Here is a 144,179-nt window from a genome sequence, read left to right as displayed (position 1 = left end):
TAACGACTGGTTTTTATACTTTGCTGACTCTTCTGCCGAACTCATTTCAGCAGAAAGATTGCATAAGAATGACGTGTTTTTACTAAAATCGGTACAGCCGTTTAGGAGGAGTTCAGTTATTATGCTTGTGTAGATTATGAAGAAGTAAAGTTTGGGCTGTCGACAAAAAAAAATATTTTAAAAGGAATCAGTATTTGAAGATACCGCACAACGCAGAGGTCAGCTATTCATTTATTAATTCATTATTTTAAAACTCACTGACATAATTATAACAATATGAAATAAAGAAAAATAAACATAATATATTTTAATCTCTTCAATGAAAACCAGTTAAATATACCTAATTCATTCCACAGCGGCATTCAAGTTATTACTTAACACAAAGACAAAAAAAAATGCCTATCGCAACAAAAACCTTGACTTTTTCTCCTTTTGTAATACAATGTCGGTTTCGTTTACAAGTGTAAGTAGAAATGTGATATGACGATGATACCGCGCCTCGCGTGATACGATGCATACTAATAGGCCGTGTCAATATGCGTTATTAGATTTTGTCTTTTTTTTCACCATAGGCAGTAATTTCTATGCCACGTTTTGCAATCTTGTATGTTTTCACTCTTCCAATTTAGAGTTGGCCAATTTTGTAGAGTCGTCAAGGATTAAAAAAAACTACACAGAGTCATTAATATCTGTGGCACGATTTGCTATCTTGTTTTTTTTTTAACTTGGTATATCTATACTTTTTTTAAACTTGTTTGGAATTTAAATGAGAATGAGTGTTCCATTTTTAATTTTGACATGCGTTTGTCTGTAATAACATTCTTTGCACGGTATATTCTATTCTTGAAGATTTAAGTCGTAAAATGTGTTGAAATCGTCTTGTGTAGGCACAAGTTTCCTTATTAATTTAAAAGCCTCTCAATTTCAACTAAATTTATAAAAGAAGATTTTTTTCTAGTAACAAATAATAATAACATTCCTCATTTTGAACACAAAAGGTTTTCAAAACACTGTGTTACAATAATTACACCAGTAACCGAATATGTGCTTTAATTTTTAACTTTATCATGAATTTAATAAGATTTCTCAACGATATTTAAACAAATGAATGTCGTTATCACGTTTCATAATTTCAAATGTCGCAAATCTCATATTGCCATTATTGTTACCGTTTGACATTTTGTAATAAAACGTACGTCGAACGAAACCCACGTCTGCTAATTACGATGCTTTATCTTTATTTATATCGAGTGCTTTTAATTGTAGATAATGAATAAAACATTCTATGGCACTAATTGGCTTGGTTCGACCCCCGAGCGAACCAAAGACCACCGTCACCCTTTATGATGGTATTACAGAATTATGCATTTACATTTCACGCTTCGTAATTCTTGGTACAACAAGAATAAGTGCATTTAAATTATCTTTATTATACTGAGTTTTAAATTATTTACGGAATCTTTTTGGTATGTTTCACTAACATTAATATCAGTATGACGTGATCAAATTATGATCCTTCTATATTCGAGTTTGATTTAAAAAAAATGTAATTTAGTTCGGTGGTAACATCTGTAGTAAAAATGACGGTAAGCCATGTTTTTTTTTTTACGAAATATAAATATTTACAACATTTACCTATATTGAGACTGTTCTGTTATTTTATTGTATGTCAATTTGCATCGGACAGTGGACGAATTTTCCAACAATTCGAAAGGAAATATTTCCTTAAAAGGGCAATCTCATTTCTTATCAAAGCATTGAAACGAAAGCGTACTTAACATTTTCATATTATTAGCTTAAATTATTTCGGAGTCTTCCAAATAAGATCCCTTAAGCGATGCAGCGATATTGCTCTAATGATATTACCATTTTTCTCCTACTTCCGGTCTTCTGAATACTCGAACCGGCAGCCGGTTGATGACACAGCACTTTATATTCATCATCAAAATTTTTATTCAATCTTTACACATATTGTTTATGGTCAAAGGAAGAAGGTGAATAAAAAAGTTTTGAATACCTATCAATTTATTCATTCATCACCTCTCAATAGGGGACTACTGGTTATAAATCTATTTTATTATACGTCAAAATTTTGCTTTGGTAATCTTATTTATTTACAATAACTTTAATTTATTCATTCATACATATTTATGTGAAACTTTTTATTACATTATCCGTTATTCTTAAATGTAGAGTCTAGTTATTAAACTTACCGTAATAATGGAAATAACAGCACCGTTTCAATAATCTAGGCTCAGTTTAATTCATAAAACTGCGCTGATATCGAAACGAGTCCAAGTATAGTTCGATTTTCACTAGAAAACCGATTTGTCCTAATTCATACACTTAATCCAACACTAAGTTTAGTTGTCCTTGCACAATCTGTTTTCACGTGTCAAGCATACAGTTTCACTTTCTATAAAGCGTCCGTGATCTGTCACGAGCTGAGAAAGGCCGCAGCCGATGCAATATGAGAACACGATCTCCGCAAAACTTCTAGCGAAGTGAGTACAGACGTATCGAGTGCGCAGACCGCCCGCAACGAACCGCGCCGTCCGACCGCCGAACAGCGACTGTGATAACGACACTTCCTCCGAATGAACCTGCGAACCTCTCCATGGAGTGTAAGCTCGCCTCTCTCTCGCCGCCCGGCGGTACTTAGCGCGGCCCGCGACACCCGATCTCGACTCTCCTATACTAACAACAAGAAACAAATTCCAACTATAAACGCAGCCACGAACGCGTCTCGTTCGAAACGCGTAACGAGTTTACGGTACGTAAATCGTACTGGATTTGTTTTGCGGCCCGGCCATAGTAATCCGGATCTTCGTCATGGAGCTCACAGAGCGCTTTTTTCCGAATCAGTTCCCGTTAAATAGAGCCTTCTTTTTGTACAACCTGCAGCCTGGCAGTCTATGTAGGGAACGCGGAATAACCGCTATGGACAAGATGCCAACTTTCTAAACTAAACCTATAAGACCGCTCTATTCGGATGGTAAATTACGTTATTTTTATTGGAAGTCGGGACTATAATAATAAAGCATTGAGTAGATTGGATATACCGGCCGGCGATTGTCGCGGCGGCGGCGGCGGCGTGCTGGACCTGGTACGTGTCGTAATTTCGCAGGTGGTTTTTGCGCCATGCGGTTGTCGTCTAGGTTACGTTTTACGATTTATAAGTTGCGGTTATACTTTCGGTGTCAATTACGCGAGCTGCGGTCGAAGCCCCACAATAACGTGGCGGCAAATTGGATACCAGCCCTGTGAACCAGATTAGACTACCTTGTGAAGGCTGTCGCTTGTTACGCAAGGCTACAACTAATCTTGCAGTTAAAAATAGGTCGCGAACATCAATTGCGTTGTTTACCTCATAGATGTCTGCGTAACTTGAGACGAAGTGCATTATATAAGACGTCTTAAGTGCGCGGATATGTAGAGGCTTCCAAATATTGAAACCGTAAACCCTTTGGAGTGATCCCGCGACGATCCACAACTGGGTCAGTGACGCCCCTTACGTTAGGATGAATACACGTGACAAACTATTTGGATTTTATTGTTAGCCAGAAATAAAATATATTATTTTAAAAATAATTCCCGTACATTCAGTTATTGATATTTTATCGGGATTTAATTTAGAATGTTAATTTGGGTTTAATTAACACCTTTATAAATAAAATAAAAACCTTTATAAATAAGATATTTTTTTTACTTGGACTCAAATCTTAGTACTCTATCTATTTTTGCAATAGGTACTGATTACTACGTCATCACTGAATGGTTAAAAAAAGCAACACCTTCCTATTTTTTAGTCAAACAAACAAAACTCTTTTCGTTTCTATTTGCATGTGGCCTAAGGAAACAAGTACAGCGCTGCCTACAGAGACTTCCCGACATCCGACCTCTATGCGATTTGTGACTCTAAGATGAGTGACGGTAATACTACAAGAGTTCGAACGTTCGAGAAAAACCAATAAAATTCCTACAAGTACCATTACACTGTATGAACGAACCACTGAACTGATAACTTGTAATGAAACGTGAATTGAATGTAGTATTATAAACATCCCTTCTATTGTAATAGAACTTGTTAAGTCATCAATTGTTTCTATTTGTTCGAACGATTGAATCATTTTTTTCATTGCCCTATTGTTGCATAAAGGAAATAAATATTCAATAAAACATTTGATGCATCTTTTTCTCTCGTGACTTGACTCTACATTAAAACAATTGACAGTTCTTAAATTATATTTTCTACATAAGGTGCATGTCAGTATTTTGTTAGTGGAATCGAAATTTGAATTGGGATTATTAAAAAGCCATTGATTGGTTATTTCACTCATCTGAATTCCTTGCACTTACAGTAAAATCGAAACCTCATTTAGGCTGCTTTTCCGACAAAGATGTCTAGTTGTGGTGTCAAATTGCGCATAAATGTGCCGTTCTTTAGACATCTACTTCCAAAACTCGTTATAACTGAAAAACAAACACATTCCTCGCTTTCTTGTATGCGCAAAAATCTAGCTCCGCTGAGCTGTTTCCACCAGAGCTGTGTTGCTCAAGGCGTGGTAAATTCTTTACAAACACATCCCTCGCTACGCATAATCGCACATTTCTGGTAAAAACGCTACCGAAACCACAAGTTACAAAAGCCAAGCAATAAAACAGAAGCTAAGCTTAAAAAACATTTGAAACTCACAGAAATACCAAACAAAGAAACAAAACATCAGATTTAATAACCCAATCTCACTACACCCTTCTAAAAATAAGACACAAAATCAATAGTTATCCTGATATATTTGTCTGATTATACGAGCGCCCGGCCGGGGAGGCATGCCGCTTTTATGTGCCTGTTATTTTTTATGTGATCAGCACTTTGTACAGCGCGAACACGATTTACAAGACAGTTTAATAAGGCTCCGATTCAGCGTCAATTTACGGCAACAGTGTTATTAGAAGGGAATAATCCTGAGGATGAAATATTATTCGTAATGCGCGCTCAGTTGCGCTTTGATTTGAACGAAGTGGAAAATATGGTGGTGTCGTGTTTGGGATTTTATCTGAGAAGGTTGTTGATCTTTAAATCATCGGAATATCAGTTTGTTGATTACCGCTGCTTCAGATATCTTGATACGATGGTATTTGATATCGCTGGCTGGCTACCATTTGATGGCTGAAAATAAATGAGAAATAATTTAAATTTGGACAAAATGTTAATTACTTATTTTGAGTTACCTTTATTTTAAAATTTGATTTATGACCCTGATACTATGTGTCGATCTGGACTCTAATCGGATATTTTAGGTAGATTGTAAAACACTCTACTCTTTTTATTAAAAGCCTGTAGGTACATAGTTTAAAATTCTGGTATAACCAGGTATATAGTTCCATATCAATTTATCAATACAAGATCTTGAGGGATCCGATATCCGTCCCTTATTATCGTATCCTGTGGACCAGTTACCAGATTTTCGACCCACTAACTTCGGAGTTTTCGGCCTGATTTCAGACGACATTCAAAGGTACCTTATATTTTCCGAGCCAATGGACTTAGATTTGATATAAAAAAACACATTTATTTCCTTAATTTTAACAAGTTGACTGACAAACAACTTGATTTTATCATTATTTGTTGTTATAATGGCATCATAAATTTGTGAAAAAAGCAACAGTCCATCTATCACGGTTCATGTTATACAGCATGGTGATGGACGGACGAAGGGACAAACAGCAGTGCCTAAATGATCAGATTCCATTTTCTTTAGGTGAGGAACCCTAAAACTAAAAGCAAAATGTAAGAAATAAAAGTTAAAATACATTTAAAATACCTCCAGATTCTCACTCAAATTAAAATTCAATTAAATAAAACACATGCGTTTGAGAGCACCGTAAAGTAACATTCCTACGCAAACACAAACATGTCGATACCAGGGTTGGCGGCTTTTGTAAAAAAACATCTGAAACTGAAGCTGTAATCTGTTGCCGACGTATTTATTTGCACGATAATATTAAAATTGATAAAACTCGTTTATTTAATCTTTGAATGCATTTCAATTAATTGGTAGATACAGAAAAACGTAGTACATTAAAGTTGTGTACAGTTTTATAGCTGACAACCCTGGAAAGAGAACATAAGTGAAGTCATTATTAGTTCTAGAGCATTCTTAATGAGACCATCGCTACATTCGCAAGATTGCTAGTGTGAGTGAATCAAACTAAAACTGTAGTATTATCTGACAAATAATACGTAATTAAATTTAAATGAGGTTTAAATTGTTTAGAAATTAGATAACTACTTACTTTTAGGTATTTTTTTTTATTAAGGAGACTTTGTACTAAGGGTTACCTCATACATAAAAATAGGTATGGGGAAAATAGATCTGCAAAAATGTTCGCCTATATAATTTATAACCGTAACAGTCATTGCTTAACCTCGATTTTCATTTTACTATTTTTTGTTATAAACGAAACAGAAATATTTCGTCTGAAAATTAAAACTGCCTAATTTTCACGGTTCATGAGATACGACTTGGTGAAACATGGAAATACAGGGACCCTAAAAATGCCATTTGTATGGAATACAACTTCGTCTCGTATAAACTTGTAAAAGCCATACGCTCCCTCCAAACTGTCTTAACATGTTACCAGGCGCGTGCTAACTTATGATCATATTTATCACAAAAACACCAAACTTTCTGACGTTTAGAAGTGAGACACATCAAAAGTGCGTAGAACTTAGCAAGTTAATTAATCACGCCACCTTAAGACTGAGATATATGCGGATATAATAATATCTAAAGCTACCCTTATAACGATGGGATGATCTTTTAGCGCATCCTGTTTCCCGATCACTAAATGGATGACAATTGACAATGATCTTCTTTTTCTGCTTATCATTTTTGTACTGAAAATTGAACCGAATCATCTTTACAAAAAAGACAATATATATCAAAATCTTAACCTGCCGGTAAAAAACCGAGCATTCACTGCGAGTTTTAAGTTCCCGAAAAAAATCGATTAACAACGAATTTATCGATTTTACCCTCTAGTTTATCATTTTATACGAAAGTTTAAAGCGAATAATTCTCACAAACGGAACTACAGGATGTAGTAACTTGGTCGGGCATGTCAACTTTCCTTCGTTAAACGTTAAATAGGAATATAACTTGGAACTCCCTGTTTCTGGACGTACGATCGGAAATTTCCGGTTTAGCGGGAAATCGAGACCGCAAACGGGAAACCTACGTAAGCTCTCATGAATCCTGATACCACACGGATTAAATCGCAAATAAATATAGATATGTACTAAGGCAACGATTACGGCCGGATAAATGCTGGGTTTTTGATGTTCTTATGAAGTCATTGGACCAATATACCTAGTTATTTATTTTGAGAAATCGATATACTGTGACTTACTGATACGTAACATAACACAAAAAAAGATTTATTTTAAAGAAATCCAAGTCATCTTGTAATTTTTTATAATAACTATCGTGAAACTGATTCAATATTAAATGATGCAACGGTTTACTCGCGCGTATTTATCGGCGGTGCCTGGCTAGTTTCGGACCCAACCATCCTTAGTCATGAGCTGACGGGGTGGGATCGCGAGTCGAACTGGTGTTCATTTAATAATCTTGTAAAATAACAGTCATCCTTGAGGAATTTCTGAGATTCCTTTTCGAAGATTGCAATAACATGACTAAAGGCGAGCGTATCTACTAAATAGATGTAATTACAACCGACATCGTATCCAGTAAATGCAATAACAGTAGTTCCAACAAATACAAACAAAACTTAAACTCGAAGTTCTTGCTACTCCGTCTCAGTGGACCCATTTCAAATGTTCCCAAAGAGAAAATCATAACAGTTGTACCGAAACAATTTCTATTCGTTTCACCGCAAATGTCTTGTTTCCAAACAATATTATCGGGATAAGCTGGCTTTCCTTGAACCAAAAACTTGGGAGTCCGAAAATTATACAGGGTGAGAGAAAAAAAGTAGGAAACACGTGTTCATGATAAAATAACGATGTTATCTACGTAATAATCTTGGTCAACAACCAATGCAAGGCTGACAGATAATAATAATAAATAACACCAACCTGTAGCTGTCGTATTGCAGAGCAAACAGTAAAGGGTCAGATAAAAAATAATATTTATGTTCTTTCTTTTGCCAGCCTGCATACACAATAGGATAAAAAAGGTTTGATCTCAATCCGTAATTAGTAGCTTACCTTTTTTTTTTTTTTTTTGTCCAGTGGAAATCCTCATGGACATCCTTCGCCCTGGGGAAGGCGAAGGGGTGTGCCGGACTCCTACCGGCTAAAACCACTGGAATGCTTCCCGCTTCCTTTAGTCGGGGGCCAAGCGGGAACGCTTTCGCAGTCTACCGCGAACCCCGACATGGGAGCTTCTAAAAGAGCTGCATCATCATTGAGAGGAAGAGCAGTGTCTTCCTCATCGCTTTAAGAGGAATTAGTAGCTTACCTACTCGTACCTATAGACATTATATGTATTGTTATGGAGATATAAGTCGGGGGTTTTTATTTATTTACCTCACCCGTTTTTGTAAGATTTTTAAAAACTGTTTTATAACCTTTTTCAATGAAGGGGCTATCAGACACTGAAATGTTTTTTCAAATCGAATCCGTAGATCCTGAAGTTAACAAAGAGACAACGTAAAGCTCGTACCACAGTTAACGAAGTGACATTCAAATATTGTACACTATATTTTTCACAAAAGACAGTATGGCTGATAATTAAATACTTTATTCTATGAAAAATTAAAAACAATTTGATTCTTGAAAGAAAATTCAATTCTAAATGTTACATTAAGGTCATTTTCCAGTACAAAATTTACAGAAGGGTTTATTAGAATTGAAAACTTAATTTGGATTCCGTCAGCGTTTTATCTATTGTGTCTTAATGTTTTACTCGATTACAAATTGGGAGACGACTTTTAGGAACAATTTGTGATAATTGATGTAGTTAGAGATACTATTCAGCTAAACGTCTCGATTCCTTAACAAATGGGATATCTATAAAAGGAATAGAATATCGTAAAATATCTCTGTGTATAATTCTCGAGGAGCTCATGACTTAACTGGAACTGCACAAGTGGATCGATCACAGGTTAAGCTACGCTTGATACGTTCGGTCTTTCGATGAGTGACCAGTGAACCAGTTCCTCCGTGTTTCGGAAGATACCTGCGTGAAATTGTTGGTCCCGGCTGTTAATAACACAACTTTGACAGTCGTTACGTGTAGTCAGAAGCTAGAAAGTCAGACAGCCGATCTAAGGGGTATTGCCCAGATAACTGGGTTGAGGAGGTAAAATTGACAGTTCGCTCCTTGTAAAACAATGGTACTTAGCTGCATCCGGATCGACTGGAAGCCCGCCCGACATGTTTGGGAAAAGGCTAGATGATCTTTCTATATAAATCTGGTATACTGATCGTCACTTGTTTAAAGTTCAGTGCTTTATGATAACAACAAAATCTTCGATTCAAAACGTGTTTAATGTTTAAGAGCAGCTGAACATATGTAGTTGATTTAATTCATTGTCTTCAAAAACAAATGCCACAACCATGCCTTTCAACTCGGTAGGGACATTGACTTACAAGATAAATCCAAACTAAAGGCTAGAATTTATTTCAATTGCAATAAAATAGTCTTAAGCAAAACGCACCCAGTTCTACGTTAAGTTAAGCATTCAGTATCACATGGATATTGGCCAATGACTCATTGTAAGACCTTGAGTACCTACTCGCAAACCTGCGGCAAATCCGGTCTGACTCTTAGATATAAAACAAGCAATTGCTATATAAATATTGCCTTTATGAAGGCATTCTTATCTTCATCTTGTGCCATTAACTATCATCGATCAAAAATTCAAGGGCAGCCGTCTAGCATCCATTAAGATCCTGCTTAATGGATGCAAGAAGGCTGGATAAGAAAGAAGTAGGACTTATGAAAAACCTATATCCATCGATGAATTTTTGTTTATATTCAACCAATAGTGAAATCGATAAGGAATTTTTGACATTACCTCATCAAAAAGATGGAATCTCGTCTGCCCGTCTGTCCGTCCGTCTATCACCGGATACTACTTGAAAATACATAATTATATCCTGTAACCACATGTACACGACATACTAAAAAAAGATCGAGGTTAAGTAACGTTTCTTGCGGTCATAATTTTGCTAGGTGATAGATCTCATAAAGCTCTTCCCATTTTTATTATATATTTTAGAAAGAATACTAATTAAAATGGTTTTGTACCACATCTAGTGTACGTATATAATATGATTGAGCAGTCGTGACCCAGGTAAAACGAAAACAAGTCACGAGCACCGCCCATATAATTTAATTAAATCAAAACTAAACCAGACATAATAAACAAATCTAATATAAATAAATTCAACATTACTATTCAAGTAACCACACCGGTATAATTTGTTTACCGAAATAAATGTAAACATTGCAATAACATTTTACGTAAAATATACAATGTGAAGGTGATTTTATAATTGAGTTTTACAATCGTGTAATTTCTAGAATTGTTAACCTCACAATCATTATTATCATTTCAGTCTATCTTCAAGTAAAAATAACAAAACGTTTGAAAACATTTTTTGATTGGCGTTTATGCCCAACTGTGGGAAATAATACTGTTTCAGATGCTTTTTCTGTAAACCAGGTGGGTGTGCTCATCAGTGGCGTAGCCACATCACCTAGTAATGATACTCTGGATCCGGTAAAAAAACTGGCCTATAACAATAACATTGAGGACAAAATAGGTAGAAATATATTTAGCACTTTATAAGAACACGGATAAGAAGAGGGACAAAATCAATTAAAAAAATTGTAGGCATCAAGGGTCGCCTAGCAGGTGTGAAACATCGAAAGCTAGGTCGTTTACTTACGTATCAGCGCTGAACCTACGACGCTTAATATCGTACTGACGACGTATCACGAGTTCGTTCCCCGCGTAGCACAAGCGTTTGTGTGATCCACGAACGCTTGTTCTGAGTCTGGGTGCCTTTGACTTGAATGTTTACAGTAGGATTACCTACAGCCGTGAGTCGTTGTTAAAAATATATATATGTATTTACCGTGGCGATGCAACAAAACCGCCTTCGTCGCCCTCCAATAATCAGGTTTTCTCTAGCCTTTAACTATTACCATCAAAAATTTAATGCCACTCTCGTAGCTTGCACATACACATTCTAACCAACATCTAATGAACAGGACATTTCCTATAAGTCCGGAATACCATCAATCAAATGATATCTGCAACCTGCTCCGCTTCCACTGAAGCACGCATCATTGCGATATAATGATGTTGTGTTCGTCTTTGTGACGTGAACTTGCAAATCACTGCACCGCTATTGAGAGGATTTTAGAAAATTCATTATATTTTCGAGTGAGGGGAAATGGATCGCAGCTTTGCGTATATGAGAATTTTATTTTAATTTACTTTTATCACAATATGTTTAGCCGTAGGTTGGTATTACAATAGGGATGATGACTGGGTATAAAAGAAAAGATTTATTCACCTTTTCCTGAACAACAAAAATGTACAAATATAAAATGCAAGTTTAGAAGAGGGGGCTTGTAACGTAACGATTTCGTAAAATGAATGCACATTCGTGACGTCACGTATTAGCTTCATTCACAATAATTTATTCAATTTATGTTTGCGAGATAAAATAAATTTATTATCCACTATTATGCATTAAACACCAAGACAGATACTGAAAATTATCATCATTTTCATTCCAAAGCGTTATCAAATATAATGAAGCTTAAAATTAAACCTCTCCAGAATACTTTTACTTATCTCAATAACGCTTTTAAAGCTAAATAGCAAAAGCCCTAAGGGATATAAAAACACAGTCTACCTATCGAACGTAACTAACTTATCTAGAACTCTTACTGAAAACACGTTTTTCTAAATAGAAAACTATAAGATAAAGCTGTTTTAAATCTAAGAGTATGCTAACACTTCGATATGTATGCATACGTTCGCTCAGTATTGCAAATGTCTGAGATATCGCGTATACAATAAACCTATACATATATACATAGGTATAAGTTTGTATATATATACACAATCCAACAAAAGGCAACGAACTGGAAACAGGAGTTGTTTACCTTTGCGATATTATTATGGTAACTGAAAACTGTTTAGAAATGAATTAAAGAGAAGGTCTAGTTACATGTTTTGGATAATTAGACTGCTATAAGGTATGGATAAAATGGTTATGAAAACAACTAAAAAACGAAAAATAATTCTACATTTTAGGAGTCTTTACATAAAATGGTAATAACTGAATCCTATTGCCAGGGGTCCTCTATCTGTCCGTGAGTCATCTCCATCCGTCCATCAAAATCAAAATCAAAAAGTTTTTATTTCAAATAGGCCGTTTCTCAGGCACTTGTAAAACGTTACATTACTGACTCTAGTTGCACGGTTCCAAAGTGTCATTCTTATGGAGAAGAACCATTTTTGATTTTGATTTTGTCACCCAATCATTTATTTTGTACTTAGCCTATATATGAGGAACCCCCGTGTCCGGAGCCCGTCTCACGCTTAAAGATTTTTGGTATGGGGTTGTAAAGCGTCTCGCTTTAGGGGTTCATGTAGTTGTGTATCTGATCGCGTCAGAGAGGCGGCCAACAGGAAAAGTAGCAGGAGACCGTGAGAAGAACCAATAATATGGACGACTCACTATAACCACGACTACTCTGACAATTCTAACAAATAAGAAGACAGTCATTGTGCACGAGTAATACTAGTACTACGCTTACAGTCCTGCTTTATGAGTTAATGCTACCACATGAAAAAAAATGGATGTACTGAAATAGGGATATAAATTCAGGTAACGAACGCTAACTTCTGTGTTGGTATGTAGTAGTATTTTCAATTCTATGAACTTTTAAGATAGGAAAACTATTTACGTTCAGTTCATCTTGTTTTTCTTTTGAAGTACCTTTATAACATAAGGCTTTTGTTAGAACTTTCGTTATGTTTTCAAATAAATACAAACAGTACCATGGAGACGGAGATTAAATCGTAATCCAATCCCCTTTTTTCCTGAAACTTTATTAAACGTACAACAATCACCTACTTACGTGTATTCATGCGTAAAACCTTCTTTGTTACATATGTATTCAGTTTTACGTTCAAAGTACTGCAATGTATAAAAGAATAAATACCTACACAAATATATTCCCCAAATGTAGAGCGCTCTGGTATACAGCGAACGGATAAAATGAGTCTCCCTTTTAATCTTCGACTCAAAAAACTTGCTCAACAAGGCATTATCCGTTAATTTTAATTCAGCTAATCCTTTCGGAGCTAATCTAATTATGTAACTAGAATTCGCTCACAGGGGCGTTGCCATAGCAACCGTCACTTTCACGAGGATTTTCTCATTCACGTGAATTTTTTTAAGAAGGGTTTCCTCCATTAGTTCCTAAACAAATGTAGGAGGAAGGTAATCGTAAATTCTTTTGTTGATAATAACGCGAGCGGTGCATCGGGCAATCTCCCCGCGAACAAAGACGTTCTGGGAGGGCAGAAGTTCCCCTTCTTTTATGCAATTGTTATTTTTATACCGTCAGCATGGAAGTAAGTCGGCGACACCACAGATCGATGTCAAACACCAGACAAAACGCTGTGTTGTCGTTATGAGGGAAAATACACAACGCGCCGGGAAGTGCGTTTATTTGACGTCCTAAGATCGTTACGTCAGTTATTGTCAGACATTGTGTCCAATTACAGTGCAATTCCAACTTGTTTCAACGTCCTTTAGCAGTTTCTCTCATCCTTCCATATCGCATTATTAAAGGATATTAAAACAAGGAAACCGGAATTTCAAGATTAATTTGAAATTACGAGCGTCTATTTATTTACGGAACATTTCACAATACAAAGCTTTCAGCATTCCAGTCTAGCTTTACATTAGTAGTATGCGAACGCAAATCGTTGCAAATGAGCAAATAAGCCTTTTACGAAGTGAAACAGACATCACATTATGTTCAGGAACTATGAAAACGTTTGAGCAAACACATTGTTTGAAGTAATAAATCGCAGGAGCGTTTTAAACTCGGGTACGGAATATGGGTCATTTGCCACCGCGAATGGACTTCACCGTTTCAAACCACATAATGTTCTGTTACCTAAATATACTAAATGAGCTCGAATTGTGCTCATTAAACAAGATTTAAATGCAGTCGAGGGCAACATACCTACTAAATAGAGACGTGAACAATGTCGGCTGTTGTTGAGTTAAGACTGACTTTATTTGTTAGTCAGGGGAAATAATTAAGTAGTTGTCTATCTGCTGTTTTGCTATTACGTCGTAGGCTTTCGATATCTACTATCATACAAGTATTTTATACAAGTTATTTTACTTCAAACACTACCGGAAACCATTTAATCAAATATTTCCCAACTTTCACTCACACTACGACATCTAGTCTTAAACTAAGCAAAATTGTGTTATTAGTACTAGACAACTGACCTGCTGTTGATTTGTCTTTGGTGAGAATCAAACCACGACCTCCAAACTAGGAGGCCGAAGAATATTCGTTGAAAAAGAGAAGTGTTACTCTAAATATATTTAAACCTTTTATTTCACTTTCTCTCATTTTAATTATCTTTTATCAATTTCGGAATCAAAAATAACACTACTTACTACCCAAAAATCGTATAGTGGAAATCATGGCGGGAGTGAAACTTATCTCAAAACATATTCCCAAAAGACGTGACCCACTCACGAAAAACATCCTCTCGTGACTATCCGCAGGGACAAGCGGTAAAATTAAAAAAGCAAATAATTATAAAAGCTCGAACTGGGTCGGATCCATTAAAGGTAGAAACAAAAATCAAAACTTCCGCAATCACCTGTGAATTTAACAAACGGGACAGTAAACGACATTGTTAAAATTCTCGGCAAAACGCTTCTAATATTTTTCAGGTTAAGTCCGACAGTCGGCATTGTTATGATATTTTACGATTGTTTTACATACGAAAAGAGAGTAATTAAGTTAAACATTTTTACTTACTTACCGTTTTTTGTCCGTTTTAGGAAGATCATATTTCTGAGACAAAATAGCACTCATATTTGGGTTTTTACATTATATTTTTGGGATGACGTTGAAAAATCCACACGATGACGAGAAATGTTAATCGTATACATACTAATCTTAAAGACATTAAAAACATGCACTTTGTGGAAAAATAATTTATAATTCTGAAGCAAGTAGCTACTTACTCTTATAACTAGTAGCAAACATCTAGGACGGTAGATAAACGAAACAAGCAACCGATGTTAAATAAAAAAAGTTTTAATTTCATGGGAGCTATTAATAATGTAAAAGGGATTAAATAAATCAGTTCATCCAGACAAAAGTTCTGAAGTAAAAATAAATAAGAGAAAAACAAAATACAGACGAAATGAGAACCACCTCCTTTTGAAGTCGGTTGTAAAAAATATAGACTAAATCATCGATAACAGTTTTCGAACTTTCACTAAAGATAATCAAAATAAGATTTTTTATATTCCCAAGACAGTACTAGCTCCCTTAAGTAGCGTCTAGACATAAAAAAGCTATAAACAGTTAAATACTGAAATTATCGAACAAATTAATAAAACACAATCAGGCTTAAAACTCGAACATACAGTCGACAAACATACGGAACTAAGAGAACAACCAAGCAACGATTAAATAAATTAAAAACAAAACACATTACCGGGTCCGGGATTAACCCTCAATCCTACTTTTCGAAGGAATAGTCCCGGACATAGTAAATACGTGAAACAGAGAAAGTTAATGTTCCGCATAATATTACTACAAAACAGAAGCCTTATATTACCATCCTATTAATGAAATAACGTATACGTGTACGTTTTACGGTTAGAACGTAAGTTTAGATGGTATTACATGTTTAAAACTAGTCGTAATGAGTTGTACTATAAGTATTGTTCTATTACGTCACTATTCTACTTCAGAAATGCTATTGTTTTTTTTTTCATAAAATTTAGGATACGTGTAATTTGCAACGTGCAATGTCGTGGTTCCCTTGCGGTGTTATGCATGGATTTGTAACTACAAGGTACAGATTCGATCCCAATGCAAGTGAAGTATCAAGGTGACTTTTTCGACATAAATAAATGTCGATAACGTCACATACATTGTCCTGAACCCAAAGTAAGTTGCTGAAGCACTTGTGTTATAGAATTCGGATACAACGAAGGTACCACAAACACCCAGACCCGAGACGATGTAGAAAATGTGAATTTTTACATTGACCCGACCGGGGATCGAACCCGGGACCTCAGCGCTAGCGACACCTTGAAACCGGTGCGTACGCCACTCGACCACGGAGGTCGAGTATATATCTACTTTCTTAATCATTGTAAAACGACGTTCTAATGCACAGTATTTGACTATTTATATTAAATTCTACAAAAAAGACATAGCAGTTATTTTTGTACCTAACCGTGAGTTTATTAGATATAGATAAGCCTATATATAGATAAGAGCTATGCCTTAAATTATGTCAGACCACTTAATCATTTGAATGTACACATTAAAATGCTCAGATTTCTACATCATTCTGAATAACAAAAACTAAAATGTACAATTCATAACAGCCAACTCAAACTAACATAAAAATCGGTTGCCAATCCATTACAATGCAAAAAGCTGCTATTTGACTTCTCAAGTCTCCGTCTACATACATATCTTAGGGTTGGACGTCGAATATTCTAGAGAACAGCGAAGCCTTCATCAATTTTATTGCATTGTGTTATAAGTTAGCTTCATTCGAATAACATGAGATGAACTCTCGGACAGCCGTACTTCGTATATTCCTGAATTCGTTAACAATAGGAACGAAAGGAACTTTGAATTTCGTTCCCTAAGCAAAAATATTCTCTGAATGAAAAGCATTCTCGTATTCCTTGCGTTTTCCATTATATTACGAGCAAATCTTAGTGTATTTTCATGTATCTACATCAGTCTATGAATCTTAATTCTGAATAAACGAATAATATTTCAAATATGAGAAATTGTTTACGCTTTCATAATTTAATTTGAAATCTGTTTCTAGCAAAAGTTAATCACTTATTTATATAAGAAAACGCTATAACCTTTTCTTAAACAATCAAATACAATTAATCTAAGAACCGACTGACATTACAATTGTAGACATAATATGAGTAATCAAATAATACTTAACAGGTCATCACTGGCCAGAACAATCATCAAATCACCACGAAAATTATTTCACAATTTATCATTTCGAATTATGAACGGTTTTCGACGGAAATGGAGAAGTGAAGAGTGAATTCAACGAACATAGAGTCAACGTCAATTAATACCGCTTAAATGTATGGAAATGACATTTCGTTTCGATAAGTCACGTGACCTTGACCTGTCATCTCTATTCGCTCGAGGGTTTTCTATTGAATGTGATGTGTAGCTTGGTGAGAAGGCCTATCGGTCGAATTCCAATTTATTACTGGGCAGAGATACAACTGTTAAAACGCATAATTACAACACTTGTCGTAATAAATCTCACCGTGTATTGCACGGAAGGACAGTGTTCCTATTCTAATAATAATTACCAAGCAACAAGAGGGAAACTCCGCTTACTATCAGGGCGTTGGACGCGATTCCCTTTGGGCGAAATTCACGCCAACAACAAATTGCCTGAGTTTGCTTTGTCTCTTTATAAACTCTCGCTGTTATTATAAAAGTAAAGACTTCGTGTTTGGTTTCTTTTCGCGCATTTATGTGTAGGAAAAGCTGAGTGGTGTGATATTTTTTTTATTCGTTTATTTTTGTTTTGAAACTCCAGTCTTTGTAAGTTAGCGTTTGGTTAAAACAATTTGTTGTGGAAAGTAGAAATGGTGTTCTTTTGTTTTCATTTTCCGCAGTCTTTAGAGGTCAAGAGATTTGTAATGAGGTTAATATAAATCAAGTTGATACCTAGATACGTTATATTGTTTTTATTGCGATACTCATCAATCTTAATTATGTCAGTTTGTGATACTTAATGATTACTAATACAATTTTGTATGGAATTCTTTTAATGATAATTTCTCTTCACTATTTCGGTATTAACCGTTAACTGTTCTAAAATACTATATGTGATTCTCTATAACTATAACAAAAGCTGAGATCCTAAACACAAATATTCAGTAGTTTACGCATTCAAATTTTACAAAAGAAATATCAAATAACCTCAGACAATTCGGTACGGAATAGTAAATCCCTGGCTACCCCTAGGCCATGCAGGTGTCACAGTATACTTGGCTCCTTAATACAAGAAATCTATTTCGTCTCTGCCCGAACTACCTCTTATAGAACTATGGCGCCCTACACTGTACATAGCGTTGTCTCGCTTTATTATCAGCCAAAGTCTTGCCTTGAGGCGTTTAGTAAGTTCTGACAAAATGAGAATCTTCAATACTTCAGCCTTTTCCTGCCAGTTACAGTTTATATTATTCTTAAATACAGCCTATTTTTTAGTATGCAACTGCAAAGAGGTTTTGTTAAATTGAGGAGTATGAAAAGCACAATAATTTCTTTACTACAAACTCGGTCCTGCTCCGCTCAGGTGTACATAATTATGTTGGTATAAAGAACCTAGATTCACTTTAAGTATTAAAAAACTGAACTTCGAAGGTAAAGCTAGGATTTTCTTATGTTTGCCAAACAAAGACTTTACTTACAAAAGTCTTTTGATGTTTCGGAAATTTCTAGTCTATTATTAGATATAGAAAATATATTTATTTCATATAAAAGATATCAAATACGATATCAGAACGATAAAGATATTCGGTTCGTTTTTGGAAAAAAAAAATACTATTTCGGTTTATTAATAACCAACGACGAATGTTTAATTGTAAATTCTTTTGTAATATGTTATGTAGATTAGCGAAAATAACATAGAATTTTTGCAAGTTATGCGTACACAGTTTGCTTAAAGAAAAAAAACAAACATTTGACATTTGGTTTTATTTGACGGCCGAAGATTTTTAATTCATCTGCCTTCCACATTTTTTTTTAAATATCTAGTAAGTAAATAAGATAACAAATACATATATTACTATAACTAGACGCAGTTATTTGATCTTCGAACCCGGAGCTTGATTTGTGTGTCTACAGTCTGACATTAAGCAGGATAACGCGAAAGCAGTTTTATTAAAAACATAACTTGTTTCAGAATATCTTAGGGATTTAAATATGTAAACACAAAGAGCAAGAGTTATTAAGTTATACCCGGTAATAAGAATAGTTTCTTATTCAAACCTCTTTGGTAAATGTTTATGCTGTGTTTAGAGTTCCGTAATCAAAGGATAAAAACGAAACCCTATTATTCAGGCTTCATAATATAATAAAACCAGCCTATTTTCATCTCACTGGTGGCTAGGCCTCTTTCTGTAAAAGGAAGGGTTACTATTTGCAATCCAGGTTTCTTCACGATGTTTTCCTTCATCTTTTATCAATGGTGCCTTAGAATAATAAAAAAAATAAAATTGAAAAGGTGACATTGGTGCTTTGTCTGCGTTGGGATCACACCTGCAGTTCATGCCGACTTTATAATAATCAGCAAATATGTTTGTTACATTGTCTTAGCTAGAAACAACAGTTATCAACTGTAGTTACTAAATACGCTTTCAGGGTTGAATACGGTCACATTACTACTATTCACGAGAACGTTTTAGACAACGTACAGATGCGTGCAATACGATAGTTAAACCGAGTGGTTCCGCAGATAATTTGCCATCTGTGCCGGACATCACTACTGCTTAATGAGCTGCCAAGTTGCCTTTGGCTTTATGTATAATCGCGAAAGGATGATGTTTTGATATTTAAATGTATATTCAATAGCTTTCAAATTTGAATGGCTTTTAGAACTTTGTATTTGAGTATTTATACTATTAACGCCATTTTGAATTTGCCTTCTAATATTGTAAAGAGGTTTTAATATGCTAATGATTAAAACAAAAGTCTAAAGATGTTTCGTTATGTAACGAAAATGAATAGAGCAATTGATGCTTATATCCGCGTTTCTATTTAATAATGTAATTTGTTGCAGCGGTTAGTACGGTCATGAATTTGATGGGTTATAAATTTGTCTTTGCCACTTTGTCTTCTTTAGCCTATTACGTAACTCTCAGATTCGCTAGTCAGACTCGCATTAAGCCACTTATTTCCTAGGGACAGTGACAAAAATCACAACAATATGAAAGTTGATTCTTGTATCTTCGTAATAGGAAGTAGGTACTACAGATGAGAGCATTAAAGTGACAAGACATAAAGCACACTTGGCCCAGAAATACAAAAGCCAGTCTCTACGCTAATCAGGTCTTAAAAAGACTTTATGTTTGTGTAATTTATGCACCAACGACCCTACCACTGACTCTTAACAGTAAGACTTTTACAGTAGTTTAAGAGAGACAGCGCTCTACTTGAATAGCTTCGTCTCGCTCACAGAAGAGCGACCGTTTTATTTAGTGATTTGGTGGTAGACTCCATGGCTATAACCTCAAACAAAGCTTTCGCGTGCCGCCAATAAACGAGAGGCTGTAAAAGTTATGTAAAGGGGTTAAAGGCCTATAAATGCCTCTGTTACAATCGGTACCAAAGATATAGGACAAGAAACAGACTGCTGTAATCCCTATTCAATATTAACATCAGTATAAAGAACGAAGTAAATTTAGAAAATGTAAATAAATATAATCGTTAAGTTTTAGTTTCTTTGGAATTTTGTTAGGTTAAGGGTAGGTTTTATCGGTTCTAGACCAGTGAAGCTATAAGCCAGATGTTCTTTTAAGATATTAACCATTATCGTGTATTTTTAAGAGTTTTTTTCGGTAATCTTCAGGATTTCTTTTTATCGCTCAGTTTTATAATACCTACACATTGTTTATTGTTGCAGCAATCATATACCTAGGTTGATGTTATGTCAAGGTTCACATCTGCATCATGTTGCTCAGTTAAAACTTGTAGGCGCTATATACAATAAAACCAGTCAAGTATCAGTAGGAATCGCCGCACGGTCTGTTCCTTGCTAGGCTAAAGATATATTAATTTGCATTATATTCGACACTCATCATATTTATAACTGTACCAATCGTTGCTTAACCTTGACGTTTATTTTCATTATTAGATGTTATAGGGTTGTGTCAAACAGACGGGCAGATAGCGAAGATTTTGTTATTTGATTCCGTTTTCCTCTTCGCTACGGAACTCTAAAAACAACGAAACGTATTAGCGTACAAATATTTAACAAGGACAAAAGCTTAATATCTGTTACAATGCAATTGTTATAACTGTCAAACTTTATTCAGATATATTAATATTTACTTACTGTAAACGAGAATGTTGATATTGCTATTATTAAATGAGTTCCATTATGCAAACAAATCATTTGTTGTCTGCACAATAAAATGATAATACTAGAACCGAAATTTACAAAGGCTAAAACATGCATCCAATTTATTTGGAACCACATAGGAATACAGTAACGGATAACGAATAATTACCTTAGTAATTATTACAACGGATAGATGTACCGACCATTCCCAGTTGGGACTTTTCACTGCCCTTGTTGATTTTAATTAAAATCGTGGCCTATTCACTAATACCCAATGAATTTGGTATACTGGCTGATTAGAAACCAAGTTAGATGAGGTCCGTGAGGTTTCGTAAAAAAAAGTATTAGGCGATCGCTCGAAATTTGAAAGGGACACTCTTAGAAAGATTTTTAAATTTAGACATAATTTACATCACGAAAAAAGCTTTTTGAAAATGATTGTGTTCTATTCCACATTGCCAGTATTTTTCCTTGATTAGAGAGAACACTTGGTTAACTCTGACTGAAGAAATAAATTAATTTTATGATATGCACATGTGGACAATTAATGCCAGTGCTATCTATGAAATTTTACATAAAATAAAATAGAAAAATACCATCGTTGCATATTTTTCTACACGTGTCTAGCGATATTATATGATTAAAATCGTTTTTTTTATAGGATTCACCTTGATATTATATTAATCACCTTTACAGGCGAAAGTATGAGATTGCATAATAATATGTAAGTTGCCTATTCATGGTCAAAATGACGGTCCAAATTTGGTAAATGTGGTACAGAGGCTGCTAATACTGCATTAATTTACTTAAAATAATTATAATTAAATAAAGAATATGCTCCTTTTTAATAAGTGATCCTTTTTCACGATGACCTTAAATACTTTATAGATTGATGCTAACGGGATGTTTATAATGGAGCGATTGATCAATTGCTACTTGGCTAAATAATTACGTCTTTTGATGAAGGAAATAAAACAATTAATTGATGCTAAAATTCAACCCAACAACGAAGCTACAAGATGGACTGTCCGTAGTCCGTTACAAAAAAGTTTAAAGAGAAATTTGATTAACAAAAAAATGGGTTCGAACTTCCTGCCCAATAAAGCACCCAAGAATAAAACTTTTTAATCAATAATTTTGTTAGACCCTTACCCTACCGATATAAATACTGTTATTAGGTACTCAAGAGGCATTTATAATCGACGAAAAGACAATAACATTTCAATGTACCGTCAAAACCGAGATACCAAACGTATTTAAACAGGAATTTAAAAAGTATATTAAAAAGTACAAGGATCATACCCGGTGTTCTTGAGTGGGTCTCAAATGTCTAACAAAAGAATAACGTTTATTTCATAGTACAAATATGGTAAATAAGTATGAATGTTACCTTTATAGTGGTTCACAATAATAGCCGGCATATAATTTTAAATTCTCATTCCTTTTATTGAGTAGTCGATGCCGAAACCGTTGAAATGTGGGCAATTCTTGTGGAAATTCATTACAATAGAGAAGACCGCCCGTTCCATGTTGCGCGCCTGCCGGTGGTCAAAGCGAATGCCCTCTGACCTCCAGTGCCGGAGACCTGGCAAAATAGGTCTCACTATCCGCTGATAAAGGCTACGCATAAAATATTTTATCAAGTTAAAGACAAGAAAAAAATACATTCACTGAGAAGCAATTGCCACATATTTAGATATGAGTTATTCATCGCGCCTAAAGTGTTTGTTAAAACAAATTGTAAGTAGACCATAAAATACCACACGAAAGTTATTATAAAAAAGCTAAGCTTTTCTTAAAATCGAAAATATAATTGTATTTTTTTTCTTTAAAGGATAACTTCCGCAGTATGGAATTTAATTAATTGTGCCGCGGGGTGTTTCAAAAAACATATAAATCACATGCACAATGACACCCAAACTCAGAACAAGCATTCGCACACAAATGCTTGTCCTACGTGGGGATCGTACCCGCGACACGACGCGCAGTGTGGGATTGGCTTGGTGACTCAACCACTCGGCAATCAGTGCAGTTAAATATTAAATTCTATAAAAGAGTTCTGATGGCTATAATCATTATTCAATTGTAATCAAAATTACATCTAATAGTAGGTGTGTGACCGCTTTGGTGAGTAACACGAATAATGCACGGCACACGCTATAAAATCGTTAAATTATTTTGAATCCTTGACAGCTAATATTCAAGGAACCCAGCTGCAACTCACATAATGATATACAATTAAATTAAAAACAATAGTTGATTTCTGCATATCGCAAAATACGATAACGAAATAACTTTGTGTGAAGTGCGTTAACATTCATTCACTCACACTGATTACTGCGCATTGTGAATCGGATATATTGACATACTTTGCAGCGCTGCGAGCAGTAGCGAAACGTTCGTTGTTCCAACAACAGTGTGGCACGTTTACAAGATACAGAAAAGCAAAGAAACCATGTGTACGTTACTTACGACTTTTGTTTACCTCGTGTACGCAATCATACCAATAATTGCTGAACCACACTACTCACTATCCGACGAATTTATCGATAAGATTAATGCCAAACAAAAACTTTGGACAGCCGGAAGAAACTTCCATCCGAACACGCCATATGAACACATAAAAATACTAGCGGGCACCTTCCCAAACTTGAAATTAAGATCAGAAGCGCCGACTGTGAAGCATGATCCAGCTCTAATTGCAAGTCTTCCGGACAGCTTTGATTCTCGAGATAAATGGCCTAATTGCCCAACCTTAAATGAAATCAGAGATCAAGGATCGTGCGGTAGTTGCTACGCGGTTGGTTCCGCAGCCACCATGACAGACCGGTACTGCATACACGCTAACGGGACAAAACACTTCCATTTTTCAGCTCAAGATATTATGGCGTGCTGTCCTGAATGTGGCTTGTCTTGCATGGGAGGTAACAATGAAGGGTGTTGGAACCATTACAATACAGGTGGATTTGTATCAGGAGGCAGCTATGGCTCGAAACAGGGATGCATGCCGTACGTGGTTCCCCCGTGCGAGCATAACGTTACGGGCAGCCGCCCGCCGTGTGGCCGATACCTGGACCCGATGAAGTGCGTTAAGTCCTGTGAGGCAAACTACAAAGTAAGTTACGAGAATGACAAACGTTTCGGAAAACCAAAATACACTTTGCCGAATGATGAGGATCACATCAGAGCAGAGTTATACCAAAACGGACCAGTGACAACATCCATTGTATTGTACGAAGATTTTATGACTTATAAATCCGGTGTATATGTACACACGGAGGGAAAAGCAATCGGGCATCATACTATGAAGCTAATGGGTTGGGGAGTCGAAAATGGCAACAAATACTGGCTTATCGCAAACTCTTTCAACTCTGACTGGGGTGACAATGGATTTTTGAAGCTTCTGAGAGGGAAAAACCACTGCGGTGTTGAGGAGGGTGTTATGACGTCAATACCTATTATACCATAAATTAAGATCTTACACATTTATGAATAAACGGTTATAATTAAAACTATGTTTTGGATTGGTTAAACAATAAAACTCTGCATCAATAATCGTCTTATTTGTAAAAATATTTTTTAATTATTTATTCCTCTTTTCAAATTGTTTCATCGTAAAACCACATTGGAATGATCATAATAATGATAAATATAGTCATCGCCATATTAGTCATAAAGTAGTGAGTCGGGCACGGTAATTTGTTAAATGCGCAGTGTTCATCGTACATTGCAGTGTATTGCAATGCCCAGTAGATCCCAAGTCCAAGTAGATAATAATTGACATGGAAATGGGTGTTAACTACCATCCTGGAGAGTAAAACATTATCAAAATACGTAACTTACTGTATACGGTGACTTAAACAGAAAATGCAAGGCTTACTAAAAAAATACTAGCATGGGAACAGAAATAGCGTTGTAGTACACATATATAAAGGTACATACAGTATTAAGAGCACTCTCGCTCACTTATCGTACAAAACATACCGTATTTGAGTATTGTTTCCTGTTATATATGTAATTATAAGGAAAATAATTCATATCGCACTTTATAATACTGCCCTCGGTCTAAAACAAGGAGAATATCAAATATTATTGTATTAGGTTTGACTATTTCATTTAGTCATAAATGCAGACGATTCCATAAAACACAAACGAAACATAAGTATTGCTGTCTGTTTCATTAGTACGTAATTAGAGTAGGACAAACAAATTTCATTCCTCTTAAATCAAACTCTTTATGACTATACCCATAGAAAAAAAAATGTTGATATTTACTTATACATATAGATAGTATCAAATAATACCAAATTGGCTACTATACAAAATGAGCTAAAATGAAATTATTTTTTACTGCTTCCTTGCTTTGAAACCAAACTCGAAAATATATATATATATATATATATTTTTCGTTGTGGTATTTCGAGTTTTTAACGGAGCTACTAAAGCAATGTTAAAACTCCAGCATTAGATCAGCACTCAGCCATGTGCTATCAAAATTTCAGCTCAATCGGAAACCAGGCAGTAACCAGAAGAACGACAAAGGGACAGATGAAACCAATTTATTTGGTTACTAAATAAAAAGCTTGTAAAATTAGGCAGACAAAAAGTACTGATTCGCTTCCTAATTTTTATTTCCTGTTTCTTGATTACATATCTGAGGTTCAAAACACAAATACAGGAGAACTTTATTTTATTTTAACAAGGACTTTGACATTATAATATCATAATTAATAGAATCATAAAACATATTTCTTAGAAACTTAATGCCTCCTTTTGTGAAGGTACCTTAATTGACGACCTCCGTGGTCGAGTGGCGTACGCACCGGTTTCAAGGTGTCGCTAGCTCTGAGGTCCCGGGTTCGATCCCCGGTCGGGTCAATGTAAAAATCACATTTCTACATTGTCTCGGGTCTGGGTGTTTGTGGTACCTTCGTTGTATCTGAATTCCATAACACAAGTGCTTTGGCAACTTACTTTGGGTTCAGAACAATGTATGTGATGTTGTCCGCATTTATTTATTTAATTAAAATCCATATTAACAGATTTAAAATCAATACCTACACTATAATTGGTAGTCCTTGACAAATTACTCGTAATACTCCGATGAGAACAAACTTTGGGATTTAAAATACTTTGAGTAATTAAACTTCTAAACTAAAGATTAATAAGTATCGTAATAGTTTCTTAGTTATGTGATAGGTACTGTCTTTAACGACTTTTAAAAAATATTTTAATGGAATTTTCTTTTATAAAGAAAATAAAGAAAATTTACAATAAAATAAAAATTCACAACGCAAGAAAAAGCTCTAATCACCACATAAAAAAATATAGTCACAATTTTTTACTAAAATGATACATTTTGCCTGAAGGGCAGTATCTAAAATAAATGCACACCACACAAAGGACAAAATGGCTGCTACAACAAGTGCCCTATTTTCTATTATCACAGTTCTTCAAGTAGTACACGTACTGACACAAACTGATTGTCAACAGCACCGTAAGTAACCCACGTACTTGCCTACTAATACCAAAACATTACAATGCAATAATCATGACTGAGTTCTGTTCCAGGGATCTCACGGCTGTGAGGCTCCTGGTAGACCCATCCAATAACCTATCGAGTGTCGTAATAGCATCTGCCTACCTGCCGGGCGACGAAGTCACACCGACGGCTTCGCTGGTCGCACTAATCACCCGGTGCGAAGAAGAAGGTCTGGAACTCATCATCTCAGCGGACTGCAACGCGCACCACGTCATTTGGGGCATGGATAAGTCCAACGCGAGAGGTGAGGAACTCATGAATTACCTTTTTTCCACTAACCTTAATATCCTCAACAGGGGCTCAAAGAAGACCTTTGTAACCTCAAGAGCGCAAACAATAATCGACATCACCCTAGCCACCGAACGGATATCTCAGCACGTTTCAAACTGGCATGTGTCTGACGAGCTAACCTGTTCGGACCACAGGTGGATTCGGTACCAACTAAAAATGGCCATCGCTCCTGCAACACCAAGACGAAACCCCCGGAAGATAGACCGCAACAAGTTCAGAAGCTTAACCGCGGAAGGTCTGAGGGAGGCAGACGCCGAAATCCACCACAGCACCACTGCAGACATCGAGAAGCATGTGGAACAAGTAACGCATCTCTTGAATGACTGCTTTGAGAAAGCCTGTCCTTCAACACTACCCCAGGTCAAACCGAGGGGTGCGAACCAATGGTGGGGACCTGAGCTAGACAAACTCCGCCACAGGACAAGACAACTGTTCAACAGAGCAATGAACACCAAATACCAAGAAGACTGGGAGCTCTATAAGGAAGCCCAGCGACGTCTAAAGAAGCGTATCCGACTCAGGAAGACGGAAGCCTGGAGACGTTTCTGCGAAGATATTTCAAGCAACAACCAAGCAGTCAAGGTAAAAAAGATCCTATCATGCGAACCTGAGCGCAATATAGGATCCCTTAAAAAACCTGACGGTGAATACACCAGAACCGACGATGAAACATGCGAACTTCTACTCCAAACCCACTTCCCGGGCTGTAGGATTACCACGGAGAAAGGATGGCTGGGAACGGAGATACACGTGCCGCAGGCGTCGGACTGGAGCACCGCCCGAAGAATTGTCGACGAGGACAAAGTCAGATGGGCCATAAACACCTTCCTCCCCTTTAAAACAGCGGGCCTAGATGGGATATTCCCGGGTCTGCTGAAATGGAGCGCCGAGGGGCTGATAAAGCATCTGGTAGGTATCTACAGAGCCTGTCTGGCCTTCCGGTACACCCCGCAAAAGTGGAGAGAAGTGAAAGTAGTATTCATACCGAAACCCGGCAAGAGTGACTACACACAACCAAAGTCCTACAGACCTATCAGCCTGACATCCTTCCTTCTGAAGACGATGGAAAGGCTCTGCGACAGGGACATTAGGTCAAACGCGCTACTACAACATCCGCTTCACCCAAACCAGCACGCCTACAGCGCGGGCAAATCAACAGAATCGGCACTACACAGTGTGGTCAGCACGATCGAAAGAGACTTATCGGCAAAGCAGTCGACCCTGGGAGTCTTCATAGACATTGAGGGAGCCTTTGACAAAACCAACTTTACTAGCATTGCAAAGGCTCTAGTACGACATGGCGTTGATCCAACGGTAGCCGGATGGATAGATGACATGCTCAGGAACAGGGCCATACAACTCACCGTAAATGACACAACCAGGGCCATGGTGGCGAGAGGCTGTCCTCAAGGTGGAGTCCTTTCGCCGCTTCTGTGGAACCTGGTGGTCGACGAGCTCATCACAAGACTCAACGCACAACGCCATTTCACGGTGGGCTACGCGGACGACATCACCGTCCTAATCAGCGGACCATGTGAGAGTACTTTGTGCAATCTTATGAGCTCTGCTCTAAGGACAGTCGAAAAATGGTGCATAGACCACGAGCTTTCCGTAAATCCAACGAAGACGGAACTCATACTATTCACCAACAAACGCAAACTGCCAAGCCTAAAACTACCAAAACTATTCAACACCGAACTCTGTTTGACCAGTGACGTCAAATATCTGGGAGTGACCCTGGATAACAAACTGCTATGGAATAAACATGTAGAACAAAAACTCAACAAAGCCTGCATCACCTTTTGGCAATGTAAAAGACTAATGGGGAAAAGATGGGGCCTTTCACCCAAGATTACCCTGTGGTTGTACACAGCCGTAATAAGGCCAATCATCACATATGGAGCGGTAGTATGGTGGCCCAGGACCAAACTAACTACCGCCATGGATAAACTACAAAGCTTCCAAAGGCTAGCATGCTGTGCTGTCACAGGATGCATGAGAACAACACCAACAGCGGCTCTGGAAGTGCTGCTTGGACTGCCACCGCTGGATCTCTTCATACAACAAGAGGCAGCGGTGGCTGCTACAAGACTACAACACTCGGGACTGTGGCGCGCACAATCTAGAGGTCATGGTGACATATGGCACAAAAGCCTTGAGTCCATACCAATGCTGAATGCACCATGTGACCGAATACCTAGGATGTATGTCTTCAACAAAGCATACACGATACAAACTACAGAAAACAAACAAGATTCCTCGGGAATACACGAGGTACGCGTCTACACAGATGGCTCAAAGACGGACTCAAGCACGGGCGCAGGAGTATTCTCAATGGACTTGAACATCAACATATCAATACCTCTGGGTGCAGATAACTCGATCTTCCAGTGCGAGTGTGTAGCCATCACCCAGGCGGCCAGAGCTATAGAAAGAAGAGGGATCCAGGACCAAGCCATCAGGATTCTCTCCGATAGCATGGCGGTTCTGAAGGCACTGGACAACTACATCATCACATCGTCGCTGATACAAGAGTGTCACCAAGCACTTGAGCGCATTGCTGCAAGCAACATGGTGACCCTGCAATGGATAAAAGGCCACAGCGGATCCCTAGGAAACGACGCTGCTGATCAGCTGGCAAGGAGGGGATCGGACACGCGGATCCTTGGCCCCCGGCCATACCTGCCTGTGCCCTTTGGCCAGTGCAGGTCATGGCTAAGGCGACAGACTACTAACAATCACAACGATCGCTGGGCTACAGTTAACGGCTGCAGACAGTCAAGGGAGGCGGTCCCTATCCGTTCACCGAAACTGTCTCGCGGCCTGATTGGGCTAAAGCGGGTCGACTTACGAATAGTGGTGGGCTCGCTGACCGGGCACATTCCACTCAATAAACACCTTTTCACCATCAATGTTACAGATAGTCCACTATGTAGAGGCTGTCTTCAACATGAAGAATCAGCGGCACACGTGCTCCTGGAGTGCACGGGGGTCGCGGAATGCCGGGCAGGGATCCTCGGTTCACCGAGCTCCGTCACAGAAGCCTGCGAACGTCCCAGGAGACTTCTGCGCTTCTGGAGGGAGTTGGGATGGCTGGACTGACAGCCTCCCAAAGCCACCTGACGCACAATGGGCCGACTTAGAGCCTACGTGCGGAAAAAGGAGCCCATCACCAAGTACCAAGTACCAAGTAGTACACGTACTGCCTACCAGCGGAAAGCACCACCCGTTATACGATGAATTCATCAACATGATAACTTCCAAGCAAAACTTTTGGCGAGCTGGCAGAAATTTTCATGAAGACACACCCTTATCATATATCGACAGTCTAATGGGTGTGCTAAAGGATGAAAATCCCATAAATGTACATAGGTTTGGACACGATGACGAAAGTGTGACTTCTGAACTCCCTGAACAGTTTGTTGCAAGACAAGACCACAACTCGAGTGAAGGATGTAAACCATATGAAATTCCCATGTGCGATCATCATGGTTCTGGTGGCCTACCACCCTGTACCGACAGACTACCAACACCAGCCTGCATGTAGAATTGTGTAACAAGCGATATTGACTACAAAAGGGATAAACATCGCGGCAAATCTATCTATACTGTCGAAACTAATGAAGAAAAGATAAAAGCTGAAATTTTTAATTATGGTCTGTTTATTTAGTATATACAGACTTTTACAGCTACAAAACTGGCGTTTATAAACATATTTATGGCGAACAACGCTCTAATCATGCAGTAAAGCTTCTGGGCTGGGGCATCGAGCTGGCTGGCTGCCTGCAAACTCATGGAATACTTATTGGGGTGATAATGGGTATTTTAAAATTTTGCGCGGTGAAAACCATTGCGATATAGAAGGAAATATCATCGCTGATATACCTTTGATTGAATAAACAACAAAGGTTGGAGGTCCTTTCAATATTCCAACAATTTAAAACTGAATAAAATGTCCTAAACTCAAACTTACGGAACCTGAAATAAACTGATTCAAATTATTTTATTAATTTGTATTATTTATCCACTTATTCATTTTTGCTTAACGTAAAGTAATAATAAATTAATCAGAACTAAACCACTTTTAAGTGAACTGTTTAAAAACATGGACAACCCAGTATTTTTACAAGACCCCTTTGGACATAGAACTATGTAACTCTATGTACAAAACAAGCTTTGTCCCTTTTCATTTCGCTGTCCCTCCAATTGACATAAAACATATCAGACTCCAAAACCATATTGAATTTATCATTTACTTCTGCTTTTTAACGACTCTCGAACTCAGGAATTTAAGCCTTGTGTCGCGGGGATTCAACATAAACCCAAAGTAAGTAAAGTTCATTCAAGGTATAAAACAAAAATTTGTGGATCACAAAAATGCTAGTCCCGAGATTAAACAACTGACACGTAGCGAAGTGGGTTTGGCGTGGTGATTTTGAGTTTTTTTGCTGGTGGCCAGTCGGCAGGCAGAAACCGGGTCCGTAGCTAAGCAATTAGTTCAGATCGTACCTAATACAGAATTTTTTGAATGAATTCGAAGTGTATGAAAAACTATTAGATGTTTTTTCTTAAAAACAAAATGTTACTGATGCAAATTCAAATTAAATTTGAAACCTACACCTACAGTTTTTGTCCTTCAGCATTAATTTCGAGCTTTCGATTCTTTTTTTAATTTTTGAATGCTCGTCTTCAAAAACCAAACAAAAATCCTGATTAAATTGCAATATTATTTAAAATGTAATATTCTGGATTATCTAAACAAGTACATTCCAGCATGCGATAAGCCTGTATAGACTAGCTCAATCTTTTTTGGGACCCCACAACCCGACACACAAATAACCACCAGCCACAGTATCAAAAAAGGTAGGCAAAAACTCACGCAAACAGTCACGCCGCGAGCGTTTTACAATTATTCTTTTTAATAAAATAAATATGTCAGGAACCCTTTCGATTGTATTCTGCTACCAACAAAACAGCATTCCAAATTTATCAATAAAATAAAAAAGTTAATTACCTGAAATAAAAGTAAAACATAAAGTAATACGTAATATTTTCCACATGCATTTATGCTTAGTAAGCTATGCAAAAAATTTACGAACCCGAGTATAAATATGTTACATTCACTTTGATGGTACTTGTGATAACTGTGCCTACTTCAAACAGACACAGTTCAAGAAATGGCTACACTTATTAATTCCGTGTTTGCAATTATTGCGATTTTACAGAGTATTTCTGTATACAAAACTAATGGAGAACACCACCCACTTTCCGATGAGTTTATCAATTCCATTAATTCTAAGCAGAATTCTTGGAGAGCCGGTAGAAACTTTCCTCCAAACACACCCCTCTCTCATATCAAGAGTCTAATGGGTGTGACCAAGAACAAAAATCCTATAAACCTGCCGAGGATAAAACACGACAACGAAGTCATTGCTAACCTTCCTGAGAGCTTCGACCCCAGAGATAAATGGCCTAACTGCCCTTCGCTAAGCGAAATCAGAGACCAAGGCTCATGCGGTAGTTGTTGGGCTTTGGCGGCAGTCGCAGCTATGACTGATCGATACTGTACATTCTCCAATGGAACGAAACAGTTCCATTTCTCTGCCCAAGATCTTTTATCCTGCTCACATGCTGGAGGTTGTCACGGAGGTGATCCTTATGAAGCATGGATGTCTTGGATGTTAGATGGCATCGTGTCTGGAGGCAACTATAACTCACACGAGGGATGCAGGCCGTACGAGATTCCTACGTGTGCTCACCATGGAACTAATGGTGGTGGCTTACCACCTTGTACAGACATTGTCCCCACACCAAAATGTGTCGAATCTTGTCAATCAAGTTATAATGTTGAGTATTCAAAAGATAAAAGGAGAGGCCAAAAAATACACGTTATTGAAAATGATGAAGACGACATAAAAGCGGAGCTGTACACGAATGGTCCCCTTGCAGTATCTTTCACCGTATATGCTGATTTTGTTAACTACAAAGAAGGAGTTTATAAGCATACTGAAGGCGACATAGTTGGCTATCATGCCGTTAAACTGTTGGCCTGGGGAGTCGAAAATGGTACTAAATACTGGCTTATTTCGAACTCATGGAATCCTCACTGGGGTCAAAATGGATATTTTAAAATTTTGCGTGGTGAGAACCATTGTGATATAGAATCGGAAGCAATTGGTGGTGAACCTCGCATTGTTTGAAATGTTTAGGCTTAAACATACTTATTTGATTTTGCTTGGTCAATAATTTTGTTGATTGTTGAAACTGACAAATAATAAAAATCAGAAGTATAAAATTACTATTTTATTAAATATTTATAATTTAATGATAAGTCAACATTAAATCATTATTAACAGTACGGTACGGTAGTATCCTTCTTGAGAGGAAAGGTACGGAAAAGTTTGTGATTTCAATGTTTGTAAAAAAACCCGCTACGCAACAATTAAATTTCTTAGGAATAAAGTAATTATTTAGAACAGAAATAGATAAAAGGCTTGTTGGGCTTGAACCTCTAGATAAAAAAAATGAATATAGGTATACACAGTGGATTTATTTGATCCGTCATGACAAGCAAGCTCGTCTTTGATAATGTCCTGAACTTATTACTGACAGTACGCCTTGCTCAAAAAGACAACTGCACGGATATTTGTGGTCACCACGCCAAACCTACTGTGCGCGAACGTGTCGTGGGCTCGATACACGCGTAGGACAAGTATTTGTGTGATCCACGAATGCTTCTGAGTCTGGGTATCTTGTGTTTGAGATTTGTATGTTTGTGAAACCTCCCGCGACACAAGGATTAAATTCATTACAACGGGAGTCGTTTAAAAAAAGTACAAAAAATATGGACTCCATTTTCAAGTACATACGTATACTCCTTCTTTTTCTCACATTGTAAGAGGATAACTGCCTTCTAACCAAACATATCTACAACCGTTAAGGCGGCTGCCTCACACGATGGCTGCTTCGCCCGCGAAGGATCTAAAATTTCATTTTAACTAATAACTTGACTTGACTTAGACCTGTCATCTCTATTCAATTAAGAGATTTCTATTGATGTTAACTTTTTAGGTATGTTACTTGTCTGTAACCTGTAACCTGTAACCTGGCAGTTAGAATCACTGAATCACTTCTTGTCAGATGGGCAGGCCTCATATGAAATGTTAGTGTTATCTGAATCTGCTTAGGTTGGACACTTATACTTTGTAACCTTAGAAACAGTCGAAACAAACAGCTGTTCGAGAGTTGCATTGTGCTATATTTACTCACATCCTGAGATATTACAAAGCGATGAAGGGTCGGCAGTCAATCAAGTTATATGATTTTTCTTAGAAAACCGCGACTTAGCTCTTGTAACCTACTTTCTTGAAGTAGAAGAAACTTTCTGTTCTGTGTCCTGAAGTTAAATGGGTTTTGGAAATAAATATAAAATAAAAAGTTAACGGTTGAAAACTATGAAATAATGAAAAAAATATTTATCTTTCTGCCTGAGGCTCTGTTTTATATTCTGTGAAATACAATTTGTATTAACATATATCAAGTAACTTGAGTTTAGATGGTCAAGTAGAAATTGAGACAAGACAGAGTGAGAGACCAAGAGGCATCTTCAAATGTCCCTTAGCCGACTAGTCAAGCATACGTGACCTGTATTTTTTTTGTACTATTGATATCGTTCGTCTTTCAAATTAACAACGAATAACCCTTAATTTCTCTTATTTTTGGAACTCCCGTGTATGAGAAACAAAAACTAAAAATGATTTTTTTTTAAGTATCAAACAAAACATTTATGAAATCTCAAAAATATTATATTTTTTTTATAAAAACGTATTTCCATGAATATCCATCACATAATCCAAGCCCACGTCAGCACGATGGGCAATATCAGCCTCATAAAAATGCCAAAAGAAAAAATACTACAACACAATGCATCTGACATAAAAACGAAGTAACGAAATAGTTTTAATTTTTTATTCCACATTCCTGCTTACAAACATACATTTTTGTATGTTAAGCTATGCAACAATTTTTACTGATACAAGTATAAATTCACATGACTTGGTATCGATTTATTAGTCCACTGTATTCCGTCTATAACCCGGGCATCGCTTGCACTACTGTTTTTTTTAAAGCTGGTTGTGTGACGACAAAGCTACAAAACATGGCTGTTGTACGTTACATCATATTTGCACTTATCGTGGTAACACATGGTTTCTTTGTAGACACCGCCAGTGAAAAACATCATCCTCTATCTGATGAATTTATCAATGTGATTAATTCCAAGCAGAATTCTTGGAGAGCTGGAAGAAATTTTCATCCCGGCACACCTCTTTCGTATATCAAAGGGTTAACGGGAGCTGTTGTACCTGAAATTTCGGCATTTCGACCTATAGCACGACACGATGACGAAATAATTGCAAAGCTTCCTGAACATTTTGATGCCAGAGAGAAATGGCCTAACTGTCCTTCTATGAATGAAATCAGAAATCAAGGAGCATGCGGTAGTTGCTGGATATTTGGACCCGTCGAAGCTATGACTGACCGTTACTGTACATTTTCAAATGGAACAAAACAGTTTCATTTTTCGGCTCAAGATGTTTTAAGTTGTTCTGGAAGTAAAGGAGATTGCAGGAGTGGCTCTGTTACATTTACATATGATTTCTGGTTAACAAAAGGTATTGTGTCAGGAGGTAACTACGATTCAAAAAATATTTCGGAAATGGGTTGTAGACCGTACGTAATTCCTCCGCAAATTGGCCATGAAGAAACCTTATTACGAAGTTCTGAAGCCCCAATAGCAGGTTGCATAGAATGTTGTCAGTCAAGTTACACTGTTGACTATAAGAAAGATAAACGTTATGGAAAATCGGTGAACATGCTCCCAAATGATGAAGAACAGATAAAAGCTGAATTGTTTATGAATGGACCAATTTCGGCACAATTTTGGGTTTACTCTGATTTTCTGCACTACAAAAAAGGAGTGTACAAGAAAACTCATGGCGAAATAGTCGGGGGACACGTTTTAAAAGTTCTGGGTTGGGGAGTCGAAGATGGTACCAAATACTGGCTGATGGCAAATTCTTGGGGTCCTGTTTGGGGCGATAAGGGGTTCTTAAAATTTTTACGCGGAGAAAATCACTGCAACATTGAGGATGGCGTCTATGCCGCTGTTCCTATAATAGAGTAAAATTAAGCAAAAGTATTTAATCAACTAGTTTTGGTTAGAATAAAATTATAACATCGACTTAAACATAATCTAAAAAAAAATAAACATAATTTCTCCCAAAAATAGGATAAATATACAAAAAGAAGACTTTTTGAATTTATACCAACTATTTCTAATTCTAAAATAAAACATTTAAAACTGTTAAAAGTTATTTACAAAATATAACAATTGATTTCGATTTAAATAACACTAACGTCTTCGTATTGACCCCGGTACAGTATATACGACCATTGAATTACTTATTGGACAGACATAACTGATTACTCATTGGTAGGTACTGGGTGAATCACATACGCTCGACAAACACATTACCAGGTGAGGTAAAGATACCTATATTAAAACAAAACCAGCATTTCCAGAGTTTTAATAACAATATAGGTTAAACTACGTGGTAAAGTGATATCAAACTTTCAACTTAATCGTTAAACGATCTCATGGAGTGGTTTAATATTGTGAGGAGAAAATAAAACCAAATGTGCTACTAAATGACCTGTGACCGGACATCAGTAGTTTTTCGAATTTATTTGTCATAACAATAAAATGTAAGGGTTTTTAAACTCAACAATGTGGTATTATGGCTATTTTATTGCTTTGAGTTCTATCGAGGATAGAATATAGCATTGTTGATTTGGCACCCATTTTTCGATGCCAAAATACACTGAACGCGGTGTTAAATGTTAACAACAAGATGAGCCACAAATGCAAGTAAAACCCCTATCAAGTCTTAATAGCATCCTGCTAAATCTGACACAGATACGACACGGAAACAATACAACATGGGTACGCTCCGAGCCGCAATCAATTACTTCCGACCGATACAAAGCAAATGTTTGCTAATCGTTGTAAAGCGTTCGACCATAATAATATTTGTTTGCCAAGTGCTATTGCTAGCTGTACCTACGTATAGTTAACCTTCGACACGAGCGGTCAAGCGCTGTCTCGCCCCCGTGTCGTGCGCTGCGATGCAATTACACGGCGTGCGAGCACGGGTATCAACTACACCCGCCGCGGCCGCCCGCCGCTCAGTCGTCGCGCCACATTCGCTCCGAATACACATCCATTAACCACTCAGCTGTGAAAAAGAAAATAAAGAAGCGAATAATGGCCGCATCGCGTGCAACGGTTGTTGCGCTCGTGTGCGCACTCGCGCTCGCTACTGCCGAAATACACAACCCGCTCTCTGATGCCTTCATCAATCTAATCAACTCAAAACAAAATTCTTGGAGAGCAGGTAGAAACTTCCCGCTGCTTACCCCGTTCACGCATCTAAAGAAACTAGTTGGTGTCTTACGAGATGAACACTTAGCAAAATTACCAAAAGTGACACACGACGCCGATCTCATCGCAAGTCTTCCAGAAAACTTCGATCCCAGAGACAAGTGGCCCAACTGCCCTACTTTGAACGAGATCAGAGACCAAGGTTCGTGCGGCAGCTGCTGGGCGTTCGGCGCTGTGGAGGCTATGACTGACCGATACTGCACATACTCAAATGGAACACAACATTTTCATTTCTCCGCTGAAGATCTTCTAAGTTGTTGCCCGATTTGTGGACTGGGTTGTAATGGCGGTATACCGACGCTGGCTTGGGAGTACTGGAAGCACTTTGGACTCGTGTCAGGTGGCAGCTATAACTCGAGCCAAGGCTGCAGACCGTACGAGATCGCTCCATGTGAGCATCATGTTCCCGGCGACAGAATGCCTTGCAACGGAGACTCAAAAACCCCTAAATGTCAGAAGACTTGCGAGGCGGGCTACAACGTAGACTATCATAAGGATAAGCGGTATGCAAAACACGTGTTCTCTGTATCCAGTAACGAAGATCATATAAGAGCTGAATTGTTTAAAAATGGCCCAGTTGAAGGTGCGTTCACAGTATATTCCGACTTACTTAACTACAAGAATGGTGTTTACAAGCACACCGTTGGTGATGCCCTCGGCGGTCACGCTATCAAAATTTTGGGCTGGGGAGTTGAAAATGGCAACAAGTACTGGCTGATTGCTAACTCATGGAACAGCGACTGGGGTGACAACGGATTCTTTAAAATTCTTAGAGGCGAAGACCATTGTGGAATCGAAAGTTCTATTGTTGCCGGTGAACCACTTATTGTGTAAATTAAAACTTTATCTTTAAACATGCTTGTACATATTCGCCGAAATAGGTATTGTACTAATTAGTTATTTTTTAATGAGGACAACGAAACTTAACCAAATATTTTGTACCAAAATAAATATGTATATTTACCTATTCACGTATTTTTTCTACTGTTAAAACCGATGATGTTTTCCTTATTATTATCCCCTTAACTAAGTTTATTATAATTATGATTAGAAGTCAATAACTGCTATTACAAAGGAATGTTATTGAAACCTCTTATCTCCTATCGTAAGTTCATAGTACAGTTCAATAAACATGTTTTTACATCTCGCCCTAGCTTTTGTTTATTGTCATTATGATAATTACTGTCAAACAATTAATGACAGCTTAATCAATGAATACATTTTAAAGTTTAAACATTATTGTCGTATTGTTCTACCTACAAATAGTTTTTTTTGTTTAAAATATTCTTCTAATGAACTTATTTATTTAAACAAATGTTTTTGAAACAACTTCCTACTTGTTCAAAGCATATTCCTATATGTACGATTAATGTTTTTTGAGCATTATAATTCTATTTAATTTACCTTATTTGCTCACTTCGCAGGCAAGTAGGTACCTACTTGAGGTAATAATAAAAGTATCAATTGATATGTGCTTATTCCCATTAAGTAGTCTGTATGATGTTAGGCATCATATAATTCTCATAATATAATAGCAGCCCGCCTCTGATCCCCAATTTATATTCACTATTTGAAAGCCAGGTTTGCTCACGATAAAGTCCCTCAATGTTTGCCTGTAGAATGAACTTTAACTTAAATAAGTTAATTAGGCACTGTGTCTGCTTTAGGATCGAACCTGCACCTTGTGCATACTAATACATGCATAGAACCCCGAGGCCACCACTCATAATAAACAATATTACTTTTATCCACTTTAACACTTCCTCAAATCAATAGGTAACATGATCAGGTACTTATCACCACGGTTTAAAAAGTGCAGTTGTGAAACAGAGACATCGCTATACGCGGATAGGGCTGTCTCGCTTAGACTTGTAACAGTCTGGCTGTATTAGGTAGTGGTAGGACCCAAAGCATTTAAATACAAGACCTTGTAAGTATGTACCGTTGAGAAGAAGTGTGTTTCAAATGTAGTATCCAGCAAAAATGTTTAAAAACACAACACTGAAATTAAAAATGCGAAAGAAGTTCTTACCTCTTCACGCTCAAAAGGCTGGACCGATTTCGATGACATTGAATATGGTAGTCGCTGTCACCTGGAATGAACACATAAGCCATGTTTCTCTTATAAATTTGTAGCTTCAACAAACGCCCATGCAACCGACACCGCGCGCAATAGCTAGTTTAATATACATTTACTACTATAACAAAAAAAATATTAGCATCGAAGCAGTTTGTCTCATCAGGTATCAAACTACTTACATTTGCTTAAAGATACTGAGTTATATTACGTTTGACCTAATTATAAAACAGTACCTAATGTTACATTAAATTAGTATCAAAATTATTTAGTTACTTGAATGATCATTTATTTGATAAAGCCCTTTTTGTCTTGTCAGTTAACAAGACATGAACATATACGACTATATCTCGTCATCACACTGCTTATTTCTTTGAAGACAAGTTATCCGTGCATTTTTCTCAGAAACCTTGATTCGAACCTACTTTAATTAAACTTATGGAATGCCTGATATTTTTCCTGAAACAAAGGCTTTTGCAGTAGATTAATTCCTATCTATCCAACTCAGTAATGTTTGCTGTACTTTCTAGAGCGCGTTTGCTTCTTTCGATGTTTGAAGTAATATGAACAAAAATGCATTATAATTGAGGTGGTGATATTTTTAATCCCACGAAAAAAGTGGAGTGCAATAATTTTGACATTGATCGTTTTTTAGTTTGTTTTGTATTAAAAATCGGTCAAGCTATTTAAAAGTCATGGGCGTAGATACTTAGATGGAGATTATTTTGTTAAAATTTTATCTTGCGATTCGTGTATTCTTGTTTCTTTATTCATCACATGTCATGTTCAGATGCTATTATATCAAATGAAAACATAAAAAAAGATTATGAAATGCGGTCAACGCCTTCATGCTATCAACAACAAATTAAGCATTGGACTATAATTATAATCAATTTTAGTGTATTCAGTGTTTTTATTAGAGAGATTTTGAACTTTGTCAAGTTTATAAATAAATAAATGCGGACAACATCACATACATTGTTCTGAACCCAAAGTAAGTTGCTAAAGCACTTGTGTTATGGAATTCAGATACAACGAAGGTACCACAAACACCCAGACCCGAGACAATGTAGAAATGTGAATTTTTACTTTGATCCGACCGGGGATCGAACCCGGAACCTCAGAGCTAGCGACACCTTGAAACCGGTGCGTACGCCACTCGACCACGGAGGTCGTCAAAACGCACGGCTATAACAAAGTCTAAGAACATTAACTGATTGACTAGGCTATTAAATGAAAGAACACCCTACAGTAACGTAGTATAGCGATTGGGAAACAAGGATAATGTACCTACTACTAGCTTGGTTTCCAGTCACTTTTACTTTCACAAGAACTATTGAAAGAATACCGAATTCCCAAGTTTACCTACACATCACATTAACATTTTCAGGAGTTTGTAAGTCAGCTCAGGGTGCTATACTTTAATTTATTAGTTAAAATTATAAAAGATAATAAGCACTAATAGCTAAAAAGACTTCTTGTTGAAGACTTTACGGACTTGAATTGCTAACTGACTGCTATACTGGAGGTAGTGGGTTCAATTCCCACCAAAACCTAATAGTTGGTTGTTACGCATGATAATTTGTCATGCCGGGGTATAATTTACAAATTGATAAGTATGTTATTAGAGACGTTGACTTGTTTATAAACCTTTGCTTAGTTTGAGTCTAGATGGCGTTGTTGAGAAAGTAAAAATAAGATAGCAGGTACCTACTGTAATTTTACTCTAGCAATAAATTAGATAAAATACAAAATAATCTACATCATGGTGTCTGTTAAATGTTATCAATGACACCACTCGTGACCCGATGTGAATTGAGCCGGTCATCCGCCCACAGGAAATTGATACCTTATTCAAATAGGTTTTATTGTATTGACATTGTGATATTATATAAAAAACTAAAGTATAGTACAACTAGGCTAACAGGTGGTTATAAATGGGCCAGTTTCATGTGGATAGAAAATCGTGGAAGGATTTGTGGGAAGACTTCGTCCATGAGTGGGACACGGTGATCTAAGAATTTTGCAATGGTTAAGAATATTTCTTGAATCAGATTTAATGTAAGTCAGTGACTTGGTTTCTTATTAGCTGAGAACAATGGGTATAACGTAACACATTACTAGTACTTACAACCTAATTCAAACCAAGTACGTAACGTTAACTCATCGACGTAACTGCGTAAACATCTCAACAAAGCGCAGTTAAAATTTTGAACCTTACTTTATACATATACCATACTCATTATGCATACTCATTATTACATCAAATCTCAAACTCTGTCTGTCTGATACTATTTTAAGGCGAAACCACTAAATCCATTTGGAAGCCTTTTTTTCCGCGATTGTCGACCTCCATGTGGGCGAAATCGCGAGCAAAAGTAAAGGTAGGCATCGAACACCAATTGGTATATGTAATAACGATAATGTTAATGCGGTTAGATACACAACATGCGTTATGTATGAGTATCTATTACATACAGTATGAAGGTTAGCATAAGGAATTAAATTGTTAAATTATAATTTAAGTTTCAAGCCGCTCCGCTCCGCGTCAGCCAATGATCAAGGAATCCGGTTGAGTCCGAAACTATTCGGACGATTTTAACACTTATTTTGTACAAGGTTTCAGACGAATTGTCCTGCTTAAGCTACTTTTATTTATACCATTTCTAATTTTATCAAAGTTGTTGTATTTAATTGCATTCAGAAGTACATAAAATACCATTGTGCTCTCATACTTTTGTTGCCGATTGTACGAACTGTTTGTACACAAAAGAAAAGATACATTTTTAACCAGAAAATTTATTATGCTTTATTCAACAAAACTTAATTAGGTCAAATGTAAATCATGAACCGCAGTGAACCGACTTGAACCTTAAAAAGTTTGCGTTGTTTATAATAATGATAATGGCAGTAGCCGTCGCATCTCAGGTCATAGGCCTTTTCTTATACAATAAAGTAATGAGAATTTATCAACACACTTCGTTATTTTCTTTATCCTCCATAAGGTATGTCTGTCTAAGTATTGTCTGTAACAATGCTTGGTTATATGAGAATCTTTTGGGGAGTTCTATGAATTAAGAGGTAGAGATATAACCGAAATAAAGAGATGTTTAGCTAATGTATATTTGCATCACTATTAAGATGTTATTTATGAAGCAAGAATTATTACATGATTATTAAGGAGGTAGGTAAATATTCGCTATAAAGTTTGCAAAGCATGGGGATGCATAATATACTTAGGGTAACTGGTTAAAAATAAGAAAATAATCATTTCAACACTACCAGTGTTCATGCACGATAAAAGAATACCGAGCTATAATAAATAAGGAATAATAGATACAATTCCCAAGTTTCAATAAATATAATACATTTTTTATAACAATACCGGAGTTTTTCTCCGTAATCCGGCCGTATAATGCTGTTTTTGTTACACTACGAACGTACCGGCGAGAGCTCGCACTAAATGAGATTATCTGGATGATTCGCCTTTCAAGCAATGAATAAAGTGGTAAAAGTAGGTTACATGTGATACAAATAGGTATCAACTGTACCAACGTACATAATAGGCCCTTTTTCCTAGTTGTTTTAAGTAGTTCAGTCTCATACAGATAGTCTTTAGTTCTTGTTTTTTATCGAGTGGTAATTATTATCATTATATTTCAGATCAACATTCATAAAATTACAATTGAATTTCACTTTGGTAAGTTCATCCAATCTTCAATTAGTAATCGTTTATTTAATAACAATTGATTACCTCCAGTGTTTTTTTGTTTGGATCGTTCTTTCTCGAACGTTAGGCAGGTAACTGCAATTTGTTCTTGAAACTTTGTTTTATTACCTATCTAAATAAAACCCGCATTTTGTATTTTGTACTATCTCATTCTAAACAAATTAGTTGGTAAACAACAGAACTGAGAAATTTGTAGGGACGACAAACTAAAACAACAACGCTACAATAATTTTGGTCCAAAAGTTCGCAATGCCCAAATTTAAGCGATGCTGTTGTCGGCTCACGCTTGCTATGAGTCCGAGCGGCTGTGGTTCATTAAAGGGCACCGAAGTAGCCTATTTTAAACAAGTCGTCGTGTATTCGTTACACGATTAAAGCGACTTAACCCGAGCGGCACTTAAAGTGCCTAGACCGCGCTTACCGAGTTAAAATTTTAATGAAATGCGAAAAACGAATACTTTTAATGTCTGAATCGGCTTTGTAGGGCTCAGTTCAAATTAGTACGGAAGTTCAGTGTTGCGCACGTAACTTATGGGTTATGAATGTAAATGTAGCATTTACGCTGGCGTATTTAAAAATGTGACGTAAAAGTTTGAATGTTTGTTTGACAGGAAATGTATTTGCGTTAAGGTTCTATGAGCTTAGGGTGTCTGCTCACTGCCAACTAAACAGTTTAGTCGTCGTCGGCCACCGACCAAAGACTTTTTTATTTTTTTCTCCGAACTTAGGCTTAGGCTGAACTACGGTTTCTTCATTCAAGCGGTATTTTGGTAAGTAATCGTATCATAGTTAAATGTAACATTACATGTTTTTTTTCTCTCTCTAGCCCACTGTGTCCCACTGCTGGGCAAAGGCCTCCCGCAAATCCCTCCACGACTCTCTATTCTGGGCAGTTGGCAGTGAGCGGAGGCCCTTACTCGATAATAATTAGATAGGTACTTACTTATAGATATGACGTGTTGTATTAAACACTTTCTGTTGTCCCTTAAGGTTTTCGCGCTTGAACTTGAATGACCAAAGCAACTTTTACCAATCTCAGATAATAAATTGGTCTAATACTTCCAGTTACCTATCTGTATTTACGTATTTCGCGAAAAAAAAACAACTTAGATACTAGGTTAATCCCACGAAATGTAAAAGTATTAGCATCAATTGCATCATAAACGTTACGTACGTTAACCGTTCACTGTAGGAAATTGGTTATTGGTTAGGCACTACCTACCCACTTAAACTAGGTAGGTAATGGGGTAATAGTTCATTTCCTCATAAGCGTTTCGGATTATTCACGTTTGGTAATGAGATTAGCTTTGAACTCGTTTTTGTATTCTAATTTTATAGTTGTATTTCTTATTATGGTACAGTTGACAACAGAAGCCGGTAAAGCCAATCTCTTTTTTAAAACAACAGGCCTCAAGAAATGTTATCTACACAATGAGTCACTTAATAAATTAAAAGTTTAAAAACCCCCGACCCAAATTAGAAATATGAAGACAGATGGTCAAGACAAATTAAATGAGCCCAAACTCGTTGGGTTTACTAAAAGGTACACCAGGGTTACGTCTCCTATCTACGGGCCCTAACAGCAGACCAGCTCAGTGATTCCAGAAGCCATAAGTGTTTAAAATATCAGATCCCATATACGCTCTCGTGTAACATTCCTATCACGCCTAACAAACGGCCTGAGACCTTGGAAACCTGAACCGATTTTTGCCAAACATAGCCAAGAACACTCTCGACTGACATACCTTAAAAACCAAAATCGCATCACCCGTTTGGCAGCTACGATGCCACAGGCAGACACAAACACACACACGTCAAACTTATAAAACCCCGTCGTTTTTGCGTCGGGGGTTAAAAATACAGGGGTAACAAAAGTACCTAACATTATTGAGGGTACTGAAGAGAGATGCCGCTCTACGTCATGAAAAGTGCTGAGCTGCGCCTCTGCTGCACGCTTCCTCAACCACGATAATATTGCTTAAAGACGTGGTGGACGTGGTGGTAGATAAATACCCTCTGGTAGGTAAATACTTGTGTTGATGACTGTACTTAGTAACCGAAGGTTCTGTCTAAGGTCGCCATACGAGTGGGTTCCATGTTTAAATTGGCAATTTGTATGGAGACAATGATACAATTAAGTACTAGTGATTACACATATTAATTAAAACGATTGACATCAAGTAAAAAGTATGAGACAATAGATACAATAGTTAATAATTGTTTACGAGATTATCAATAATGCTAGGGTAGGAGGAGAATGCGGAGGATGATTATCTGGAATTTTCTATCCACTTAATTATAGGAAAAACTTAGCCTTAGCCGTGGTAATCAATTAACCTCCTTTGAAATTAACCCTTGAACTGCGGTGCTAAGCTCTGACAGGCAAAGAATGAAACCAATAGAAGCCTATAACAAAAACGGAAAGTGTTCTTATCTATTTGGTATTTAGATTGCAAAACTGAATGCTTAGGCTGGGTATAGTCTATATAGTCTACAAGCATCGCGTCTTGTAGACCATGGACGCCAAAATTAGGAGGATTTCCTTATAGGCCTAGTAGGCCCGTGCCAAAGGCGACCGAATTTAGTCGTGTTTTTAGGATCCCGTACCTGTTTTTAGGTTTAAAACCCACCCTATTACTGAGCCACCGCTGCCTAGCGGTCTGACTGGCTGTCCATCCACCACCAGGCTGTATCACATGAACCGTGATCGATAGCTGAACTGTTAAAATTTACTTTAAGAATCGAAAATAACCCTAGGCGCGATTATTATTTTTTATCATCAACTAAGATAATAAGTACGAAGAAAAATTAAACAAGTGAAATCTGAAATATTCTCTTAAAAATGATAAAAACGCCGCCGCCCGCGCCCCTCACCATTGTTACAAGGCTCGGACCGCGCTCGCAACAGAACTGTGTTTCTAAAAAACTACGAATTGCATCATAATATGAATAAAAATTGCATTTAAAATTTATTCAAATCTCATAAATACCTACTTTTTTATCATGAACGTGTCCTAGTCATTGGATACATGAACTGGGCTGCTTTTGTAAGATGACTAAAAAATCACGGTGTATATGCCTAGTTAGTTATCTTTTAACATTAATAACTAAAGATTATAACAAAATAATGATCAAAACATCTGTTCTACAATGTTTTCAAATACGAATTCTTTATATTTTTTTCCTGAAAGGTCAAAAAGTGTATCAAAAAGTCACGCGATCTCATTCTGCGTAAATGGAAACGTTATGTTTATCAACAATTTATGACTAAGCTTGACGATATGACTCGCGATTATTGAGTCAACAATAACTGTGTAGCAAAGCGGTCTTTGTTATGTTTACGTACTAATTTTGGTATTTAATTTCGAAGAAATTTTAATAATTACAACTAATTAGATAGTACAAGCAATATGAAATTACAAGATATTTAATCGCTCGCATAATCAAGATTCGTTTTTTTTCAGGTATGGGCACAATGGATAAGGCAGTCATCCACCGCAGATGATTTCCTAATCTATTAATTTTTGTTTAAACGGAATCCGAGTAAAAGCAAGTACTCTCAGTCTTACTGACTAAACTCGAACAGCCGTAGAACGAATCCCGCATTTGCTCGATGCGTGGAAACGCATAGCAATTCTTCATATACCTCCTAATCTAATTAGTATCCGCCATACTTATGAGTAAGCAAAGGCCAACTTATTCAGTTTATACTCGAAAGTGTTTTTATATTTCAAATTGTGATGAAAAGCGCTTGATTACAATATATTAGTGATGTATAATGAGAGAAAATAACTTAATAATAAAAGCGTTTAGTTTGAAAATGAAAAACAAATATTTTAAATAACAGTTTATTGTAACTACAAATTAATATTACTCAATCATTGCATCAAAAGTACAACTCTGAAGACAGAAACAGCAAAACCGACGGCTGCTTAAATAGTAAATAAAATCAATTCTATAAATGTTGGAGCGTTTTTCATCGAAAAATCTCATAAAATAAATAAAAATAAATCATTGCTTCAATTGTCGAACAGATTTGTACTTAAGACGCAATATCTTTATTAAATACGTGATTAATAATTATAGACCTAATCTGATTAAATCTAATATATCACAAACCATGACTGATTACGTTAGCTCGCCTCAGTCCTAACATAGCACTAGTTCAGTTAGTTTCATAGTAAAAAATAATGAAAACTTGAACCTCTTGCACTAATTTTGCTAACGAAAAACTATAATAATTTCAATAGGAATATTTTATGGCATTCGTGTGATGTTGTGCACTAGACAGGGACAACTAAACGTATTACACGATAAGGGTAGCTAAAAATATCAAGGAACTCTCATAGACAAACAGAGGAGAGACCATAGACACAATAATTTCTGTAATTTTTGGCGGCCATTGATAATTTTTACACTTCACTTCAATATCACAGTTTTAAAGCATTCGTGCAAACTACACTAAATCATTTGCAGCCATTTAACATATTAGTCCCTTATTCCCACCCATTACGTATATAAGACATCTTAATCACAATAAACTATTAAGATTTCCTTAATAAAAATAGTGCAACAGACAAAAGTTAATCAAATTAAATTAATGAAAACAAATACAACAATAAAAATATAGAATAATCATTTCACGCGTCAGTCTGTCAGAAAAAAAATATAAATACAATATAATCAATCATTTTTTGGTACAAATATTTCAAATGACACACAAAGAGACAAGACAGACACAGAGATCACATACACTTAATTAAATATTAAATGAGAGGCCATTTCAAATAAACTACTCGGCTATTCGCTTCCTTTCAAAGATTTGACTACACTGGAAAGTTAAAGCTGACCAATCAAAAAGCCGGACGTAGAGATTTCAATATCGAGAGAGTTATTTTTTAAAAATAGTCTAGAAATTTACCAAAACAAGTCAAACAGACGAGTATGCCTAACTTTTTGTTAATGTCGCGATACAAGCCCTACTGAGAGTCTAGACAAAGTTACATCACATTGTAGTCACGTAGACGTACAGAAAACTTCAAATGTATGAGGATGACATTTCTATTCGACAGTTCAATACATTTCGCATTGTTAGCGTTGGGATGTAACTTGTATAGGCCCCCGGCCTACATGAGTTCATAAATAGCAGTGCTAGGATGATCACAAAAACAGCTAGATTTTTTTTTTATCAGAACTCAGGTTCACTACATCAGGCCAGGCCTCATACAAACGCAAAACTATTTCAAACAATTCCATGTCAGTACTATTTTCAAACATCCCTAATTTCTACAACAATCGACATAATCTATTTGAAAAAAAAATATACATTACTATTTTACATTTAATAAAAGTACTAAAATTGGAATGAATTTTAATTAAAAAATTTAGATGATAAATATATTAATACTTTTTTTTTATTTGACACAGAATCAATTTAATGGCTATCTGACCACCGACGAATGGTAAATTTAAATGAATTTCTTCACAATACCACTTTTGCCCGACAAATGGGCGATTTACCTCATGGCGGTATTTTTTATTTCTTAAGCATAGCCTTTTTTAATGAACTGATTAAAATGAATTAAATCCCACTTTTTACAATTCATTTATTTTTTGTACTGTGAGTGAATAGGCTCAAAAGAAAAAATTGTTTTATCTTGACTTACTCCTAAGTCTTATTTTACATTGAAAATTCAATTTTAACAACATTGTTAATTTTACTGCTGCTTCTTAAGAATTAAATCCAAATAGCTAATCACTGGAAAATTAAAACGATCTAAGAAGGGATTGATTTTTGATATGCAGCCATTGAAAAGTAATCACTCATTAATTTATTATCTTATGCTCTCAATGTCTTATTTGTGCTTGACAATACCTTTTAAGAACAACGAAATCATACGCAACATGGTTTCCATTATCAGGAATTAAAATATGAATTATTATGTTTAAAATTATAAGCGACTGAATTCAAACTACTGTTACAAAAAGCAACAGCGACTCAGTCGTTCGATTAAAAAACGTTCTAAGCGAAACTGAAAAGAAGCTTCCATAGAAAATTCTCGAAATTTTATAAATTATGATATGTGTTCTTAAATCGACAATTTTTTTAAATTGTATTTAATAAACTTTACATTTCTACATGGACAAAGATACGTTGCATAAAAAAAAAAAACATTTTTTTTAAAAGCGTCCCGAATTTGCTCGGCCAGTGTTACCAGTACCAATTTTCAGAAACGAGGTTGAGTATTTTTTATGAATGCTGTTGATTTCCTCATTGTTAGTCGGTGATCAAGCTAGCTATTTATGAATACAATTTACGTCATGGAGTCGTATCTAGTATTAGTGGTGAGCGGGTCCGTATCGTCCCGCTGGCGGAAATTGAACGCATTACTGAAACTGTCCCGAAGTCGCTCCGTAAACGTTTTGTAGTCGAGATGGGCTTGACCGAAGTCGAAATCGGCTACCTCGATAGTATGTCTGAAAATATAAAAAAAATAATGTAAGTTATTAGAATTGGAAATACTATTAAAATTATAAGCGCGTATGTTTGTGAGGATTCATAGATATTTGTTACTCTTTCACGCAATGAACTATCTACTGAATTCAATGTGGAATGTCGAAAACATCGACTCGATCGACATCCTCGCGGCGGAAGCTGTGGGTCAGTCATAAGTATTATAGCCTAGTTATAGACTCTCCGCAGAGAACGCAACTAACGAATCATGTGATAACAACACCAGTAAATGCAAAAATCCGAAAAGCCCTTGATGCGTGCCGGGATTTAAACATTTGTCTTAGCAGTCCGACAGTTGCACTACTAAGCCATCACTACTTAGCGGTCAAAAGTATGTCTTACGCACGCGTATGCAACACAATTTGACGGAAACATCCATGACATTAAATTATTAGTGCATAAAACAATTAAGTTTAACAACATACCACAGTCGTAAACATACATTGTAAAACGTGAATAATTTGTTCTGTAGAAAGTTACAATGTTATCAACACAATTAGTTTTTATTGCTGTGATGTTTTATTTTTGTGGTAAGAGTACTTTTATTGTGAAACAACATAAACACATGTTTTATAAGTAAGGGTGGGAATTATTGATCATTAAATTATATAAACATGAAAAATACACTTTTAAAACACTTTTCATTCCTTAAAAAAACGATACCCGGCCTAAGGACTTTAATCCTTGTGTTGCAGGGTGTTTCACAAAAACTCAAGTCACTTGCACAAAGACACGCAGACTCAGGACAAGCACGCGTGAATCACGCAAAAGTCAGTCTGACGCGGGGATCGAACCCGCGACAAGTTGTGCAGTGCAATCTGTGCAGTCATGTATCCAATCGCTGTGTCGGTCATAAAACATTAAAAAGATAACCTAATATGGGCGTTAACATCTTTCCTTGAATGTTTGTTTCAGTGCCACAAATTTATACTACTTGCGCCTCTTTTTGTTAATTTACACACGTTCGAATCACATACACAAAACCAAGAGACTAAGAAACATATAATTGTGAAACAATTAGTTGTCGAACTCAAGAATTGCATGCCGCATACAGTGTTCTTTGGCATGGTATCCGATCAGTAGAACCTTGGTATAATTTTCGAGACTACTTAAATAGTATTTAAACTTACCTAGATCGATGCTGGTAGTAAGCGATACCAAACACGACTAGGATGACAGCCACGAGACAGAAGAACACCGGTATTACTATGACCGACAACTGCGCGTGAACAATGTCTGAAAAATAAACGTATGGGATTAGAATATATAATTATTTTGGAGATAACTGTTATCTGAGAATACAATTAAATATCAGTACAACTAAACTCATGGATGGATAGATGGATGGATTAATATCGGGTTTTTTCTATGGGACTAGCCTGTCGCAAATAACCTTGCAAATACTCTTGTAAAGGAGGATGGATCACTTGAAAAGGTCGGTGTGAGCGTAAGGATTCACCTCCTTGGTACCCGCAAATAAATTAATACGAAAAAAGGTTTAATAAAGCTACCAGTACCAGTAGATACCAGTCATTCCATATTTGTTTTAATAGATACTCGTATCAGTTTACTAAAAACGCCTACTTCAATTACCCTGAGACCAAGGCATCGAATATTTCACCAAGTAACCGGATATTGTATGGACTAATAAAAACACCGTTAGTTTTTAGATTAACACGTAACGTTCAGCAATCAGTACCACCCTACAAATATCGACAGCCACGCTAAAAATTCCTAAAAATGACATAAGTATTGAGGTACACAATACAGTGCAATAAGTATATTTGTGTGTTTACTTCTTAACTACAATAATAATTCAACGAATGTACGGTTAGTCATTTTCCTGTAATTGCAGACGCGTAGGAAGTATTTCTGACGTACAGAAACATCAACGAAGAGCCATAAATAGTTGTTTGCTTTATTATATTACTAGGGATAATACAAATGTATAACTTAGTTAAAGATATGGATATATTCTTGGCTAAAAGAGGTCTTCGCCTTGCTTTGGGACATTTATAGTCTGTATTATTTAATATCTGTTTAAAGATTAACCTCTTCTTGATTGCAAGTCTTGTATTACTCAATCATTTTCAAAATAGAAAATAATCATTGCATATAAACAGGAAAATACCCAAAGCTATAAATTATAAAATTGCCGTCTTATCAATACCAAAGATTTACAAATAAATAAAAACATACCTTTATAAATATTAATAGTTTTTCTGGAAGCAATCTTCCCAATTTCATTTTGTATGATGACAACTACCGTATGTTGGTCGCTGTCTGAAAAGTAATGGACCAATGGGAACGCGTTGGCCACTGTCCTTGTTGTTCCCGAACACGTTTCGTTGCCTGTGACGTTGTAGAGGCCAATCTTGTACTGTACGCAGTAGTCGAAGGGGGGGATCCTGTGTATTTGACGTTAAGGTTCAGAAGGTCTCCGTGCTGCAGCCAGTCCGAACCTGAGATGTTCATTATGGATATCGGCTCTGGAAATGGAAAGATTTTTTTTATTGATCGGGAATATAGTTATAGTATACAGTAAGGAAGTACAAATGATTGTATTTTTTATTGAAGTGTTGCAGTGAATCAATTTTTTTTCAGCAGAAGGAAAATTAATATCTAACAACTTATTATTACTTGAGCAGTTAGAACCTTGTTGTTCTTGGATTGCTTTTCTCTATACAGTTATTTTGAGTGTATTGTTTTTTAATCACATGTGTGCATAACTACATATTTTATAAGTTGTAAAAATATTGAATTTAAATTAAAACGGCATGTATCAATAAAAGCAACATTTAAGTTATAAATAGAAACAGTATGCTGTTATCAAATACAAAGCACGGCGAACAATAATAAATGTTAACACGTCATGACTCATATGAAATCACGCTAACATTCTGTGCCTATAGAAGGTTTATACCTAATTTATTTTTACAATTAATTAAACCAAACTTATCCCTAACAAGGAAATAACCACATTATTATAATAAGTGAAATGTGTAAAATTGAATAACAGTGACAGGGAATGGGGGAAAAGTAAAAAAAGCCGTCATTTTGGGTATGGAAAAGTTTTAAATACCTATTGTGGACTTCTTATGTAAGGTGTAAGCACATTGGTAATTTTAATTGCAACTTTATTTACCAGCAGTAAGGTTCAATTTTAAAGCACATAATTACCAGTGGTACTGTACCGGATTATGTAACATCACTACACTGGTAATTCATAGCAATTTACACACACAATGTCTCATCAGGACAAAAAGCAAATTGTAAATATACTATTCTACTATAGAAAATGCGATACTAAAGACTTGGTATCTAAGAACACTAGAAACTACGGTTTACGACATAATTATTATTTGTCTCAGTCGCTTGTAATAAATGCTAATTAGATTTGCAGTAGTTAAGCAGTAAACAGTGAATGGGCAATTTAATGACGGCTTTTACATAGAGGCGGTTTCAAAATAACTTGACGTAAATTAAAGTATGTTTCAGTGTTTATTAAAGCCACTAAATTCTGGCCGCATTTATCGATTAAAATACAAATGAAAACAAATAAACTGACAAACAACAATAACAATTAACTGCCTAAAAAGGCAGTATCAAAACTTAAGAGCGCGATTCCTAAATAATATACCTATGGAGAGGACTCGGCAAGAAACGCCATAGCTTCCTTTTAATTTAAGAAGAATTTAAATATTATTTTGTAGTCCAGTTTTATCAAAAACAAAAATGAAAGACGGAATTTACTAATTTCAAAACCATTCGAAATTTGAATAATATATGGAATACAATTAACAAAACTTCAACAGTCATTTTTCGACTTGACGTCTTTTGTCATACATTTATGTACCTAACGAAGCACATTATTAAAGGCGGTGATGTAGACAATAAATGTATATGAATATGGCTTATAATAAGTAGTAAAAGTAAGTGGGTTTACCTCTAACGTTGATGGTCTGTTGATAATGTCCGAAGGTATATCCCGATCCCATAGGTATGGTGTTATTGCAAGTAAAGTCCTTCACACCTTGCACTCCTTTCATAGTAGTCCTGTTCGATATCGCCCGTTTTGCCACTTTATGCGTAGAACTCTCATTAACACTCTTCGGAGTTGTAGGTACAGTTGTTGGAACAGTTGTAGATGTTGTCGAATTAGGTGCGGCTGTTGTTGGCTTGGTTGTAGAAGTTGTAGGCTTAGGTGTAGTTGTAGTTGTAGTTGTTGTTGTGGTTGTGGTTGTAGTCGTAGTAGTCGTGATTGGTGGTAAAGGCTCGTTGTTTGCAACAACTATAGCTTCTATATCGTGACTACTCATATTATCTTCATAAGTGTAATTTAAAGCGAAGTCAGTCGTGGTGTCTATGTATACGCAGTCTATAAACCAGTAGGTGAGTATGGAGGAAGAGTTTTTCTTCAAGAATTCCAGTTCACTGTCGTGCAGTTTGACGTAATGGTTGACGGTTTTGTTCACCATTACGAAGTTGTTGGGCCTCGGTTCTTCATTTTGACTTAATATCATTTTACCGTGTAGCGTGTCTGGAAATAAAACAGCATTCGTAATTATACTTAAAAATGGACTTCATTATAATTATTATGACGCGAATATTAATTAAAACAATGGCCTAGAATATTAATCTTACATATAATAATTATATTCGTACAATCATTGTTGAGTAATAGGACAATGACCTCAAAGTTATAATTATTGAATGTTTTGTTTGGGTTTTCCCACAAAATTTAAAATAGAGGAGGTAAAAAATTATTTTGTAAATGTGTGATTTTTTATCGACTTTAGAATATTAAGGAAACTCAGATATTAGGTAGTATTACTGATGATGTTGTTAACTTTCATGCTCAGGGTTGGATTTAGGGGCCTAGAGGCCTCGGAGCAACAAAGGAGTGGAGGCCCCCTTGGACCAATTTATTTTAATTCATGAAAAAATTATGGAGCTTTTTTTAGATACATGATGCAGATGGGCACAATTATTACGACACTCTGACACAGTTACTATTATAGTGGCAATAATGTGGGCCTTTACCTTGGTATCATTAAACCACGCAATCCCGTTTTTTTTTTAATATCCTGACTGCTGGGCCCCTGGTCATAGTGGGCCCATAGGCACTGGCCTAAAGTGCATTATGAATAATACGGCACTGTTCATGCTGTATATTATTGTTACTATAAACTACCTTTTTACTTAACATAAAGGTTGAAATATTAACGTTGAATTAATAAATTGTAAGTATTATATGTTGGTATCAACCTATCGTTGAAACATCTGTACAAACACAACATTTCAGACATTGTAACAGATTCTATACGATATTTGCAAATCAAATTATACATAGTGTAAATTGACAATACAAATACATATATATAGTACAATATACGGTAATATATGTACCGATACTTAAAGTTTAAATAAAAGTAAGTACATGTAAATAAACAGTGCTGAACTGTTTAACTGTAAAATGACAATTTAGTATAATAATGTTTCGAGAAATACCAATTGCAAATAAAAGGCGTGATTTAGCAGATGTGCAAGGTAAATTGTAACATTAAAATTATGCTAGTAGATGAATAAAGGGTTTTGAACTGTTCAACTGTGAAATTGCCATTAAGTATTTTTTTAATGATAATTTAGTATATTTATTCGAGAGAAATATCAACTCAAAAGTAAAGTCGACTGAAGCAGAATTGCAAACATACGGTAACATTAAAATTATACTTTAAGAATTTATCGAATGCCCAATTCTTGAATGAAATCTTCCTCACACGGCAACATTCATTTTACAGGCTCATGAAATAAACACGACTAATAATATAATTCTGTCTTGTCCTTTTAAAGGTTATTCACGAGGAGTCGTTGACCGCACTGCGATAAGACGCCCTTCAAAACGGTTTTAATCAATAAATTCATATTAAGTGCCTGGGAATACATTAATGTGAGCGATTCAGAGTATATTTGCAGACCTTTGATAGAAAAAGGATACAGATACTGTAATATGATTCTGTGAGGTTGAAATGTAATATTAAAAACTAACAAGCTCCCAAAGGAGTGTTCAGTAATATAAATACGTACAGTCACGAGCAAAACTCTATCAAATAAGTGTTGATATCGAAATATACTGTCATAAACAATCTTCATCTGAATTTTTAAAGAATTATACGCGAATATTCTTATTTTAGCCCGAGGCTGTAATTGAATTTACTCTATCGGTAATCGTAAGTTGATTATACGAACTAGAGTTTACAATAAGAAAAAGTTGGCGGTTTAGCTCAGCCAACGCAACTAGTGAGAGTGGAGTATAAGATAAGTTACGTAACTACTCTGACTTCCGATTTCTACAAGATGTAATTTCTCCTGTCTATTTAGCCACGTAATCTTTTCAAGTAACGTGTCAAACAATGAGAAAACAATAGCATAGTAACTTGTATTTGAACGCAATGTCTTCAACGAACAGGTATATTCTGAAGCGTCAAAGCAATTTCAGTTCCGTTGATGAACAGAATCTGTTCTAGCGGACTGCAAGCTCTATGCAAACCTAAGGCCTACTGAACAGTTTCAAAGCAATATTATTGCGGTTATGGAAGTGTGACAGCGCACTACCTAGGTAGTAGGTAGAGTGGTATCTATCTCAAACATGTGCCAAAAAATTACTAAGAACCCTGATGATAGGCGCTTTGAACAGTATCCGCTGGCGTTGTCGAGTACTGCTCGGGGTATGATCACGGGATATATCATAATTATATTCAATGTGAAATTTCGTGACTAAAGTGAATATACAGCGCGGATGTCCGAGGACTCCGAAATCTGCTATGGTGGGTAAAATTTTAGTACAATTAGAAATACTACTACAGTCTGAATGCACCTTAAAGTAGCTCTATCGATCTTTCACTGGAATTGCTTGGTTCTATTCATTATAATAGGGCTTTGTAAGTTCTGAGTATTAGTTAGAATTGAGGTTTACATTACCTGTTAAGTTAAATGCTGTAAAGGCTGTTGCAACAGTCGACCACACAATATCAAAGTAGTTTATCTTAACAACCAGTGTGACACGATACTGGTTAGCTTCGTAAACACCCCTTCCATATTCAACGTTCCAATTAACAGTTTTATTTGTAGTGATGAACTGAAAAAAATATTAACATGATTATGGATGAATTTTAGTTAAGCAAATATTGTTTTATTATTTTAATGTTATGTATTAATTAATGTTATGTTATCATCTAAAATCAAAAACGATCGATTACGAAAAAAATATGGAAATGCGAATCTATTATATCGCGTTTTAATTATTTAAAATTAATGTGCTGTCTGTGTTAATTTGCGTGTATAAACGGAGAGTATTATGATAATTATAATTACTTAATTTGTAATAACTAACAAAATGGAATATTCCAGAAATATACCGTTCAGTATCCTGTAATTACTACGCAGCGGTTTGGGCAGATCATTCAATTTATAAAGTTAATAAAATAAAATCTTTTTTACTGCCCACTTCAATACTTAAAATTCAATTGCAGGAGGCACGATATAAAAAAAAATTGGTCGCGAAATTTTCTGCCTGCAAAATGTTTTAATACAGCCTTTGTACTTGAGTATATTTTCTAATAGCCCTTTAAAACAATTGCCATCGCAATATTAAGTAAGTTACGAGTATTATCATTGTATTTGAACGTTCGTTGCGAGTTGCCTCATTAAGTTGGTACTGCTACAGGAATTTCATTCCTCGCTTATCGGTTTATGTCGTCGGTCATGCATCGCGACTGTTTCAATAGCTTCGCATCGATGATATATATTTCATAACACTGTACGCAGCATTGAGGACTATTTATGTTTCTTTTTACAAGAAATTATGAGTGTCTTATATTATTTGATTCAATGCTGTGCAAGAATTATCTAAAGCAAATGATGTAAAAAATCAGCCTACACTTATATTTTACAACACAATTTACAGACTTAGGATGTACCATTGTTTTTTTACTTAAACACGTATTAATTACATGAACAGCTGATATACATATTTCAGTGTTATTTATTTATTGTTTTTTGTCGCGTTTTATTTTCAAACCGAGATTGAGATACTAAATGGAAAATTCCTATCTACCCTACTTTCTTACTATGTTAAGAAGAACTAAGCTAACTAAAACATGATATTATTTGTATCTTTCTTAAGATATTTATTCGAAAATGCAATACACAGGTACACATCTAGTGTGTTACTTAACAATCAACTTCCTTACATCAAGATGTTTACTTCCATTGTTTGTCCTCAGACATTCAAAACAAAGTGAAATATTTCAAAGGGACTGACAGACAGGTTTAAATATTTATGTATACAATTTATTTAAAAAAAATAATTGAGGCATAATTGTATATTGTCCCTTTTTAATGAGTGACTGTCGGTATTTAGCTATTTATTTATCTCTTTAATTTCCTCTTTTTGTAGATATCAGCAATGAGGTACACATGTTAGACACTCAAGGCTGTGTGTGATGTGGAGCAATAGTTCAATGACTGCAGTTTCACATAATTATAGGCATTGTATGTGTGTGTAAGTTTTCGATCTAAGACTATATCAGTAGTATCATTATTATAGTACAATAATATAATAATGTCCTTAGTATCAATTTAATTTATAATAAAATTAAACAAAGACTATACTTCTGAAGAGTCTTGCTGATTAAGGGCTGGCTAAGTATAAGTTACTGTAGATTTTTATACTCCCTTGGTATAGGTACATACCTACTAAAAAAAAAGAAAAAATCTTAACTGATAGTTTAAAAATAAAATGTGACTAAAAATAGAAATCATTTAAAAAACATTTTTTTTTTAATTTAATAAATCCTTGGTAAAAGGATATCTCAGTTCTATACCTTTTTTGTACCCAATTACTACTATTTCTATTATTAAAAATATGACTTGAATGTATTTTACCTTATGAACCAGTTCTAGTAATCAAAGACTATCAAAGATTATTTTTTAATAACGAATTAAGGCACAATTATTATTTATGATAATTTATTGAGAATAAAAGCAACAATTATTTTATGTAATATGTTGTGCATATAAATGTGAAACTTTCACATTTAGTTTTAAAATTAATAAAACATAATTTTATTTAATTATTTAAAAAGATACAGATATAATTTGTTGGAGATTACACTGCATTCAATTGTTACATGACATTATATCTAATTTTGGATTGGCTACAGGAAACCAGATAAGTAATTGTTTCAATTTATAATTGTTATGGTAAATTGAACACTTAATTTGCATTTTGGTAAACTTCAATTCCCTGTATACCTATGTATACTCAAACATGAGGGAGTTAATGCACTCTAAATAAGTTCCCTATCAGTGTTTTAATAATTACTTCATATTGAAATCCAAACAAAATTGATCATAAATAAAAATACTAGTTATCTACAATCAGCAATCAACAATCATTTTTATGAATACCTTCAGAAAATTTATGTGCTTACCTCTTGACTATGCTGTGGGTCTGCATCATCAGAAAATACAAATTTCAAATTATCTCCCCTGTAACCTGATACAATAGCAGCTGTGAATGTCACATTGGCACCGCGCACAGCAGGCCCACTATTAGTTAGAGACACCTCTAAAGCTGATACCCCTAAAATACGAAAACAACAAAGATAAATAAACGATGATAAACGTCATTCAATTTCTTATTATAAAATTAAAGTAATTTATATCTACCTGTTTCCAAGACAAACGCCACGATAAATAAAATGAAAGGGGCCATATCGAATCAAACAAACAGTCACCGAATTGTAAAAATCACACAACTACCATTTCACCGTTAATAATTCTAAACAATCTTCCTGAATCATTCGTATCGCAACAAGCGAATAATACAAGGAGGTAAAGTTGCGTAAATTCGTATCAAATTTTAATATTGAATATGTACGTCGTCACAAAAACATGAACGTTTCATTGACAATTTTGACATTGACAGCACATTACACACAGAAAAAAAACATATGGGGTCCACAGATCATATATTCATAGAAAGATTAACAATATCTAGAATAACAGCAAGCTCTCAGTGCAAAATTCCAAAATTCAATTACTATTTGATAAAATGCGCAAACGGTATGAATAAAATTATGTGTCGCAGAAAAGTAATCTATTTTCGCCAAATAACCTACTTAATCGTATAATTTAAAATATTTATTCGGAAAAAGGCTTTTCAATACCTCTCATGTTTGCAGATAGGTTTATAGTCTTTGGTTAGTTATCATTTGGTAAGAGTTTTTCACTATGGCATTTAGTGCCAGTCTTGTTTTTCAGTTTGCATAGCAATTTTTCACACACTTTCCCAAGTCAAGAAAGTTGGAGATTTTTGTGATACTTTTAAAAGCATTTACTCATAATCGGAATATGCGTTGGATGTGAAAAGTGTTCTTAAAATATAAAAAATGGCTACCGTATTCGATAGCCCTTTCATTCGACAACGTTTACATCGTCTAAGGCGTCGTGATTATGATTTCGATGAGGATCAGAGATTCGGTCGATGTGACTGCACAAGCTATACTTATTTCGTGCTTTCAATGGTGTTATTTTCTGTGGGTACTGTGATCACGGTGCTGGCATTGGGAGACGTCGATGGTTACATACTCAGCAATTTAGGACACATGTGGCTAGTAGGGCCGATTTTTATATGTTCGGGAATGATGGTTGCAGTCAAAAGTATGCTTTATTTGCGAAGAAAAAGTGTGATACAAATGCTACTTCATCAGAGAGCGATTATTAGGGTGAGTTGTATATGCGCTGCTCATTATCAAACACTTATTCAAACCATGTATTCAAATACATTCGTGTTATTTATTTCGTTTGTTTTTTTTTTGGCTACTGCCGTATCTATTCAGTTACCTTATAGATTAATTGAGTATGTATAATGTTGATGAACAACTGGTTTGAAGCTACCTACAGTTAATTAAAATTCAATTAGTATTTTTTGAATATTTTTCATGATCTAAGTAAGTTCTCTTATTCGTATATTACACACTACACTATTTTGTTACGGTTCAAATGCATTATTTACGCAGAAAGTAAAGTAAATTAAAAATACAAGTTTTTAACTTGTTTATTTTTAAAAGTAAAAGCTATCAACATTGTGTAGGATTATTTGGAATGAGTGCAGAACTATTTGTTTTTAAAATTAAGTAGGACATGGCTATCATACTGTTATGTACTTAACACTTTACTAGGTCACAATCATATGTAAGATAATACCCAGTGTAAATATAATTTTATAAAAGTAGTTTTTTTTTCTCCTTGCCAGTTTTATGAGTGAGGTGTTAATGAAGTTAGTAAGATTAATATATTTATTGGTATATAAAGTTTCATTTTATGATAAATATTATTCATACCTCACCTTGAACTAGTGACTGAACTGTTTGATAGGAGATAACGAGGTGAGGTTAATGTCTAAGATGGACCATGGACTTAATTAAATTATGAGAAAACAACTGTTAGTTTACACTTCAATCACAGAAATCTTAGCCTGATAAAAGTATGCAGTATACAATATCTTAGGTGTATGTCTTTTTTTCTAGGACATGGCAGCAGTTCAGGCCGAACAGGCTTATGGTGGTCAAGTGCCCCGCACTGCATCAAGCGCAACACTACCTCCATCTTATGATGCTTTAATTACTAATGCAGCTACAAGTAAACCTCAGCCATCAAGTTCAGAACCACCGCCCCCCACATATGATGAGGCCATGTACCTCATAGATGATGAGAAATTACGAATGGAAAACAAAACTGATGACAGTGCCAAACAAGAAACTAGCAATCAAACGCCTAGTACCAACATAGATAATAGCAAACCCTGAAACATAAGAAAACTACTTATGAGAACTTGTTTATTAATTAGTTATGTAAGAAAAAACTTAATTCTTCCTTTTGTACTTATATTTTTAGATACATAGTCACTTACTATTAATGTATAGTATTCTCAGACGTGCCTAAAATATTGGTTTGTTAGCAATATTGTTATATCGCAATGTAAAGGGTATCTGTAATTTAATATGTAGCTTAAGATAAACTTGTGAACTTGTGTCGACTGCCATTGCTGGAAGATGTCTCTGAGCTAGAGATGATATTAGATCTGTTTGTATGCAACATACATTATTGCTCATTTGGAACAGTAATACCCTAATACATAATGTAGGCACTGTTTATAGTAGTTATATTCAAAATGCAAGTGATAGTTAAAAACTGGTTACCTTATAACTAATGTTGGCCTAATAACCAGTATAGCTCTCTAACTTCATAGTAAACATTTGTAGCTAGTTAGTTACAATTCTAGTAAGACATATTTTTGCAATGTTTGCTACAACATCCTATGTTATGTAAGAACTATTACAAATATATTATTGTCACAAATGAGAAGAATAATGTCTGAATACATAGTATTATTAAATTGCAGCATTTAGGCAGTCACATATTGTTGTGTTATTCTAGTGTGACAAGGTACTTAATGTGCCGGTTCTTTCTACTCTGTAAGGTGTGTCTAATCCAAAAATGCAATTTATTTTCCTTAAAATGCTAATTTTATGAAGATCAAATGTTAGCTTACACCCAGTGTAATGAGCTAGGGAGAAAGTTATTCATGTATTTAATGACTCCACTATTTTTTGCATTGTTTGTTCTGCAATGCTAGTTGTTGATAATTGAAGACTGATGCATTTATATTAGTAAACTGGTCAGGTAACCCATCCAAATTTGATCTGATAAGTATATTGTGACCAAGAATTGAAAAAAAGATGAACAAAGTACTTACTGCCAAATTGTAAACATCCCATATAATAATAGGTCTTGTTTGATGATGACCAAGTGGGCCCGAAAATCATTTGAATTCCATTTTAAGTATTAGAAGATCCACAGTAAAACTAATTTGTTGTATAAAAAAGATGCATTTCATATTTTCTGAATAGCCATAGTTTTGACCATTTGAATTGTCAGCTGATTGCATTCAACATTAAATAAGGCCATATATACTTTTTGGTTATGGCTTTGTTGATACTAAGAAGAAGTACTTAAAAAGACTAATCTTTGTAGGTCAACATGACCTAATACTTTGTTCTATGAAGAACAAGTCATGTGCCTTTTTAACAAGTGCTCTTTGCTATCTCCTTTATAAGATAGCTCTGATATATGGAATTGAAGAAAATAAAAGGTAAATAATATTTTCAAACAAAAGATAGTGATCTAATACATCAATGTTGATAAGAAAACAAACTTATCTTGATTACCATCCAGCCCTTAGATTATATACCTATAGATGTAACCATTAAAATGACTTTCCTTGATAGAGCGAGATCGTTAATTGTCAGACTTATGCAAAGAAACAGGACACAATATATATTTTTTGTCTTTGTCAACATGGCCGGTCTTGTTGTTTGGCAAGATCTGAGTTTGACAGATTGTGACAAACAAACTTGGCGTCTTGCGGATTTTTCTGTGATTGTGCGAATTTACAGTGTTTAGTGCGTATAAAAATTGGATGATAAAGAATATTTAGTGTAAGTGCGATGGTGGGTTGCAGTGTTTTGGGCTGTAAAAGCCGGAGTGAGCGAAAAATTGAAGGAATAACATTTCACACGTAAGTAGGCGAAATTATCATTTCTTTCGTTAATACAACGCCCTACAAGGCCAGATGATCATTGATTATGATGTTTTGTAATGAATTCAGTGACGTGAGCCAAGAATATTGAGTTGTGATACGTGTTTTCAATATCACAAAATAAAATAACCTAAAACTATGAACGGTTCAGGGTTGCCATAATAGCTACTTGAATTTACCCAAATAAATCATATTTCATTTTTGTCAGTACATACGATTGTTGGGTTGGCTCAGGTACTCATCGTAGTTATGTTATAAATTCGAGGGTTTGTATTGTTGAATGTTTGTTTGTTACTCAATCACGCAATAACGTCTGGATGGATTTCAATGATATTTTGCACACGAGTAGTTTATTACCTAGATTAACACATAGGATACTTTTCACGCGGATGAAGTCGCGGGTAAAAGCTAGTAGTTTAATATTTTTATTGAGAGGAAATTAATTCTTCTGTATGTAAATTTATATTTACTTAGATTCATTTAAGTACTTTATTGTAGTTTATTTAACTTATTACTCAATAAAGGTAAACTTTCGTAGCATGTGAATAAAATGTTCTTTAAATTTCAGGTTTCCATCCAATCTTTATAAAAAGAAATGGCTGGATGCCACTGGACGAGAAAATTGGCAGCCAACAAAGTATTCAAAAATTTGTTCGATTCATTTTGATGATGATTCATTACTATATAAAAATAAACGAGTACAAGTAAAACCTCACTCAGTATGAATGACGAAAGTCTCGATGAAGATTCAATTGTTGATTTGCCCGAGGGTCATGACTATATAGGAAACTTAGAATTATCAGAATTTTCAAAGGAAGCCATAACTTATATTTCTGGATATGTAGTGCGCAATTTGAAAAAAATAATAAAATGTGATGAATGTTTAGGAGCAATATTTGCAATTGAAAAGTTTCCGAGTTTTATTGCTGTAAAGGATGTTGGCGGATTACATTATCCATCACAAGATGTTATCAAAATTTGTGTGTTTGCCGAAAAAATTCTAAGACAAACCACATCAATACACGGGAATTCCTATTTTTCACAAAAAGGCACTTTACCAAAAATGACTTGCAGTGTTTTGAAAAAATTTATTGGTACAGAAGTCTTTGCAGAAATAAAGAATCATATTAATGAACAAAGTCCTTTTGAAAATCATTTTGTATTATTAATTAAAGCTATCGCTTTTAGATATTTTGAAGTCAGGATTCATTATATAATGACGTCATTATCTCATCGAGATGAAAGAATCAGAAATATGCACACTAAGTTAATATTGTTTAAGGGTCAATAATTATGAATGTAGGTATTTCCTTATGGTTTGTAATAAATATTTTTATGATAAAGACTGGTTTTATTTCATCATTGAACGTGTCGTGTGTGTTTTATGTCGTGTCGGTCGATGGATGTCCATACGATTCTCCTTACCGCCCTTGTAAAAACGAAATATTAGACCAAGGAGGTTTTATTAAAGTATTTCGTACGACTACGACATAAGAGTTACATTATTGAAGCTAGCATATAAAATGTGCTAATTCAGAATTTTTAGTTTGCGAAGTACTTACAGGTACTTATAATGTCTGTTCGCGATCAAGTAGAATTCATAATATTTTTTACCTAATATGTGGGAATTGCCAACTTATTAGGCAACACCATAAAAATCTATTTCTGTTTCAAGTGCGGTCACGCCATGGTTACATCTATAGGTATATAATCTAAGATCCAGCCATTCAAGGGGCCTTATGTTGTTGTTTTATAGCATAACTGATTGGCAATACCTTTACGAATGAGAGCAATTGAAATCTGTTTGATAGCTGTATACATTTCTACACCTACATAATAGCAAATAATCTACATGAAGTTCTTTAAACTCACTTATGTGTTTAAGTGTATTTCACACATTCAAGTACCATGAAGTATACACAGTTGTAGGTATGTTAAGTTGTTATTTAAAATTGCTTCTTGTGTTATTAAGAATAGGTTTGTAATAATAGCTTCAGTGGAGGTATTTTCGATCTATTTTTTTATGTTCTGTTCCAACAAATGTAGAAGTGAAAATTATATGAATATTTTTCTGTATGTTCTTTATGTAAAGTAAGTGCTGTGAGATTGTTTTAAAACAATGAGATCAATTTCATTGTACAACCAAAATTATAAAAGGTATATTACTAATTTTATGATATTAGAATTGTCATAAAACATTGTTGTCGCTATATTTGTGATAAATATAATCAACTGCAAACAATTTTGTATTGATCTCCCTAGAGCTATTAATTATACACTTTTTCAAGTTATATTTTTTTATTTATAAAATATCCCAACGATCACAATTGCAATAAGTTTTAACTAGAGATTTAAGGAAATTTTGAAAAAAGTAGCTAAATACTAGGTACATAATAAAAATATATTATTGCCATAAAAAAAAACAGTCGGATGTATATAATGCATAAAGGAAGGAAAAATACAGGTAAAGTAATGTTTATTGCAATAGATAACAGCTTTACCAACATATCATGTCAGTCTACCAAAATATTTGGCTCTAAAACAAGTTTCAGTCATGTTAGGCCATTGAACAATCATGATATCAGCAAAAAACTGAAGGATCTTCCCAGTCAGTGACAGGGTATGAACCCTGCATATGCTCTCTATAAAAACAATACGACAATCTAGCAAAAACAGACATCGTAATAAAAATGCTACAACACAGACTGGAATACAAGTACCTGGACCATTACAAAATATAATGTCTGGTTTTAATTTGTAAATAACTGGGAATGTATACAAAGTGGCATACAAGGTACTAACCACTGAAGATAAATATGACTGCTTCACGTTGCGACTTCTAGGTATTCTGGCAAGATAGTAGTTATTGTCTATCTCAGTTTCACGAATCTTGACCTCGCTGCTTGCATCATTATCAGCTAATATGTACATTCGCGGCTGATATTTCTTCATGTTAATGTTCTTCACAAACCGCAATAGTTCCGTTGTGTGACCGCCGGAGCCGATACAAAAAACCGTTCGTATAGGTTTGCTTCTAATCAGTGTACAATTCCCAGTAATAATCACTATTATCAAGTAAATCATGCGAATCAGAAATGTTAAGATCAACAAGACGCAAAAAGAGCTGAAAAATTCGGAACCAGTCATTTTGATTTCTTTAGAATTCAGTTACGATTTAGTCACTTAACTTTGTTGTTTATTAGATAAGGTGATACGGTTGTTTGGTTGATTGTTTTCATTGATAATTTATTTTTGTAAACTTTGTTTGTATTATTTTGTAGGTTATGTTATTTTGACATAAAAACATTAGTGTTACCACTCCTAATTCTATTACAACGGTGTTGGAGCGTAGCAATAATGTGAGATCTGTGGTTTGAAGTAATCGCAATCGATCGGGTAATCCAAAGCCACAAAACATTATGAAACAGTCACTCATTGTTTTTGTCAAGTGTCAAGTCAATCTGACAATAAAAAAATGCGAATTGCAAATTCAATCCAATCTCAAACAATTTCGTTGACGGCTGACGAGTGAAAGCAATAATATTGTTGGATAACTGCGCGGTGTTTACGTGACAATGCCATAAAATAAAATACTGTTTTTAAATTTGTATTAGTATAATTTGATTATTATTTTCAGTCAAGATGAAATTCTTTAACGTTTTGAGTTCTAGCATATTTCAAATTCTTTCATTTATCTTTGTTATAAGTTATCTTCTCGGTTTTCTAAATTTACATTTCAGCGACAAAACTAATTACTGTGTTATGACTTATATGTTTGAATATCCGCAGTTCGTGGTTAGTATAAATGATCGGACAAACCAAATTTAGGAATTAGTAAGATGAATAACATTGTTATTATTAATCATTCATATTTTTAGCGATTATCCGTGCCAGAAAACAAGATTTACCCCCAATATGGATTGTATGCATATAGTGAAGGGCGATTTACTGAAAAAGCTAGGAAAATGTGGTAAGTATTCACTTTAGCACTTATCAATAAAATATACTTTTTTTTTAAATAGTTCGGTATATAGAATTTAAAAAAAAGTATTTAGGCTTGAATGATCAGGATTTTTCTGTCTGAAATTAGTTTCCTTTTTACTGTAAGATGTGCGATAGAAACTAACTCATAATATTTAATAGTTACCATGTCTTCATAGTAAAAAACAAAACTGGTTACTAAAACTAAAAGTTTAAAGTAATTTGTTTCTCCTCTCACATAAGTTAAGAAAGGCATATTAGTCTTAGCTAGAAGAAAAACAACAATATACAGAAAAATTTTTGCCAGCCTAACAGGTATTCAAAGACCTCTCAAGTTAAAAAAAGATGTTTTAACTCACAACTTACAATTGATACCAAATTGAATGTATTCTTATTTAATATGCTATGTTTGTAAACAGGTTTGATGGTGTACCAGTATTGTTTATACCTGGGAATTCTGGCAGCCACATGCAGGCCAGGTCACTTGCGTCTGTAGCATTAAGGAAGGCCCTCACTAAGGGCTATCAATACCACTTTGACTTCTTCACACGTAAGGGTTTTACAATATCATCATAAAAATAATTATGTAAAACCTCTTTGAACCCTTTGAAATAAAAAGTTGCTTATTTATGTTAGGCTGGCTATAAACCATGGCTTTATTTTTGTATTACATTATGATGGTTTACCAGCCTATGGCTTTGGCTTAAGTATCTTAGACTATTGAATACAGAATCAAAACTGGAAATTTAACTAGTTTTGCATATTTAAATAAATTACTGTTGAAAAGAAGTTTTTATATCTTTAATTTATAATAGGTAAAATACAACTGGCTTACGATTTAAAATACTGGTTCCATTCACAATAATAAAACCTTGTTGCAAATTAATCCACAGTTAATACTATTTTTAGTCAGTTATAATGAAGAGTTATCTGGCATCTACGGTGGGGTGCTTCAGAGCCAGACCAGGTTTGCAGCAGCCTGTATATCAAAGATTTTAAGTCTATATAAAAGTAACAAGTACACCAAGACTGTACCAACTTCCATCATTCTCATTGGACATTCTATGGTAAGTCTTTCTTTTGCCCTTTTGAGGTAATCGAAACATCATTTTCAACTACAGAAAGAGGTTGTCAATAAAACAAGACGCGACGTGTCATGGGTTCGACCCCCGGGTAGACCAAGCGTTTGAGTGGTTCATAAGTGCTGTTTTCGGTCATTGTCCTTAATGTTTGCGACACAAGAATGAAATTCCTAACAGCAGGACTCGTCTTTACGAAAAGAAGATAGAGAGAATGTGTCTTTCTCCCATTGCCTTTTTGCTAGTAAATAACATTATTCGTAAACTTTTGTTGCCTATAAGTCCAACGGTGGCCCTCGAGGCTGGTGTGATTGAATTGAAATATTTTATCGAAATGAATTACGCGACAAGTTAACCGAGTTAATAAATTGAAGGTCTTTTTTGCGCCCAGTAGTCGTTATCGTTATGTCTTTAAACTTTATCGCTCGGCTACTTGCTCTGTCTACTCAGTCAGTAATACAGTTCCATTTAAGTATTCGAAAGTTGACAAGAACATGACGTATCTTCATCTGTAATAATGACAAGATCAACGAGTTAAAATGGCTTTGTTTGTACACTTATCGGATCAGTGTCAATGACTTAGGTACTTACTAGAAATTGGTTTTATCTGTTATGAGAATACCCTTCAACAGGTGTCCAGAACGAGGAAAAACAATGTCTTATGTTATGCCAAAATTCTGCAAATTCGATTCAAAAGAACAGTTTCCTTATGTTTGTAGGGAGGACTTATAGCTAAACGTCTTTTAGCATACCCGAGTACGCTTGACACGACAGCTTTAGCCATTACTTTGGCGGCTCCTTTAGAAGCGCCAGTTGTCAATGTAGACGCCGCAATGGATGACTTTTACATGCTAATGGACTTGGAATGGAAAACGTACATTCATAATCACCCGTTTATGAAAGAGAAAAAGGTCTTGATCAGCTTTGGGAATGGACCGCGCGATCTTTTAATGCCGTCTGGTCTGACGTCCTCAAATGACAGCTTCATTAGTGCTTTGGTGAGTCTTATAAACCAATATCTGATTTTACAAAAACAAAGATCTCTGAAATATCCTCATTTTTTGTTCTTAGCCATATCTTTGACATAATACTAAAGTGCTAATCTAGAAGAATCATAAGTATAATTATTTATTTTTAGTAATTCCTAACAGATTCGGTGAGAGTTGTATATGTAAAATGATTCTGCGAAAAAACATTTCAGAACTCCTTTCAGAAAAATGACAAACTTAATTACGTGGTAATCAGTGAAATTATTTCAGACGACCTCTGTGCCCGGTGTATGGGCATCCCCCGATCACGTATGCATTGTCTGGTGCAAACAATTAGTGATGGTCATCAACAGATACCTTTTTTCTATCGTTAACCCGGACACGGAACAAATTGTTGAAGACGGACAAATATTAAAGTCGAGAGCAATACAGTTCTTTAAGGTAAGAATACAATAAATAGGAATACTCCTTGTCTAATACTCTTTTTCACTGTCTTATCTCTGAAGAAGTACAGAAGTGGCGCCACTAAGACATAGGTTGTTAACTGAACTACTACAAGTCCCGAGCTGCCCAAGTACTGCTAAAGTATACTTGATTTTGGGCCACTTATAACGTAACTCCTAAATATATAAGTATTTAGCACAAGATCCGATAAGGAAAATTTGAAAAATGATAAGAAATCCACAAGTCACTTCTAATTAGCTCTTTAAATTACTGCATATATGGCCCAAGATTTCACAAATACGTTAAGTAATTCCTTGTCATACGTCGTTATCTACTCATATTTTCCAAGTTATCTTGATAAGATTTACTTTAAATGACAGATTAAAAGCAAATACGTTTTCAGGCGAATCGATCTATGACGTTGAGTCCGGAGATACCGCGTGCTAATGTAACTATGATGGTGGATGCTTTCTGGTATGAGGACAACAGGAGGATGTACACAATATCAAGGCCGCAGATTGATAAGTAAGTAGGCAACAGTTTGAGTTCATAATTTGCAATCGACCTTACCTTGCTTGCTCTGCAGTGGCCTTTGAATAAAGTATAGATTAAACAAAGGACGGTTTTTTCTGATAACCGTTCTCGAAAGTACTAAACTTATTTAAAGTAAGTTAAAAAGAAGTTGCTATTCCGTTCTTCCTATCCCTTACCGTTAAGGCGGTTTCTACCACCTACACTTTAAGAAATGTCACAGTAATTGTAGAAAGCGCGCTTTCACATATTTATTTTAATTTAGAGCCTACGTACGTACTTACTTTTTGTCCAATTCCTAGGAATATGTACATTGTATTATCCAAAATGCATTTAATCCCACGATCCCCGTTAGTTACGCTACCTTATTGGTAAATATTTCTCCGCTCCGCGGCCTCGCTCCGCTTCAATGGAGAGGCAGCCAGGCGACGTTTAATAGAGTAACGTTAGTAAATAAACGGATGAGGGCGAGCGGTCATTTCATTAAAATAACCGTTATTTAACATACTATTTCAAAATATATAAAGACAACGAAAACGTAGAAGACATTTTTTCCGGGTGGGATGTCACCATATGCTCCCACTTTGAGTTGAGCCGGAGGGAGTGTCAGACTTTATCCACTAAATCCCATCCCATGTTCCTTTATTTTCCCTTGTGCAAATTCCCCTTAAAAAAATACGTCTGATACATTTAACAGTCTGATATTTCGAAAAATTGTGTTTTGCATAGTCGAGTAAGACAGTCTTTTCTATTGGAGACAATTTGTCTAAAAGGATCTCGCGCTCTAAGAATCTTTTAAATTACACATCGGTAACATTGACCAATGAGCATTAATCTTCAAAAGCATTTCATGACGCTCACCTGTCTTCACGAATAAGGAAAATGATTTGCATAATCGTGATTGTTTTGTTTTGTTAACCCAGTGTTTACCTTATTACATAATCAACAAGATAGCGGTACGCGATAACAGTCTCAAGATGTTAAAAGGCCCTTAATCTCAACATTAAAGGTGTAATAGATAAATTTGTTATGACATATTTTGTTTCATGTGTTTCATTCATATGTTTCTAAGTTGTTAGTGACTATAAATAAGTAAATTGCTCTGTTAGAACTGTAAGAAGCACGTAAAATTTAAGCATCGGGTCTCTTTTCTTGTGCGCTAAAAAAATCTACAAATTCTCTTTAGCAAACGGTTGCAACCTGGATAAGAGACCTTAGTAATAGTGCATAACGGAATGGGTGGCCGTAGATTTGCACTTTTTTTTTAATTTTATATCCACTATCGTCATTTCACACTTTATAATACCGACTTACTATGTTAAAGTCCAAAAGAAAACTTCCAAATACTATATCTTATGAATGACTTTAATTTATGATTTCTTGGCGTTGAGTCTTTGGCAACACGATACGTGAGTTTGTAATCGTGATTGATTAATTATGTTTAAATTAATAATTTATCATTACTGCTATAAGCATATAGTAAATGATACAGATTGATTTATTATTCCTAGGTCTCTTCTCATTTTGCTATGCAAGGACCTGTAATGTTTGCCTGCATTTGGTATATAAGGGCGTGTTCTCAAAGCAACGCCCTGTACGTGAATCTTTATTAGGTCATTAAAGTTTTTCTAATTCATCTCGTAGATCTGTTATTTGGCACCATTCCAGAAATGCACGAAATGTGTATTTTAAGATTGTAATATTACGTCAATGAATATTTCCGTTAACACGTAGTAAATATTCTACTATTTTTGTTCCGTAAATTGCATAACTATGCAATGATTTCGCTGTTGAGTTTTAATGCGGCCGTACGACGAAGAAATCGTTCGTTTTTAATAAACCGTAACAAAGTCGTATTCTTTATCTAATCGCTTTTCCAGTTCTTTTTTAAGTGCTGGTATTATTATTCGACGTAAACTGAAATGTATACCAGTTCTTGTATGTTTTTTTTTCAATACGTCATATTTTAGCTTAGCTTACTTGAGGATTGATTTGTAAATGCATTGCAAGATAAGATTGTCTCTGTTATCTATAATCAGTCGCGTATAGTGCAATGGTAATCTTCTTTACACTGTCATAAAGTAACATCGAAATCGATCGAGCCTTTCTGTAGATTGAGTAGGTACCTCAATTTTATCATGACATCTTCTCTAATTTTACAAGTTATGTACTTCTCACTAAAACTCACTGATTCTTACACTGGTTTAATTGACTTATTCTGTGAAGATTAAATTAACCAGTTGAAAGTTGTGTGAATACAAATATAGCAAAATAAATTAATCAATATCAAGAACGATATTTTATACTGATAATAAATAGTTATGTTAACTATGCAATTATTTCTTTCAGAATGACATACTTAATGATACGACTGGTCTCGTTTCCACAAAATCGATTCGTAGCTATCGAAGCCGTCAACGTGGAAGACAGGGACTGGGTGTTTGGATGCAATGCTAAATATTCATACAATACGTACAGATACTGGTAAGATATTATTGTATGTTATAGTAATTCTAATATATACATTCATGTAGACTGATCGCAGACAAAGAGGTGTGGCTAAAATTAGAGAGTGATAGAGAAGAGAAAATGAACGTTCGGCATTAAGACCTTGCTCTGCACACTAAAGTGGATGGGGCGGCCTGGTTTTAAACGATACCGTGTTAAAAATAAGTTTATTTTTATATGACCGGTTTAAGATTCCACTGCTTGGCAAAGGGTTCCCCCTTTCTCTTCTAGACCTCTCTATCTTTTGAGATTTCTGACCCGCGTATTTGACTAGAAAAAACTTACTTTTACAAGTCATTACAAAATTCAGTTAATTATTTTCAGTGCTTCGGTTGGTGATAAAATCATTGACCTTTGTATAGATACAGTTATCAAATGACAAAATGTGTCAACACGTTTTTCTGTAATTTACTATTAAATATCACTCAATAAATGATAAGGTTGCGTTCTATCGCTCGATATTAGCTATAAAGAGATAAGTAGCGATACCGAACCGTTATCTACTCGTCACTTTTTCAGGATGCATTGTATTGTAATGTTAAAAACACGGGTACTTTGGTGCGTTTGGTTTAACTTGGCGCTGTTCCCAAATACTTAAATGATTCAAAGGTCACTTGAGAAAACTGTTGTATCATTTAAGTATGAAATATACTCGCGAAAACAATCCCAGAATAGTTGGGAAAATGCTAGGCTAGATGATGAATTGATTATAATGCAGATGCAACAAAACTTTATTACACTTCATATTTGAGTTATAGTTCAAAATAATAGCCATATCCCAATACAGGATGTGTTGCAAGAGACAGAAGATAACGATATAAACAAAGGGAGGCCTATGCCCGTAATAATGATGATTACAAAACAATACTGAATTCTATTTATTTTTCTTGTTACAGTAGAGACGCAACATCATTATCTGAATTGAGCCGATGGACAGGGGCTGCCGCAGACAACGGCAAACGTAAACTGGCCACGATCAATTTACATAAAATTAAAGAAGCACATCCCGATTGGTCACATGTTGTCGTCAAAGTATCGCCTACAAGGAAACCGGTGAGTGTGACACAATAAGTAATAATAATAAATAACATTTGTACTTGACTTGTAGAAATTGCTGACATTTTCGCAATATAATGGTAGTGGGAGAAAACCTTGAATACTTCATGATACTTTGCGATTTTAAGTCATATGAACACTTGCAATATCTAAACGCGCCAGTGGGTAAAAAAAAAGGCTTAGGAAGGACCATGGGTAGATTTTAGCAAAAAGTCTGACACTCCCTTCCGCTCAACCCAAAGCGGGAGGAGTCATTTGATATTTGCCTATCCAAAAAAAATTGGTTAATCGCAATGCAAAATGGAGTGCTTCATCTCCAAATTTGGCAATTATGGAAGCAAGACGGCGCAATATACTGCGCGTAGCGGCTTCTCGCTTCCTCAAACGCAAAAATATCTGTAAAAAAGGTTTCACTTCATAAATAAGAAACCAGACATGAAATTTGGGAACTCTTATTTTTATTTTTTATATCATAACATCTCAAGCAAAAGTTTGAAATGAATCTCTCCCTATTCTCAAATGATTTTCTCTGGCACTGGCACAAGTGATGAGTAACATTTGTAAGAGGGACCTTCCGTCATTGCTGTGAATAAGGGAAAGGGCAGATATTTTAATCATAGTGTAGAAGATATTTTGGCCCTATTCCAGAACTTTGCTAAATGATTTGTTTGCCTTTGAAATGTCAGCTTTGTGAAATGACATTGAAGTATAATTTCTAAAATTATGAATTGGACTCTTTTGTGCTATTCTATGTCTGATTATCTTAAATTAGGTGCATAATATGAAACAACTTTCTCTTTTTGTTCACATAACGAAAGTTAAAGGTTTAAAAAAGAAGGTTATAAATAGTTGTAAATGGTAAAATGATTGAAGCTCAACATATATTATAGTACTAGCTGTTGCCCGCGACTTCGTCCACGTGGTTAGAATTTTCCCCGTTTTTAGCACATTTTCCATTGTATCTTCGCTCCTATTAGTCGCAGCGTGATGGTATATAGCCTATAGCCTTCCTTGATAAATGGTCCATTCAACACAAAAGAATTTTTCAAATCGAACCAGTAGCTCCTGAGATTAGCGCGTTCAAAAAAACAAACAATCAAACAAACAAACTCTTCAGCTTTATATATTAGTATAGATTCAAATTTGTGTCATCGAAAATTAATGGTATATTACCTAATTTTAAACAGTATAAATATAAATTATGTTAAGCAACAGTACTAAGTACTATGAACAAATGTTACAAAATAACATCTTTACATTTTTAAACATTAATCTGTGTTCAGTGCTTTTTGAAATTGACCCTGGTTTAGGTTCAATAAGTAGCTATAAATCATATTTCCAAAATAATAGCACGTAATAAAAAAGGCTTACTATTAGGTAACAAAGTAAACTCGTCAAAATTCGTTTCAACACTTTGTTTACCCCACTTCATACACTACTTCAGAAGTCTAAAAAACCATTACCATGGATACTAGTATTTTGACATTTCCAGCTTATTTACAGATCATATTAAACGTGGATATTAACGACCATGCGTCACGAGTAATAGATGTCGATCTTCAATATCTCTGGTGGTTCGGAAGATACCAGATCATATCGGAGACGGAACGCGAAAGCCTGTACTACGAGCTGACACTAAGGAACTTTAACACTGTTCATCAAGCATTTCTATTGTATGTAGAACCTACGCCGAGTTGTAAGGCCCAGTACCACGTATCGGCTGAACTGCATGTACCTTGGGCTGAAAATCATGAATATTATCATTATTTTACGTGAGTATCGAACTTTGTTTAGTAGACTGTTTCTGTTACTATGCATGGCCTCTCCTCATACGTAGAGAAGGATTACACGATGAAGATACCAAATTTGATCCCCACGCTTGTTTACTGCGTATTGGAATTTAGATCATCAAAGATTACTGTAAGAAATAAGCATTATTGGATTAGTATTCACATATTTAAAAAGCCTATGGAATTTGCCCTGGGGCCTAAGGCCTAAAGTTTCCGTTTCTCGACTATAAGAACGGAAAATCATTCCGTTGGTCTGAGTTCCCGTTAAGAGTATGACACTCGCCTTCCCGAAGGCGAAAAAGTCCTCTAGAAGTCTAGAAGTCTTAAAAATAAGGGGAACATTTCTTCCTACTGCTACATCTAATTATTTAACTTTCTTTTCCAGTCTCTTAAAACAGTCTCCAATGAAGTTAAGATTATTCAAAACTAATCCGAACGTAACAGACAGTTTGGAAGTGACTGAACATCCAAAGATAACATTACTATTGGATCCACAATGTACGTACAGAATAAGGTGAGTGTTAACTAATGTTTTGAAAAGTTTCGGTTCTCTAATTAATTCAAGAGTATAATGTTCAGAAAGTTATTAACATATCCAAGACCATTCACAAAAAATATATCCAACTGATTTTTTTTATCAAACCAATTATTTCTGTATTTCCGAAAAATTTAATCAAATAAAAAAATAATTTGAAGATTAAATATTATGAGAAGACCATCGTTTTCGGAGCAATATAAATGTAATAATCTTTAAATGCATTATCTTTAAACTTTTCAGCATATCTCAATCCTGGTACCTCCGCCTCGCGCAGATGGCTCGCAACTACAGCCCCGTTCTCGTGCCTTACATGACAGCGATAGTGTTGCTAGCGGCAAGAAGCAATCTCCTACAGTTGAAAGAAAAGGGCGCGTGTGTGTCATTACATAGTGCGCTTATTAGTGAAGGTGTCAAGCCTTATTACGCTTTACTGTATGCGAGACTTGGTGCTGTTATATTCTTGTAAGTATGTTGGTTAGGCCTAATTTGAAGATCGTTTGTGATCAAGAAATTGTGTGCGCGTGACAAAAAAACGGGTATATTTCAGTGGTACATATATTTAATTACTAAAGTTAATTTTAATTGTTGCTTTAAACTGGTTTTTAGTCGCGTTTTATTTTTAAACAGAGTTTTTTATCATATGTATATGTATTATATGTTATATGTATTTTCCAGCTCCATTCCAATTTTCTCATTTATATTTGAGAATGCAAGCTGGAATAACCTTGAGTTGCGCTACTTCATAAAGTCTCTGCTGGTGTTGCCAGCTTATTTGACTGCCTTGGGAATATTGCAAATTGCCGCGGCAGCTATCGTGGCAGTTATGGTGTTCTCTTCACAAATAGCACATCGATTATTATTTCGGTATGTATAACTAAAAACATTTTACGATCGTTTTTAACAGTAGTAGTAGTTTGTGTATTTTTTTAGTTTTTAGGATTTTTTTATACTTAAATGGCTGCTCTTTTTCAGTTTAAATTATGTTAAGGAATTTTTAGTAAGATTCCTTCCTTCGTTATTAACAAATAAACAAATGAGCACATTTTTCGCATTAGTCTCTTTTATATCATCATGATAGTTATTTTGAGATTTTTTTTCCTCAAAGAACTACTCCCGCAGTAAGGAATTTAATCCTTGTGTCGCGGGGGTTTTACAAACATACACATCACATGCACAAAGACACTGAGACTCAAAATAAGCATTTGTGGAAAACAAAGAAAGACAAATGCTTGTCCTACGCGGGGATTGAACCCGCGCGGCACGTCGCGCACAGTGGGTTTGGTGTGGTGACCTCAACCACTCGGCTATCCGGGCAGTAAAAGCAATCTGAATCAAACTTTCCCCATTCTTTAATATCTCTGCACTTTTTCATATTATAAATGATGATATGCTTAGAATAATGTGTCGCGGCGGGCCGGGGCTGGCGGAGAAGATGGCGGCGGGGCTGCAGAAGGTCCCGATGCTGGTGAGCGCGGCGCTGCTGTGCGCGGGTCCGCTGGCCTGCGGGGCCGCCGCGCTCGTCGCCGGCGCCGCCTTCTATGCGTTCATGGTGAGAATGGACACTTATGCTTGTAAAATCTTAGCTTGTAGCTATATAGCTGCTAACTGCGTTTAGCTACAGGTGTTTTGTTGATTTGCAAAACAGACAATTTCTGTTGTATTTTGAGTTTTTTTTTTTTTTTTTTATTGTTGACGCTGTAACTCCATTTTGAAATAGAGATTATAACTACATATAACTAGCCTATACACAGAGAACTATCTCTATCAGCACTCGAATACTTTACCATCATATTATAGAACATTCTTAATTGCTCACCAAATAGCGGTTTTATGAAATGATCTATTGCATGCAGCAGTGAATTCCAATAAACATTTGAATAGACAGAGAAATTGTGTAACAATCGAAAAGAGAATAACCTTGTTTTAATAAGTCTTATATAATTTACAGCTCTCCAAAATGTACGAAGAATACTTAGAAGACTACGTCTATAAATTAATGGCGAAAATATTTGCAAGAGTGCGTCGTATATTTAGAAGCAAAAAACCAAACAAGGAAACCGAATCCGAACCTCCGAAAGCTAGTACATCTAGGGAACAACTCAACGATGACAGTAATAGACAAACAAATGGCAAAACAGTCAATGATTCTAAAGACAACGTTGCCAGTGAAAAAAATAAGTGTGAATGTGATACCACAAGCAGTGAGCCAAATAATGATAATAATAAAGTGAATGATGAAAGTGGTGAGAAGCCTTGTGACGAATCAGAAGATAAACATGCTGAGGTCGATGAGGACCTCAGCTCTTTAAATTTCCACATGATGATGTTCTCAATGTGGTTAGCTGTGACTCTAGTCAATGTGCCAGCGTTATTAACGTGGGCTAGGAACTTTTCGTAAGTTAAATTACAATTATATTCTAATAATTTTATCAGACATATAGACAATTTTTCGATGGCGAAATCTGATGTATTTTGAGATCTAAATTATCTGATTGTCCAATCAGCCCTAATTCGAATTAGAATATAAATATAAACAATAATTCCTAAAGGTTTTTGTACCATTTTACCCAATTCAGATTTAAATTTACCTTATTTCCACTATCTACATGTTTTTTGTTATTTTGCAGATACAGTATGGTGTTAAAACCTGATACATCCTACCACACAGGTCTTGTTATGTCGGCTTGCTCCACTTGCGTGTGGCAGATGAATTTACCAAGAAGAAATTTGTGAGTATTCTATTGTTATATTTTTGTTATAATGAGTTTACGATTGTTCTGAAATGAGTATGATATACAATTGCAAATAAAATTTCAATATGTTACTCAAATTAGAATATAGAATGATAGATCACTTCCCACACCTTACAAACTTGATTTTTCGAATGAACTGTGTTCTGATTTTCTGAATTCGCACGGTAAAAAATTATAAAAGTTGAAATAGCGGTTATCCGTAAGTCCGTAAGCGGTAAGGGTGCTAAAAGTAGCACATATCAACAGACATTAAGATTCGTAATTTGAATAATGAAAGATATTAAATAAATCACTTTGTTTTCAGGAGACACTATGATTCTGTAGCAGCTTTATTATTTACGATGGCAGTATTTTTATTAGCCCTGGGTCCTCTTTCACTCACTATCGTCAACTACGGAGTTACATTCATGTTTGCTGTCATAACACTGCAGCAAGTTTTTGATAAAGAGGAAACAGTGCCATCTATTGACAAGAACAAAAATGAAGAAAAGACTCCGACTAATGAACAAAACCGGGAAGATAATGCGGAGAATAGAAACTGTGATGATGATGATGAGTTTAAAAAATTCTTAGAAAGAGAAACAGTACGAGGCCCCGATTTAAAACTTGATGATTGTGTTGTGTGCACTAGTAGTAAAATGTACAGAATATTCAAGAATATGAAGGATAAATTCAGTGCTACTGAAAATTTATAGTTGTGAGTTAGACCTAGCCGTTTATATGCCTTGATCTCTTATTGTACATTTGTCTGTATCCTCGTGAATGATGTAGCTCCTTTTGGAAAGTTTGAACGATATTTTAATATATCATCTATTTGTTCAGTAGTCATAGAACCAGAGTTTTTAAAAAATTACTTGCAGTGTGACCGCATCTGACAAATACAAGCCTTGTTAATATTTTTGTATCATACCCTATAAGATAGCTAATTAGTGGGGAAAATTGTAATAGACTGATATCTTAGGTACTTGATTACGGGTATATTAATTTAATTGAAACTTATGTTCTTAAATATGTTAATAGACAAATCAATGGTGTAATGTAATTTGTCAATAGATGCGGTCATACATTGTGTAATTGAATTAGGATTTTGTTATTAAAAATTCAGCAATAACTCTCGAAATTCAAGTCTAAGAACGAAAATTGCCTTAAAGTAATTAATGTTATATGAGGCTTTCTATCTATAGGACGTGTATTTTAATACGTATTTTTTTGTTTAGTGGACTCATTCCTAATTACAGCTATTCGTCGAGATTACTATATTCTAGTTTTTTTTTATTTTGTTTTTTACTAATCTGTATAAAACTAAGCCATGATTATTAAAACAACGCACTTTCACTTGGGCTAGTCAAGGATGTTTGTAAGAAAAATGTTTATTAAAATGTTAACCTAAGTACAGACATTAAAAATTAGGTTGTTTTTTACAATATACGTGAACCAGTTGCTCTTGGTTTGTATAAAAAAAAAACATTAGAATGCCCATTTCAGCATTCGTTTAAATCATATTTTAGCCAATAGTCAATGGGAGTTGTGAATTGTACAAGTACACACAGTTTAATGTATTGAATTGTATTAAACTGCATAATAGTCCCCCACAGCATGGTCTAAAAGATGCTTAATTTTATTGATAATACTGTAATAGAAAAAAGAAAAGAAATTTCAAAAGGTGTAGGTATATGTAAAAGTCTAGGTGCCTTAATGCATTTTAATATGACCCATGGTTTAGTTAGAACATAGGGAAAATTTATAATAGCTGTTCCATTTTAGCTTCAGATGTCTTCCAATTAATCTTGCACCACTTCCAAAAAGTCAATTTATCACATCTTAAAAGCACAAAATATTTATAATCAATAAATTAAGATTTTAATCATGAATGCAATATCTTATTGTGTAGTAGTTTTAACTTTATATACCTTAAATTGGTAAATGGGACTGGTGTGATAAATACAAGAATTTTATTAATGGTTTTAAAATGATATTCAAAATTAACTAATTGATTGTTGTGTCTCAACTGTTTCATAAATTGTAAGACAGATGTTTTCAAATAAAAAAAAAATAACACATGTGACAGGACTGCAGGTAGTGATCCATTTTCAAAATTAAACTTTATTCACCCCATCAGTCCCATTTACCCTGTTTACCTTTAGTAAAGAAAATACTAGTCTAAATAAATTTGTAGCATAATGTATCTAATTTAAATAAGTAAAATGTGTATGAACTCAGATAAAATATTAACTGGAAATGACTTGTACAGTACACTCACATATCTGAAAGGTGCTTTAATGATGAACCACCATAGTCCATATTTTGTGGTAATATTTTTTATTTGTTACCTATACTTTATTTTAACATAAAGTTAGACCATTATAATATTTTTTCTCATAATTTACATGTATGTACACCTAAAAGGCCTTTTTTTTTTAATTGCTGCAACTTATATTGCTTGTATAAATATGTTATATTTATATCTGATATTTCAAATAGAAATTTATAAATGTCTTAGGAAAGGCCTGCCAGGAGAAGTATAAATTTGATATAGTAATAAAACCATTATGAACCTTATAAGCTATTTTATTTGAGAGTAAAGAAATACACAGCTGTTTAGAATTCCAATTAGGGTCATGGTATTAAACAAATTTGGGAATAGTAGGGGTAGTACTACTATTTCTTTCCTTTTTTACCCGATGGTTTCTCTTCTGCGTTTCTGGGGTTCTGCCAGTACAACGGGTTGCGGCGGTACATAGGCCATGGGGGAACAGTCAGGATAGCAGCTAAGATGAAACCGGCTCCCAAAATGTACACGGATTGTGAAAACTGCTGGACGATGTAACCCCACGCGAACCCAACTATACTGAACAAAGTTATTATCGCTCTGTAAAGTTTCTCGGCTTTGGCTTGGCCAACGTAGTCAATATGCGTTGGAATTGATGTGAAGAAATCCATGTTAAGTATTAATTTAATAAGAAAACGATATCGCAAACCCGACACTACCACAACAAATTATGATTTGACAACGTCAAATGACACGTCACGTCATGTAGAGCATAGATAATACATATAATACTGGTATAGATGAGACACTGACAGATCAGTTCTTTTTTTCACTACTTGCCCTGTAAACTAGATGGCGCTAGCGTCTGTGAAGCGATCTATAGCTATATGTATGTATGCACTCATCTACATAATATCTATAGGTTGCTATAGGTAGTTACGCATAGTACAGCATTTTTGCCGTGTATAAAATGTACTAAAGAGAAAAAAGAATACAACAAAAATATAAAGATTTTTCTTTATTTATAAATACGGATAATTTATACAATTTATTAATTAACGTCTACAACGTATTGAAATTAAACCACTTTTACTTTGACACATTTTTACTATTATAATTTACTAAGTAATATGATTTTCTGTAGAAAAATTAGTCTGTAATAAAATCGTAATATGGTTTAATTTCATTGGCTAACATTCATAATACACTTATGGTATATTACAATCACCAATTAATTCACATTAATAGAAACCATTTTTAAATTATTAAGGGTATAATTGAGAACCTTCTATTTTATTTATCGATGTAAATAAAGTAGATGGTTGGAAATGGCCACCCATCAAAAATCACATGATTTAAATCAATCAAATCATTTAATTAACAATAAGGTTTTAAATGCATTCACATTATTTCCTTTTTTTATGAATTTTATAGAAATTGTATGCTTGTAATTTAAGTATCGTTATTATCAAAATCAGCAATTTTTCCTGTTAAAATTCTATTTACACCCGTACACCAACTATTTACAATTAAGTTGATGAACAAATTAATTATATAATTAGTTAAAATCAATTTATGTTCATCGCATTGAATAATTGAAAAATCACATCTGCAATTTATAAAAAACACAATTATTATTTTTTTAAGTTTATTATTTCGGGCGATCAAGTCTCAATCATAAAATATATTTCATTAAGTAATTTAATAAATGAATCACATGTGATTTTTTTGTATAATCAATCATGCAATTAAATGCATTAGGATCAATTTCTTGTTGAAGTAAATCAACAATACAATTACAATTTTTAAATATATTAGATTTAGTTTTTTTTATTATATATCCAGGGTACATATTTCTTCGCTTCCGAATGCAAAATCAAATTACTAAAAATAATTTGACTCATTGTTGAAATTAAGGAATCAACTGCAAAATCAGAATCTAAATCATCAGATTTTATAAATCATCATATTTAACTGTTTGAGACCCATCTTGACTTTTTACAATTTTTTCAAATTCTATTGATTTAAAAACAGGTTTAATTTCTGCCCAGAATGGGAAATGTGGTGATTTGTTTTTAAGACATGCCTTGAGTATTTTTGCTGTATCACGGTGTGAGTGGCCATTAAATGAATCAAATAATTTATCAAAGATCAGCAATAAATCTACAGTTTCTTCACACTCAGCTAGTAATATGTTGCATTCTGAAACAAAAAAATATATATATACATCATTAATGTTTGTGGTTATTTATGTTCCTATGCAAAATATATATATAATCAATTTCAAAATATATATATGTATATATATGTATTCACAAGAAAAAGTATATATGTATGATTTATATGGATAAAAAATACTTATAATCAAAACATTTAACTGATTTTCATTATGAGTTGCAACATACCTTCTACAAATGTTTGCTCCATGTCCTTTTCCTTATCCTCCAACATTGAAACTGAAGCGACTGGTTCAACTGATACTTCTGCAACTGCAGATGAGCTGGTGGTATCTAGAAAGTAGCAATAATCTTGTTAGAAAAGACTTAGCACATACTTTAAAACCTATTAATATAATTGTGCAATTCTACAAAAGACTACTTAGAAGTATTTTAACATAATTATAACATTTCACAACTATCAAACAATGTTGTCTCGTCCCAAGCTAAGCAGAACTTGTGTTATGGATACTAGACAGCTGATAAACATACTTTCTAAATATAGAAATAATTTACACCCAGACACAGAACAAAATGATGATGCTCATCACACAAATATTTCTCCTGATGGCTATGCCAGAGGTTTTTGGTTTGATTCCCATCAAACCAAAAACCTCTGGCATAGCACTAAAAGACACTAGCCACTAGACCAACAGGACAGTTAATGCACTTCATTTGCGATGATTAGTGACAGAAAATAAAATTGAAACAGACTTGTTGGTCTGTGGTTCATTTTAGGGGTAGATTTCACAGTTATTTCATACATTTAATAGACATCTGCCAAAATGTTAATTGCATATTTGTTTACATGTAAATTGGATGTTATAATATGCAAATATATTTATTTACCTGATGGGATAAGGCTGGTGTAAAAGGTTGGCACTGCATTTCTCGTTAATACCGTTCCTTTACCTATGTAGTATTTCTCAAAATGTTTATAGTCTTATTTGGTTGTAGATGTATGTATCTCCTTTCATAATAATATCATCGTCTAAAACTTGTTTCCAGATCTCAAACCTTTCTTTATAACAGTCTGGCTTAGGAAAATGATGTAATGTACCTGAAATTAGAAAGAATGAGTTAATTGCAGGTTGTGAAATTTATGTTTTATAAATATAGTGATGTATAATAGTACAAACTTCGATCGGATCGTTCCTACAATAAGATCACTTATTCTATCATCAATAATCATCTTACCTCCTTCTTCATATCCAAAATAGCAATGAGTGCGAGAGTATTTCGGTAATCTCGCCATCGTAATCCGTAAAAAACGCAGCCAAATTTTTAAATCAAGTAATGTAAACACACGTCGTAGTCCATTAAACGATGCCAGGGTCAAGAGAAATAAATATATTCGTCGGTATCCGTTCACGAGAAGCCAAGTAAATACTTAGGAAGCAGTTTCGAGGTCCAGAAAACACGCGATGGTCAATAATAGGCAAATAAGTCGAAAATAAAACTGTCATGTCATTAGCAAAATAAAAATTGCGTATAAGATTAATTGAAGACCGAAAAGGCGATTCAGTTTTTTTTTTATTTTATTTTAGTTTACTTTTTTTTAATATATTTATTAATTATTAAAAGAATAACATTTTGAAACAGTTCTGTAGCGCATTAGTATATTTAAAATTTATGCTTAGTTTTTGTGTATGTATTTTTTTTATTTTTTTTTATTTAATAATATTTATTAAATTGATTAAAAGAATAACATTTTAAGAACGGAACAAGTTCAACATGGGATCAACATTCTCATTCTCATTTCAACTTTTAACCCGATCATTTCCAGTTCTACTAAAATAGTAATTTCTTTATCTTTGCTTACAAATTGCAATATCTAATAGTACAGCATTGTTTGGAACACGGAAAAGCACATGGTTTCATAGGTTTATCAAAATATTTTTACCATGTAGTGATAACTCAAAAAAAGCATTCGATTTACTATTCAGATAAAAATGCAAGCATCACACCAAGACGGATTTTTAATTATTGCGATAATAATTAAATAAATTTTTAAATTATTAAAAAATAACATTTTGAAGAAACTTTTTATTTAATAATATTTATTAAATTATTAAAAGAATAACATTTTGAAGAAAGCAGTTACTGTAGCGGCATCTAGTAATATTTAAGGGAATATTATGCCTTAGTTGACTTTGCCTGTGGCATAGATGGCACCACTTTCCATACATTTTGTTTTCTTGTCCTCAAAGTACTGTACTGTCACCCCCATGATGTAGAGTGAACTGGACGTAATTAATTTAGTAAACATGTTGAGAATACAATGTTTCTATTAAAGAAAAAATATGGTGTGGATTGAAAAATATTATTCAAATCAAATTTTAATTTGGCTTGACTATCATTTGACTATCCAATTTTCACGGTGGCGCAACTATTTGTTTTACCCTTAAGTTAATGTAAAAAGAAATTCTTCTACAGATATCCTATTTTCAAATGGAACAAGTTCAACATGGGATCAACATTCTCATTCTCATTTCAACTTTTAACCCGATCATTTCCAGTTCTACTAAAATAGTAATTTCTTTATCTTTGCTTACAAATTGCAATATCTAATAGTACAGCATTGTTTGGAACACGGAAAAGCACATGGTTTCATAGGTTTATCAAAATATTTTTACCATGTAGTGATAACTCAAACAAAAGCATTCGATTTACATATTCAGATAAAAATGCAAGCATCACACCAAGACGGATTTTTAATTATTGCGATAATAATTAAATTTGTAAAATCTTTTCACCGTTATTATAAAAACTCACCACAGTTAATTGTTTCAAGTAACATTTTTGTATTTTAATTTAATTGGAATATTAAAAACCCAGCTAATAGAAACAAAATAAATCATGTTTGCATACAATTATTAAATATTTTTTACTAACCACGCGTTTAATTGACTGATTTTCATTTCTTTTAAAAACAATTTTGATTTAAGAGGTAGGTAATCGTCACATTTATAGCAATACTACCTACCACTTTTCCGTCAGTCGATTGTCAACATTCAGTACGATCAGACTCATTAGGTTAATTTTTAGTTAACAACAAAGGTAATTAGTTTTATTTTCAAAAAGTACAACAAACAAAATTAAGAAACATAATGACAACTTTCAAGCAAGTTCCTCTCACATGCGGTGGCCATACTAGACCAGTCGTGCATTTGGATTTTAGTGACGTTACAAAAGATGGATATTATTTAATTTCGGCTTGCAAAGGTGAGTAATGTTCGACTAATTTGTAATCAGTGTGCCCTATCGCCTTGACTTATATTTGGGGGAAGACTTGCAAGTGCGTTAGTGTGTGTTAGTAGCGTTTTAGCGTGACAGATGTTGGTGACGAGATGTGTTCGAAAGGCCTTCACTTTTCTTGTTTGTGTGGACCTGTCCGCTCGGCCGGCGTGCATTCTATGCATGTTGTGACCTTCTCTTTCCGGACATGCAGGAAGTACCTTGAGTATCCGCTTGTATGTTTCCTCGGCTGCTCGCCTTGATGCTTACGCTCGTGCTTTTTATTCACGTACCGGCAGCATGACATACAAGTTCCTTGCCTTTGTACATGCGATTGTTGTAAGCTTTAAAATTTGTTCCTATGTTGAATGTTGACATTTCACCCATTGTGGGTCACCTTGTGCTCACTCAAGGTTTGCCAGAGTACTTGACATTAATGTTTACTTTATGGAAGGGCTTGTACATGTCACTAAGCTACTTTCAATACATATGACTGTTTAAGGAAAATAGTCAATAACACTTAATGATATAATTGTGATTTCCTGGCATTGTTTGTCTATGTGTTCACTATCATTACAATCTGATACAGTTGTTTTTGAAATCCATTATTCCTTTTGTAATTGATGTAGTAATAGTAATACTGTCTGTTGGACAAATATCATCTTGGTTTCAAAGCATTGTCTGTAAATAAGATCAATTCCACTTTAGTTGATAGAATACTAAACCAAAGTTGACTTTTTTGCATGTACCTTCAATAGTGCAAGACCATTGTTTTAATGAGGTTTGTTTAAGATACAGCTTTGTTTGATTCACTGAGGAAAATTACAGTGTTTTGAATTTCACACAATGTCTAGCACACTCATTCATTATGTGTTAAACAATTTTCTTGAATAGGCTGAAACACATTGCTTTAAATGACTATTCATAGTTATATAAAAAAGTATGTTACAAAATGTTATTTGAGTATTTTTAGTACGGTGTATTTTTTAAACTCTTTGTTTAGTGATTTGTGTATGCAAGTAAATAACAATTATCTGTTTCAGATGGCAAGCCCATGTTGCGGCAAGGTGAAACTGGTGACTGGATTGGCACATTTGAGGGTCACAAAGGAGCAGTGTGGGGGGTGGCTTTGACACAAAACGCTAGTCTTGCTGCAAGTGGAGCGGCTGATTTTTCAGGTGAACTAAACAAATTTTATACCTTTTTGTTAAAACCTTTTTATTAACTCCTCTTTAAATCCTCCGGCTTATGTTGAAAAACTTCTACCTTATAATCTTCTTGAATGAAAAATGCTTAAGAAGTGCTCTTCAAAAAGGATAAATTTATTCTAAAGATTGAATAATGAATCTACTTAAATCTCTAGAACCTAAAAATCTACTCTTTATTTGTTCTAATGGCTTTGATGCAATGTTTGTTCTCATTGTGAAATATGTTTTAATCCATAATCAATTCATAATCAGTACAATTTCTTTGTGCTATTGCTACACATTAATTGACTTGCCAGTACTAGGTTGAACAATTTCAATTTGTAATCATGGAAACCATGGTCTATAATTACAGTTTAGCAATGTAAGGGGTTTATGATAATGTTTGAATTAATCTGCATAATTCAATACCTATCCTTGTAATGTTGCAAAAAGATCTACTTACCTTTGAAATTAATTCTACTTGCATGAAATGTCGGCAAGTGAATAACTGTCCTAACAATTCTGGTTTTGACCTATAAAAATTGAGTTTTCAGACAAATTATGTCTATTAACAAAATCTTATTATTGTATGTATAAATGAATTTTCATTTTAGATAATCATTGAAGAAAAAGTGTTTATAAATTAAATTGTCTACACATACCCACCTTTTAACATATTTTAAGTTGCAAAAAAGCGGGTGTGTAATTTATGAAACAAGCATAAGCTTTTGAGCTCAACTAAATATGATATTTACTTTATTTTTCTTTTTATAAATTTGTTTTTAAATGCATCTTGTTGATGTTGGGAAATTTTCATTTATCATTGTTTTCAATTAATGCATTGGCCTAAATTAATTCATGTCTTAAAATATAATCTTTTAAATTACAGCAAAAATATGGGATGCTCGATATGGTGAAGTGGTGCACACATTTGACCACGAGCACATAGTTAAGAGTGTTAATTTTAATGCTGATGATACACTACTACTTACTGCAAGTAATGAGAAACTCATACGAGTTTTCGACCTCAACAAACCGGAAGCTGGAGGTCAGTATACTATGTTATTAAAGCTTTAAAAATCCCGACAAACTACGTATAGGGTGTTACATATATAACATAGTAATCTAGGTAATCTATCTATGACGTAAATACGTCCTAACTGAACTGTTAAAGAGTAATTATTTGTCTGTTAGAAATCTAACTTAATTATTGGTGATCTATTATTCAAGTTTCTATTCCACCATTTATCGAATTAGTTCGATCGTTTGTGTTTTGAATTTATATTCGTCGATGTTTTTTCAATACTAGAAAATGATTTATTCTACACGTCCGTGTCGTTTAATTCCACTGAAACGTCGTCAAATTAAAGTTAATACATTTTCTACTTTGCGCGAAAATTAAAAACTAATCTTCCTAAGTGCTCTATATAGGCAAAATATAAATTACCTGCCTTTTAAGGAAACAACGGAACAATGACATATTTAGTACTACACATTATAAAAGATAACTTAAACCATTTCCGACAGACGTAATTGTCGTTGCTATGTTATTTATGTAGACCAACATGATCTGACAGGATATAGGATATAGTTAGATTCCTGTTAGACCATATAAGTATGTCAATTGATAACTTTACGACCGGTCGTAAGATGCTAATGATCAGGCAATGATTATGGCTCACGCAGCGTCAAGTGGGGGTATTTGAAAAATAATTCTGTTTAGATTGTCACACAGGTTTTCAAAAATAGTGGTAACATATTTTTTCCTTATCCCGTAAAAAAAATTGAAGGGGATACAGTGACTTAAAAACTCGTGTGACGTCACTTACCAGTAAGCCTTTTACTGGCTCATTTTACTAGCTCTCACTAATGTTCGTTGCTTTTTAATGACGTGTAATATGAAAAATACGAGTTCAATAGTATTTGGATATTTCTGACGGACGAAACAGATTTAGTCAAATACTCATTGTCTTTTAAAGACACGTGGCTTGGTATAATTTGTAGACGTGTTTTAAATATTGAGGTGTTTTCGTCAAAGTACACAATCCACACGGTAAAATACCATGACAATAATATCATTACTTTAACAAACTTGAGATGTAACTAAATGATAGTATAATAAAGCTCATTGTTATAAATGAGATAACTCTTATCTTTAACAGTTTACATCATTATTCAATATACAGAATAAATAATTATTCTCATCTATGTATCCTTTAGCAATGCAATTGTTTTCTCCTTTTGTTCTTTAATCTTTTTTAATGCATCATTCGTTTAACTTACAGCTTTAGAGAAAATAAGTGCGCATACAAGTAGTATCAGACACGCAGTGTTCCTACACAACTCACGCATAGTCAGTGTGAGTGATGACCTCACGATGAGGGTATGGGATCGTACTAGCGGCCAGGTATGTACCTAATTCAATTATATCGATCATACAAGAATACACGTGTTTGTTCTTAAATATAGCATCGTATGGTTAGCGAAGTCCGAAAAATCTGTGTCACTGACTTGCGGTATTGCTGTTTACTTTAATCCAATTAGTTAAGTAGGTATAGCCTCTACCGGTGATGATGAAATTTTAATGGATGTTTCGTAGTTAATGCGGTATATTCTGGGAATTTCAATGTCCCTTATTCCGGTTTTTTAGTCTGGCTTTGTGAAATTTGGCGTAAGTTTGTAAACTGAAGTGTTCAATCCTACTAATATGATGAATGCGAAAGTTTGCATTAATTGTAAACCACAACGGATCTTAACGAAAAACTTGGTACACATATAGTTTATAGACAACATTAACACGGGATAGTTTCTATCCCGATTGTATGTTCCCGTGGGATCATTTTGGATTTGTAGCTGGCGGGCCCGCGGGCAGCAGCAAGTAATATGATATTATAAATTATAACATAGATTAATATACACATCATGTATTTGTCTATCTAATTTTAAAACTCTTTCTTATATTTTCAGGAAGTCCAGAAAGTAGAGTTCCCAACAATACCCAATAGTTTAGAATTATCAAGAGACGGAGCTATACTGACAGTAGCTCACGGTAAGTTAACATTTAATTTATTCTTACGTTGTTATTGTGACACGTTATGTGTAGCGGTCATGTTTGACCTTAATACGAATTTAAATTTAAATTCAAGATCAGATCAAGATCAGGTTACGCCTTTAACTACAGAACACCTGTTTGTACGTGCTTTTAGTTTATGACACTTTTGTGTATTCACGTTGGTTGTTTATTTGTTTAAAAGTAATAAACAGATGTTTTTTTGGCGGTGTTACTATAATTAGAATCCTACCTGTAGATGTCTTGCGGTGGACAAATTCCTCTTCCTATTTAACAAAGAAACGAGTTACTGCTTACTGCTCAATCTCTCTTTGTTTAATTTTCTTGGTTGCTTTATAAGACATGTAAATGTTTTATAGCAAATTTCGTGAGAATGATTCATTATAACATAAATGCAAAGGTGTACTCGCGCTTATTTATTGTCTTGCCCGACTGATTTCGTTCCAAACTGGAGTCCTTAAACTTTCTATTGTTGAATGTTAAAATATTTCAATTCCAGGTACAAATGTTTCATTCTATTCTTCTGACACGATGCGCAAGATGCGCGAATTCCCAGTGCCAACGAAATGTTATTCAGCGTCGCTCGCGCCTAGCAGAGCCACATTTGTGTGCGGCGGCGAAGACTTGAAAGTCTATAAGTTCGATTATAATACTGGAACTGAACTTGGTAAGTTGCTTAACTATTTTTGTTTATTTAATAAGTAGCTGTGTTTTGTTTCCGCATTGTTAAGGAAATGTTTATAATGAGTCTTTTACGTATAAGCTGATTTTAATTGATTTTCAGACAAAATCTTTAATTGCATTTTTGTTTTTAGAATATAATGATCAAATACTCTAAATCAGTCTTTTAAGCTCCTATATTTACCACGCCTACTTAAGAAATAAAAGTTTCTTCAGTCACACATTCTGTCGGTATTCAGTCTTTAAGACAAACTATATAATAGCAAAGATATCATACAGTTTACTTTAGGGTTGTGAAAAAAAACAGGTGTTAAACCTCTTTCCTATAACAATATTAACATAAAAGTGTAATTCCAGAGTCGAACAAGGGCCACTTCGGGCCTGTGCACTGCGTGCGCTGGTCCCCGGACGGCGAGCTGTTCGCGACGGGCTCGGAGGACGGCACGGTGCGGCTGTGGCAGGCCGTGCCCGGCCGCGTGTACGGCCTGTGGCGCCGCAGCAACGACCACGCGCCGCTGCTCAACGGCTTCAAGGAGGTGGCCGCCAACTGATAGCCCGCACGCACACTTATGGTAACTACTATACACTCTACTATCATCATCATCATCCACATCCTTTATCCCCCCACTGCTAGGCATAAGCCTCCTCTTTCTCGTGCCAATTTCTACGGTCCTGTGCTAGTGCTAGCCTCATCCAGACTTTTACTATGTCATCGACCCATTTTGCTCCCGGACAACCAACGCTTCTTTACACTCTACAATTCAGATTTTGTTTAAGCCCACTATTTAAAGGCACTACTGAACAAAGGCCTCTCCCAAATCCTGCCGCACTTACCGCTGTTCTAGGCTACATGGAACCAGACCGCGTTACACATAATACATATTACAATTGATATTAATTACTTTGTATTGCGGGGCGTTTGACAAACATTGAAGTCTTAGATACTAAAACACCCAGATTCAGAACAATCACTCGAGGATATATTTTTTTTGTTATATTGGATTCGAACCAGCGCTCGTCGCGGATAGTGGCTTTGATGTAATAACACCACTCAATATCCTAAAATTAATAATTTTGACACTTGTTTCATGACCTTTTTGTAAATTATTGATGGGAGGCAACAGATTTTAAATACGTTGTTGGATTATTTATTACCAATATGTGCTGTGCATAAGAAGTGCGTATAAATGATTAGATACGAATAGTGTTGAGGAAAACTAACCCGAAACTGTGTCTACCAGCAAAACATTTTGTGCCATGGTCATAGATTCGAATCACATACATGTATTTGAATTTAATCGATAACGGAATAGGAAATAAACACCTTTCAGTCGCCCTACCTGAATTCAATTTTGTTTTATATTGATATGCAGTCTTGCCTTGCCCTTCTTCCTTAACATGAATAGATATGTTTTTTAGTAAATTAATTTCATACTTGCAACTGGAATGCATGTGATATTCATATGATATTGAAATTTATCTATTGTTATCCTATTTTGAATTTGTTACTGATCTGACGACCTCCGTGGTCGAGTGGCGTACGCACCGGTTTCAAGGTGTCGTCAGCTCTGAGGTCCCGGGTTCGATCCCCGGTCGAGTCAATGTAAAAATTCACATTTCTACATTGTCTCGGGTCTGGGTGTTTGTGGTACCTTCGTTGTATCTGAATTCCATACCACAAGTGCTTTAGCAACTTACTTTGGGTTCAGAACAATGTATGTGATGTTGTCCGCATTTATTTATTATTACTACACCAATATTTTCTCTTCAGTTCAATGTTCACGTTACCTGATAGGTAATACATTAACTGTGTGCAAATTAGTTAACAACAACTAGCATAATATATATTGCAGGGTCCAGGAGCAGTGACAGTGCAATCAAAATTGATCACTTGGTGGCATCACTGTGTTGTGGTGTATTTGTCACCAGGCCATGTGTATAATGAACTTAAGGGGGGACTAGCCTGAAAAATCAAGACTTTTAAGTATTCAAGGTAAATTTTAAGAGTTTGTGTTGTTTATTTTTTTGCAACACTAATTTTTTATACTCAGACCTAATGTATTTATTGTAAAAAGGAACTAAATAGACTTGATATGCAACAAAATAAAGTAATTTGTAAATATTTTACGACTTTTGATTTTTATTTGACAAACCCAAACGTAACGACATTTTGTCATAGTTAGTAAGGTAAGCAGAAACACGGACCACTTAATAGCTTTCACGTATTTCTGTGTGCCTATTGTAACATAGTATTGTATAAAGTTAGTAATCTCGTAAACAGTTGTTTTAAATGTCATTAGAAACTTTTTATTTCTCATTTTGAACGTTTGTATTGTAGTTAAGCTTTATCATCGTTATCCGTCTTCCGATTGTATAATGACTTGCATGCCAAACAATGTGTATATTGTAAATGTCAGAACATGTTACCTAGATATAGAACATTCAACGAACATAGTGCAAACAAATAAAACTACTTTATAAATAAAAAATATTTCTATTCAATTTTCGTTGTCTAGGTGAGATTCATATCATAAAACTAAAAATATTACAACTAATAAATGTGTTACGCTTAATTATTAACTCCAATATATTACAAAATAATTTACAAGACCTACATTCCTAGGTACAACTAGGCAGTGAATTTAATTATTATAGTGAGCTAGACACAACTATTATAATTATTGGAGACTAACTTTTGGTCTCAGCTTTGTTCCCACTATAGGGAATCTGGTAAATATTAATAATATGGTAACATTATTGGTAAAACGGGAGGTTATATTTTGGCTACATTGATGATATTGACACTGTATTTATGTCGTTCAACATTGTGGTGTCGTTTATTTAAAGCTCACGATGACGTTATATTTAATGTTTGTGAATATTTAGAAACATTGCAACACATTACCATAATATTACTTAGAAAAATATTATAGTCTATAGAGTAAAAGGTAGTTCTAAGTTTAAAGTCCGAAGAGAATTCTGACCTTACGAAGTATATGTGGTGAACACTCAAGGCACGTTAAGCTTAGAAAGGTTAACAAGAGTATTAGCAACGCCAACGCATTGCTAGTATTCTTGTTATTAAAGTCACCGCTAACAAGTTGTTTATATTAGAAACTTATATAATATTATGTAACATTAAAACATTTTTCTCAAAGTATTTTACAATTCGATATCACGATTTTGATATAAGACTCATGATTAACAACTAATGTGATAGAAACGAAACACTTAACTAGTTATGGAAAGCTATAATCAAATTTTGACATAATATATAAGTACCATTAAATATTATATAAACATACTTAATAGGACTAACAAGTTTCTTATGTAAAATTGTATTACATAAAAACAAAACTATGATAACGTTAACAAAGCAACTGAATTTAGAAAATAGAACTATTTTAAACGAAGCACGCTATTTTCTAAGCTACAGTGTTTGTACATATGTTTGTTTCATTGCGACCTCAAGGTATAGGTCGGCTACAGACGTCCACATCGGATAACGAGTAGTACTATGACCTAACCAATACTTAAGCTAAGTATAAAACAAAGTATATAAGACACGACAATCAGTCAGATACTTGAATATTTAAATATTGTGACTATTATTCTCTCGTTTCACTGGTAATCTTATGGTAACTCTGAAATTGTTAATGTTATAGACATATGTTTGAAACTAGATAGGTAAATATAAAACAAGCGCCGTAGATATATTACGACTAGTTATCGATCCTGTCTTGTATTTAAAAAATTGTAAAAATAATTTGAAGATAATTTGTATTTTGGAATAAATATGCGCCAATCGCTGGCGATGACAATGCTTTGGATCATTTCATTGTCTTGTGACGTTTTTAAGTTTTATTCAACTTTTCTTTTGTTTGTTTCGTTATTCCCTGGTTTATTTTGAATTCAGAGACGAATTGAATTGTAGTTTGAGGGGGTCGTCTCTGGATGTGTAAACTTATGTCCTGTGGTGTGGGGGTGGGGTTGTTCACTTGGCGACGAATGGTGAGAGGTCGGGGAAGTTGAAGTTGATGTTGGGTCGTCGCGGGGCGCGCGCGGGCGCGTGCGGCGCGGCGGGCGCGGAGCTGGCGCCGCACTGCGCGGTGCACACGTCGTCGCGCTGCACCGCCTCGCGCGGCCACTCGCGCCACAGCTGCGCGCAGTCCGTGATGCGCAGCGATGCGCACTGCGCCTGCACACACATGCCACGGTTACTATATTGGTCAAGACTAGGGATGTCGTGATCGGCTATTCAGCTATTATACAAAGTTGTGGTGTGATTGCTATGAATGAATTGAAGTTATATTGCCAATAAAATAAATACAAAATATCCCTATGCCCAAAAAAGGGTAGACAATGAAGTGGGAAAAATCAAGCCCAAAGGAGTCGGTAACAAACATAAAGGTGGAGTTCATAAAAGCCACAAAAAATGACCTCAAATTTTAACTATTCTTCTAACACATTGCGGGTATTTTTTTGTATGAAAGGAAATACTTTTATATAACCATGACGCAATGCTGGAAAATGCTCACCTTTATTCTGAACAATGATTTACATTTTTAATATTGATTATGAAAAACTTACCCCTTCTACGGTACATATGCACGATGTGCAAGGCGATGGGAAGGCAGACTCTCCAACGGCGACAGAGCGGCCGGCGATCAGACAGCCTTGCGCTGAACTCTCGCGCCACGCTGATAAGTCCAACTGTGGTAGGGATGCACATGATACGCGTGGGTTCCTAGAAATAAAAGAACAATATTTGTAAATTGCCTATTAACTCGATGAAACTGACCTCTTCCTAAGATACAGAGACGTCAAATTCCTTATTTTACATCCGAGGGATCCTATTGCCCTTCATTCGTAAAGTGACAACTGTATAAGGGATGATGGAAGGAAGTTGATAGTGGCTACTTACAGGAAATTGCTAGGCAAGTCGAAAGCAGCCCTTTGAATTTCTCCGGGAACGTCGAAATTGTCACACATCAGTTTGGACAGCGTCGTTTTTCGAATCTCAGCCAATTGCTGTTCCGTAAAGCGAGCTGCTGGGTTGTCGTTTTCATACCTAGAAGGAAGAGTCAATGCTATATTTTGATACATCTACATTTAATATAGGAAAATAAGCAAATATCTAATTTTGAGGATAAATAAATCGAGACATGAAATTATTTATAATCCTTACCAGAATCTGTCGCATTTCCTGAGCTGTCTGAACTGTATAGCAATGATGCACGCAAAGGTGGGTCCAACCAGACCACCCTGGAGTGGCCTCTCACTCATACCACCGGGGAATAGGTCGATGTCGTCAACAGTAGCGTAGATACGCTTGAACCTGAACAAATGATGGAGATATAGATTTTTACCATACTAATACATTTCAAAGAGTTTATATTATTAAGTTATCATTGCTCGTTTTTTATGGTTACCTTGCAATAACTTCATCAGGTATTTCTCTGGACAAATCCTCGAATGTTGTGGCTCTCTTCAGATTGCAGAGGGCTCTGTAGTTGTTGTAACTTGGTATTCCGTGGTCTCTAGCTCTCTGGATGTTTAGAGCAACAAGGTCGATTCCAGAGAAGGGTATACGACGGTCTTCGAACAGATGGTTTGTTACTTCACCAGTGATGAACTGGTCGAGGGTTTCCATGGGAGTTGAGGCGAGACCACGCATCAGTTCGTCTACCATTGGTGGGTGCTAGAAACGACGGCAAAAAATTGTTATAAAATGTTTTGTAATACATAAAGGAAATTTTGGAAGATAATGTAAGTGAGACCAATGATTTAAACAGGCACTCACAGCCATGAACATGTCGGGCCTGAAGAATCCGTCTCTTAGCAGGATTGGTGGTTCGACGGGTTGGAAACTGGGCGAGAGACGCGGCAAGTGGGGCCTGAGCAGAGAGTGACCGAAACGGAAGGAGGCTGCTGCGAACTCTGTCACGATCGAGGGGTTGCAGGTAGGCGAGTATTCTTTGTAGTAACCTGAAATGTAAAATGTGTGGTTGTTATTTTTGTTTGTTCTCCTTGCATTCAATGAGGAAAGTTTAGCGGGGGTCGTCTTTAAGAACTCGTGGAAATCATTTACCAATAGAAGTTTATAAACGCTAGATGAATGAAACGATTCTGTTGGCTCTGAAAGACACATCCCTCGCTATGATTTCTAAGTTAAAAGTATCTAGGTTACATTTCACAAGTAGATAACAGTACGTACTTAAAATTAAACAATTACTCAAAATATGTACCTGAAGGCAACAGCTTGAGTCCGTACAAATTGACAGCGTTCCATGAAAGCAGTCTGGGCAGGAACTCATTGTAGATGGTGTGTGTGAAGGTGGCGGCGACAATACGACGCGCGTGCTCGAACAGCTGGTCGGCGTCCCAGTGCGGGTTCACGCCGCGGAGACCTTCTACGATGCGGTTGTGTTCGCGGAGGAAGATCGTGTGGATGGCCGTGAGACCCGGCTGCTCGGAGGCACGACCGTCACCTGGGATACAATGACAAGATTGAAGCGGATTTCGAAAAAGAAGGATTATCATAATATACTCTTACATTGTAATTTTACTGACAGCTGCTGAACCTGCACACAGGCTAGCTGCTTAATACAAGAGATTCGCTTTTATGCTTAAGCAACTTTAAGAAATTTGGAGCATGGGCACGTGGATGAAACTTAGCTCAGCTTAGCTAGAGCTGAAAAGTTTACTAGTTTGAAGGTATAAGAATTTTGCACTCACCAGCAATGAAACAGAATCCACTTTTGGCCTTGCACTCGGGATGGTTGTCAGTTCTAGGCAGCAGTTCGCGACCATTGATAGGGTTTGTTGTAGCGTTGAGGCGTCCGTTAAAACCACGGAGTTTTCGTACGATGCAAGGGTTCTCTCCGTAGATGACCGACGCGTCAATGAAGGCAGTGTTCTGGTTTACTTGCTCACGAGGTCCTAGAAAAACGAGTATGTAAGATTAGACTTGTATTTTTAGTCAGTGAAAATAACTTTAATGGCAGGAATATTATAAGTGAAATATGACTTACCAAGTTGTTGCTGTCCAGGCAAACTTCTCATGAATGGGAAGCAAAGTCTCTCTCCAGATGTAACGTTGACTTCAGGGTAGTAGTGGTCACCACGTGGTACGGGGAATGGGTTACATTCAGGGTGGACTGTTCTTGGAGAGTCACAGGACCGACAATCAGGAATGGACTCGTGGAAACCTGTAAAAAGAGGAATACAATGTAAGAACAAATAAGAAAATAGGGCTAAATCCGTTTGAAATATCAGTCTTATAACATTATTATTATCAGTCAGTTCTTGAAAAAGGGCTAAAGTGCTGGTCAATTTAATAAATACCTTTGTGGATGGGTGTCATGGTGAGCTCGTGGTCGAGGAACTGCGCAAACTGCATCGTCATGAGAGTGTATCGCGTGTGCAAGTTGGAGATGTCAGGGTGGATAACTGTGGAGACCACACGAGGAGATGGCAGTGGAGTACCAGTCACTGAGTTGATGCGAGGGCGACTTACACCTGTAAAACATTGTTTGTTATCAGTCAACTAGATTGAGCTATGGCACTCTACCGAAATAAGTATTTGGAAATCTGGAAAAGAAAGACAAAAAAATAAACTCACCGTCTTCATAAACAGGGGGCAGCAATCTAGCGAATGTAGTTAATCCCTTGCCCAGGTTAGGGTTTCGCAAGTTGTTACAATATCCAGTGTAAGTTCTGAAGGGGCTGTCAGGACTGCAGGGACCCTTGTCATCGCACTGAGGCTCGATGATCGGACCAGACTGGTCATTGCCGAGGAAACCGCTGATGTCCACTGATTGAAGAGAGTCTACGAAGTCTGATGTTCCAAAGCCTAGAGAGTCGTCGAAGATCTGTCGCTTGCGACGATGGCTGTAATAAAAATTGTTTACATTAAATGGTGTTTCTGATAGACTACTTAAAACAGTTCGTAATCGAAATCACTGATTAGCAATATTTACGGAGATTAAATGAAAAACTTACCCGCTGTTGATGGAGTTGATAAGTTCATTGGTTGCGAATTCCAAAAAGAGCGATGTGTTAGCGAGTTTCAGAGCATACTTGTTGGCCTTTGAGAACGACGCCGCAGTGCCTACCGGAGACTTGGGGTCGGCTCCACCACCTATAAATAAAGAAAAGCCGATGATATAATATGCTGCAAATATACATATTGGGTATATGCATAATATACAAAAATAGCCAAAAAGATGTGGTTTTTGGAAGCCTCGAAAATTCCATCAATAGAGCCGATTGCAAGATCTTCTGAAATTATACCGTTTTGTGCCTTTGAATTAGTACGTGGATTACTGAATTTACTCACGGGCTTCCCAAAGCATGTATTCCAATTTCTTTCTGTCAGCCATTTCTTGCTTGGCCTTTTCGAGAGCTGTAGCGAGCATATCTTGTGACAATCTTTCCGCAGCTTTGGCGCCGCTTTCGTCTCTCCATGCAGAAAGTTCCAGGATGCTGTGTTGGGAGCAGTGCTGAGCAGCGTTCCTGTATTTAACAGAATAATTAATTATTATTCAATTATTTTCCTTGAAAAAATGAACAAAGTTGAAAAATAGCTGAATCCGGCTAGACTGGAACCCGACCCCAACATGTTGGGAAAAGGAGGGACGATGATGATATGACAAATGGACGAAAGAACGAAGGGACATTATAGGTTATAGTTTAATCTAAGTTAGATTTAGCTTGGAGAACTGGATACGATAATGATGATAAACTATTAACTACTACTTACAGATAGGGGTCTTCTTTGACAAACGCCTTGGGTTGGATGCTTGTTAAACTGTCTTGAGCGGCGCAGAGCATACCCGCAAGTGACACCTTCCTAATAGCACCGAGTTGTTCAGGTGATAGTGATGACGGGGGCAGGTCGTTTTCGTACCAGAATCTGAAATAACCAATATATGCTAGCTTAGATTACGAGCTTAAAGAAATCGAAGAGTTCGTATTGTATTTATTATTACTAAAAAGTAGTGAGTTACTAATGAGTAATCGCTCATAAAAAGGTCATACCTGTCACTTTTCTTCAAGTTAGCGAACTGGAGTGCGAGAACACATGCAATCGTTGATCCAACAACAGCACCGGACGCTGGTTTCTCCATAGCTCCGCCAATCATGAGTTCAACGTCATCAGCACTCCTATAAAACGGAATAACAATACACATTAAATCATACAATAAGACATCCACAGGAATTTGGAAAGCCACAATACATTTTATAGATAGAAACACATTTATACATAGAAATACATTTTTGGAATTGTATCTACTTATAGCTCACCTGTACATATCAGCCATCATTTCCTGCTGCTTTCTGTCGAAGCCCATTTGGCTGAAGTCTCCAAAAGACTTGATGGTTGAGGTGGGTTCACACATGCGTAAAGCCCTCAGGTATGAAGACACGCCATGGTCACGAGCCCTGTTCAAGTCCCATTGAGCCGAGAGTGGGAAATGAGAAACGTGTTGAGCGCTGGTCCGTACCAAGTCTGATAAGGTGGTTGTCACATTTATCTGGAAATGTCAATTCATTATTATATAAGGATTCCAAGATATCTAAATATCTTTCGCATATCAACACGGCTTTTATGTATGTGAAGAATATTTTTATTTGTCTGTGAATTCTTTACAGTATAAGATTTTCTTACCAGTCTCTCGTTCATCATGGCTTGGAAGATGGGTGCTACAGCAACGAGTTCGGAATAGATACCAGCGCGGATGGCACTAGAATAACCTCGCCAGAATCCAAGAGATGTCAGCTTGAGTTCTGCTTTCGCCATACCGACCTACAAACAAATTACCTTTGTAATAATACGACATAGACAAAAAGTCGTCACTGGAGAAAATGTCAGTTGTGTCTCTTGTCTTTCTCAAGTGGAGTCCCTTATGAAAGTGTCGATATTGGATAGATTTGTTGATTCCTTACCTCTCCCAACAGAACAGGCAAGAACTCATTGTATGTGATATGCTGGATGATGGCGGCCACAGCGCGTCTTGTCTCCAAAAACAGAGTCGTGTCATCCCAGAAGGGGTTCAGAGTGTAGAGCTCGCCAGCAATGCGGTTATGTTCCGCCAACAATGCTTTGTATAGAGGAGCGGTGGGAGAGCCGTCTTTGCATCTGAAAATAAATGCTTTACATTGAATGTCATTCATAAATGTTGCTTTCTCATTTCGCATCCTATTAGATCTTTTTTGGACATCACACCGTTTACTTAAACAAAAATGCATTTTAAATACCGATCGATCATCTCAGTACATTATTTTCCTTTAAACTAAATAAATAATACATGTTTATTTCAGAAAGTAAACATACAATTTGTCTATCGAAACGAACTATTTTTTAACCATAAAAGTTTGTATGCATGACTATATAATCGCAAAGTTTGTATCTCTAATAAAGTAGTCTGCTTCCTGGTAACCAACCTTCCTATAATGATTCCGATCAAAGACATCTCACGCACCTTTCAAGTCAATAGGTGCCAATGCAAATACATAAGAAGATTGAAATCACTAAGTGGGAATGCAAATCATCTCAAGGTTCGTTCGTCGGCATTATTTGCATACAATTCATGTTATGACGACACTTCGGAATTCTAGCTTTGTTTTATCCGAGTATAGGCCGCTATTGACCAGAATTCGAAAAATAATCATTTCAATATTAGATGTCCTTGATTTGAATTCGGCACAAACGAAATTCATTTAAGAATCAGAAGCTATGTAGATATAAACATGAGCATATTTTGTTTAAGAAAAAAGTACGGATTGCTAATAAGACTTAGTAATTCTGTGTTATCTCTATTAGCACGACCATTATGCAGCTCCTAAACAAGTTTTCGATACGTTAAGGGTTAATAGCACATGCTTTGTAAAACTATCTATACTAGGTAAAGTAAGCGTGTTTTTCGGTAACAAGTATACTGTTTTACCAGTAACAGAGGCAACAAATATACAATTGACTCGATTGAGAACAGAACTATGGGAATAGTTCACACATTAAGCACTGTTTCTATAATATCTGTGATCGGTATTGTATGGGAATTAATTCAGTGATGCAATCTTGGTGCTTTGTTTTCTTCCGCGTTTGTACTCCTGTTATTGGGGACGTAATAATTGGATTTACAAGCTTCGGCATCAGAAGCTACTACTAGCAAGTAATAGTTACCGAGAATGATATACCGTTAATTATTTAAGCATTTTAGAGAATAAAATATGTGCACTTCGGGGGAAAGTAGAGACTAATTCCGGTATTTTAATGATAATCGTTTTATACAAAAAAATGGACTTATTCAGCAAATTCTAGGTACAAATGCGGAAGGCTAACAAACAGCTGTGGCGCAAGTAGAGGTCAGGCGAGTTGAGAGAGTCATTAAGTGGAACAGTTCCCATTCACTGCCCCTAGATCGAATCACACCCGCCCACACAATAAATAGCTTGTGCAACTTACTTGCGGCATGAGTCGACGTCGATTTTGCCAGCATCGTACAGTCTTAGAGACCGGAGCTCTTTCTCCGAGCTTCCGTATAGTACGGAGCCGTCGAGGAATGATGTGGCCATGTTCATCTGATCACGGTGTTCTGTGGAAACGAAAAAAAAATGAATAAAGTTTACTGCAGACTTTAACCTTTTTTGTGTTCTCTTGGTTTTACTATTTTGTCTGTTTCTGGCATAGCGTAGGATACATGTAGTAATGTGGTGGTTGCGAGACTTTTCAAGTTTAAAATGATTTTCTTTCTCGGCTTTTCTCCTCAGGCAGGAGGAGAGATGAACCATGTTATAATTGAAATAAGTATTTTTTTTTTAAAACAGATAAGATTTGATTTGTCTAAATTGCCACGCACTTCGCTAAAATGCAACAATTACAGTGTTCTCATTTTACTTTTTAAGATATTCTGCTTTGTGAGGCTATTATCAACTTCAGATTCTAAGTAAGTTAATAAACTAGAAAAAGAGACTGCTTTTAAAATAGCCTTGATCACAATCCGATTTCCTCAAACAATTCGACCGGCCGACATTTTTAACGTTACTGACAAGTACCTACAACATTATGTCAACGTTACAAAATTTGGATAAGAAACGCTCTCTGAAACCAGTTTGGGTGTAAGAACACTTCCTAGTGAATTGCAACATTTCAAACTACATTTTGGACCCGTCATTACTGCTCATGTCCAATAATTTAACGTGATAGCTATAAATATTCATAAAATATAATATTAACGAACGACTGTTCGATGCGAAACAAGTTTTCAAATATGAGAATTAATTAAATTTGAAATGGGTAGTCGTGGTTCTATGCGTGGATTTGTATGCACAAGGTGCAGATTCGATCCCAAAATAGGCTTAGTACACCACTGATTAACGTTGTAAGAAAGCATATCGTAAGAAAACCTGGATTCCAAATATTGGATTCTGAAATCTCCAACCTGCAGTGAGCTAGCATAGTGATCAAAGCTCAAATCTTCCCTACACGGGAAGAGGCCTGTGCCAAGCAGTGGGACGTATATAGGCTGGTGTTACCTATTATACTTTTGAATTTAGTACTTTTATCTTTATAAAACATGTTAGACACGCCTTGTATTAAATTACGAACTTATTTTCATTGATTACATATCTAATGTATATGCAATAAATTGTACAGACTTGCTCCAATTATACGTACCTAAGTTAGCGTGAAATGAGTTCAATAAATTTAACTTAATGCGATAACAGTATTAAGAATAATTTATTTGTGTAAGGCTACGTACCAAAGCCGCAAGAATCGATGTTTCTTGTGGGTGCAGAGCGAACGTATTCGCAAGTTGCTCCTCTGCAGTCCTGCGAAAAAAAATACTTTATTATTATTTGTATAAATATTTTAAGGGATGAAGTGAAGTGATCCTTACTTATTTTAAAGCATATTTAAAGTGGATGCAAAATGTAATTAATTTCAAATTGATACCAAAATGTACCTACATGCCTTTGACCGAAATTAAATGTCCTTGCATCTTATATCAAAAGTATTTAGCAGGTACATAAGCTTATCTATATAACCTACTTAACATCTTAACACAGTCTCTGTTTAGGTTGCGAATGTCGGTTATAGCTGTAGAAACATTACTCTTCCTTCCTCTCTTAGCGAAGTCGAATTTATGGCAGACTTCAAGCTCAAACGGATTTCATCCAAATCGGTCCTACCGTTTGAGCGTAGAGGGTTAAGAAACATATACACAAACATACACGCATACAAACACACTTACTTACTTTTACATGTTTTTCGTTTTATGCTAGTCAAAGTGTCAAAGCCTTAATTATCGCATAGTCTATTATGTAGGTACTTTGGATAATTTATATAGGTACAGATTAGCAATTAACGTAAATAGGAATCTAAATAGGTAGTAATCAGATTACAAGCGTCACAAAATTATAGTTTTAATACAGACCGGTTCGGTCACTAGGTCAATCTGTGATTATACCTACTAAATGTTTTGCAATGTGTGCTAATTGAACTTCTAAATTAGTGTATCAGTACGTAATTAAACGAAGAGATAATGTGCGTAGGTTAAGATTTAATTAGAGGCAAAGCGCATACATAAAATGCGTAAACCTACGACAAATGGGTGATGTTTTAAGTGGGCTGCAAATTAAACGGCATATTGCGAATGCATATTAAGATTTGCAGATTCATTTGCAAGATAAATGGAGTGACGTCATATGTGCCTATGGATTTTAAAAAACCAAGACGCTTATTATTTATACGTATTAATGGAAAAAACATAGAAAATACCAACAATGAATTTTATCTGATTTAACTTTCACCTGACTTCGTGGGCGATTTAAAAAGTTAAGTACATATAAAATGGATCAAGATTATGAGAACTTTGTCACAGTTCACGAGACGGGTACATAAGCCTGCGGTTTCTTTATGCGTGAACATTTTAATATGTGGCGGGCGCCAGTCGATGTCCACACTCTATTGCCGGTGTCATTAAGAAGCGTAATGTTGCAATCATTTTCCTTGAATGAACCAAACCGGTTGTAAAAGAATTTCATGATGCTACGACCATGTAAGTAGGCGCAAGAGAGTGTAAATTCTCCAAAACATTTCTGACATTTCATGAGTTGGATATGTTGGTAAGTTTTTAACTAGGCATCTCGCTAAACACCATTAATTTGGTATTTAGCTATTTCACAGAAATTTAGGTGTTAAACTGTTAGTTGTACTAAATTAACGTCGTGCAATATTCTTAAAAGCACCGCTAAAAAGAAACTCATATAGACTCTTACGTAAATTATGCAGAAGGTTCCAAAAATTAGCAAATTATTTACGCTATAGAACACAATAGCAACTGTTATTCGTATCCGTTATTTGATAACAAATATAATTTCCTGTTTGACTATGACTGTGACATGTAAAGTAGGCCTTTAAGGAACTCAGATCGCCTGCTAGCCTGTTACTTCATCGCTTTCACTGCGGCCGATACATACGTAACCTTTCGAGGCGACCCCGCGAACTATCACGAATATTACGTAACAATCTCCACGTGTTATTGATCCGTTTATAACAAAAACAAGCTGTTGCTCGCGACTTCGTTCGCGTTATTATGAAGACATAAGTTAGGAATTTTTATAATCGGATTAATAGTTTTAAAGATCACATCCTTCATTCTAGTAACATATATGTCATCCTATTGCATTCCTCAGTATTTTTTTTTTATCAGGCCGGTAGTTGCTGATACTAGCCCGTTTGAAAAACTCATCAGCTTTATATCGCGTAGTCGCATATCGCGTAACTAGGTCCACGTTAGATGAGCTTGTAGTATGATTTTAGTGGTTTTTATCGTGTGAACTGACATGATCAGCTTTGTTTGAGGAATCTATACATTAGTACTAGACAGGCGAAAGTTTCTCGTAAAACTCAAAATGTAGTTTTGTAGTAGCAATTGAATGTGGGTTGAAAGACGGGATTTCAATATCTCTACATTTCGAAAAAATTGTAGATTCGATTACCAACAGGAAAATTTTACGTGCTATCTTTGTAACATGCATAAAGCCTGTACGTAACAAAAACTGGACAAGTAATGTATTTTTTATTCATTAGGCATCTAATAACAGTCTTCACAGTTTTAATATTAAAAAACACGTGATTTAATCTAATATTTGTAATGGTACAACCATAGTTATCAACTGATAAATGTACTGGCTAAACTGACTACTCACTGAAAATAAACATAGTAAAAAAAGTATAATAACATGTTCTCGATTTGCTTGTCAAGACTGTCGCTTCATAATATACAACAAGCCCTGTTCCAAAATAAAGACATAGAAACTTTCCCCTATGCATATTATGCAAATGGAGGCACCTAGACGTGACATAGTTATAGCCTTGGTGATAGTACGCACTATAGAATGCATCGCTTCGTTAGCAGACTTTGTGTAAAATGACAAGGACGGGTAAAGTTCACGGGTGGCGATGGCAATAGAATAACAGTAATGATGTAAACTGTTATTGTTACTAACAATGTAATCAAGTTTGTTTGGTTAAGTTTCGGCGGTAAGTTGATAAAGAGTTGCGTTATTTTTATATTAGGAGTATCAGTATTCGTGATTGCCGATACTCCTTAATACTATATGGGTGTGAGTATATTATCTCCATCTTAGATGTAAAGTACATAAATTGATTATTATGCCAACAAATGACAAACTTACATATACGTGTACTAAGGCAATTAACAAAAAAACGATAAGTGAATCTATTCTACACGCAAAAACTTAAAATTAATTTGTCTCAAGAACTTAATGTTTCAGAAAAACATCTTCAACCGCGTTCGCCGATGTTAGCGTTCAAAGTTGGGTCCACAGAAGTGAAAAAATTGTAACATTCCAGTCCAGATAGAACAATTTGAGAAAACAGAGTTTGTAAAGCCAAAATGTTAACACGCTTGTCATTTATCTCAAGTTTTCTGTTATCGATGCATAAATATGATTTCAACTTCCAAATTATTAAAATTCGTCTCAAAAATCGCGAACGGAAGGTGAACCACAGATGATTATACGGACATTGAATGGGTGTCAAGTTGCGCCACCATCCGTTCCTCTTAACAAAAAGCATGTGTCCGTTGACCTTCAACGCTTTAGACACGATGTGTGATTTAATATTACTTAGACACGTAATCGATTATAATACTTATTCTTTAAATTCGTGTTGAGCGATTGAATTGAATATGTCATGAAATAATCGCCGAGCTTTCAAGAACTCTTCGGATAATCACCTCGCTATTATCTTTATTACAATAGATTGCTAATGTGGCCATGTGATTTTATTGATATGTTTATAGCTTCTAGACAGAAGAAGCATATTTTTCATGTAATTCAAGAACGTTTATCATTAACCTCATTGGTTTATATTGAAGTTCTTATTGGAACTTCAGGGTTTCCTACGAATAGTTGAATACTTACTTATTGGTATTCTTAAACCTTGACCTCACGTATACCAGACCCATGTCAAAACAATGCAATCTTTTGTTTGTTTCACTAATTACGAAGGCAATTAAGCCGTGTATAAAGTTTCCATACTTTCATAATCTCTACGAGAGACATCTTTAGTTTTGTGATGTGTTAACTGTTTATTCATATTGAGCCACGACACGACGTTTTCTAATTATGACATAGTTCAAGGAGTGCAACAAGGTTGTTTTGTGTCGCCCTTTTTGTTTTTGTAATAGTTTGAAGTGTACCTTGTTGCCATTGGCTGTGGTTATGAGGTCGTCCATAATGAGCTGTCCCCAGGCGGCGAGCATGCTTGTCACGTAGTCATGGTCAGCTGGAGATGTCAGCTGGGCTGCGGCATGGACAGCCAGCGTCGCTTCTGGTAGGTACGGTGATGATAGAGGCTGTGACACTCCTGTGAACCAAAATGTTTTGTTTGAAAACAAGGGGACATAAGTTTAGACGATGAAGCCAGGTTTTAAAAACAATACTGGGTCTGTAGGCTTTCTTTCAGGCTTTAGCTACTTTAGCAACAGGGATGCATAGTAGGGCAGCAGTTTTAGCCTGGAATTATACAGGCTTCTTTTAAGGGTACAATTCAATTGGTTTTTAAAACAAATTCATTTTTATACAATCGGAAACGACAGCAGTAAAATCTTCTTTTGTTTTCCTGAAAAGCTTTATTTAAAGTTTCAAAATACTTAATCAATAAGTTTGTGTTATTATAATATGCAGATAACCTTCACTTAGCAACAAAAAGTAAGTACAGTTCAGGTATTTAAGATTGTTGCAAGACAAGTAATCATGTCGGCAGCTTCAAGTATCGTTAATAATTATAATAAGTATCGTAGTGAGTATGGATATTATATGAGTACCTATTAACATCTTCACAGATAAGATTGGAAACGATTAAGACTGAAAATCTGATCTATAATAGTTATAATTTTTAGTAACAGATGTGAACCGATAGATTCTAATGCAACTGTGTAACATTATAATCTTGTATCAGGGTCTACTGACATTTAGTTCCAAAGTGGACTAGGTATTAGGGTTTTTATCACGAAGATTATTTAAGAATAAATTTCGTGACAGATATTTAATATATTAATTAGAAATCGGTGCGGTGATACAAATGCAACAATTCAAACAAAAATAGCATAGAAAGTGGGCTTAACAAAAACTCGTCCTTAACGTAATACTTATTACCTAGAAATATTAAACTAGTGGTGTTTATACTTTTACAAGCTTAAATATATCTTAAATAACACAAATTGGATGTGTAAAACTTAATTGCGGTATTTATATAACCAAATAGGATAATTTGCTGATAACTATTATTTTAATTTATCTTTATTTGGCAATTAATCTTTAGTTTACATCATAATAATATAAATTATAGGCATCGAAGTAAAGAAAATGTATTTCATGGCGAAAGACGTAGAGTCAGGGTAGTCTATAATGTTCTGGACAGGTAAGTAATGAATTACTAGCTCCTTATATAGACTCTCCGTACCTTCTAAAACAAAACAATACGCCTCTCTGCACAGCTTTATCAGCCGGCATGCTTAACCTAACAACATTGTTTTAACAACAAAAACATACTTTCAGTAAAAACTACTTAGCCAAACTTGATAAAATGGGACTAGATTACAGCGCTGTACGTTAAATGAAAAATGAAAAGAAAATAGGTTCACTCACTCCGTACTTCTGAGGTTACAAACATAAGAAAAGAAAAAAAATACCTACAGACCTATTAATAACCGCCTCCTTTTTAAAGTCAGTTAAAAATCATAAAGTCATATCAAAAGTGCATGAGAAATTCATTAAATACCGATTCCTTAATTGCATTCACATAAAAATAGTTTTATTATTATTTATATTTTCATATTACGCAATACGAGTTTAGAATGTATACTAAATCATACTACCTCTAATATAGCGTTATACCGAAATTATTGCTTATTGAATAGTGGCAATAAATCGGTTTTTAAATCCGAACACCAAAAATTTGAAGAAAAATATATTGTATATCGTTGCTAGATTAATAGCCCCGAAGATGGTGCTAGCAATCAATTTATCTCGTATTTAAATATATTGCTTGTCGTTGGAAACAGTTAGTTCCCATTGTTTGTGATGAGTTTCGTTCCGTGTCTCGAGCGAGACAAATCACTGGCGTTTTAATAAATGGCTATCACGCTTCATCTAAAGATTATAGAGTACTTATTTCCATTTTCCCTTTAGGGCTTAGCAGCGTATTGTTGCAACACTGCCTTATCGCAGCTATCATAAATTGAAGTACGTACATAGATTTGTAGGAGACAAGGCGTTCATTATAATTTTCGAAACATATTTTTGTTTTGACGACCTCCGCGGTCGAGTGTCGTACGCACCGGTTTCAAGGTGTCGCTAGCTCTGAGGTCCCGGGTTCGATCCTTGGTCGGGTCAATGAAAAAATTCTCATTTCTACATTGTCTCGGGTCTGGGTGTTTCTGGTACCTTCGTTGTATCTGGATTCCATAATACAAGTGCTTTAGCAACTCACTCTGGGTTCAGAACTATGTATGTGATGTGGTCCGCATTTATATTATTAATATTTAATTTTTAGAATTTAGAATTACGTAATAAAGCTTCTATTAATAAAATATTAACATTTTATTTCTAAGAATAGCTCAAATGCAGTCCCAAACACCAGTTAGCAGTTGGAAGAGTAAACATTGGTTATATAACAATATAACATCGGAAGTTCTTTATAAGATGCGCGGTGTTAGATAACAGACAGTCGTTGCTAAGCAACAGAGTGCATCGAACCTCGAACTTTGTTTTAACTTTTAATCAGTTTCGCTTGAATGCTCTTTTATTTTGTATTCAGTTAAATAGATCGCGAGGAGAAGGCAGCATAAGATCTGTCTTGTAAACTTCATTGATTCTACTGAATAGGACATCCTATTTAGAGTGGATAGGTTTTACTTCCGTTTTTGTTTTAAATGAAAGACGATTTGTTTGATTATACGAACTCTTTGAATTAGATACCTCATGCTTGGCAATCGCGCTTGCGCTTGCTAATCATCAATGAGAGATAGGAGGTTGATAATTATAGTCCTAGTGTCCTTACTAATTGTAATAAGTTCGTTTAAGACAGGCACCGACCAGGAATATACAGATAATATAAAAATTAATACTGACCTAATCAATTCACGATTCAGATGCCTGTTCATATGCTATTTATAATTTTATTAAAAAACAAACGATTTTACCGAAATTGTAAAAAGCGGTTAATACCTACCTAAAACACTAAAATTTGTCAAACTTTACAAAGTTAAAATATTCTACCTAAATTTCTCTAAACTTCAAATACGCTTCGGCTTACAAATCTATTAGGAAAGTGAAAATGTACTCACTAATCTGTACCTAAGTGCTATAAATGTAAATTCAAGCACGAGAGCGAAAGTTTCCAAAGTTGATATTATCCTTGATTCAGCGGAAGTTATTTACAAGGACAAGTACACTATAAACTATAAATATAATTGCGTTCGTTCGATTCGTTTGACAACCTTTACGCTTTACAGTTTGAAAAGTAGTCTGGTTATAAAATTAACAACAACTCTGCAAGCTCGACCGTTTCGCGATTCGTTTTTGTTTATTATAGAGAAAACTAAAAGTGTAGGGGAATAAAAGCTTCCCAATTTTTCCCCGGATAAATTCTTTATGGACTTCCCCCGCCCTGGGAACAAAGAAGTATGGAGGACTCTTACTGGCCAAATTCACCAGAGTCCTATACCCTTTCTTTGTACTGGGGACCACGGAAACCAAGATACGCTACCCTACCCTATTGGAAGCAGTAAATGACGACCAAAGAGTAATCCACTTGGATAAAGGCTGGGGTAGTCAGATTTAACAAAGCACAAAAAGAAAAATCATGAACAAGCTAAAAATAAATCTGTTGTCAAGTCCCTCAAAAGATAACAAAAATAATTGTTCAACAATTTAACCTTTGCCTTAACATGTAACCCGGCAATACATAATTGTTGGTTTTGTCATTGATAACTGATGGTTGTAAATCTAATTGGTTAATATTCAGCAGCTGCGTGCATCCAGTAATTTGTTCACACTTGATGTTTGCCATTTAAACACATCTATTAACGTACAGCCTCTTATAGTAATAATTATGGGTCTACGCAATACCGGTCATTACAAAAACTAAGTATGTGTAAAAACTTATTGCATTTTTTTCCTAACTTTATCCAAATTGGATGGTTGCCTAGTGTGTTTTTATTTAATTGTGAAGGGAACTGATGTTATCAACAGAAGGTCTACCAAACTTCCTGAAGATTGTGTTTTGAAACTAAGATCGTAGCTGGATAAATGGTCCCATTCAGGCTTTAACTTATTTTTTAATTTTTAAACTTGTTTTTTGGGTAATAATATCTCCTTCAAGTTTCGGGAACAAGCTTATGATTGACTGTGAAATAAACATCGTAAAAAACGCTTTTTTAATTTTAAGTCACATACATACCATCGACATAGTTGGGAGGTAGCAGCCTAAGGAACACATCCCCCCTTCTTCCCCAAGGCCTGTGTCGCACGTTGTTGCACTCCCCGCTTGCACTGCGGTATTTGCTCGGTGGGCAGGGGATCCCGCTGAACTCGTCATTTTCTGATGAGCAGTTCGTTCTGTGAAGTTATTAAGATGATTGATAAACCAGCTCAGAGATAGCTTTCATATTTAACTTTTTCGCAATGAGGGAAAAAGCAAGCTCAGATCTTTAAGTGTCTGAAGTGTGGCTTGGATTTTAATTGTTTATAAGTATTTAAGAGTTTTAAAAGTAACTCTACTCTAAATTAGGTGCAAAACTGTATCTTTAGAGATTGTCGTAAATAGTCAGATGGGACTCTCCAAACCACAGAAACAGGAAAAATCTGCCACTAGGCTCTCCTGCCTATCTTCTCATCTTACTTTACGGGAAACATGGAGAAAGGCTGTGTAAATAGAACTCTACTTTTTAATAAACTACTTACGCATCATTAGCTCCTAATAAGAATCTCTTTTCTAATGCTAGTGCTTCGCTGACAGCTCGCCGTAAGTCACTCGGCACTGCTTGGATGTTGCTGTCGTCTGACTTGCTTTTCTGTGCACTCGTTTCTACGGCTAGCACGACCGCTAAAAGCAGCAGACTTCGTCGTAACCTGGAACAATTGAAAAAGTTTGTTAGAGACTTTAAATTTGGAATAAACAGTGTCTTGAAGAGACTGTGGTTTAATGTCTAGCGTATATCAATATTATTGTAATTCTTTAAAGTCCATAACAATTAAGGACTTCGGTTGTATCCAAACTAGTAGGCAATTCCGATAACACATGTTAGTAAACCGTTGGTTCTATTGTACCTATGGTTTCGGAGTGTGGAGATTTCCGAATCACTAATTGATAAAAATAATATAAAATATTTTATACCTTATCTACTTAACTCTAAATTTCCGTTTTCCAAATGATTTAAAAGTTATTGACAAAACACGGCTTTTGTAACTAGTAAAGATAATAAAATTATGTATACTACGATAGCTGTTATAAATCCCTCTACGTTCGACTTAATTAAGCTGTTCTTTTTAATTTATACCTGGAATTTAAATATAAATGTTACATAAATAACAATAAACCAGTCACCGTGAAAACGTATTAGAGTTACGTCTGCCGGCGTCACGTCACGTCCTGATAAGCGCCTCTTGGATGAAACTTGTACGTATTAATATGTCGTTAACCTACATATGTACCGTCGGCGCTTAGTCCGAGTTCAAGGTGTCATATTTTTTGATTATGACAGATGAGAACTGTCAAGCTCTTTTTTTAAGGGTCGTTTATGTCGTTCTTAAAGTCTTCGTACTGTTACAATGATATGAACATCGCTTGAAGTTACTTTTCGTAAACTAAAAAGTTGAACAACTGCAATATTAGAACGCTTTAAACACGAGAAAGATTTCCTTTTTTTTTAATCAGCTGCTTAAGCGATATAACTGTAATATTTTTTTTGAACAAAAGCATAAAACAAATTGAAATTCAGTTTTGCAAGTTTTAAAAGAAAAAACAATCACCATAGTCAGTTCATCCAGTCCTAAGAACTTAGGTAGGTAACTAACATAAAAAACACAAAATTCAGACGAATTGAGAACTCCCTTCGATTTGAAGTCGGTTGAAAAACTTCGTGGTGGAGTGAAAGATCTTTGGTAGTTGATAGGTCTCTTATGAAACATTATTTTCAAAATTTGATGTCCATGTTTATGGACGTAAGCCGAAACATTTATTTTGTTGCATCTGTAATTATTGTACGAGTATATAGTCCGTCATCGTCATCTTTAATTTATTCATAGAATCACATAGGTATTATGCAATCTCGCCATTGATGGTCATTTTAAATTAGTAACTATAACTTTACTGCCTAACACGGAAATAGTTTTACATCTAAAATGTATTGTAGATAGCCCACCACCAATTTTTCTCACCAAAATGAAGCTATGAACTCTCTCAAGTATATTTGCAGACATTCGGTTATTCTCCTCCACTTCCACAAACCGCAACTGTTTAATGGCTCCACCAATTTTTATCAAACATGTGTAAGGAGACTTGCACATAATTCACTTTTAACACAAAATAAACGAATGTTTAATTGTTCAATCCGTTCAGGACCAGACACCACAGCAAGTTAGACACGTCAAACTTATAACACCCTTCTGTTTGCGTAGAAGGTTAACGAATTGTATGATGGTTTGACATTATTTGGTTGAACACCAACTGTTATCGTGTGAACTGCCGCAGGTATGAAAGAGAGACGCCACTTCTTGTCATGTAGTCCTTTGTCTCGCTTCCACATCGTCGACAATAAATACTTAAATCGATGGTGCAAGGCCCCAGGAAGCTTAATAATACCGACATCAAACCGCAACAAACTAGCGACCACAAGTATGCAATATGCTTTCATTTTTATCTTACATCTCTTATGACATCCCACCGGTTGAACCATACATCTTACTTTCTATTCAAATAGGGTTCGGTGGCCCGAAATCGATCAATCAACATTCCTGATCGTTACTTAGTTTATTACTTACAATGATAAACAGGTAAAGTTGTTTAAGTATGCATTTCGGATTACTGTCAAAGTGAACGAGAATCAGCACTTTAAATAACTTTTTATTTAGTTCTCTTTTTAAATGTATTTTTTTTATAATATTTAAATTAATCCCTTTGTCGCTTGGGTTTCGCAAACATTCAAATCGCATACATACTCAAAAAAGTACACATACACATCCTTCGGTCAAGGCAGTATTTCTATGGAAACTCATCTTCAAAACAATGTTGCGAATTTGCAGTTTCTCAACTTTTAATAAAGCTTTGTTATTTAAATGGCAATTAATCTATGGATAGACCTTCGGCTGATACTAATGATATTATAGGTACCTAATGAAAATAAATTTGCCCATAATTGATTTTACATTCTACCGCGCTGGATTGCATCATCGCCTTTGATGATGGCCATAATGTCCTCATTAGTGTAAGGTGATGCTTAAAACTAAAAGTTTAAACTACTACTTAGGTTAGATACGTTAGCATAAAACATGGCCATCAGTACAATGTTGGCAAACAAGGTGTAATTGATAAAAAAAACGGTTCATTTATTTACTAGCTACGAATCCTCAGACTAACACACAGACATAGCTGTCAAACCTATAACATCCCTATTTTTGCATCTGTGGTTAAAGAACTTGTGTATTCTACACAAGTTCTTCAAGTTCACAAAGGAAAATCCGACTGAATCAGACAAATGTATGAAATTTTTTATTAAATACATAGGTAAATGCTCTAATAACTATTTACGTATATCAACACATCGCAAAACAATTATGAAAGGTAATTAAAATGTTTGTACAACACTTACACTATTTGCTCATATTAAAAACACATTATTTCATAACCTGACAAGATTTTATTTATTTTACCTGTACCCTTTAAACTTTCGAGAAATCACGTTTTTTTAACTTCATTAGCGATCTTACATTTTGTTAAGGAAGTTACATAACCACTCTCTGTATATGTACCTATCAAAACACTTTTGGCAATGATGACCCGAGTATTTGTTCTTGTATTAAGCTGTATCATGGTCATCTCTCTACAAGCAAACAATGATTAGACTGGAAAGAAAGTAAAACAATTCCACGTGAGAAACTATCTAATTTGCACAACAATTATTTACGTGTTTCTTAACAAATGGTTTCGCCGTTCACTTGGGCTTTTTGAATGTTTAGAATGTACTATGGTCGATTACTCTTCTTCTTTGAAAATATTTTTGACAGCGCATTCCAAAATCTTTTGTTTTTACTTAGGCCGTTACATATCTGGGCCCCAATTCCGCGGTTTACAATTGCATATTGCCAATAAAATAATTGAAAATTGATTGTATTGACAGTGAGTTTTCCATCCAGTACTGAAAAAAAAATTAAAAGGAGAATTCAAATAGTGAATGGAATCAAAATAGTGAATGGAAATTTAATCAAATTTACACTCATTCATGGGCAATTGTAAATAGCGGAATTCTGGATCAGTGCGCAATCTTAACTTATTGAGGTGAGTCAATGTGTAGGAACATCTAAAATTTTAGGTTTGCCAATATTAAAATACGAATGTATTTTATGAGTATGCAAATACAAATAAATATGAACATCCTCATGACTTGCGTCAAAGTGGCACATTTTCGTGAGAGACGATTCAAGTAATATTGCAATTATAAAAAGGTCAAATTTCATCTTGTTCCTTGTATCTAAAGGTTTATCTACAGTGGAAACATCAAACATAATTAAGTTCACAAAATCACGTGCTTTTAATAACTCAAATTGCTTTTTGCATCTAGATGTTAAAATTATAATGATACACCTAAAATCCGTTTCATTAAAAACCTGTTATTTTGTTCTTAATTTAAATTATATAACAACATGTAAAACAAGTGTACTAGGTGTTATTTTTTGTTATTCTCAACTGGAAGGAGTCAACTGGTCGAAGTCAGCTGTCGTGCATGTACCAACATACCTACATTTATTTATGTATACATGCATAACCAAATGTCAACTTGCAACTTTCACATTCCTGGATTTTGCGAGCTCTACATATCTATACTCTATACTAATATATAAAGCTGAAGAGTTTGTTTGTTTGTTTGTTTGTTTGAACGCGCTAATCTCAGGAACTACTGGTCCAAATTGAAAAATTCTTTTTGTGTTGAATAGACCATTAATCGAGGAAGGCTTTAATCAAAAAACCATCACGCTGCGACTAAAAGGAGCGAAGATACAATGGAAAATGTGAAAAAAAACGGGACGGGTATAAATCATAACTTATATCTTCTTCTACCCACGGGAACGAAGTCGCGAACAACAGCTAGTATTACATAAATGTGAACAATTTACCCATAGATCATCACTCACAATATGTTTAACATAGCTTGTAGGACTAGGCATAACGACAGTTGGAATACACAATCATTGTTAAAAAGTATTGTGTAATTAAAGTCTCTCGCGTCTTAAGAAATGCTGTGTTAAACCTACATTTGTGGCAATGTGAGTCACAGTGTATTAATTACTTTTAGTCTTGGAAATATGAAGATTCCCATGCTATTAAGTATGTATAAGAAGACACTCATTCTAAACCTACGTAAAAACCGAGAAACGACAAAACCGTATTAATAATTCATTTATCCTTTAACCCACGTCTTATGACTGCATTCAATCTTGTTACTTCAATCGACAGATGTGTCATTCATTCATTAAACACTGCACAGAACTATCTTAGTAATATTAATAATGCGAAAGAATGTATGGATGTTTGTTCCTCTTTCACGCAAAAACCACTGCACGGTTTTAGACGAAACTTGGTACACAGATAGTTTATAACCACGATTACAACACATAATTTTATCCCGGTATCACGTTAACGTGAGATCATTTTCGATTTTTAGCGGGCGGGCCTGCGGGAATCGGCTAATAATATAAATACAAAAGAAAATCCTTTAGAGTACAACATGCTAGACATTCTGTCAACTAGCGGACTTTTTAATATCTGTTTGGTTTCAAATCGCATCTTTGAATCAAATGATCTTATTATGAAGGTTATCCATCCAATTTATTTTACGACTACAGACGATTCAATGTCAATGCATATGCTCCCATTCGTGTGTCTATTTAAAGCGAAAGTGCTGCAAAATTACGTGACCGAAAAGTTTAAACACTTAAATTGGATATCGCTACCGTAGACAATATTGGACAAGGTCAAAGTGGTGAAACTCAAATGAAATCAGTTCTGCTGGATGAGACATATTGTTGCATTCGAAACTTGATTTCTAGGAAACTGTCAATAGTTTGTTTTAGTCTTTTAAAATATTAGTCATAGCTAACAAGATTTGATCTAGGTAAATGTCATTGATTTTTCATTAAAATAATTACAATACTTTCCAATTCTATACAGCGACTCGTGTTCCTACGTTATTAGTTTTAAAATGTCCAAAGTCATCGACTTCCCATATTTCAAGTATTTGAAAGTTTTTCATATTAGCTTATCTAGATCATTTATCTCCACGTCAATTCTAGGATACTAGAGATTTATTCCGCCACCCATTGTTCTTTTGAGAAGGTTGCGTAAATCGTCATGTGATTTGCACAGAATACAACCACGCATTGGCGACTTAGTTCGACTCGTTTTCGGCATACGGATAAGCGATGACTAAGGTCACATAAAGGTATTTACTTATAGACTGAAGACTGGTTAAGGGATTTTAAACTTAGTCTCTTACAATACAAGGGTCATTCTTATGATCGTTACAAACCAAAGACGGATTTTCTCGGATTACTCTGCTTAGCAACAAAATCTTAAGATTATTCTGTTACTACATGTTTTGTTATGTAAAATTTATATACAAAGAAATCTTATATCACAGGTACTTGCAGAATTTCGTGAAATTGTATTTATTGAATCAATTAGTAGTTTACGCAAGCGTGTTTGCCGGCTCTATCATGCCATTACACACAATGTTAATGATAATATAAGTTTGCGAATTTCAACACTGAATATTTAATTAAACAATAAGTAAGTTCTACTTCCTACAAGCTTATTATAAATAAAATATTCTTTGTGTAAAGTGACAAAAAGTGCCGGGAGCTTGAGACACGTAACTAACTTGAGTGTGTGTAGTAAACATTATCATTAAAAAAAGTTAAAAGATAAAATAACCCGTCCAAAATCAAATTTAAGTTTGAGTAAAGTTGCATTTCATGTTCGTGTCTTATTCTGTTTATTTATTAAATATAAAAAAATAAAAAGAACGTTGGCTTCGAGTGGCATGTCAAATTAATATAAAGCAATTAATTAAATTAAAACCGTGACGAAAAAAACTCAAATGCAAAACGAAAACAAGAAGAGTTTTAAGAAACATTTTAATCAAAATAATAACTTATTATAAAACTAGTTATTTAACAGATTACTATGACATCAGTTTATTTAGTTTCTCCGCTATGATTTTTGTTATTATGAATGCAAAGAGGAGATGTGTTTTAACAACCTTTAATTCATTTATGTATTTTGAAATTCAAAATTGCCAAATCACTGTTGTTACTAAATTTTAGTTAATTGACTTTTTCTTACACAGATATAAGATCTATTTGTTGTAATTATATTTGAGTGCGGTGAGTTATTACTAAGATATATACGAAATTACATAATGTTTTGTTTTTTTTTGTAGGAGAGTAAAAAGTTTAGGTTGCGGGTACCTATCAGGTCAGTGAACATTTAATGTTATTTAAACTACATAGGTTTTTATAATTCGCTAATTATTGTAATAAATCTCGATTCTCTTTTTGCAACACGTATAGAATTAATGACGCTAGTAGATTCTTAATTCAAACGTCTTTCTTATTGCCGTTAAATTATAATATTTAAAATAAAGTTATGACTACATTAACTTACCTATATTTCTAGTTTATTTTCTGGCGACCTTACATTTAAAACTATAATCAGATAAAAGTACGGATAAAAGTAAGATAATAAAATACCACCGCTTTTATTATTTTTTCCAAAAGTTGTATTTAGAACTCTTTGGGACAGCTTGCTAAAAGAAAATTAAATAGAAAAAGAATATTCATTGTTAACAATAGGTATTAAACCTTCTTGGCAAATTAAAAAAAAAACATTAAATATAATTACTTAGTATATTTTTTTAACGTTTGAATTTCTTAATTTTATTTGATATCGTGAATTTATTTTTAATTTTATTAAAATGGTAACATAAAATGATTTCATAAAATATTTATGTAGTGAACGTGTACGTATTATTAAAGCTTCAACTTGAAGTCTTATTCACTTAACGTTAAATAATTTTATGTCAGCATACTCGACTGTTGTGTACCATAATTGAAAGTGTTCATGGAGACAAAAAAAAATTAACACGAGATTGGAACGCACTGAGATGACCTCACTAGCCGGACACCTGCCGACCTTTACTTGCTAGACAGGCTACATCCTGAATGCTCTTCAGAGGGCCTGCTACCTCTTAAAGTAATATTATTGCAGTTGTGGGACAGAGATGGCGCTCTACACCGAGTGTTGCGTCTCTCTTCAACAATATGATTTTAAGAGGCGGTGGTAGACGCTCATTACAAGTGACTCGTATGAAGTTATTGTAATTATGTTGTCAGGAAACAGCTAAGTAGTACAACTATGTTACTATTCCACAAACCAAATACGGACTCTTCGTAATCTGCGTTGTTCATAAATTAATTAATCTTTGGCATTTAAAGGTAGCATATAATACGTATCTAGGATTATTTAAATGAATATGTCTTCGTTTAGGATAAAGGTAATTGCATAAAGAATTTGTTTTTATTTAATGTCATATTTATCAACCTTCTTGCAGCCATAAGACGTGAAAAAAGCAGGCAGAACTCAAAATATGAAAGGTACAGTAGGAAACCTCTTTCGTCATAGTATACCTCTTTTCTAGTTAAACTTCTTAAATTAAAAAGTTATACCTTAACTAACTTCGGTCGAATGCACATACTGTTAATATAATTATTTCATTATTACTTTACTTTGCTCTACTTATCTGATAACATATTTATATTAAAAGTTACTTCAATAGGTTCACTACGTGAGCATGTAATTATAAATAATAAATGCGGACAACATCACATACATTGTTCTGAACCCAAAGTAAGTTGCTAAAGCACTTGTGTTATGGAATTCAGATACGAAGGTACCGCAAGCACCCAGACCCGAGACAATGAAGATATGTGATTTTTTACATTGTCCCAACTGGGGATCGAACCCGGCACCTTAGAGCTAGCGACACCTTGAAACTGGTGCGTACGCCTCTCGACCACGGAGGTCGTTATTTTTTATTTTATCGGTTTCGCTAGATTACTACTAGAATTAGTGTAAGCAAACCATAAAAGACTTGCATTATATCTGTTAAAAACTTTTATTTTGAAAACTTTCTTTAAACACGACGAATTATAATAAATTAATTTGACGGAAGCAACAAGTATTAACAAAATAAATACTACATTTCGATATGAAGACAGATATCATGTTATGTTAATACGACAAAATGATTTATGATTTATAGTAAATTAATTACTATCGTTTATTGCATATGTTTTCGTACAAATAGGCTGATTAGCACGCTAATGTTTCCGCAATATGCGTATGTTGTATGACGTAAGGCGTGTTTACGTGCATGCGGGTCTTAAGCAACACAAATCGTATTTATCACGTGAGTCCCCACCCTTAAAGTAAGTTTTCTTATGCATCACTGCGATATGTAAATGTGTATACAGATATTCATGTGAACATAACATTTTTGTAAAAAGTATGTAATGTAATGAAACCTCCTTGGTCATTTTTTTTTACTTTTTTTTAAATAGCTTTATATTTAAAAAAAACAACTTATCATCATTATTTGGTTATCTTTTGTTTATTTAATTGTGTGTTTTTAAGCATTCTTGTTTTTATAATTTTTGTTTTTTTATTAGTACAAAGTACGTATTGAATTTTAGTGAAAAGTTAACTAAAATGCTGAATCTAAGTTGAGAACAAATCAGGTACGTTGTTACACGTAAAGTCATTACATAGAAAAAGGCGGAAAAAATATTTAATTGCCTAATACCATAATCAATATGAAACAGGCAGTGAATATTTACTTAATTGTGAACACAATCATCGATCTGCACGCTTGATTCATGACCAAGTTAACGGTTTAACGGAAAAATAGGCATTAGACGCTAACCCTTTAAAATCATTAATTTAATAATGGCGGTATAGTTACGCTTAGTTATCGGGAATGTATGACTAGTTTTGGACCCTACAAAAGTCTTTAATCATTAGCTATTGCGTCGACGACCCTACAAAATTGAAATTATCTACGTATTACCCGTACGCTGGTAACACTGGTTATCCGATAAATATGCTTAGGCCACGCCAATTAACGTTGGCTCTCGGTGTGGCAACGCTCTTGCGAAAACTTTGCACAGCTCGGGGAAAAACGGTTACCTAATCTCCCACAATGTGATGTTAGCTTACTGGTACGAACGTGTACACGTTTAAAAGTGAAAATCTGTATTGGAAATTACGTATGTATTTATCACACGGTTTTGTATGGGCGTACGCTAATGCTGTGCTTGTTTATCTGGCTGGTCTGTTAGTCTCTGAGAAAATAATTTTCATGGCTATTTTATATGAATTGTTGTAAAGTCGTCTAGTAGATATGAATGAAACGCTGCCAACAGGGCCCGATGAAATAAAAGAACGGCTCCACATAATTATATCAATGTGTTTCGGAGGGTTTTACAAACATTCAGGTCACATGCACAATGGCACCTAGACCTGAGACAAGCATTCGTGGATGACACAAGTGCTTGTATTACGTGGTGTTAGAACGAGCGGGCCGTCGCACATTGTAGATTTAGAGATTTAGGGAAAGAAGAATATACTAACCCATTTAGCTGGTTGATGATTATGATGATTTCCGACATAGTTTTTGAAGATTTCTTAAAAGACCCTAATTCAATTTACATAATAATATTACTTAAGATGCGTTAAAATTCGATCACGGGCACAAAAGAGAAAATTTATACACAGAAGACACTTGATACTTTTGGCCTTTACTACTAATGACGTAACTAATGTTTGTTTATTTAAATAAATTAATAGACTTTAATATTCTAAATTAAATACTGAAGATGGAGTTGAAATGGTAGTCGACCTCATAAAGTTAAGACAAAGATGTCTTAAATGAGCTATCAAGCTTTTGCTCTATTGGATAATATCACGCACAGTCCACACATCAGCTGTGACAATTAAATGAACCGTGATGCAAAGAGTGCTTTAAAGTCTAAGTATTAAGGTCGATATTCCTGTTTGTTTTGTTTGTGATACTGTGATCGGCAGTACATAGAGACTGCAATGAGAAACTTTAGTCCATTCATATATTTAAAAGGTTATAAAGTACTTATGAGTTGCGCAATCATGTTTAAAATATGCTTTGTATAGTTTCTTATTTCTGTGAATCTTTGACAGTCAAAAATATCTGCATACCGTTATCACGTGAACTTAGGAAAGGTGAATAATAACAAAAACAATTATATACAAATGTATACCTATTTAATGATTTTGAAAGACGTGTTGGGCAAGCTCAGTGTATTTTATATTTGCTGTAAGATATGGTAAAATACTGAATTATTCCCAAATAATAACAGTTACAGAAAGGGCACTAGACTGATAGGCTGAAGATAAATGGTATAACAGATTCTGAGTTTATCTGTAAATACTAGACTATAAGTCAACGCGTGTCAGTATTTCTTATCGTATGACGTCAATAACTATCACTAATATAATAATCATGCGACAATATGTTACGGCATTTGTATGTTTGCTAATACTTCACACTAAAAGAAGAATTTAGAATAGAGGAAGTTGACACTTTAAATTATCACGTTAGGTACTTTATAGGACTGCGTTAAAGGCAGCTACAGATTTCATAATTTTCACTATAATTCTGACTCTCCTATTACGTATACGAATCGGCTTTCCACACATATGTGTATATGAAGGGGTATTGTGATAGATATTGTGACGAAGTGAGCTTAACCTTGATGCCGAAAGGTGTTCAGTGCAGCTTGTAACCGGTCCAGTTAGCTTCAGATAAATATCTGGACGGACCAGGAAGTCATGTTAAAATAAATGAGCAATACACGTTTATAAAGCGGTGGTTAATTAATCTAGTTTTTTTGGTATCAATTGACGTTGTACATTTTTTTCATACTTGAACTGGACGCCTACAACTATTTCTTAAATTGAGACTGTTATGTGTCAGTGTCATCTCACATTTTTAACGCTCAAACAGCTAGACTGTTTTCGACGAAATTTGGTATGAAAGTAGCTGATGCCTTGGATTAACACATAGGCTACTTTTATAAATCTATGTAAAAGGAGGATCAAATTTTAGCATCTGGAACCGATATCCAAGCAGGCGAAACATCGGCTTTTATAAAAATGTGTTCAAAGATAAATCGATTCGAAATGACAACATCCAATCGCAATAATCTACATCTTAAGTTACTTAGTACAAAAATAGATACACATCTACCTTATGTAACACTTCATAACAATAGTCATGGCGCCTCTACATCTATTTTCTAGATTGTAATCTGCTTTAAGCCGTATTGATAGGCCTGGTGTACTTTCTCACGGTTATTACAATTATCGATAACTTTAGACGGAAATCATAAATCTTAAGTGTACGTTTGGGAATTGAATGATGAGCTCTTCTATATGTAATATTATTGCAGATGTGGAAAGGAGACGCTGCTCTACGTTATGTAGAGCTCTATCTCGCTTCCACAATTACGAAAATAATCATAGCGGTAATAGTAGTAGATCTTTTATACGTATAGATTATAGGTATGAAGTATCTTTTTATAATATTGCTTGTTAATGAGTGTGTGAAGCAATTAGTTAAGTAGGAATAGTTAATATCGGGGATTAGTTCCCGTCTTTTGTTTCAAAACTAAATAATTTATTGCAACCTTGCTTTGTTGATGGGTCGTTTTATATTGTCCATAGTAATTTATTTCTTGTGTCTTACTTTGTTACATCCCTGGCGGTTTAAAAAATTGCAGTAGTATGCGTAAAGACACCCAGACTCGGTACAAGCATTCGTGAATCAATCAAACGCTTGTCCTACGTGGGGATCGAAACGCGAGACATATGGGTTTTAGCGTGGTGTTCTAAACTACTATCCGTGCCGTCACAGTCATAGTAAGCTTATTGCGATGCTGCATCAGCAGCGAATATATTGTCAATTTTAATAGAAGCAGACACAATTATTGTAGACCTGCGTTTCACCGACCACTTAGCATGTTTTTAATAGAGGTGTCAACAGCAATTATTAGTGATGATCGCACAATGTAACTAGCTTTTAGTTTTTACTGATAAAGCGCTTACAGCTCAATCACGCACAACGTGTAAACAATCAAAATGAATTTAAGAACGGCGTCTAATTACTACATTAGTTCGTTTTTGAATAATTCAAGAATTTTCCAAATAATTAACTCGTGATTTATCACTTCATTGTATTACAACTAATAATGTACTAGCTATTTATTTTATCTATACATATTTATATTTTTTTTTGTGTCTGTTTGCAGTTTTGAAATATTCGTTTTTACTCAATGAGGCTGGCTAGAGGCACAAGACTGGGGAGGGCCAGCAGTGGATTGATAATGATATACAAAAGTACATTTTTATAATTTTTGTCCGGCTAATCTCTGGAATGGCTGGACCGATTTTGAGGGGACTTTTATTGAAAGATAGCTGATGTAATGAGGAATAATTAAGGATACTTTATTTATTGTTTTATTTTTTAAATAGTGTAATTTTTGTTTAATTCCGTGGATACACAGCTATTTTTTTTTAATAATATTCGTATCTATATCGTACTAGTAAACATTTACGAGTGACGACAAACGAAACAACGGAAAGCGCTAGCGCAGTTCCTTTGTCTGAGGTTTTTATTAGACATCTTACTACCGCGCGATTGTAATTAACGTCTATAATAGTTTAAAGAGAGGTTGATTGGCCTTTGATTACTTCCTAACATGTGTACCGTAGTCGTGACCTTTGGTTCCAGTCACAACACTATATTTGTACAAGACAAGACCAAACTGAGGAGCTCGTGACTAAGCTATAACTGCATAGCTGAATCGATCACAGGTTAAGCTACGTTTGAAGTGGTTGGTCCGGAGATGGGTGACCATCTTTGTCATAACTAGTTTCTCCGTGTTCCGGAAGGTACGATAAATTGGGGGTCCCGGCTGTTATTCATACATCTTTTACAGTCGTTACAGTTAGTCAGAAGCATGAAAGTTTGACAACCAGTCTAATCGATATCGTGTTGCCCAGGTAACTGGGTTGAGGAGGTCAGATAGGCAGTCGCTCCTTATAAAACAGTGGTACTTAGCTGAATCTGGTTAGACTGGAAGCCGACCCCCACATAGTTGGGAAAAGGTTAGGCCGATGACACAGACCAAATCGACTACCGAAGTTGCATATTACATTAGATATGTTTATAGAACAAGCAGTAGAAGTAGAAGTGGTTTATTATCTTAAATTTCGTAACTATGTAAGTGGATTTAATAAATGCCAGCTGAACTATATTAGGAGCAATAAAGATCATTAAATAGATATTTGTAGTCTACACTAAACGTTTAGACTGGTTAACGTTGAAACACTAGTCCATAAACTTTGAAATTGCTTTATTTGTATAGGTATCGTAAATAAAGCCATTGTGTTAAAGTTTCGAATGGTGTATGGATGTTTCTTCCTCTTTCTCGCAAAAACCACTGAATTGATTTAGACCAATCTTGGTACATTAAAATTAAATTAAAAATATATTTATTAAAAACATAGTTCACATTACTTAAATACATGTACGAATACAAATGACTCGGATGTAAAACCAGTAAAAATATCTTAATAGTCATAATCATAGGAGTTGAGTTAATCTACACCAAAACATAATAATATACGAGAAGGCTGGTCTACAGATAATATAGGGACATAGATATTTTATAATCAGGATTAACACAGAATATTTTTATGTTCTGTATTTTTACGATTTTATGTTCCCGTTGGATAATTGTAGTTGTATCTAGCGAGCGGATCTACGGGCAACAGCTGGTTAAAAAAGGTTGGAAAAGGCTCAATACTGATAAATATTTGTACGATATATCCTAAGGCAAACTCATCGTAGTGCCTAACAAGGCTTTTAGCTAAGACTTCCTAGATGATTAATAGATATAGGAAACGTAAACCGTTTAAAGTTCACATGCCTTTGACTGATGACGACGATTGAAAATCATTTAGTTCTCATACGTATACTTGAACGGTACAAAAGAATTTTAAATGATGTCTCAGTAAAAAAATAGGAAGCTTACCATGGGTGAGATCATAAATGGTGTAAGAAACGCGCTTCGTTATCTGAATAAATGGTAATTGGATTAAATTTGACACTATTTATATTCTCAGGCATTTTGCCAACATTTACAATTGTTGTAATTGTAAATTCATTGTATTGACCATTAGTGTTCGACCCACTTAATTCCCAATTATTGTGTTGCATATTTATTCATCAGCAAGGGGCAAGACGTCATGAACGTTTCATTAAAAAAATATTTTTCCAATATTTTATTTTTTAGTAATAGATACTTAAGAATATTTTAAAACACATTTTCAAAAAATGTCGTCTTGCCCATTATAAATAGCGGAATTAGGGCCCTGAGTACAAATCAAGTGTGGTGGCGTCATGAATATCGCAATCTGGTGGGCCAAACGACCAGCCCCCACAAAGTTAGCGTTTCATTCGCAGACACGCAGCTCGCAACTCATGCAATACCGGTGACAAAGCTGTGTGAATTACTGCCCTGTTGGCCCTTTAGCGATAAGGTTTACTATTGTAAGTAATAAATATGGTAAGAGAAAAGACATTTCTAAAGATAACATTTTATCTACTATGGTGTTTAATTAATTTACATGTTAAGATCATTATTGAGGCATCTTTGAACTTTTTTAAATAAGGTAAGAAAAGACTATAAATAGTGTGAAATATCAATGCTCGTAATTGTCTTTATTTATCATATCCCACATCAAAATTGTAACACTTCAACAGGCTGAAAAAATGGGCTTTTACATTAGCAATCTGCTTAAAGCAACTAGTATTAGAGAATATTATACAATAGAGGCGATATGGATACAGGATTTAATATTATTTTAAAATAAACACATAGAAGAATTTTTAATAAATTAAATAACTAATGAACATACCTACCCACTCGAAAATGATTTTGTTTTATCAAAAAAGAACCCGTTATACATGTATAATTAAAATGCAACAGTCACCATCTCGGTAATGTCATAAATCTACCTACAAATATAATTTCAAAGTAGTGAAAGAACGAAAAACAAAATGGATTTAATTATTGGGCGTTACACATCTCTTTAAATCAAGTTACAAGATACATCTTACCAATGCCGCTATGGAGAGTTTGACAATTAAAAAGTATCAATTGTTAATTCCAATTTTGTAATCAATACAAATAACTATATATTTCCAAGAGCAAGTTCATGCTTTCAATTACTTATTAGCCTTGATATCTTTAGGCTCGTGTACAGCTGATTGCACGATAAGGAAAATAATATTATTAACAAATAGAATATAATAGTTCCGGCCAGGTGCAAGCCTCACGTTATTAAATGTGTTAAGAATCAACATTGCGAAATGATGAGCGATAATAGAGTATTATTAGGCCATTATTAAATGTTGTGATAATGTTTAATACTGGACAGACACGAACGTTAAATTTGTATTGAACCGGAAGCAATAAACCTTGTTCTTGTAACGTCTAGTACCGGCTAGTGCCACAAGCATAAAATGTGACCTTAGGAGATTTTAAAGAATATAATAATTACACTAAGTTAGATAATTGCAGATACAGTCAATTGAAACACGCAAGTTTGTGTAGATACAAAAACAGTTATGTCAGTTGGCATGCAGTAATATTGTGCAATATGTAAGTAAGGAAGGAAGAAAATTCATTATTGCTCGGTTGTTATGCCGTAATGATGAGCACGCGCACTCTTACCTAACTGGTGGTGAAGCGACCGTAACACTTACTGCAGTCGGTCATACGGCCTTCGATACCATATACACACAGTTTAGACAAACAAATGCGTAGAGTCATCTACGCATTTGTTACGCGCTGTTAGAGATCTAAGAGAAAGGACAATGTCAGTTTTTTAATTGATTTTTTCGGCCGGTAATAATATGTTGTTGATGGTATCGTGGTGTGTAATGATTACTGCATAAGATGAGTATGTATTTCTGTTCTATTTGTAATACGCTATAAAAAGAAGTGTGTACTTAAAGGTTATAAAGCTATGATTATTTGAACTTAGTTCGGATTACTACAAAAAAACTGTAACAGAAACTACTCTCAAATTCAACGGTTTGTTGAAGAATTGGGATAATACGTATGTGTTGTAGTTATACACAATATTGTGCAAATTATTAAGAAATAAACACAAATTTCGCTTGCAGCATGAAGTTCAGGTTTTGAAGAGAAGTTACAAACAGCGGAATTAAATATATAATCCCAACAACTTACCACTATTGTAATATGACTGCAAAATAACTAACCTTGATTATCATATCTCATTTGTTTGATTTTACCATCAGTAAAACGGTCCTAAAGCTTTATAAGTTTAGTCACCGAGTCAAACACATTATCATCGCGCTTATTACGATTATCGCATAAATACTCCATGCTACAACTTGTAATTTTCCTTGGCACGAGTTATGCACAGAGAGGATTTACGATAGGCGTCACTCGACAAGCATCATACCTTTACGTAGTAAATAAAACGTTCGATAACAAAAACAATATTCTAAGTATTTCGATACTAAAGATTTGTATACAATTATAATAGCATTCCTTCTCACGGATCTCGTCGTGATCGTAAATGGTAATGTATCATCATTTACAATCGCCATTAGCGATATATTTACGTGGAATCCCATCTGAGTTCCGGCTGCACATACTTGTACTTCCGTGAACTTTAATACATGTTTCATGTTTTTTTATTAACATAATGAACTGGTGATTGAGTGTCTAAGCTGTATTAGCCGCTTGTGTAACCGATGCTTCATGAATGGATCGATCGTTGAGACGGATGAGACGAAGTATTATGTACTTAAATATTTACGATTTTAACCAGCATTATGAATGACATAATTTAACATAGTTCACTGGTTTAAGTAATCTATAGAACATGGTACTATAGCTTTGGATACGAGTTGAAAACGTTTTACAACTTTTAAATTATATTGAAACGTAAACAAAGATATTTAATGTATGAGGTAACTTTAATATAAAATTACACTGACAGAGTTCAATGTTAAAACAATGTTTAACGTTTATTGTTCTATTCGATCTTTACATCGTATTTAGTATTAAACGTGACTTAGAATGGTGTCACTACAATTAGTATTTCTTAGGCTCAATAACTGCCTACATCATTACTGGGAGCGTGATGCTATAAATTGTGTATATTATTAAAAATATTTAAATGTACGGATAGGAAACAACGGAGCCAGGAAATCTTATAGTATATATAAAAAACTATCTTTTAAAATAATCTTAAAAATCTTGAATCGAATGGCTCCCTTTCATTTGTTTTCTGCTGTACTCGCCCTCTCCTTCATCATCTCACTCTCGTCGTTCGGATACACACCAAAATAATTTCACTCAATCAACCCAGCATTCGGATACAACTCATTCCCACATAAACATATAGTTGCAGTACATTAATCCATGATCATTACTCATCGACAAAGGCGAGTGAGAACGAAAGCGAATACGCCCCGGGCTGGAAGAAATCGAAAACTTATGTTACGTAAGCTTGAAGGCTGAGGTTCCATAGAGTTGCGTAAACTTACGACGTTGTGCGTGCACGGGGCGGCGACGCGGTGGTGCGGTAGCAAATGACCTCTGTTTACGGATTAGACAATAGGTCGTTTAGAACTAAATAGTTTTGATCCGTGTATGAACTTTGAAGTTATAAGTTTTGTAACTAAAATCATATGCACCAGGAATGATGACCTTCTTTAGTTTATACTTTTTGTAATTTATGTAGAGTTATTTAGACTTCCTGTCAGGAAAGTATTGGTAAAAACCCCACAAGTTTTTGTAGGTGCGAAATGAAACATTCCTTGGTTAAATTTTGGGAAAACCAACGTTGTTATCAATATGTAAGTTCATCAACGTCAACCAAATCACAAGATTAAAATAATCGCAATCCCTGTTTCGTTTACTCTTACAATTTTTTAAATATTTTTATAGAGTTGTTAAAACATATACATAGAACAACGAAACCTCATTACAAGTTTGTAACTATAAATCACAAAATCTAAATTCGTAACACTGCTAACGTATGATTGCGTGACAATTTATTAATAACACGTAGTAAAATTTTGTCATAACACCGGCCCTTTTGACCCGCAACAACTTTCGCCGTTACCAAAACGCTCATCCTTATATGTTTAGATGGAATTCATGGTTGTGCGTAATCCGGTGCTTAGGGTTACATAATGTGTACTCTGTCGACTAGTGACGATGTCTATGATCGGCGCGTGCGCCATGTTTCAATTGCGACCTGCATTTCTGCCTGTGTCATGGCGATATTGCGTCAACTTTTGGCTCATCATATACTCGTACAATACGATCAAGTGTTAGGACGAATAAATAATTGCTTGTTTCTATTTTTAGAGTTCCGTAGCCAAAGGTTTAAAACGGAATCCTATTATTAAGGCTTTACTGTCTGTCTATCTGTTAAGGTTGTATAGTTTATTTTCACAGATGATGCATTTTTGAAAGATTTTTGCAAAGAAAAAGAACATGTCATGAACATGGTTAAGCAACGGTTAATAAGTTCGTTAAATTGCTGTTAAACCATTTTCTGTTGAAAATTTGAGGTTTTTAGCTTTAAGTGTACTGAGCTGCCAATGTCGCGAGATTGGCACTTAATCAGTTTTTCCTTCTCTAATTCATGTCTATTGATATATCGATATAAACATTGTTAAACAAATAGCGCGAGGTTAAGGAAACTGCTTGTCTAAATATTGATTTTCCTTGTGATGTTTATGATTTTCTTAGGTATAGTATGAGTAGGTAATAGGTATATTATTAATATATTAAAGATGATTTCATCTTACGAGGAATTAATTGAATTATAATATGATTATTAATAATACAATTTCCAGAGCTCTTCTTCAAGAAAATCCCATATCCTTCCACTATTTGTACTAATAATTAATGCTTTAATTTTATGGTGTACAACAAAGTAATTCTATTCCATTCATAACATGATAATAGAGTATATAGAGTATATAATAGAGTTCATAGTATCCTTAAAGTAGTTCTACTCCTAAAGCAACTAAGCGTACGTCCATAGATACATATAAGTTTTGCAGCAAAGCAAAAAAAAAATGCTAATTACCACAATAACTTTCGTTTCTTGCACTCAATAATTTCTAGTTTCGGCAATAGGTATGCTAACATCTATTGCAAATATTCAACGTACGGACAGACGTTGCATCTTAAGGTTTATTTAACGCGTCTTATGTAACATTGCCATGAGGAAGACATGGCTTTACATTTAATTACAATTATTTAACAACAAGTATTCACATTACATTTGCGTTATTTAAATACTTGATTCTATGTAATTATGTTTGATTTATTAGAGATTCCATGGGATGAGGGTTATTGCTTGTTTATTACATGGATAATTGGAAATCTGTTTGAAAATGACTCAGATGTGGTTTAAGTTACCTGCCTACTGAAAACAAACAGACTGCACGGATAGCCGAGTGGTTGCACCACGCCAAACTGTCAAAACGCCATGTGACTTGAATGTTTGTCAAACCCTCCGCGACACAAGAATTAAATTCATAAATGTGGGAGCCGTTCTAAAAAAAAAAACAGTCACCAGTTTGCCGCTAAGCCAACAAATCAAGATCGAAGTCAAGCAACAATGTCAAATAAATTTATAAATTATTCTTACGTATAAATTGCGTCAAATTCAAGCATTATTGTACGATGAGTACCTACAGCATAATTCTTAAGCAGAGAAGAGTACTTAAAAAACTTCGCTTGGGAACTCCCTAATAAAAAAACTGGCGACAACGTACAACGTTCTCATAGGGACATTACCGACCTTAAAGCAATGTAACCTCCATAGTTATTAAAGAAGTGTATTGACATTTAATTAGGTATAATAATCCGAAAAAAAAATAGTTTGAAAAGCCTAACTTGAAGGCCATATTACTTGTAGACTTGCGGTAGCTGTTGAGTTCAAGTATTTAATGATTTCTTGCCAACGAAGACATGATAAAAATATCTTAAAGTGGGATTAAGATCGCTAATACAATTTGGATATAGATTATCATCGACTTTTCTTCCAATGGTGAGTTTTATAAAAAAAACAGTTATAAGTAAATATTTAAAGTAAGAATGTGTTATGTCGTCAAATACTGTAAAAATAAAAAAAAAGTATATACATTTAACAATTTGACTAGATAAGAAAAGACTAAACAAATAAAAACCATCAAGTTTAATACTGATAATGTTATAAAATTATTTTTTAATTGTTACTGTACATTAATGATATAAGTATCAATTGAAGCAGTAGTTATAGCATTCTTAGATTCCAGCTTGAATGAAGTTATTAAATTACGGAGGAAATTAGTTACCGTGTAGGCACTCGTAACTTAATTAACAAGTATGCAGCATATTATAAGCACAATACAAAATAGCTTGTGCACAGTTTAAGCAAACAAAAATATTGATTTCTAAAATTTAGGTATATTATATTAATTATCACATACTTAGAAGCTGTTATCACCTCATACCAATATAATCCTTGACATATTTTCATGCAGAAACTTTAGCCTATTTCTAGATATTAACACCTACTTCTTTGGGAGGTGTCAATTGCGTATGACAAATACTTGTAGAGTTTATTCAGTAAAGATTATCTGGAATTATCATAATAACTATCTTGAGATAAATGCATAATATTTTTTTTAATAAACGTTTTCCTTACGCGCGTTATCGGATGGGCTTAAACTAGTTTCGGACACAACAAAAGTCCTGAATCATGATCTGACGATTTCTCTTATTAGTAGAGTTCACGATTTAGACTATGATTGGGTTAACTAATAATCTGGCAATCTTTTGTAAAAAAATATATTTTTAAGTACCTATTGAAAATTTTGCAATATTTTTATCAATTAGAACATACCGTTGGATTTGTCCTAATATTATCTTATTTAGACTATAAAAGCTGATAAAATTATAACAAACAACCAATGATGATCACGTTGAAACGTAAAGAATATTAAAAGGCATGTTAACCTTTGCTAGGAATATTTAAATATGACCTCGTTAGGACGTTTACCCACCAGATATAATTTATAACACCGTAGCGTTCTTATTCTATATCTGGCTTCATTTGTTTCGTCTCGAAATACGCAAAGTTTCGACAAACAAGGATTACGGATGTGCGATTCTGTCAAAAAAACAACATTCCATTTATGGATATTCGCACGTTATATTGAGAGTCAATGATAAACAGTATAGGTACTAAAGTCTATTTATAAGTTTAGAAACTAGACAGTCGATGACATTTTTAAATGCTGCTGGTATCAGATCGGTATCTTTAGCAGGAATTGAATATATTTTAGAGCTTAAGTTAGGAGGTTAAAATTAAAATAGAAAATTTAAAAAACTCCGGCTACATACGAGTAGTTCATGCTCAACCGATTTCTATGAAACATGCCTTAGAACGTTTGCATTTTAAATGGCTCAATCCGTTCGGGAGTTATGATGTCACAAACAGACAGACCAGTAGACAGACACGTCAAATTTTAACACCTCTGTTTAGGCTTCAATATGTTCTAATGATAAGTTTGTACGATAAAGGTAGGTTCCAAATTTTATTGATGTCTTTAAGTTCAAAGTCCTAATTAGGTTCGTAGCCCCTGACAAGCTAAGATTAGATTCTGTTTTTATGTATTTTTGACTTTAACACTCATAAGTTAAGTTATAAATAAAAACTAATTTACATGTTTTCATAAGACGTACTCGTAACTTCAAGTAGTGTTTTTGTAACCACAGTACTTGTTTGACGAACACTGTATAGCTATATCTTTGTATATGTCAGTTTAAATAGTTTCGTGTCATGTGAAGTTAAATAATGTATGCAGGAAATAAAGTTACATAATTCGTTAAGAGACCACTTAGTGCCGTGCAGTCGGAAACGTGTGGCTTACTATGAAATCTAGGACACATCCTTTATTCAAAGACGACTCTACAATTTCTACGTTCTAAGATTAAACGCAAACTTAATTCGGGTCGTAGGTCACAAGCAAACTGTATTTAAAGTTCAACTGTTCGTTAAAAAAAAAAAGAATTTTACGAGCAAGGTTACTTAATAAGGTCAGTTATACTTTGGTAACTCTCGTTGCAATTTTGTGTTTTAAATACGGCGTTTGCAAAGTATGGATCTAAGAAGGTTTGTTCCCATCTGATACACCTATAATAAAGATTAATGCTTAGGGATTTTTATCTCAAAAGAGTGCTTTTTAAAATAGGTCAGGTATTACTCGAATATTATTATGATAAGTCTTTGTCTTATTCTCTGAATGTGTTATAACTAACATTTGAATATTCTAGCGAGCTGAACTTGTAGCCTTGGTTGGCATTGTCCTACATTCAATAAAGGAGAGGAATTTAGCAGTCGATTTGACACTTTATAAGTTTGCGTAATTTTACACAGATTTATTGGAAGTTAACGTTTTAAGATGTTTATTCAATTTACATTGGAATTACTCAATTTGTTGTTAGGTTTACAAGTTACAAATCGTCTATAAATCAAAGAGGAAAATAGTTGCCAACCTGTCAAGGTTCAAAAGCCAGACAGTAGGTATTACGCCAAGTAACTTAAAACTAGGTAGTAATCACTGCATACAAGTAAAAAATAACCAACTTACTTTTTAAAAGTTCCCATGCTGCTGCTGACAATAGACAACTTAACAAAAGTTATTCAAAAACCATTCATTCAATCGGAACAGATGAACACGTCTTGTTTCAACGGAATCACTATTTTGTTTTAATTCGAACGGTCGAATGTAAATTTTAAATTTTAATTTAAGCGCGGTTTTCGCGGGAGCGGTTGGCGAGCGCGCTCCGTTCGCCGCGAACGTGCTGGCTCGGCAGTGATGACGGAATGAGGCTGCTTGCTGGAGGCTCCCGCAGCTGTACAGCAGCCGCACGCCAGCGCAGCGCCAGAGAGAAAGTTAAGTTATCAAACTCGTGGTTACGTTCGGCGATGACGCTATCTTCCCAAGCGGTTGCGTATTCGATGACAAAATTAAATTTTCGCGTACCCGCGACAATTTATGCGCTACTGACACGGTAAACGTTCGACTTTTATAACGTCCTACTTTTGTAAAGTAATTTGTTTATTTACAACATTGATAACAATGTATTTCCTGTGTCTGTAACCCAGATATTTATATCAATAATCAAATGATTTGACATAATATAAGAACGAAACAAAAAAATTAAGTAAGTTCCCCAATAAAGTTATTGAACATGAATATTGATTGTTTACTGCGAACCATGCCTATATTAAAATAATTCCTATAATTACACTGTTAGAGAGCAATAAACTAGTTAAAGACATAAAACGAAATATTACAACCTGCTTATTAACCTAAAAGCGAGTTCAAATTGAAAACTTATTGTTTTGGGGATATAAAATTAATGTCATCCATAAACTTGAATGTTCAGTGTAAAACCGGGTATTATATTTATCGTTATTATGTAATACACGGGTTAATATTTATTCGATTGTAAGTGGTGACCGCACAACTTTCACTTTTGCGAATGTGGATAGGTTGTTAAGAAAAGTCATATGATAAACGTAGGTAGGTACTTACATGCTCTTTGTACCTATGGACCGTGAGATTTTCCAGCGTTTAGCAGATACGTTACAGATATTATGTATTTCTCATAAATAATGTATTTAGGAAGAATTGAGACTATGAATAATTCTATTAAAAAGATCCAGCAGATAAACTATCTGTGAACAATTTTGTTGCATATTCTACGGAATTGAAGACTCTACCTGGTGTGACGTGGAGATTCATTTTCTAAAACATTGTACCCTATACTCGTATAATGAGAGGTATTTTTGCCGTCAAAGCGGGATCCCTTGTGAATTTATAAAGAAATAAGGACATCGTAATAACACACACCCCCCCATTTGGGTTATTATGTTGTCGTAAAACGATAAGATGTGACGAAGGAAAATCATAATGTGGTGATTCCATCTCACGCAGGAAAAGCATTTGACGTAGATCACCCACGTATGCTTGTTTTTGGCCTTTGTGCATGTGACTTGATTCTTTTGGGGAACTGCCCTAAACACAATGACTAAATTCCTTAATGCGGACACGTTTTCCAAAAAAATAACTTCAAGGCCAAATGCAAGTACATTTAAAGTTACTAAAATTACTTAATTACCATGATACAAAGTGTAAAACAGATTCGGGGTTCGTCCTTCGTTTGTCTGCAAAAATGGGTCATTTTTACTCTGTTTTGGGACAGTGGGACATGTTTTGGGATAACTGGGATAAATGGGCCATTTAATCGAATCATCAAATAACATACAACATCATACAACATCATACAACATTTTGTGGTAGAGTAAGAGCAATACAGACAAACAGACCAAAGGTATAAATAACTGTTATTGTTAAGGATGGTCAAGGCTTTAATTGTGACATTAGAATGGAATGTCATTAACTAGTTATTTTCCGACCGCGAGTTTTCTCTCCATTGTTATCTAGTACTTTATATATCTAAAGCAATTCATATTCTTCTTAATTTTTTTTTGTGTCACACTTCAGTATGTTGAAATACGTTCATATGTTTTAATTGTTATTGTCAGACAATTGAAACACCTGATGTTATCATATGTGCATTAATCATTTCTAGGGTTTCGTGCCCAAAGGGTAAAAAGAGAACCTTAAGAGTAAGTCTCTACTTTCTGTCTAAGGGTCCGTCCGCCTCCAGGCTGTATCAAATGAACCGTGAAGGCTAAATAGTTGAAAATTTCACAAAACTAATATTTTAACTAAATGAAAATAAAAATCGAGATTCATTAATTTGATACATATCGTGCTTAAGGCTTGGTACAGACATTAATTTGTATATACCACTTTTTTTTATTTGTTTTCTTTAGCCTATTTTTAGGACATATTTTAATTGATGCGAGTTTGACTCGCACCTGACCAGATGTTTTTTTTATGATTGAATTGTAAGTAGATACTAAACATATAATGAAATAATATTTACACAGCTACATAATAGAAAAGCTAGGCAAACATATTTATACAAAAATGCTGAATTCTCTATTATTTAGTAAAAATGGACAAAAGAATGCAGACTGTCTGCTTTCCACTTCAATTCAGTCTTTTGCAATCAAAAGAGGAAGATATATGTAACGTGAATTAATAAAACACCATGTTAAAATAGCATAACAAATTGAGTTTAAGGTTCAAAACAAAGGATTACATAATGTTACATAGGTGAAGTGGTATTATTAACTAACCAAGTTTCATAACTGAGGCATGGATTTTTTGTTTGAACTTTGTTCTTGTTCTAAATATCAATTGTATCCATCTAGTGATTTAAATTGTTCATTAAATGTTATACTTTCTCATTTTATTCACAGGATAACTCCATAAGAAGATACCCGTTTTCCCGGATGGGAAATCATCTAATGACTATAGCAGAATGAGCAGAACGAAGTGTTAGTCTTCTGCTGGCTAAAACCCACCCATCTTCCTGTCTTTGTCCTACGTGTACCGGGTTACCTTTAAAGGCGCGTATGTGGACATGGTTGCAGTAGGCATGCATGGCCTCGTTGTATATATTGTCTGAACTTAATATAAAATTTGATCGGGCATCTACCAGGGATCATTCACCACCTTCAATAGGGAGAACAGATATGAAGAATACAAAGTTAATCGCAGACTACTTGGGTCAATATAATTTTATACTCTTTTTAATCTTAGTAGATTTATTAAGTTTAAAAGCACTTCATAAACCAGTGATCGAAAATCCGTCGTACATGCAGATGCAAGTAAAAAGCATGTACTTAATTGCATAATCATTAACTTCTCAACACAATGGAAAATTCAGGAAGAGATAGCGATGTCTCCGCGGCACACCTTTTGTTATTTATATCAGAAGGCTTGTACTTAAGGTTAATACTGTCATAAAATCTTTAACACTCCCGTCATTTAAATATCTGATTGAAGTCATTCTTGTTACACAATTGTCAAGTGTCCACTCGTTGTGATCGTTGAGTGAAAGTTGTTGGAGCTTCCAAACCTGTTTGGTGACATCACTCATTTATCTTAAATCCAAACAATGCGAACAATCAAATTCGCGGACCATCGATCGGACACACAGATAATATTGAACTATCAAACGTATTGACGCGATTGTAAGCGGTAATTATTGTAGCTTCGAACTAGGTAAAGTTCACTGAAATTGACTCTAGGTGTTGGCGTAAAAAAGGAGAGTTGTTGTAAAAAGGGAATCATAGACCTAGTTTTACATTTTCAATTGAAAAGTCAGGATCTTGTTTTATTTTTACATTCCAAACATTCTTTGGATAGTAGGCAAGTGGAAGAGGAGTAGGGACACCTTTGTCTGGACATTAAGGAAGACAGCAGCCTTTGAGTATGTTTCATTCTTCTCAGGGTAGTCGAACAGAAAATGTCGACTACAACGAGCTCAAAAGATAAAATTAGTGTCGTATAATTATCCTACAGAGAGAAAAAGGTTTTTTTTTTAAATAGAAATCTAATTATAAATGACAAAAAATGACACCCATTTCTTTCACGTTTAATAGGTAACTTCCTTCATTATGAAATAACGCATTACCAGAATCAATGTAACGTGCGATTCGTTTGTCATTATGTATTTGGTTTAAGACAACATTGACCAAAATTTCACTTTCGAGGCACGTGGGGTCGTTACGTACAAAACGTTGACTATGTGCATACATACATGTTATGTGTGCGTAAGCTGTGCGCGATTTGTCAAGCTTTCCTGTACTCTACCAGACAAAGAAACGAATTCTCAACTTTGTTTTTCTTTGAACAGTTTATTTTCGTTAGTGTTTAGTTCTATATTTTATGGGTTTTGGGGATCTGTATCTAGAGACTCAAGACGGAGACCTATTTTTTGGGTCCGCGAATTGCCCGTCCGTCTGTTTCCAGACTTTCTCTCATGAAGGGTGTTTGATAAATAGTTGAAATTGTCAGAGATTATGTATTTCTGTTGCCGTTATAATAAAATCAAATTCGATCGTAAATTAGTATCGGTTATACATTTTGTCGGTGACTACTTTCAGCAAATTTGTTTTTATTTGCCATCTTAACGATTTTTCAATATTATTTCTTCATCCATTAAGGTTGACTTAATCATTGCCCACGCTGCTTACGTTCGGTTTGCGAAAGTCGAAAAAAGCAGAACAAGTGTTTCGTACATACTAAATAAGCACCTTTATACCTTAAATTCAGACATTCATAAGGTAGCTTTAAATCCAGAAATAGTCCACACCGGCCATCTTTAAACACATATTCAATTAATTTAAAGCATATGGTTTACCTTATTAATATTCAAATGATATTCTTATCTTTTTATCAACGTTTATATTAATACCTCAATGTGAAGAGGTCATTTGTGTGGACACAGCCGGCAAGGACGGGGATACGTTGAGAAATATATCCATTGTTTATTTTTATCATTCTCACGTGACAGTGGGGGCGCCGAGGCAATATATGTGTGTCTATCTAATTAGTTAAGTTTGAGATAAATCACGTGAGGATGCAATTTGTCTTGCACTTAATATGTAAGTTAAGGTCGAGCTTGCTATTTGTATTAAAGCTCTTTGGGTGTTTAAAAGAGGTTAGTTTGTCTTGGATTTAGGTTGAAATTCAACAAAACTTAGGAAGTTTTATTTAGGTGTTTTTATCAGAGTATGTCACCCTTTTAAAAAAATAGTCCTCATGACAAAATCCAGTTAAAATGATTACAAAGTTAAAATAGGTTCTAGTCACTATTTAATATGAAAAGAAGAGTGTTATGATTGTCTTATTTAATTTCGTTTTTGTTTAATCTTCATGTATAAATAGCTCTCTTTGTCTGTTCCAATTAACGTGGCCAGGTGACCGGACAATCAAATGATGTCCGGCTTGTCCGGATTTCGTTAGACAGACTTAATATTCAATTTTATTTATATTTCATCAAAATTTAACGATATTACCTATATGTAAAAATATTGTTTTTTCTTCTTCGAAATAAAAGCAAGAATATTAACAAGGCCAAGCTGGTTGGTCTGTTCGGCTGGTAGTTTAACTACAAACCGTAATTTCGAGATCATCATAAAATTTGCATTGACTGCTAGATAGTTACAATGTCACGAATAGACCGGCATCATTTCACTTTCTTCCCAGATTATGGCTGCATAATAAAAGCTAACAATCTTCACAAGAAAAGGAGAAGAAAAATTATTTTTAGCGTAGGCTGAAACTGCTTCAACTATACGAATACAAACCGTACATAACGTATCCTTCTGCAATTAAAACTAAATTTTGGCAAGTTGTATCATATAATATTTCAATTTATGAACATGAATTAAAATCGTATTAAATATTATATCTTCAACAAAGACCGCTTATCGTGTTCGTAAGCAATTAAACTATACTAATCAAAATATATGTAGTATGACAAAGTTATTATCCATCATAATGCTAGCGTTTTAGATCATTATAATAATAGTTGTTAAGACCAAAATTATTTCAAAATGTTTAATAGCTGGGTAGCTTATGTAATTTGTAAGTACGATGTGAAATAATGAGACCCGTTTCATAATAACGCAATATTGATTCGGAACCTTAGACCCTCAAGTAGTATTTGTGTAGTAACAGGGCCCCAATTGTGCTATCTACAATGAACGATGAATGAATGAAATTTGGCTTAAAATGATGATTTTAGAATTCTCTGAAGCATTTTTCTACACAATAATTGTAAATTAAGTACGGGACGGTACACAATTAACTTAAAATTATTGTATGGGCAAAATGCTTAAAAGCATAGGAATAATTTCAAATTTAATCCAGTTGCCATTCATTCATCGGCCAATGAAAATAGCAGAATCGGGGCCCTGGTGCGTCGTGATCTATGATTGGTTTGGTGTTTGAGGCTGGATTGATACAGATTGTATGGCGTTTCGCAAGGAACTCTACGTTCAGTACTTTGCGATGTCGAAACTGTTGATTGTTTTGAAGTGATTTGACTTAACGGTCCTGTTGAATATTGATTTGAACTGTGGAATTGTTAGCTCTAAATTGCTATTGTAACATAGCATAAGCATATGAAATTGCTGCTTTGAATAAGTTACAGTAAATGAATAAATATTAACATTGTTCTAAACTATCAAATTAAATAGGAACATTTAACCATCAGTCAAAAAAACTTATTAAGATTCGTTATATTTACGGGAAGTACGCATTTACAAGTAAATCAAGAGGATCGTAATTAAACCAGCGTTATTAAGGGTAATTAACCATAGATTGATCAAGCTAATGAGAGCAACATTTGAGATGTAGTTTATGTGATCTTAAAAGTAACAAGTCACGAAAATCATCTAGTTTACGACAAAAAATGGTTTGTTGGAACTGCTAAAGCATGACTTCATTAAAATATTATATATAACAGACTTTATCTTGCTCATCCCATGGGGAAAAATACGTATCTAAAGGTTGGTTATGCGTTTATGTAATGTTTGGTGACAGCTAACATGCTAAATTTTACCAAAATAGATTCATCAATTTAAGTGTAAAGAAGTGACTAACATAATCCCAAACTCTCGCGTTCGTATCTACATAAAGTCTTAAATAAGTTCTTTTAATACACGAAGCCCTTGAAAATTAAATACTCATGGGCAGTTAAAATCTTGGTGATATTTTAATGTAGAGCCTCCAAATGTCATCGGAGGGCAATAACATTCTGGCTTTTTTTATATCTTACGGATATCGACTGCAGTGCCTCCTTAAAGAATGGCGAATAGAATGCCTCTTATTAAATGATTAATGACGTACTTATTAATTTCATATTAAAATTAAGACTTTATTTTTTTTAAATCCGTTCATTAAAACCGCACCTACGGAATTCTACGAAAACAACGTTTAAACTTACATTTTAAAATATTTTGCATAATTACTGAAATATTTTTACTGGTATTGTGTTAATAATATTATTTTAATTTAAATTTATAAGTAGATTGATGAATATTTGTTATATATAAAATATACATGTTATTGGAATTGAAAACACCATTCTGGTTTTACCGGACAATA

General features: G+C 34.8%; 8 protein-coding genes and 4 pseudogenes across 8 annotated transcripts; 8 read left to right on the top strand and 4 right to left on the bottom strand.

Moving 5' to 3' along the window:
* Positions 1–23,765: 23,765 nt before the first annotated feature.
* LOC113491926 (cathepsin B-like) lies at positions 23,766–24,957 on the top strand. Its single transcript, XM_026869138.1, has one exon. It carries the CDS (start codon positions 23,858–23,860, stop codon positions 24,869–24,871), a length of 1,014 nt encoding a protein of 337 aa, XP_026724939.1. The 5' UTR covers positions 23,766–23,857; the 3' UTR covers positions 24,872–24,957.
* Positions 24,958–26,688: 1,731 nt separating this feature from the next.
* LOC113508715 lies at positions 26,689–31,935 on the top strand (annotated as a pseudogene).
* A 404-nt stretch (positions 31,936–32,339) lies between these two features.
* On the top strand, positions 32,340–33,498 carry LOC113491925 (annotated as a pseudogene).
* A 1,574-nt stretch (positions 33,499–35,072) lies between these two features.
* On the top strand, positions 35,073–36,498 carry LOC113491924 (annotated as a pseudogene).
* Positions 36,499–37,423: 925 nt separating this feature from the next.
* Positions 37,424–38,883, top strand: LOC113491927 (cathepsin B-like). The gene has a single exon (XM_026869140.1). It carries the CDS (start codon positions 37,560–37,562, stop codon positions 38,568–38,570), a length of 1,011 nt encoding a protein of 336 aa, XP_026724941.1. The 5' UTR covers positions 37,424–37,559; the 3' UTR covers positions 38,571–38,883.
* An 8,494-nt stretch (positions 38,884–47,377) lies between these two features.
* On the bottom strand, positions 47,378–60,063 carry LOC113491922 (annotated as a pseudogene).
* A 260-nt stretch (positions 60,064–60,323) lies between these two features.
* On the top strand, positions 60,324–63,056 carry LOC113491929. Its single transcript, XM_026869142.1, has 2 exons — positions 60,324–60,847; positions 61,652–63,056. Exons 1-2 carry the CDS (start codon positions 60,512–60,514, stop codon positions 61,928–61,930), a joined length of 615 nt encoding a protein of 204 aa, XP_026724943.1. The 5' UTR covers positions 60,324–60,511; the 3' UTR covers positions 61,931–63,056.
* A 3,126-nt stretch (positions 63,057–66,182) lies between these two features.
* Positions 66,183–67,015, bottom strand: LOC113491928 (UDP-N-acetylglucosamine transferase subunit ALG14 homolog). The gene has a single exon (XM_026869141.1). The coding sequence runs from the start codon at positions 66,868–66,870 to the stop codon at positions 66,232–66,234; it is 639 nt and encodes a 212-aa protein (XP_026724942.1). The 5' UTR covers positions 66,871–67,015; the 3' UTR covers positions 66,183–66,231.
* A 127-nt stretch (positions 67,016–67,142) lies between these two features.
* On the top strand, positions 67,143–81,948 carry LOC113491921 (GPI inositol-deacylase). The gene is made up of 17 exons (XM_026869137.1): positions 67,143–67,518; positions 67,602–67,693; positions 68,124–68,254; positions 68,614–68,771; positions 69,503–69,781; positions 70,043–70,213; positions 70,620–70,741; positions 73,097–73,231; positions 74,152–74,308; positions 75,815–76,083; positions 76,487–76,615; positions 76,880–77,101; positions 77,315–77,503; positions 78,035–78,188; positions 78,588–79,033; positions 79,267–79,368; positions 79,697–81,948. The coding sequence occupies exons 1-17, from the start codon at positions 67,366–67,368 to the stop codon at positions 80,085–80,087; spliced, it is 3,300 nt and encodes a 1,099-aa protein (XP_026724938.1). The 5' UTR covers positions 67,143–67,365; the 3' UTR covers positions 80,088–81,948.
* LOC113491930 (signal peptidase complex subunit 1) lies at positions 81,945–82,400 on the bottom strand. Its single transcript, XM_026869143.1, has one exon. It carries the CDS (start codon positions 82,330–82,332, stop codon positions 82,051–82,053), a length of 282 nt encoding a protein of 93 aa, XP_026724944.1. The 5' UTR covers positions 82,333–82,400; the 3' UTR covers positions 81,945–82,050.
* A 4,460-nt stretch (positions 82,401–86,860) lies between these two features.
* On the top strand, positions 86,861–94,182 carry LOC113491920 (serine-threonine kinase receptor-associated protein). The gene is made up of 8 exons (XM_026869136.1): positions 86,861–87,102; positions 88,158–88,292; positions 89,191–89,349; positions 90,587–90,708; positions 91,269–91,350; positions 91,871–92,038; positions 92,410–92,624; positions 93,906–94,182. Exons 1-7 carry the CDS (start codon positions 86,988–86,990, stop codon positions 92,601–92,603), a joined length of 975 nt encoding a protein of 324 aa, XP_026724937.1. The 5' UTR covers positions 86,861–86,987; the 3' UTR covers positions 92,604–92,624; positions 93,906–94,182.
* Positions 94,183–94,530: 348 nt separating this feature from the next.
* On the bottom strand, positions 94,531–137,239 carry LOC113491919. The gene is made up of 24 exons (XM_026869135.1): positions 136,728–137,239; positions 113,557–113,724; positions 113,054–113,211; positions 108,789–108,955; positions 104,820–104,889; positions 103,523–103,652; positions 102,004–102,196; positions 101,726–101,863; positions 101,362–101,591; positions 101,095–101,220; positions 100,817–100,969; positions 100,394–100,569; positions 100,057–100,195; positions 99,677–99,945; positions 99,400–99,573; positions 99,087–99,263; positions 98,791–98,994; positions 98,301–98,543; positions 97,856–98,040; positions 97,485–97,753; positions 97,241–97,390; positions 96,977–97,123; positions 96,643–96,799; positions 94,531–96,250 (listed from the first exon to the last, which is right to left on the bottom strand). Exons 1-24 carry the CDS (start codon positions 136,742–136,744, stop codon positions 96,047–96,049), a joined length of 4,044 nt encoding a protein of 1,347 aa, XP_026724936.1. The 5' UTR covers positions 136,745–137,239; the 3' UTR covers positions 94,531–96,046.
* Positions 137,240–144,179: the final 6,940 nt, after the last annotated feature.

This window comes from Trichoplusia ni, chromosome 3 (assembly GCF_003590095.1).
Source record: "Trichoplusia ni isolate ovarian cell line Hi5 chromosome 3, tn1, whole genome shotgun sequence".
Taxonomy (NCBI): Eukaryota; Metazoa; Arthropoda; class Insecta; order Lepidoptera; family Noctuidae; genus Trichoplusia; species Trichoplusia ni.
The sequence above is the reverse complement of the archived record's forward strand: the minus strand, read 5'-3'. Positions and strand labels throughout refer to the sequence as shown.

Bases quoted from the DNA above. Each gene is read 5' to 3' on its own strand.
- LOC113491926 (XM_026869138.1), top strand. From the start codon at position 23,858: ATGTGTACGTTACTTACGACTTTTGTTTACCTCGTGTACGCAATCATA.
- LOC113491927 (XM_026869140.1), top strand. From the start codon at position 37,560: ATGGCCGCATCGCGTGCAACGGTTGTTGCGCTCGTGTGCGCACTCGCG.
- LOC113491929 (XM_026869142.1), top strand. From the start codon at position 60,512: ATGGCTACCGTATTCGATAGCCCTTTCATTCGACAACGTTTACATCGT. The intron at 60,848-61,651 runs GTGAGTTGTATA...CTTTTTTTCTAG, and splicing joins ATCAGAGAGCGATTATTAGG to GACATGGCAGCAGTTCAGGC.
- LOC113491928 (XM_026869141.1), bottom strand. From the start codon at position 66,870: ATGACTGGTTCCGAATTTTTCAGCTCTTTTTGCGTCTTGTTGATCTTA.
- LOC113491921 (XM_026869137.1), top strand. From the start codon at position 67,366: ATGAAATTCTTTAACGTTTTGAGTTCTAGCATATTTCAAATTCTTTCA. The intron at 67,694-68,123 runs GTAAGTATTCAC...GTTTGTAAACAG, and splicing joins GAAAAAGCTAGGAAAATGTG to GTTTGATGGTGTACCAGTAT. The intron at 69,782-70,042 runs GTGAGTCTTATA...AAATTATTTCAG, and splicing joins ACAGCTTCATTAGTGCTTTG to ACGACCTCTGTGCCCGGTGT.
- LOC113491930 (XM_026869143.1), bottom strand. From the start codon at position 82,332: ATGGATTTCTTCACATCAATTCCAACGCATATTGACTACGTTGGCCAA.
- LOC113491920 (XM_026869136.1), top strand. From the start codon at position 86,988: ATGACAACTTTCAAGCAAGTTCCTCTCACATGCGGTGGCCATACTAGA. The intron at 87,103-88,157 runs GTGAGTAATGTT...TATCTGTTTCAG, and splicing joins TTTAATTTCGGCTTGCAAAG to ATGGCAAGCCCATGTTGCGG. The intron at 90,709-91,268 runs GTATGTACCTAA...TTATATTTTCAG, and splicing joins GGGATCGTACTAGCGGCCAG to GAAGTCCAGAAAGTAGAGTT.
- LOC113491919 (XM_026869135.1), bottom strand. The intron at 100,570-100,816 runs GTAAGTAGTAGT...TGTTAAATACAG, and splicing joins GTCAAAGAAGACCCCTATCT to GAACGCTGCTCAGCACTGCT. The intron at 99,574-99,676 runs GTGAGTTTATTT...AATGTTTTACAG, and splicing joins GCCCCCTGTTTATGAAGACG to GTGTAAGTCGCCCTCGCATC.